The following is a 101,988-nucleotide window of genomic DNA, read 5'->3' on the forward strand; positions in this document are numbered from 1 at the left end:
CAGCAGGCCTAGCAGTGATCTCAGCACACCAGCTGTCTCACCACGGTGGCGGTTTGGTTGGCTCCCTGGTAAAGGAGAGATATAAGGAGGTGAGACATGAAAGCTGGAGATCTGAGCTGCTCTGAGAGGCAAAAGCTGGGTTTCTGAGGGTGCGTCTAAACTACTTGGCTCCATCGATGGAGCCATGTAGATTAGGCTGATCGGCAGAGGGAAATGAAGCCGCGATTTAAATAATTGCGGCTTCATTTAAATTAAAATGGCTGCCCTGCTCTGCCGATCAGCTGTTTGTCGGCTCAGCGCGCTAGTCTGGGCGCTCCCGCGCCGACCTGAAAGCCCTTTATCGACCTCCCCGTTATGCCTCGTAAGATGAGGTTTACCGGGGAGGTCGATAAAGGGCTTTCAGGTCGGCAGGGGAGCGTCCAGACTGCCCCAATCTGCCGACAAACAGCTGATTGGCAGAGCGGGGCAGCCATTTACATTTAAATGAAGCTGCGATTATTTAAATCGCGGCTTCATTTCCCTTTGCCGATCAGCCTAATCTTCATGGCTTCATCGATGGAGCCATGTAGTTTAGACACACCCTGAATGGGCTTGAGAGGGCAGGATCCCACCAGCATGTTACAGGCACTGGGAATGCCCCTAGACCCGGCCCTCATCCCGGAGCCAGGCTGCACCTGGAGAGGTTCACCCCACGGAGGGGCCAACGACCGGTGATGCTCTCTAGCACATTGGCACCCACAATGCACTGGGTGTGAGGCCGCCTTCCCTGCCCTGTCCTGCGCCTTGCTGGCCTTGGCTCCTGGCATGATTTTGCTCGCGACTGCCTGGAACAAAAGAGCGCGTGTAGTTTTAAGCTGCGATGTGATTAACGAGCGGCGACCTTGTCATGTCTCGTTAGGTGAAGGCGGAGCACGAGAGCTTTACACAAGTTAATGAATTCCGCTTTCCTCCTTCCCAAAAGCTTCCGCGTGGCAACGTGGTGACACGCAAATCGGCATTTCCCTTTGATTTCTGGATACAGCCTTTGTCAGCAAAGCAGATGAACTCCCCCCCCCCACCCCCCTTTTCCATGGGAGCAAGAAGAAGCGATTAACCCTTGCCCTGCTGGGAAGGAGGTGACCCACCCCAAGCCCTGGCACGGAAAGGGAGGGAGCTAGGACCCTGAGTGAAACTGAGAGCATCTTTCTCTTCCCTGCCAGTCTCCGGCTCAGTGGCTCTGCTCCTCTCCTGCCAAGGAGTAGGAGAAGAAATGCCCAACTTTGACCCTTCTTTCCAAAAAGACCAGAGAGGAAGGCTCAAAAGCCAGTGGGAAGGAGGGAAGGAGAGCTTGGGAGGGGTGGAGAGAGAAGCCCAGAAAGAAGAGACAGAGAGAAGCAGCGAAAAGCAGGGGACGAGAGAAGAGGTTTTCAGTATTCCAGCCTGCAATAGCAACCGGTGGGGCTAGTGGTGCGCGCACACAGACCACTCGGCACCTGTGAGCTGGGCACAGGCACGGCTGGGGAGCTGGGAGACAAGCTCAGAGGGGAAACCCTTCCGTGGGCAGTGGGAATTGAAGGCTCAAGCCACCGAGGCAGTGCCCACGGAGGCAGGGAATGGACGAAAAGCCACTCAACTTGCTGGAGGACAAGGAGACTTGAAGACACCAGGCTCGGGTTTCCTGCCCCTTCTGAACTTGGATTCTTCTGGGCAGGTTCCCCCGCCCCCCTTTTGTCTTTTCTTGGGTCTCTCGAAGGGTTTTCTCTCCTGGCCCCCAGGGACGCCAGCTGCAGCACACCCGGGCAGAGCTGGCCGCCCTTCGGGGCAGTCCGGGGAGCCCCTGGGCCCCCCCACAAACGAGAGAGGAAGGCATCCGTCAAGCTGCAGCCCCCTGCCCGAGCTGCCGCTCTGTATGTGGACACCGCGCGTCCCTGGGCTCACCTGGCTCGTGCGTTGAAGATGTCGGGGAAAGTTTTCCTGATGTACCTGACGATCTATCCCGCCCTGCAGATAAGGTGAGAACCCTGCTTTCCGCTAACGCGCCTCCCCTCACCCCACGGAGAGGCTGGCATTGACAGCTGCCCCCTCGCCCTCTGCCTGGCCCCCCGAGACACGCGCCAGCCTGCTCCGAATGAGCCCTGATGCATTTGGGAGGCAGCGTGGCTTGTCTGGCCCGCGCTCAGGCCACTCTGCTTCCCCGGCCCGGCGGGGACGGAGCCCTGGGAAGAGACGAACCCTGCTGGGACCTGTGGGCTGAGCCCCTGGCTCTGGTTTCTGGAGGGAAGGGACTAAAGCTTGTAGCAGATAGTACAAAGAGGCAGAGAGACACTCGGAGGGATGAGCGATTACCCAGGGGTGCTCTCTGCCCCTAGACCCCGGCATGGGCGTCAAGACCCCTGTGTTCTCTCTGTGCCCTGTCCCCTGCTGGGTGACCTTGGAAAAGTCCCTTCTCCTCTCGGCCCCTCGTGGCACGGGGCACGGCAGCTCGCAGCGACGCTGCCTGTCTTTGCTCGGCACAGGTGCCAGGCACAAGTGGTGTTTTCCAGGAGGCATGGCCCTTCTCCCGGCCTTGGTGCCCCACTCAGCTGAGAGGGCCCAGACGTGCAGTGGGGAGGGAGGAGATGGGCCCCGGGGGCGCCTCCGTCGGATGAGAGCGGCCACCTAGCTCCACAACGTGGGCTTTCTCCGCTGCTTTCTGGCACTGGCTTCCAGTGTGTGTGTGTGTGTGTGTGTGTGTGTGTGTGTGTGTGTGTGTGTGTGTGTGTGCAAATTGCCTCTCTGGCCACACAGGGCATTTCAGGCTCCCCCTTCTCCCCCAAACCCAGGTGCTGCCCCCACTCTGCCCATCTGCCATTACAGTTCCCTCAGCCCCACGCCATGTGTGCCTGCCACTGCTCTGAACTGCAGGCAAGCAGAGCACACCCTCCCTGGCTCCATCCCTGCCTCGCCCCCCCCTGCCCTACACCTTTGGGGACGATTTCTGATCTGCCTTGGTCCCATAGGCAGCGTGGGGGACTGGGAGTCCAGAGAGCTGGGCTAGGGCAACAAAATGGCAGGTTAAATTCAGTGCTGAGGACTGCCCAGAAATGCACATTGGAAAATACAGTCCCAGCGGCACACACCACAGGACGGGGTCTGGCTTAGCAGCTACCACTCCAGGAAGAGATCTCGGAGTCCTGGCGGTTAGCTCTCTAAAAACATCTGCTTTCCGCGACGCCAGTCGAAAAAGCAAAGAGACGATTAGGCGCCTTTAAGAGAGGGATAGAAAATCAGATGGAAAATGTCATCATGGCAGCATAGAAACCCATGGTACGCCCACACTTTGAATGCTGCATGCCGCCCTGGTCACCCCATCTCCAAAAATACACCTTAGAATTGGAGGAGGTACAGAGAAGAGCAACGCCAGTGACCCAGGGTCTGGACCAGCTTAGAAAGGAGACACCTGAGCTGGATCTATAAAACCACAGATGGAAAGAAAGAGAGCAGGGCGGGGTAACCCAAGAACCAGGGGTCATCCAATGAAATTGAATGGGCAGCCGGTTGAAAAGGAACTTAAGGAAGTAGGTCTTCTCCCTTGGTGTTCATTGCCAGGGGTCGTTGTGAAGGCCAGAAATCGAATTGGTTAATAAAGAACTCGATAAGTTCCTGGAGGAATGGGCCGTCAGTAGCCATTAGCCAAGCTAGCCAGGGAGACGCCCACGCTGTGTGTGCCTCTACTCCCCTGATTGCCAGAAGCCGGGAGTGGGTGACGGGCTGGATCGTGCCCTGTTTGTTCCCTCTGAAGCACGTGGCAGTGGCCTGTGTCAGAAGGCAGGGTGCGGCGCTAGATGGACCATGAGGCTGGCCCTGCGGGACGGTCCCCATGTTCTCCTCCCCGCTCGGCTGACACTCTGTGACCTCGGACAAGTCACTTTTCCTCTTTGTGCCTCAGTTTGCGCCCCTGTGAAATGGGGTTAGCCGTGCTACCGTCTCCCCGTGGCAAAGCGCCTGGAGAGCCTTGGGCCAAAGACGTTGCCCCGAGCGGATGCAGGTTTCCCCGCGCCGTTTGTTGTGTCACAGTGCCCTTTTCGTCTTCCCTTCCTCCTTCTCTCTCTCCTTTGGAACACACCCCATGCTGCTAGCTATTGGCCAAGATCTTCACCCGGGGGAAATCCCTCTGAATTCTTCCCTGCCAAGAGAGAAACACATTTGTCTTAGATTTGGTTGAACCCGTGTCCCTCAAACCTCCTGCAGATGTGGCCCATCTCCAGCGGTGAGTGCCGGCCGTTCCCCCTGACTGCACTGGGGCGGGAGAACTCAACACCGTGTAGAGCCCAGCCGCGAATACACCTGGGGCCCGCAGGGGGGTGCATTTCTGCCTGCCCCTTTTCGCTGGATCGGGGTCCTCTGAAAAGAGAGCAGTTTGCCAGTGTGGCAGGAGGGAGCACATGTCCCCGGCGGGCCAGGTAGCCAGCCATGATCAGGAAGCACCAGGGCATCTCTGCTTGCAGACAGAGCCAGGAGAAAGGAACGGAGTGCTCAGCTTGGACAAAGGCTACAGGTTGGCACGTCCCTATTGTTTCCCGGACCTGTGATTCCCACAGCGCCAGCGGCTTTGGGGGGAGAGGGAGGGGCGATGAGGGCTCTGTCCCACAGCCAGCGGCTTGTGAAGCTTTTCTGTAAACAGCCCCGAGAGCCTGGAGCACGGGGCAGTCAAGTTTTTACTATTCCTAACCCTGCTGGTGAGCTTACTGGCTGGATGGAGGAAAGAACATGTCAGCAGATCATCCCCCCCCCCCCCCAGCCCGGGGGAAGAAGGATTTTACTGGCTGAAGCTAATTGGCAGAATAAGCCGACTTAAAGCCGATTAAATCCCATTACAAATGCAGTCTAGGACTGAGAGTATGACTCCTGATCCTAATAGGCTGGTGTGTGATCTTCCAGAATGCCCAAACCGGGAACATGAACCCCAGTGCATTCACACTAGTGCGTGGAGATTTGGAAGCCCCCGTGCAATTGCACTACTGTGCACATCCTAGTGAACAGTGAGGCTGGAGGTATGAACTCTGGCACTGCTAGGGTGTCCCGCAGTGCTTTCTAATGGGTGAAATTCCTTACGCCAGTGTACTGGTCTGTGGATCTTCCTGTACTCTGAGGCTGTGAATGTGGACCCTGGTCGTCCTGCTGTCTGGCCGGGGCATCTCCAGCGACTGAGCACTGCAACTGGAGGTTGCAAGGTGGCAGAGTTGTCTGGAGCTTTTAATTCCATCACACCTCTAAGGGGGAAGCCTCTGCCCCCACTGACTTCCTCCCCCCGCCCCCAACAGCTGTCTATCCACCACAGCGCCTCTTTATCCCACCCCAAAGAGACTCGCGGGTCTCCAGCCCGCCCGGTCCCACTCCCGAAGAGCTCTTAGCTTAGAGCTGGCGTTTGTGGGGTCCAGGGCCCTGAGCTGTGTGCATCCAGGGCCTGTCTGTAGTGGAGATCAGAGCTGGTTGCAGTTAAGGGACTTCTGCCTCTCCTGAAGGGCTGCTTAGGTTGCCTGGCATTTGAGGTGCCCACCCACGATGCCGCCTCTGAGCACGTGGCCCTGAGCGAGGTCCTCGTCTCGGGGGGTCCCCCACTGGCGGAAGGTCAGAGCCCACCAAGAGCTCACCTGGCTCCATTCAAGATGCTGCTCTGCCCATCCCTTTAACTTGGGGGAGTCTGCCATTATGGGAGGGGTTTCTAGAGCCATGCCACTGGGCAGCCCACCCCTGAGGTAATATCATACAGAGGGTCCTGATTCAAGGAGCTCCCTCTGATTTGGGCCTACACTGGCCTGGCCGCTTATTTCCTCCTCTCTGCCCGTGTCTGGATGTCCAGAGATGTTTATCCTGCCGAGCACAGGCATTCGGGGGCACTGTTCCGTGGGGCAGAAAGGAGAACTCGGTGCCTGGTATTTTAATGAGATGGGAAGCCTCCACACAGATCCCTCAAGAGGTAAATATGCAACAGTGCAGGACAATCATCACCCATGGACTCTAGGGCTATGTCTACATTGCGAGATTTTTTTAGCAGAAAATATGCTAATGAGGGATTCATTAGCATAAGTCGTGACATCATTAGCATATTTTCTTCCGGGGGTTTTTTTGCCCAAGGGGTTTGTGACGGACCGAGCTGTGTCTGGGCACGGCTGAGGGCATCTGCTCAGGGCGAATTGCTCAAATCCGGGGCTCCTTACAGCCCCCAGACTGGTGACCTCTCCAAACAGGCCACAAACCAGTCCCACAGAGCGCTTCAGCAGCCTGCCTGAAGCCTCACGAGCAAAACCCCTCTGACGCCCCAGCAATATCCGTGCCCCAGACGGCCCCGGGCCTATACACAGGTGGGGGGGGGGGGTCCTAGCGCCCAATCCCACCTACCCCGAACAAGTTCTGTCCGGTTCCAAGAAACCAGCCACAGATCCCTGGTCAATTTACCCTCCGGGGCTGTGTCCAGACTCCATGCCTCCATCGACGGAGGCATGTAGATTAGCGAGATCGGAAGAGGGAAATGAAGCCGCGATTAAAATAATCGCGGCTTCATTTAAATTTAAATGGCTGCCCCGATCTGCCGATCAGCTGTTTGTCGGCAGATCGGGAGAGTCTGGACGCGATGCCCCGACAAAGAAGCCTTTCTTCATCGACACAGGTAAACCTGGTTTCACGAGGCTTACCTGTGTCGATGAAGAAAGGCTTCTTTTTCGGGGCATCGCGTCCAGACTCTCCCGATCTGCCGACAAACAGCTGATCGGCAGATCGGGGCAGCCATTTAAATTTAAATGAAGCCGCGATTATTTTAATCGCGGCTTCATTTCCCTCTTCCGATCTTGCTAATCTACATGCCTCCGTCGACGGAGGCATGGAGTCTGGACACAGCCCGGATCTTACCCACAGATCACGCTGGGCCAATCCTTTAGCGTCTAACAACTAAAGGTTTATTAACACAAGAAAGAAAAGCATGAGAGTAAGGTTATTAAAGTACAGTACGTTACATGCACCGAATCTCCCAGTCCTCGATGCAGGCTCTAGCAGAGATGTTACAGCTGCTGGTTTAAAAGTTCTTGTTGCACATCCTAGCATCAGGATGGGTTCACAGGTCTTCCAGGCTCTTCAATCCCTGCAGTGCTGCCTCTGGGATGAAGTGCTGAGCTGAGAACAAAATGGCATCGACCACATGGCCTCTTTATACCCCCTTCCTGGCCTCTTCTGGTCTCAGCCGGTCACCTGGTCCTCAGCCTCTCTCTGCTGGCAGCTCTTGGGTCTCCGCCCTCCTGCTTTAGGTGTGTCCTTGGGCCATCAAGTGCCATTGTTCCACAGGGCTTCGCTACTCAGCCTGTCCATAGCCATGCTTAACCACATTCCGAGAAATATTCAGCTTCCACACAGATTACAGATTCCTATTTACTCACACAGACATTATACACTCACATAAATAGCGTACACAGGATCAGCAAACAACAAGCTCCATTCAATACCCCACATGGCCCCCTTCTATATCATTGTTGGGGCCAGCACCCCACCTATAGGTGCAGCCACGATCCGGCTGCTTCCCTCAAATTCCAGTAACGTGACAGGGTTTTTGCACAAAAAGAAGCAGTGTGGATGGGCGTTTTTTGTACAAAACTCCTGTTTTGCACAAGATCCTTATGTCTCTCTGGGACAGGCATAAGGATCTTGTGCAAAACGGGGTTTTGCACAACCCCTCTCCCGTCCACACTGCTTCTTTTTGCACAAAAAACCCTTGCACAAAAAGAAAATGGCAGAAAATATGCTAATGATGTCACAATGTATGCTAATGAGTCCCTCATTAGCATATTTCCTGCCCAAAAAACTCGCAGTGTAGACGTAGCCTAGGGGATGTTCACACTGCAATGTTCATCCAGGGTGTGAACTCAGACTCAAGCCTAACCCCCATTTTGTCTACATACAAATCGCATTAGCTTAGGGCTCGGACACACCGGAGGGATGCAGGGTCCACACCTGAGTTAAGCCGCGACTTCGAGTCCTGTTCCTTTGCAGTGTAGATGCAGCCCCACTGGCCTCATCTTCTGGGAGACTGCTAAGAATATCCCACAATCCCATGGGCTGGCGTTCTTTGTCCGTTGCACGGTCCCATTTTCCCACACTGCACCATGATGAAAGGCCCAGAAACAATGAGCTATGACGAAAAAAGGAAAGAATTGGGCTTGTTTAGTTTAGAGAAGAGAAGACGGAGAGGGACATGAGAGCAGCTTTCAAGTACTTAAAGGGATGTTACAAGGGGGAGGGAGAAAATTTGTTCTCCTTGGCCTCTGAGGACAGGACAAGAAGCAATGGGCTTAAACTGCAGCAAGGGAGGTTTAAGTTGGACATCAGGAAAAACTTCCTACCTGTCAGGGTGGTGAAACACTGGAATAAATTGCCCAGGGGGTTGTGGAATCTCCATCCCTGGAGATATTTCAGAGCAGGTTGGACAGACACCTGCCAGGGATGGTCTAGACGGTGCTTGGTCCTGCCGTGAGGACAGGGGTCTGGACTTGACCTCTCAAGGTCCCTTCCAGTTCTCGTAGTCTATGAATCTGTGTATCTACAGCACCAGGCTGCTTCCCAGCAGGCAGACGTCCACATCCCAAAAACACCCTCCTCCGTGGCTGATGCGCAGTTTTAACTGCAGCCGCACCAGATGGCCAAGGAGTATCGACTTATCCCAGGGATGGGGCACGCTGCGGGCCAATGTGAGGGGGAGCTGCCTCTAACGCTCCCAGTGATGAAAACACAGCTAGACTGCACCACACTGCATCGCTGCGAGGGCTAGAATTTTTGCAACGGCTCAGCTCACCTAACGGAGATCAGATTTGAAGACCAGCTCAGTTCATTGGGGGCTGAGCCCTTGAAAATCCGGCCCTGGGCATTGTGGGAGATTTGGCCCCAGAAGCTGAGAAGTGCTGACTATCTGGGCTGCCTGGCTCCGTTTGCAGGGCAGGGAAGGGTATGTCACTTCCAGCATTCGCCATACCAGGGAGTTTACTCGCCAGGTGTCTGACAGCCATGCTGCACCCCCACCCCTACCCCCTGCGGCCCCCGTCCCCAGCTCCTTGCTGAGCTCCAACTGCTTCCCTCTGCTCACCCGCTTCTCAGCTGCGTTGCCATGCTGGGAGGTGAGTGCTTTGACATTTCCACGCGCTGAAGTGAGGAGAAAAGATACAGCTTCCTCCTGCATCTGCGGCAGACATACGGGGGCTGGAGCGTACCTGTCATCAGGTGCCAGTCAGAATTGCCTGGGCATGAGGAGACGTATCCTCCCGTCCCAGGGAACTGCCCCTGGATGTGCTCAGTCGCGACGTGTTTGCGGTGTAACATTTCCATTAGCAGCTGTGCGTGTGGCTCAGTGCACAGACCTCTCCTCCTAGCTCCCTGGTCGCTTGCAGTAGCTGTTCGCATCCATGATTTGGGCTGGGGGGGGGCGGACTTGGAAAGGGGGAGTGTTGTTGGAGCCACAAACCCAAACACACACACACCCTCCTCCCAGATATGTTTCTCACACGCTGGTAAGGGTGAGTATCAACAGAGGGGGAAAAGGGAACCACCCAAAAAGGACCATTTGGCCTAGAACCAAACTGAGGGTATGTCTACACTACCCAGCGTGACAGGGGTGTGTTGACTCAGCCATGTTGCTAAAACTCAGGCAGCGTGAACACCATTGTCGGCACGCTTCCCAATAAAAACCTGCCGCCCGCATTTGCTGTGTCGGTGGGAGCAGTGTTTAGACTATTGTTTGCCACAACAAAACTTTTGTCGGGCGGTGTGGGGAGTGACGCGCCTGTGAACGACAAAAGTTTTGCCGCACAATTGTCTGTGTAGACAAAGCCTTGATCCGCCCCGTGGGTGTAATATCTGGATGCTTTAGATCTTCGTGTGGGACACAGCATGGTCCGGACTAGAAAAGGGTTGTGCTGGAAAACCTTTGTTACGTAGGCGCAGCAGATAGCTTACCAGGAGACTTACCCAGTGTGGCCACTTTCTTAGCAAGACCTTGGGACGTGGGGCAGTGCTGGGGGGCAAGAGCCTGTTCTCTCCCCACCCTTGGGCACTGTGGCCAAAGCCTGGGAGGAGGGAAAGGGTTTGGGGTTGGGTGCTATTTACTGGTGTGCTGGCCGGCAAGATGGCAGAACCCCCACCCTGCTGGTCCCTCCCCTGGTGGAGCAACTCCCCTCCCCCCAGTGGCCACTCTCGGTATCAAGTCCCACTGAAAGCAGCCCCTCCCTTTGCATGTTCTGGAAAACAGTCCTTTTCCTGGGGCTTCCAGTTGTCCTGGCATAACCAAATCCTGGCTTTGCTTTCAATTGTGATAAGAAAAGCTACATGTCAAATTTGGTGGCCTTCGCTCTTACCATTTAGGAGGAGTTCTTGAACAAACGGACATACAGACAGACACACAGACTAGCTATTCAGACAGAGAGATAGATAAATAGAGGGGGTGGGTGGTGATAGATAGATAGATAGATAGATAGATAGATAGATAGATAGATAGATAGATAGATAGATAGATAGATAGATAGCATTCCAGGGAGCAAAATAAATGTATTGGCAAAAGCTCCTCTACACTGGTATAACCGAGCCTTTTCCATAAGGATCCCAAGCAATCGGATAGGAAGCGATGACAAGATGTGTAAATGTCTAAAATACAGAGGCCGGGAGAGAGCTAAATGGGTCAGATCCTTTGATAACAGAAATTCCTCCACTGCCAAACACAAGGGAAAGGCAGGGAGTGTTCGACAAGCCAAGGAACACGTTTTGTATGGATTTTAACATTAGGAACCCCTGATTAATTAGCGTCAACCTTTGAAAGGAAGAGGATTTCCCTGCAAGCTCTTTGCAGGGCCCTGCTTCCTCGCATGCTAAAAGGAGGCCAGCCCCTGACTCTGGACAGCGTTGTGTACTAGCACAGTGGATGCTTAAGTGGGAGTGCCCTCTCCCGCCCTGGAGAGAATGGCAAGTGACATGCATGGCTAGGAACCGGTCTCAAAAGACATGGAATGCTGAGGGGCATGTGGACGGGCATTCACCGTGGAGAAACCCACCAGGACTGAGATGTCCAGGGTGGAAGGAATAGTGTAAGGGCCTGGTCCTTACGACAACTGGCGGGGGATCGGAGTTTCCATTGATCTGACCTGGCAGTGGGAAGAGCAAACAGGAAAGCAATTGATTAGCTCTAGATAAAGGCAACCTAGCACCTAACTGCAAGAGGGTGGGGGCAAGCTGTTAGCATCTCCTGTCTCCAAGGAAGAGGCAAGCTTGTTTCGCTAGGCCAGGAAGTGAGCAGCTTTTCAAGGGGCATATGGGGAGAAATGGCGGATGAGTGAAGGGACCAGACTATGCCAGTCAGGCCTTGGAGATTATGGGGGGCTCTCTGGGAGATGCAGTTTGGTCCCTCAGGGCTGATGGGGAGAACAGAGCCTAAATCAGTCCTGCTAAGGTAACCACCCGGGGCCTACTCTGAGAGCCCACGAATCGTGTGGTTCAGCCAAGGGCCAGGGGACATTTTGAGGCCTGAGATCTGGGAGCGGAGGGAGTTGATGAGACAGGAGGGGTCTGAAGTGCAGGTCTCCTTGTGACAAGGACGCCAAGTGCTTTGCTAGGCCCTGGCCTGCAGTAGGCACACGACTGTGTGACCTGGCTCCAGAGGTTGCTCCAGGAGGCTGAAGGCAGCTCCCTTTCTGTGGAGAGCCAGCTCTCCTGAGCAGTGCAAAGGAGGGAAGGGAGCCCTCTGGCCACTTTGTGGTAGCTTTGGGCCCTGAGGGGGAAAGAAAAAGGGCAATGGTAGGAAATCCACTTTGCTCTCCCCATTGCCCCAGGGCCTAGTGACAAGGCTGGGCAAGCGTCGGAGGTAGGCCCTGGAGAACCTGAGACATCGGGGTACCTCTCCGAGGTGCAGTCCCGCTCTGTCCCTGTAGAGCACCACGATGGCAGAGCGCCTTGGGCCCGGCTCATTCATTCTTTGCCTGTCTCCTTCAGGACAGAAAGCATGGAGGAGTATGACTACGATTACCTCAGCATCAATAAAACCTGGGTCCTGACCCCCAAGGCGCAGGAGACGGACGCCACCCAAATCCTCAACTCGCTGCTGAAGAACTACGACAACAAACTGAGGCCCGACATTGGCAGTAAGTGCCCCCCTCCGAATTGGGACCGCAGCCTTTGCTGGGTCTCCGGGATTTAGGAGAGTGCTCCAGGCCCCTCAGTGTGTGTCGGGGGGAGAGGGGGAGGGAAGGAGTTCTGTATGGTCGCTTCCAGGGATTGCTCGGTTTATTCCAGACCATACGAGCTTCCTCACAGCAGTGCCACTACCAGCAAAGGAGACTCCAACAATGTGAGTTCGTCCTTCCGTCTAGTCACAGAAAGGGTCTCAAGCTGCTGTTCGAGAACCGACCCCCCTGCTCTACAGCAGACAGATCGCTGGGGGTCTCCCAGCCCACAGTGCAGGACCTTTCACCTTGTACCTGCCCATCCTTCCCCGTTTGCCTCTGTCCCCAGCTCACCTGTGTCCCTTTCACTCTCTTTCCAGTCAAGCCCACATTCATCGACGTGGACATCTACGTGAACAGCATCGGACCGGTCTCCGTCATCCAGATGGTGAGTGTGAGCGGTACCAGAGCCAAGGGAGATTGTGGGGAGTCAGGACGGGGAATTCAGACTCTCGACCCACGGAAATGCCTCCACGTCATTACCGCCCCCTGGGTTGTGCATTAGGGCCCTACTAACGTCACAGTCTATTTTGGTCAATGTCATGGTGATAGGATTTTTTCAATGGTCTGTTTCGTGATTGCCTCTATTTCAATGGGAATGGCGCAGGGCTGCCAGTGTAGGGTCCTGACCCAAAAGGAGCTGTGGGGGGGTTGCAAAGTTATTCTATGGGGGTTTGCAATACCGCGAGCCTTACTTCTGCGCAGCTGCTGGCAGCCGCACTGCCTTCAGAGCCGGGCAGCTGGAGAGTGGTGGCTGCTGGCTGGGAGCCCAGCTCTGAAGGCAGAGCTACCGCCAGCAGCAGTGCAGAAGAAAAGATGGCAGGGTATGGTATTGCCATCCTTACTTCTGCACTGCTGCCTGCAGAGCTGGGGCCTGAGTCAGCCGCCGCCACCCTCTGGCTGTCCAGCTCTGAAAGCAGCAGTGCAGAAGAAAGGGCGACACGGGTACGGTATTGCCACCCTGACTTGTGCACTGCTGCTGGCAGGGCGCTGCCTTCCGAGCTGGGCACCTGGCCAGCGTTACAACCACTGCTCTCCAATTGCCCAGCTCTGAAGGCAGCACAGGGGTAAGGGTGGCCAGACCGTGACCCTCCTAACATGACCTTGTGATCCTCCTGCAACTCCCTTTTGGGTCAAGACCTGTAATTTGAGAAACTCTGGTCTCCCCCGTGACATCTAGCCTAGGGTAAAAGCACATAAAAGGCCAGATGACATGGGGGGACTCCAGATTTTATGGTTTGTGACACATTTTGCACAGCTGTGGATTTAGGACCTTGGCGTGTGTCATGGCTTTTCTACTGACGGATCCAGACATCCTTCCCCTTCCATGGAGGGGAGACGCCAGGAGGCCTGGGCGCGCCCAGCTGATTGCTGCTGGAGACGAGAAAGTCTGGGGCCTGAAAACCTAGCACCAGGTGTGATGGGGTGTGATGATGATGGGCGATCACTGATTGAAAAGTGCTATGGGGTGTGTAGACACACACACACACACACACCCTGGAGGGGGTTAAGGTGGCTGAGATGTGGGTCTTCCGGAGCTGTAAGGGATGCTGAGGCCTGGCTGGGCTTGCCTAAAGCCAGGGTGCTTAGAGCAGAAGGTAGCTGCAGGGAAAGCACCGGCAGTCACAGGGTGGAGGGCAGGAAAGGATCCGCCAGGGGGCACAAGCCCTGGGCCCCTGTCCCTGCTGGAGGAGTTATGGGGAACCAAGCCATGGAAGGGAGAGGTCCAAGGAAAGCAGCCAGGGTTGAGATGGTGCAGACCTTGGCTGCTGTGGCTGGTAATCCTGGGGTGGAGCAGACGTACCGGCTGGGACTCAATGTGCAGGACCTGCTGCGATGGCACATGGGTGCATTGTTGAGTGGAGCTTGGAAGGGGGACATGACATAGTGACTTGGCTGAGTCAAGGGGAGAGAGCCCCCCATGTCCTGCAGAGTAAGAGGGACTGGGGGGCTAGTGAGTGTGGAAGGGGGCTCTAGGCCAGTGGGGAGTGAACCCCATTATGTCAATTCCCCCTTCTCCAGATGCCCCAGCTGCCCTGCTTTGCACACAGGGCCTCGCTCTGCAAGCGGCAGGAGATGCTCTCACGGCAATCGACGCTGTTGTCTTCCCAATCTTTGATGCATGAACAGGTGTCTTGGGGTGACAGCTTCCCACAGCCTGGTGGGAAGGGAGACGATTGCTCTCGTGTTTGGGCACCCTTCATACGAGTGAAGTGCGCTGCTGCTGCTGGGGTGACATTGTGTCCTGTTGAGATGCGAGGCTGGGTTAGAGAAAGCCGTGTAATTCACAGCAAGATAGCAACACACACCCGGGGGCTTGTTGCTATGGTAATGGAATCACCGTGTGAAACAGGGGTGCACGAGCTTGTAGGCTGCCATGTATGGTATCTGGATGGATCACCCTGAGCAGCATTAATTAATGTTTATCTTTTAATTGCAGTAGTATGTACTGGCCCCACAAGAACCAGGACTGTCTTGCACTAGGCCCTATAAAAGCACACAGCAGACCAACGGGTGTACAAGCTAACTATCCGTGATTGGAAAATGCCAATTTTTATGAGAAATTTTTTTAAAGTTCATGTTTCCCCCAAAACTTTTCCTAAAATCCAGTCATGTGCTCAGTAAAGAAACTGAAAAAAATTGAAAAAGTTCTCAAAACAATTTTTTTGAAAATAGTTCTCAGTAAAATTTGGGCCTTGGGTTGGTGGGGGAGTTTACTGGAAAAGAAAATCAGCTTTGATTTGATTTTTTACCAGAAACCAAACTGAAGTTGAATGTTTTTACCAGAACCTGGAAAATCTTCCGCTTCCATTCTTTCTTATGGAAAAAATGGACAATTTCAATCAAAACAAAGACACTCTGCAAATGGGCTCACTTTGGGTCCGCCGCCGTTTTGTGGGAGTTTTGGTTTGTTTTTTGAAACATTGATGGAAACATTTGGATGCTCTCTCTAATCTAAGCCATAAGGTGTCGCGGTATTTGCCCCTGGGATGTGTATACTGCAGCTGGCAGCTTGTAAGCTAGGCAGATGGGGACCTGGCTGGGCACTGCTTGAGTAATGAAGATATCATCAGGAGGCTTAAGGAATGACTCTCTCTTGTAACATTCAAAGGGCTTCTTCCGTTCTTTCCCCTTGCCCAGCGCTTTTCAGGGCAGTGGCTCAGGGCAGGTGAACGTTCCACACCTGGCTGAGGAGAACACCACAGAGGGAGAAGAGAGGGTCAGGTGCGGCAGGGCAGCGGCCATGTTGAATTTCTTCGCTGCATCCCATGTAGCCCTGGGACATCGGCCCCAATTGAGAGGGACGTGAGGCGGGATGAGATCACCCCAGCAGATCATCTCTGTGTTCAGTATTGCCACCCTTCCGCCTGCGAGACAGAGCCCTCTCCTCACCGCACACGGCCACCAGAGCTTAATGCACGAGTCAGAGCCAGTGGGCTGATGAGTCTTGCCCACATGCTCAGGGTTTAGCTGATCGCCATATTTGGGGTCGGGAAGGAATTTTCCTCCAGGGTAGATTGGCAGAGGCCCTGGAGGTTTTTCGCCTTCCTCTGTAGCATGGGGTACAGATCACAGCTAGAGGATCTCTGCATCTTGGGGTCTTCAAAGTATTTGAAGGCTTCAATATCTGAGATATAGGTGAGAGGATTATTCTGGGAGGGGTGGGTGAGATTCTGTGGCCTGCACTGTGCAGGGGGTCAGACTAGATGATCATAATGGTCCCTTCTGACCTTGGAGACTATGAGTCTATGAGTGTGAGGACAAGGTAGCGTCTGAGCAAATCAGCAAATAAAAATAACCAGGACCGGTCACTCTGATTCTCTGGGTGCTGCCCATTTCTGCTCCGTGTCCGTTCCTCCTGGCTGTAACCGCTCTGGTTCTCTCTATCCCTCCTGTTAAGAGCTCTGTGCCGCTGCAGACAGATAATAGTTCGCTAACTGGTAAGTGCCAGTAGATGACACTCAAGAATAGGCAGAGTTGCTAGGACTAAAAAGCTTCTTTGTGGCCTGCATATGGCTTTGTCAGAGCAGCTCTTTCCTTCAGCTCTTAACATGCTGTGAGCAGTAGGACTCGTGAGTTCTTAATGGCTCTTCCTCCCTCCAAATCAACCCCCTCTTCCGTGTTTCTATGAGTTCCCTTATAGTCTCCTTAACAAAGAGCAGGCACATGCTGTCCGACTACGCGGCTTTCATTACGCCGGGGAGAAAACCACAACAGGACAGGACCAAAGTCAAGTCTCCATGGGAGAGCACAGCGTGAGCGTCGCCTCTGTAGGCAGCCGCACCTCAGCGACCAAGATGGCTGCTGTCTGCATGCTCCTCAGAAATATAGAGATGCAGGGCACCTAAAACAAAAGGCCTCAGTTCGACGCTACAGACCACTAAACAGTTGCTCCTGCTCCATTTCTATACGTCACTCCCACCTCCTCTTTCTCACTGCGTCCCAGTCACTCTCCTGCTGGTTCATCTTCTAGCTCTCCTAAGCCCTTCACACCAGAGCATGGCTTGTTAAGTCGTTCCCTGGGGGATGTGGCTTTCTGCCACCCCCAGCCTCGTTTGGACTGAGAGAAAGGCAGATGCAGAGGCCTAGAACTGCGTCTTTCTTCACACCAGCTGCTGAAACATTTGCTCTCTGCACACAGCTTTCTGCTGCATCGCTGGGTTCAGACCCTAGCTTGAGTGTGCGGTGCACAGTTCTGGTCTCCCATGGTTAAGAAAGATGAATTCCAGCTGGAACAGGGGCAGAGAAGGGCGACTAGGATGGTCCTCAGAATGGAGACTCCGCCTTATGAGAGGAGATGCAAGGAGTGTGGCTTGGGTAACCTAGCCAAACGAAGGTTGAGGGGAGATAGGTTCGCCCTCCATAAATATACCCGTGGGATATATGCCAGGGAGGGAGAGAAGTTATGAACAAATGGCTATAAACTGGCCACCCGCAAGCTTAGGCTTGAAATTAGATGAAGGTTTCTAACCCTCAGCGGAAGGAAGTTCTGGAATAACCTCCCAGGAGGAGCAGTGGGAGCAAAATAAATCGAACTGGCTTCAGTGCTGAGTCTGATACGTTTGTGGTCGAGGTGGTAGGAAGAGATGGCCTATAACGGCGGAAGGCCCGTGTGCAACAGCTAGTACAAATATCCCCAACGCTCAGGGATGGGCACTCGATGGGGAGAGCTCTGAGTTACTACAGGGTCTTGCCCTTATACTCAGGGTGTAACTGATGTTCCATGTTTGGGGTCCGGAAGGAATTTTCCCCCAGGTCAGATTGGCAGAGTTTTTTGTGGCACGGGGCAAAAGTCACCTGCAGGTTTCAACGAATGTAAATGGTGGAATCTCTGAACCTTGAAGTCTTTAATCATGGTTTGAGGGTTTCAGAAACTCAGGCAGAGGTTCGGGTTTATTTCAGGCATGGGTGGGTGAGTTCCTGTGGCCTGCGACGTGTAGGTCAGCCTAGCTGATCAGGAAAGTCCCTCCTAGCGTTAAAATCTACAAGTAATGCTCCAGGAAGATCCCTCTAGATTCCCGGACAGACTTTGGGAGCAACCAAAGGAGATTGTTCTTGTCCCGTTGTGAACTCGGCCCAGAACTTGGGGAGGGAAGCTGAGATGCTCGTGCCCTGTTGACACGGAGTCAGATGCTCAGATAGTGCAAAGGGGCATGGAAACATTGACGTCAATGCTGAGGACCCGGCCTGCGATCCACACGTTGGCATGCGAGACTGATCCATTTCTCTCTCGCCTCCACTTACAAAACCCCTCTCCTCCCCCAAGGCTCTGCCCTTTCCCCACGCAAGGAAATCGAAGTCAGGGGCTGGGTGATGCGAGCGGGAGCGTAGAGCCAAAGCCGGGAGGGGAGGCTGGTTTTAAGTGTTAGTGCAGATGTTTAGACTTTTCCTAAACTGGCCGCCAGGAATGTGCAGCGTGTCTGTTGCAAGCATTCCCCGGGCACGCGCATCACGGCATCTTCAGCGCTCCAGCAGGGGAGCTGCTTTCGCTGGGCCAATTCCCACAGCGGCTGCCTCTGACGGGCAGAACTTTTAGGGCCCTGTCTGTTCCGATGAACCACTCAGGGCAAAGTGCCAGGCCTGGCAAGCAGGCTGCCGCCGGCGCTCAGTCTCGCGAGACAGCTGTGTGTCAGATCCACAGCTGGCCCTGCCGTCCTTTCCTAGAGCATGCACCTGCGGCTAACGGGGCAGACGTGAAGTGTCGCCGGAAGCCAAGATTTTCAAAAGGGAGCCTAATATTGTTGGCTGAGACCCCTCCCACTTCGTGACAGCTCAGGATGGGACCCGCCGCAACTGCGGCCGCTGGAGCTTGAGTGGCTTTGGAAAAGCTCCCAGCTGCAGCCCAGGTTTGCATCGGCATGAGCAGCAGCAGGGCCATCCTTACCCCTGTGCAGAATACACAGCTGCATGGGGCACCCGAAAATTTGGGGCACCACTGGGTCTTAATGCCCACCCACCCGCCTCATCCTATCCCTGGTCTGTGGAGCTGCTTCCTCCGGAGTGGATCTAGCAAACCTACAAGTGACACAGCCTGCCAGCGCTATGAGCAGGCCCTGCCCCTGGGAAAGAGCATTCAAGCACCAAGCCCAGGTATATACAGTAAAACCTGTGTTATCCGCCATGCCTGGGGATTAAGGTGTGCCGGTAACCTAAAAATTCTGGTTATCGGGCAGGGGGGTGGGAGCCATGAGGGGCCTGTGCAGGGGTCAGGATGTGGCCTGCTGGGGGGCCCACAAGCCTGGTGAGGGAGGGTGAAGCCGGGGGGGGCAGGAGGCAGAGATGGCAGGGGCGAGAGCTGTGGGGGGGTCTGGCCTTCCGTGGGTGCCAGGAGCTGCGGGGGGAGCCGAGATGCTTGCTGCTAGCTTCTGGCTGCCGTTCACCCCTCCCTCAGGTAGATGCTGCACACTTATCTGAGGAGCAGCCTGGCACTTAAAGGGCCAGTTTCCTTTTTTTTGTTTTGTTTTGTTTCTTGTTTTGCTTTTCCCGGCATCAGAAATTTGCCGGTTTCTACAGTTTTCCGGATGCTTAAGTTCCGGATAGCGCAGGTTTTACTGTACTGTCCATTTCTGAATTTTCTATGGGAGTCTACGGGGACTTGGTTTAAAATTTGCTTTAAAACCATTTCATTAGCGTGTTGCTGAAGATAATACAATCGCAGCTCTAAAAAACCATCCCCCGTTCCTGGCGGCCATCGGGCATAGGGGCACCAGCTTCATAGCACTGTGTAGGGCCCCAGAAATCCTAAAGATGGCCTTGAGTGGCAGCTTGGTTCCTAACTCCCACGGACCTCCAACAGGAGTTAGGTGCCAAACTGCCACTTATGCCCCTGCAGATGTGCCCGGGCGTGTTAGAGGAGCAATTGTTGCTTCTTAGGACTGAGGAAAGGAAGTGAAACAAAGCAATTTGTCCAGCCTTAGGAGGCTGCTCTGGCACTGTTCAATTCCTAGCTTGCCGGCATCCAACAAATGCAGCCCACGTTTCGCATCAGTGCTGGATTTAGGGCTTTCTTTTGATCCTGTCTCCAGGAGCCTTGGCAGAAATGCACCGCCCAAGCCTTGGATGGCCAAGCCAAATTCTTCTGCCTGCTGATTTTAATCTAAACCACTTGCATCTGCTCAGTTCTCTTTTCTCTGCGGCTGTTTCTTACCCAGGGAGCCTCTTCCCCACTTCTCCCCCAAACTCTGAGCTCTTTCTACTGCCTGAGCTCTCTCCGGTGTTTCCCGTATGGAACAAACAAACCACGTGCAGGTTGGTCCAGATCCTGAGGACCTGATTCGTCCTGAATGAGGGAGTTTGCTGGACCAAGGGAGACCAGTTCTGACCCCTTGCAGCCTAGCTCCACTTCCGGCTCCCCAGCTGCTTCCCCCCTGGACTGGCCACTGCCACCCACCATGTTTGGGCTGCTGGCCCCGGCTACAGGCCATCCTGCTGCCCGACTCCCAGCCCCAGGAATAGCTGTTGTCTTGCCAGACCATGGATGATGCTGGAGCTGAGAGTCCCAATTTTTAGAGATTCAACTTATACTTTCACCCTAGATGACCTGCATTTCCAAGTAGGGAAATCAACTACACCACGAACAAGAGTATGCCGGTGAGAGCACAGTGTGTGACACTCGCTTTTTTCTGCACTTGGAAAGCAGCTGGCATTCCTCTAGACCAGGGCTTCCCAACCTGTGGGTCGGGACTCAAATATGGGTCGCCATTACATTTCAAAAGGGTCGCCAAGTGTCTCCCCAGGTAGCTCTGCCCCCTCCTCTCCCCATTTTTTAATTGCTTTGGGGCACCAAGTCTTCTTGAATTGTCAAAATGGGTCCCCATCTGGAAAAGGTTGGGAACCGCTGCTCTAAACGCAAAGGTGCAGGACACAGAGAACAAAGCGCTCGTGTCTTCCAGTTACATCACTACTTACAGCACCTTGGCTAAGCGTGTCAGTACCCCTTCCAGTGGCTGGTCCACATGGAAGATAAGAGCCTACTGTTGCTGCCGGCTGATGGAGCTGTTCCTTTAGCTCAAGTGGTAGAGGTCTGTGCTTTGGGGACTGTTGCTTACAGGTTCAGTCTCTCCATGGCGTGGCTGATAACATGCAGGTAGACCCTTATGCAGGTGACCAAGTTTGACTAAGGGATGCTCCGTGTTTTTGTATCAACATTGCACTGTAATAGTTAACTATCTAGTCCAGTGGGCTCGTGAGCCATGAGCAGGACTGTTAGGCGCTTTGGAAATGCAAATTAATAATAATACCCCCATCATCTATCACTGTGGCACTATTTTATCAGTGGTGCGAGCTGTCAACTTATTCATCTCAGGTGCAACCTTCAAATGATAAATCACGTCAGGGCAGAAAACTTATTTTGTTGCTGAAAAAGGAAAAGCAGGTTTGAAAGGCCCCGCTTTAGGTGTGAATTCAGGATCCCGCTCATCAATCACAGCAGCGTTATTAATCAGGAGCAAGCTGAAGGCAGACAGGCTGAAAAAATTCAAACAAGCTTTACAGTATCCTGGACAGATTGAAAGGACCATCTATCTCCTCCCTGTGTGCTGATTACTGGCTCGTACTTAGTGTTAGTTATTAGCAATGGACAAATCTCTCAGTCCCCGCTCAAAAGAAAGAAGGAGCTCTCGGAAATGTCACACGCTCCCCAGCATCCCAGGGGAAAGCTTTTCCGCTGGGCTGGTAAAAATCAGAAAAGGAATGGTAAAGATGTGAGGAGTGATTTTTTTCTCCACTGCCTTTCAACTGCTAAAGCAGGGGTGGGCAGGATATGGCCCATGGCCCACCAAGTCATTTGATCCGGCCTGCGGCTGCCCTGCCACACCCCCGCCCCCATGTCAATCGAGACCCGGGGGCAGGGGAGTGTGCAAAGTCATTTACTGTTCAAACCAGCTAGTGGCTCCCTCCCCCTGCCTGGATCTCAATTGGCCCAGGGATGGGGTGAGCGTATAAAGTTGCCTCCCCTGTCAGGGGCACACGGTGCCTAGAGGGCATCACCAGCTGTTCAAAATACCTGGCGGTTCCCTCTAGGAGCTATGCGCCCGTGGCAGGGTGGGGGCGGGGAGAGACTTTGCACACTCGCCTGCCCTCGGGCCCTGATTGGCCTGGGGCGGGGGAGCGCATGAAGTTTCCTCTCCTCCCAAAGGCATGCAGAGCCTAGGGGGAACCGCCCCTTCCACCTAAGGCCCTGCCCCTTCCACCTGAGGCCCCGCCCTTTCTGGGGGCGGAGCCAATCTGCGACAACTACCCTCAATCTGTGAAGCGTCCTCCTATGTAAAACACTCTCAAGTCAGCCTAGGGCAGCATGGGGCTAGCGCAGCAGCTCTCAACCTTTCCAGAGTACTGGGCCCCTCTCAGGAGCTGACGAGTCTTGCATACTCTACGCATCACCTCACTTGAAAACAACTGGCTTACAAACCCAGACACAAACGCACAAGAGTGTCACCGCGCAGGAGCACTGACACATTGATCGCTCTCTCACTTTTACCATCTAAATATGGAGTAAATCAATTGGGATGGAAACAGTGTACTTGCGTGTCCCTGTACAGCACACAGAGCAGTTTGAAGAAGTCATTGTCTGCAGGGAATGTTGGTATGCACTGGCTTCGCTCGGGTTTTCGGTGTAGCCTGTTGTAGAGCTGGGTCCATCGCAAGATGAGCTGTACCCCCTGGAAGACCACTGCGTGCCCCCCGGACCACATGGGCCCCTGTTTCAGAACCACTGGTTCCCTCCCAGCGTACTAGAGCAAGAGCCAGGACACCTGGAGCCAGCTCTACCTTTCGCTTGCAGGGTGACCGTGGCAAATCATTTCCCCACTGCCTGTATGTCTTGGCTGTTTGCAGACTGTAGGCTCCTTGTGGCCAGAACTGTCTCTGTACAGCTCCTAGCACCATGGAGCCTGATATCAGCCGGTGCCTCTAGCCACTGCTCCCCTGTCAACGGGCATGCGGATCACGTAGCACAGGCATGGCTGATGACCCGCGGAGGGAAGGCAGTGGACTTCTGGAGCGTTACTGCTTGAGCTAAAAGCCAGCTGGCTCTCAGCTGAGGCTGTGGAGCTCCCGTGTTCTTATCTCTCGCTGTAAGTGGTCTCAGTGCCAGTGCATGGGACAGCGACCTACAGTAGGTGTATGGGTTACGTTGGCTCATCTTGTTTGCACAGCAGCAAGGCCTGGACACCGCAGGCGCCCCATTCTGGAGGCTGGGTTTTGTCTGGAGCCGAGCGGGGAAATGTCTGTGGGAGTTGGGGGTGCGGTGCAGGTTGGCTGGGCAGCGTAAATCAGGTGGGGGGGGAGGGGTAATGGCTGAGGAAGGTGTGTATTGTGGATCCCTTCCCTGTTCATTTCCAGGTGGATCATCTTGTGGCTTGGGTGGTAGCTGGACTCCACTGAAGACACTTTCATCCCCAGGTCTCCTTCCCTTTTGTTGGGTGTCTTTGGGTGTGATTATTACAACAGTCCAGGTGCACTTCTTTGCCAGGACCGGTGTACAAGTGTACCCTATTGACCCCCCACAGTTTCCCCTCCAGCACGGGAGCAGGGGGATGTGTTTCCCGAAAGGTCCGAAAGGTGGGAGAGCCGCTTTTAGCGCGAGGGAGATGTGGACTATGGCTTTTTTATATGACTGAAAGGGTTGAATTTGCTGTTGGCCCTAGGCCTTGGCATGGGCAGCGAGAGGGGAAACTGAGGCAGGCCGTGCCTGTGCTGCTGAGGTCGGCTGGCGGGCGCCCCTGTCAGACTTACCCTGTAACATTTGGCCCCAGAAGCGAGAATCCAAGACCCCTCCCATCCAGGGGGAGGACTGGCAGAGGATGGGGACACCAATAGGGACCAGCAGACGAAGAAGCTGAAGCTACGCTCAGGCGTTCAAGCGTCAGTGAGAAATCTGAGCTAACCACACAGCTAGGCCGGGGCTTCTGAAGGGGCCAATGGACTCCGAGGGGCATCTGGGCACCTGCCTGGCCTCAGAAATCCCAGCCTCCAGCTACATCCGGTGGGGCAAGCATGAAACCGCCCCAATTCAATGACACGGCTCTGCCACAGACACTGACAGAGGCTGTGCACTGAGATGACTGGGTGCTGGCCAGAAACACGGCTGGCCAAATGAGGAGTCACAAGCAATGTGGCTATTCCCAAAGCCACCTAGGGGATTTGGAAGCCCCGTTACATTCCCATTTTTCCTGATGGCAGTTGGGTGCCCAAACCCCCTCGGCCACAGTCTCAACTCTTTGATCTCATTGTGAATCATTTGCCAGCCTCTGGTGGTTCTCCTCCACGCTGTTTTTGAGAATGAGCACTTGGGGGTGACTGGAGAGGGGTGGTGCCTGTGGCAATGGGGCAGGGGCGCTGCTTTCTGTGGGGGACTTGAGGGCCCAGGAAGTTCTGCTTGTAAATTCAGTTTTGCTGATGGTGGCTGTTTGCTGGAGGGATTTTCAGCTCTTTTATTGCATGGTGGGTTTATTGCACTAGGCTCCCATGTTAACTGGTGTCAAGGGCACCTGGCGCCTTCCTTCTGGGGTGTTTACAGATTTAAAACCAACCCAGTAAAAATAAGAGCTCGCCAAAAAGGGTGAGTGACCCAATCTCAGACTCTGGGGTGTCTGAGAACCATCCATGACCATGGATTGGGGGGTGGGGAGCAGAACGCTTCCTGCTGGCTGAGGTGGAGAACAGGAGAGGGTGAGGACTTCCTGGAGCGCTGTGTCCTCACAGCAGACTCTGACTCAGCTTCCTCCCATCTCTGGATCCTCCAGACACAACACTTCATTCCTCTGCAAGGCAAAGCCCCAAACTCAAGCACAAGGAAAACCCACACAATCATCGACGAGACACAGCAATAATAAACCTAAGCATGTCGCCTCCCTGAGGATGCAAATAGACGGTGCTCCTTGTAAGACCCAGGCCTCCGGGGCATGGATCAACATAGTAGTGACTTATCTGTTCCTGTCTCTTTTCCCATGGCCCTTACAAATACCATGGGTTCTTCGCTGGGGTATTGGCAAGGACCACGAGACAAGGGAATGGAACAAGTCAAAGACACAAACAGCAGGCCAGAGACCACATGCCCCTGAGACCTGTGCTGGACCCGATGGTGTAAGCAAAACGCTCCACAAACGAGTTGGAAACCCTGCCTTTTTGCGCGAGTAGCCTCTTGCACTAGTCCAAATGACGACCGCAGAGGCACCCTGGGGAAACAAACCAATGAGATTCATCTCGGGCCAAATCCAGCTCCCTGGAGTGCCTGTGACTTCCGTGGAAGTCGGCCTGCTTCCTCATACATTATTCAGCGTAGATTATTCGCTCAGATCTCTGCAGAAGAGGTTGGAGAGACCCCCGTGGCCGTTAAATCTCCGAACGTACGCTTTTGATAATCCTTCCCCGTTTCTTTAGCAAACAGCAGTGCCTGCCTCCATCTAGAATGCTGCACCTCGTTGCAGCAGTTACTATGCCGCATGCAAACTAAATTGACTATGAAGAACATATTTTCCGAGGTTTGAACGGCTGCGGAATAGAACTGCAGTGATGGCGAGCTTGTGAAAAGGCCGAGAGGGGGGGAGAAAAAAGCTCATGTCTGTTCCTGATCAGCTGAGGCATAATTAGCTTACAAATGTTCTCTTGTAAAATATAAATTAGATCCCCATTAGACACACTTTCTCGTTTACAGTATGAGCACAGCTTGAGTGAAGGGAACTCCCTACGACTTGCTACCCTGTAAATCTCAAACAGCTAAGGAAAGGAGATTTCAAAGTTAAAGCCGACAAAAGGGACGGCCACCACCGCGGGGCTGGTTCCACGGAGAGGCCCCTTGTTCTCATACTTGGGCGAGAAGATAGATGGAACCAAACTCCTGAGTTACTTGCTCCATCATTTCTCTATTGGAGCGTCCCAGGTAGCTTGTAATCTGCTCTTGCTTTGCAGGCAGTGAATAGAGCATGACAATCTGGGTTCTATCCGTGGGAAAGTCACGGGTCAGTTGCTTTGTGACTTCTTTTCCTCATCTGTTAAAAAGGAGCAATACAGACTCAAGGGGATATTTACATCTTGGCAGTGCTGGCTTGGCTGCCCTGCATTCTGAAAGGAGGAAATTAGACTGCAATGGGTGTAATATACCGTGGGTTTTTTTTTAAGATGCTCCAGTAACATGATGCCAAACACTATAAATCTACAGCTAGTGGTAGTTTTCCAACATATTACAACCCTCATTTATATTATGCTTTTCTTCCTGAAAGATCTTGAAGTGCTTCACAAACAGATAGGCAGAAATCACTTAGCTCAGCACTCATCTGTTCAAATATTCTATCTCTAGGGTGGACAAGGATGTTTGTGTAACAGCACACAGCAACATTACCGAGCTGCGTGTGGCAGAAAGGGCTGGATTCTTATCCCGGGCACAAAACATCTCTCCATTGATTTCAGAGCCATTCCTCTGGATTCATGTCAGGGTAACTGGATTAGCATTTGACTGAACATGAAGAAGAATGCAGTCAGCATTCGAAGTAGAAGCGCTGACTACAATCCCGTCTGAAAAGGTGTACCGATTATTTTGAGATCCCTTCACTTTAGAGAGCTGTGAATCAGGCCTGTGGCTTCTAGGCATGGCTTATCGATCTTTCAAAAGTGTTTGCAGCTGTTTGTTCCCGTTTTCAAACAGCACTTTTGCTGCAATCTCTTATTAATTAATACAGGTTGAACCTTTCAGGTGTGTCTAAACTACATGGCTCCATTGATGGAGCCATGTAGATTAGGCTGATCGGCAAAGGGAAATGAAGCCGCGATTTAAATAATCGCAGCTTCATTTAAATTTACATGGCTGCCGTGCTGAGCCAACAAACAGCTGATCAGCTGTTTGTCGGCTCAGCGCGCTAGTCTGGACGCTCCCGCGCCGACCTGAAAGCCCTTTATCGACCTCCCCGTTATGCCTCGTAGGATGAGGTTTACCGGGGAGGTCGATAAAGGGCTTTCATGTCGACAGGGGAGCGTCCAGATTAGCACCCTGAGCCGACAAACAGCTGATCAACTGTTTGTCGGCTCAGCGCAGCAGCCATGTAAATTTAAATGAAGCCACGATTATTTAAATCGTGGCTTCATTTCCCTTTGCCAAACAAACAAATCTACAGAGCTCCGTTGATGGAGCCATGTAGTTTAGACATACCCTTCTAGTCCAGCACCATCAGAAACAGACCGGTGTCGAAACAGAGAATTTGAGAACATAAGAACGGCCATACTAGGCCACACCAAAAATTCATCTATCCCAGGATCCTGTCTTCTGCCAGTGGCCGATGCTAGCTGCCCCCAGAGGGAATGAACAGAACAGGGAATCAAGTGCTCCCATTCCCAGCCTCTGACAAACAAAGGCTAGGGATACCATTGCTACCCAAACAGCCATTGATGGACCTATCCTCCATGGATTTATCTAGTTCTTTTTTGAACCCTGTTAAAGTCCTGGCCTTCACAACATCCTCTGGCAAGGAGTTCCACAGGTTGACTGTGCATTGCGTGAAAAAGTGCTTCCTTTTGTTTGTTTTAAACTTGCTGCCATTTAATTTCATTTGGTAGCTGTAGAATTTGCCAAACGATGGGAGGCCAATATTGTCTAGCAGCATTACCAACTTTTCTACAGCTTAGTGGGCTCTTAGAAGACATTTAGGGCAAATTAGAGCTAAATAACAGCACAGAATACTGAGCGCCAGGACTGGTGGCTAACTTTGAGGCACCGCTGGAAACTTGACCACCTCCATAACAATTGGACATCCGGCTAACATCATTCTGGAGCACGCATGTTGCTGGAACAGGAGTGCCGGACTAGAGAAGTTCTACCTGTAGGCAGGAACATTCTCATGAACCTGTTCTTCTTCACACAAGTGTGTAGGGAGTTGGTGTCAAGGTGCAACCACCTACATGGAGCAGAGCGCCCAGGATGAAGTGATCATCACTTGCCATTTATTGTTCACCACCACTCTTGCTCAGACAGGAAGTAGTAATAATGCCATGTGACTAAGGCGACCAATCACAGCCTCCGTGACTGAGGCGACCAATCACAGCCTCCGTGACTGAAGCGACCAATCACAGGCTCTGTGACTGAGGTGACCAATCACAGACCCTGAAATGGCCAGCGGAAGAGTCACCGACCACGGCACATAAAACGGATTCAAAGAAATCAAGATCAGTTTCCCCAGAGGAGAGGGCTAATTTATTCACAATGAATAATTCAGCCAGCTCCGTTTATTACCAGAACCTGCACTAATCCCCCTCCAGCTATCTCCTCTCAATGACATCCATGTTGGTAATTTATGTATAAATAGTTTATTGTGTCAAAAACATATGGAGGCAGTTAGCAATGGAAGGAAAGTTGGATTTTTGTCACTTGAAAAGGAGAGCGGAATAAAAAACGAAAATCTGATCCAATGCTTCCTGGGGGAAAGTGCTTGCTTTGGGAGGTGTTTCTGGAGAACAAAGCCCCGAGGTTAATTAACAGCTGTGCTCCCCAATCAAATGCAGAAACAGGGAAGTTGGATGTACTCAATCAAGAGTCTTACGTTCGCCTCTAGAATTTCAATGCAGGGAGGCAGGTGACTTCAGTTGTGTGACAAGTAACAAAGACAAGGGCCTGAGGACTTTGAGCAACCGAGACGACAACATTCATAATTAAGCAGCCGTCTCTGGTAAATCCCTAGATGTTCCTCCCAGCAGGAACATCTCAACTCTGAATTCATGTCATGGCAACCTGGGGAGAAAGCTCCTATCCTTGAGCTGATCTTGCTGTTGACTTTTATCGGGCTGGCCAAGCTATTTTTAACAATTGCCCAGAAATCAATAGGAACCCTCCATGAAGGACGTTGACTGACGGCTTTTCCTGTCCGTTCACACTTGTGCCGTGTCTGATCTACAAGTGACTGCAGAACTCTGGATTCTCCCTCCACCAGGCAGCCAACAAGGCTATCCACCCTTAACCCCTTCCCTGCGGCAATGGATTACGCAGAATTACATAGTTGTGCAGCTTCAACTATCCATTGCTTTCATTGGAACATACACTAATGAATCAGTCCCCCTGTTGGTTAATGCTCTCTGCAAACATGACGACTATCTCTGTCTCTCTCCTTCCAGAAGCCTAAGGTGGCACATAGAGGTCTACCTGGGATTAAGTCATAATACTGTTTTGCTGCGGCAGCAGGTCCTTCTCTAACCATGCCTATGCAACCAGGTTGATCAGTCTTCTTTTCTCCCAGCACTGTGTAAGGGAGGATTTCGCTCCAGCCTTTGCTGGTGCTACTCTGTCTGAGGCTGTGTCTACACTACATGCCTCTGTCGGCAGAGGCATGTAGATTAGGGTTGTAGGCAAAGGTAAATGAAGCCGCGATTTAAATGATCGTGGCTTCATTTACATTTACATGGCTGCCGCGCTGAGCCGACAAACAGCTGATCAGCTGTTTGTCGGCTCGCCGCTAGTCTGGACGTTCCCCCTGTCGACATCAAAGCCCTTTGTTGGCAGCCCCGTTATTCCTCGTGGAATGAGGTTTACCGGGGCTGCCGACAAAGGGCTTTGATGTCGACAGGGGGAACGTCCAGACTAGCGGCGAGCCGACAAACAGCTGATCAGCTGTTTGTCGTCTCAGCGCGGCAGCCGTGTAAATGTAAATGAAGCCGCGATCATTTAAATCGCGGCTTCATTTACCTTTGCTGAACAAACAAATCTACATGCCTCTGCCGACAGAGGCATGTAGTGTAGACGTACCCTGAATGTCCTCTAGGAACGCAGTCCTTTGCTGAAACATTGAGAGAGAGCTGCCTCGGTTTACCCCAGTGCGTGGACACAGACACGTTTGGGAGCATGGGAAGTGTGTACTCACCCATGTAGGTGACACAGAGCTGTGTGGTGAAAAAAGCCACAGTGTGGACACAACCATGTTAATTGTAAATGGACCAGATAAGGGTGTCATCACAACCTGGTTACCAAAATACCATTGTTAATGGGCCATTAATAGCTGTGCCAAGTAACCCAGATCTAGTACTGGTCCATTCTTCCCCGAGCAGCTGTGACTGAATTGATCCGAATTCCAGGAAAAGAGCCACAGTGGCAGTCTTGAAAGAAATCGCCTTTGAGATATGGAAATACTTTCAGGGTGGGGTTGATTTATCTGAGCTGATTGTTTCAGAACTTTTCTAGGAGAGTTATGTGTACTAAGAGGGCATGCACTTAATCTCCTTCTACTGGTTGGAACCCACAATTTCCATTCCCTAGAAAGCTACAGTTTGAATTTCTTTTCATTCTGAATCAGAAAATAACTTGGCATTTCAACATTAGCTGTGCAACGGTGTGAGGAGGTGGACTAGGTCCCGAAGCCCCCTGCTGGAGGCTTTTGGCCTTGTGATACCCTGCCCCAGCAAGCAAGAGAAAAGTCCTCCCGGCAAGCTAGAGTGGCTGCAGAGAAAGTGGCCAATCAGGGCCCAGCAAGCCAGTTAAAAGGAAGCTGCTGAGCCAGAGTGAGGCAGTTCCTCTTTGGTGCTCAAGAGGCTCAGACTCAGTGGGAGAGCTAAGTCACAGGAGGGCCACTATAGCAGGGCATGCGGGCACATGCACTTGGCTAGAGATGGGGGGAGATCACTCGCAAGAGGTGGGCACCACCCAATTACGAAAGAAAATTCTCAACCATGTCAATGTGAGAGAATCAAAACATTTCGTTTCCGTAATGTTGAGCAATTTGGTTTCCATGGCATGGTTTCATTTAGACGGTTATATTTCATATTTCGTATGAATGTCGTTTTGAAATTAATGTTCTAGAATATCAAAGTCGAGATGAAATTAATGAAAATGAGTCAAATCAAAACATCTTTGTGTTATGGAAATGAAATGGCAAAGCTGAACTGATTCTGTTCAGCTGTTTCCCATCGAAAGTGTCTAAATCATTTACCCACAAAGCATATTGATTTCTACAACATTTCCATTTTTTGACAGACTTCCGTTTAACGGTTTTGGGCCAGCTCTAAAATCTCTGTTGATGTTTATGGATTAATACTGCACAATCTATCAGCCATAATTTGTAAGTTTATAATCGTTGTGACAATGCCCCCCTCCCCCCCAAGGATGGATATTGCTTACCTCAGAGGCTCACAGCAGCCCTCAATTTAGACAGCGGCTTGCTGTTTGTTAATTAACTCTCATCATTGGCCAGCATGGGGAAAAGAGGGAAACCAGTCTTCATAGTCTGTGGCCCTTCCAAGAGGTAAAGGGCAGGACAAATCCCTTGTACCAAAGCCAGTCTTTGGTACGGCGGGCGGGGGGGACCCGGGCCTGCCCTCTACACTGGGATCCACCCCAGGAGCCTTGTGATAGCAGCAGCCTGTAATGTCTCGAGTGTCAGCCTCATGACAGCTACAAATCCCTATGGCATTCCTCAGCACCTTCCTTACCGCCGGCTCTTCCTTCTGGTGGCTGCTTGAGCTGGCTCCTGCCAGATCCTCCACAGCTCCTGCTCTCCTCAACTCCGCATGCACTGAGCTACCGGGAGAGGATGTGTAACCAGCCTGGCTGTTGTGTGGGCCAGTCCACCAAGGTGTGGACCTGGTTGTCCCCATGGCCTGAAGTCTGCACCTCCCTGCTACCTGCTTTCAGGGTTGGATAGAGACACAAATGTGCAAGTTGGAGGGGGAATGAGAACTAGGAGCCTCCACCTGAGGGAGTTCGCTGTAGAGATGTATTAAATAGCATCAAATACCCGCATGAAATCAGGTGAGCCCAAGGTACCTAGGCAGCCCTGATCTATCCCCAGAAAATCAAGAAATCTGCTGCACTGGGTACATGGGGAAATTAGGAGGCCGGGCATCACACCTCCAAAGTAATTCCCTGGTGGTGGTAATCGAAGAGCGACAAGAATGATTAAAGGTCTAGAGAACATGACCTATGAAGCCAGGCTTCATGAACTGGGCTTGTTTAGTTTGGAAAAAAGAAGATTAAGGGGGGACATGATAGCGGTTTTCAAATATCTAAAAGGGTGTCACAAGGAGGAAGGAGAAAATTTGTTCCTCTTGGTTTCTGAGGACAGGACAAGGAGTAATGGGCTTAAAGTGCAGCAGGGGAGGTTTAGATTGGACATTAGGAAAAAATTCCTAACTGTCAGGGTGGTCAAATATTGGAATAAATTGCCAAGGGAGGTGGTGGAATCTCCCTCTCTGGAGATATTTAAGAACAGGATAGATAGACATCTGTCAGGGATATTGTAGACAGAGCTTGGTCCTGCCTTGAGGGCGGGGGGCTGGACTTGATGACCTCTCGAGGTCCCTTCCAGTCCTATGATTCTATGATTGTCTGGGCTTGCATAGAAGGTGGCCTCCTGAACCATCCAAATTGCGCAAGTCCAGGGCAGGGACCTGAGAGGACAGTCAAGAGCAGACAGGCTTCTCCGTGCTTCTGTGCTGCAGAGACCTGGAATGAGATGTGCCCGGCACCGCATCTGTGCTGCACGTCCCCGGCCTGGGCTGGTCACCACCAGCTGGCTGGAGAGAGGAGAGGATTTTCAGAAAGGCGGTCACTGGTTTCCTTGGACTGGCCCCTGGGGTGGGCTGCCGGGCTTGCCGTGTGTAGTGGGGCTGTTGTTTTGCACTCCACACACCTGGCGCTCCGGCGAGGCCTAGCTGCAGGGCCTCCCCACAACGCAGAGACTCAAGGTGGTAAGCAGGCGAAGCCGATGAATGCACCACCAGCTGCCGTGCTGAGCAGCCCCGGGATCACATAGGAACATGTTGGCGGAAATCACTTGACAGCCCTGAACCTACTACCGGGGCTAATTTCTCACAGTCCGGAGTTCTAGCCCGGCTGCCCTGTGGGATGGGGCCACATAGAGACCCTGCCCCAGGACTGGCCAGGAAAAGAGCTAGAGGCAGGACAACACAGCGAACTGCCCTGAGTTCCTGGGCTTGACCCACGACGGAGCACGTCTCAACTCCGGACTCCCCTGGAGATGGTCTGTGGGGAGCAGGGGGCTGAGGCTGGCCGGGATGGTCTCCAGGAGAAAGGAGCTCGAGGGAGAGGCCACCCGCCGAGAGGAGAACGGGGAAGCATCCTCTTTCTCTTTGGAACTTGGCTTTCCTGGCTGGTGCCTCAGAGTCGTGTCTTATTCTGGGCCCAAGAGGGGATTCAAATATTATAAAATGGCTGGTTTCACAGAAGCTCATATTAATTCTGGGGATTTCCTAGGAGTATCCGGGGTCTGGTACCTGCCTCCCAAGGAATTTCAGTGGAATTTGGGCCCCTAAACCTACACCCTTGGTGCAGCACCAGGTGTACTTTGCAACCCTATCAACACAGCCGGAAACAGCTGAGATTCCGGGGAATGGTCCCAGGAGCTGAGGCTGCAACACTCCAGGCAAATCTGTTCCTTTCCATCTGCCTATGAAAAGAGCATAACCATGACTCGTACGTCTCTCTTACCGCCGAGTTCACAAAGAGAGCTCAGCAAAGAATCTGACTGAGGGAGGCTGTGATAGAAGGGCCAGGACCCCCGCCCCCAGTTCCTCCTCTGTAGCCTGGTCTCTTCCTCTCAGCCTCCTGCCCTGGGTTCATCCTGCTGCCTGGAGCCCTGTAAGAGGCCAGGTCTGAATTGGGAAGAGAGGGGTTGGGGAGAAGAAGAGAGCGAAAAGGACACACAGGGTGGGAGAAGAGAAGAGTGAGAGGAGCTGGCAGAGTACCGGACCTAGGGGGAAGGGAGAGAATGAAACAGCTTCCAGGCAAGGAGTCACTGGGGCGGACTGCTCCCCACTCCTCTCCATCTGGGAGACAGCTGTGCCAGGGGCGTGTCTTTCTGCAGCCTGCTCCCCTTTGCACGGTGAGCTTTCTCTGCATCGATTGTCCCCCAAGGGGCGGAAAGCGGGGGGATAAACTACAACCCCTTTGGAGTTCCTCGGGTGTGGAATCTCAGCACTATGGACAGCGGCGTGGACACAGGATCCTTAGCAGAGCAACTCAGCGCAGGAATCTTGTGGGCCGGGGGCCGGGGGCCGGGGCGGGACGTTTGCCTGGGCAGGAGTCCCCGTGATGTCTGCACCACTCCTCTATTTTTACAGCTGGACTAAGCCAAACTCACGGGCCTCATTTCCTGCCAATCTTTGTATGTGCTCGCCCCTTTCCACCGAGGGAGTCGGCTGTGGGTTCCTCCCCACCCCAGATGGGATCCCAAGCATCCCTGCCCCTCTGAGCGTGGCTTGTGTCCTCTCCCAGCTGTGGGACATCATATAGTGACAGCGCCTCTTGGTGGCCCGTCAGCACCGCCCTTTGCTTCACCAGGAGGGGTTCCCGTTGATTCGTTACTGCTCTCCGATCTCTTCTCCGTGGCCCAGCATGCTACCTCCCCAGCCTGGGAACGTGCTGCCAGATCTACCTGGAAGCCCTCTGTTTCCATTTCACTCTTTCACAGCAGCCCCCACCATGGCTGTGTCACTCTGCCCCCGGCCCCCGGAGAACATAGCGGCCGTCACCTCTGGGCGCTGCCTCGAGGCGAGAGCTGGCGACGTTGCCGCCCGGCAGGACTGGGAGTGTGATATTGGGAGTCAGAGGCTCCTGCATCTGCTTCGAGACCTTAGGAGACAGCCAGGCTGGAGTTTTCAGGGGAACCCGGTGCCCGTAGCTTGGGCCCGTTTCCTCGAAGCAGAACCTCTCCTCCGAACACCCCAAAAGGTGGGTGCTCAGCTCCACAGCTGACGGTTGCATCACAGGCCCATCGCTCCCGGTTGTTATCTAGCGTTCGAAGGCAGGGGAAGCACTGACGCTGTGGTGTTTCAAGGGGAGGAAAGGTACCCAGCTGTAATCCTTACAGTTGGCTCCTCAGCGCAGCACAGAGATGCTCCCCACCAACTCCAACCCTAGAATTTTTAAAAGACCAAGTTGTAGAGCAAAGCCTGATGGGTAATCATGGCCAAATTGCTCATGACGGTCATAGCACAAGAATTTTTTTTCATCAACTGAATTGTTGGGGCATTGGATTTCGGTGTCGTTTTGAGCTGTGTTCTTTTCCCAACAATCTCACGCCTCCCCCTCAGGGACTGGACACAGGGCCCTTCCCCTAGGAATTTGGCATAATCGGCCTAGGGAACACCTAACCTTCCTGCCCCTGCACCAGCGAGGGAACAAGCCATGGGAACTGGAGTGCTCAGACATGCTGCTTTTAATCATAAGACCAGGAACGCTGAGGCTCGGAGTGGACTTCAGACCAGAAGCTGAAATGAGGCAGAGGCTCAGAAATAGGCTGGACACGGAGAAGTGAAGGACTCAGGGAAACTGAGTCGGAAGCATGATAGGTTCAGAGAAATGTAGCAAGAAATGGGCCAGGTGCATGGAAACCCAGACAATGTCACCTTATGTCTGCCGGAGCGGACAAGCGGTCTCACCCAGCCTCTTGTTTCCAACCAGGCCTACAGCAGGGTGCTTCTGAGGCAGAACCTCAGTGTTGCAGTGAATAGGGCCTAAGGGATGTTTCGGCCTGGCCCCCGCTACTGAGCAGCGTGTATCCTGAAACTTCCAGATTGGCCGCCCTTGAATGTGTTAGCCTAGCGAGGGACACTCTGCAGATGCTAGTCTTATTTATAGACATTTCAGCTCCTTGCTTGGGTCTCCCCGGGCAGCAGGCCTGACAGGTTAATTGCACACTGCATGAAAAGGTATTTCCTTTCGACCTTTCTCGTTTCACGGCCTGGCCCCTTGTATTAAAGGACAAATAAACAAGGGCATCCACCAGGCCTTCTCTCTGCTACTCGGGAGTCTCTCCTCATTATTGTCCGTGTCTCTCCCTCAGCTCTGCCCCTCTCCCAGCCCTTGCGAGGTGTCACTAACTCCGACATCCAAAGCAGCATTTAAAGGCTAGTGCACCAGGTAGCTCACACGAGGCAGTAGTTTGGATACTTTTGCTTGGCTTTGCTGATGGGCTGAGTGCTCGGTGGAGGTCTCCCTTGTCGAAAGGCGTCTTTGTTTGCCTTGGAAGGTGCTTCCACATGGCTTTATGCCCCGCCCGGAGGGAAGAAAACAGCTCCCGAGACTGAAAGGAGGCGGTTTCTCTCCTACGGTGCTCTGCATAAGACTTCACTGAGACGTGCTGAAACCACCAGGTTAATTATGTTGTCCCATCTGCTTTCAATATCCTGTGTCCAGGCCTGTGCCTTTTTAATAAGAACCTTGTCAGCGAGCGTGCAGACAGACTGTGCTTCTGCTCGCCAGAGGCTGGCTGCTCTCATGTCTCGACCCAGGAATTTTCCTGATTCCCCTAGGGAGTCGGCTGCTAATTGGAAGCTATAATAGCCTCTTCCGTGGCATGTGCTCCGAGGCCGAGGGTGAGGGAATTGGCCTAACAGGCTGCAGTGCCATGCAGAGACATCAACCCCGGGATGTCATCCTGCCTCAGGGTTCCCAGAGGAAATGACATCACTTGGGAGCAGGAATAGAATCAACGAATCACAGAATCCTAGAACGCTAGAACGGGAAGAGACCTCGAGAGGTCGTCAAGTCCAGTCCCCTGCCCTCACGGCAGGACCCAGCACCCTAGACCATCCCTGGCAGGTGTCTGTCCAACCTGCTCTGAAATATCTCCAGGGAGGGAGATTCCACAAGCTCCCTGGGCAATTCATGTACCTCCGTGTTAAAGTTGTATGGGGAAGTCTCCGCGCAGGGGAAATGTCCGATCCCTCTGACTGGACAATGACCATGATGAGCCGACGTTGGCTCAAAGCCAAGGGGAGAGGAGGAGAAGGCAGCGGGAGATCAAAGCACACAAAGGCCTTTAGGGCCCGCCCAAAAAGTGCAGATCCCACCACCCAGCTTGCAAGGCAGCGTTGTTTTCCTGACTTAGCGCCTCGCTGGTCCCTTTACTTCTGTACTGCTGCTGCTACCCCAGGCTGATAGCCGGAGCCCTGCTGCCTCGGGACTGACCACTTGGGTGTCAAAGTCCCATTGGACAACCGTCCACTCCTGAACCGGCTGTGGTGCCATGGCCCAATCTGGGCCACTCCCCCAAGGACTGGAAGGGCAACCCATGCCCTGCCCTCCACTCGGTTCCAGCCTGGGGACCCTGTGCCTAGCAACCGTGCCCTGCTTTCTCCCAGACCTTGTTACTCTTTCCCTGGACTCCTTCCGGGATTTTCCGGCACCGCTTCTACGTCTTTATGAGCCCAAACTCCTGCCTCCCAAACAGTAACGGCACCCCAAGCCCCCCGCCCCTTCTCCCGGGCCCTGACAGCAAACTACTTCCCCTTCTGTTTCCAGCTTCCTGGATTTATACCAGCCCCACCTCTTCCTCCTTAGCTGGTCTCTGTCCTCATCTAGCCTGTCAGTCCCAGGCTCTCCCCCAGGTGCAGCCTGTCAGGTTAATGGGCCTCATTTCACCTGATCTGCCTTGAATGGAGTGGACAGAGCATCACAGAGCCCCCGGTACCAGGTGCTGTACAAACACATAGTGAGACACCACCTCTCCCCTAAAGAGCTTCTAGTCTAAATCAGGGGTGGGGAACCTCAGGTGGCCCCCAGCTTGCCTGGATTTGGCTCCTGAGACTCAGTGCCCCCCCCCCAGCACTGGGGTGTCTGCGCTGGAGCTCCAGCTCCCCTGCAACCCCCCACGGGGCTGGAGCACACAAAATCTAGTAGCCTGGGCCCACCTAGGCTCTGGTGTGTGAGGGGAATGTGGGGAGCATCTTTCCCCTTCTCAGTCGGGTGCCACGCCAGTGCGGGTTTCTTTTTTTTCCTTTGCTTCTCACTTGCGTGCAGCCCCCGACTGATTTTTCTGTGGATCAGCAGCCCCTGGCCCAGAAAAGGTTCCCCGCTCCTGGTCTAAATGCACGCAACGGAGGAAGGGTGGAGGGGAAATCGAGGCAGAGAACAGCAAAGTGGCTTGCCCAAGGTCACAGAGTAGGTCCGTGGCTGAGCTAGGAGTAGCGTGGGAATTGCGGGCTGTCCGGACTTCACAGCCTTTCCGCTCAGCTTTGTCGGATTATTAGCAGCCATTTTTAACATTTTCAGCATGTTTCATTTGCAGGAACTACTGCCACTCTCCAGTGGCCACAATAACCATTCCAGATCCCTAAGGATGTTAACCAAAGGCCATTCCATGCGGTACATCAAGGGCCTGCTTTATCTTGACTCGGAGCTCAAGCCCTATTAAGGGTGAACTTTTATTAAAACTATTTACTCTTCCACGACAATGCAATTTATAGATTGAATTAATTCTTACCACTTTGCCAGAGCAAGTCAAGCAAGCATGGGGGCAAGAAAGAAAGAACTGATCCCAAGTAATTAACTGGTAAACAAGACGTTAGAAGAAAAATAGCCCAATCATATCGGATCTGCACCAAAGCCCCCTGTGGATAGATTCCCATTAACGCCCATGGATTCTGGAGACATAGGAACACTTCTTCAGCTGCTGGAAATGGTTCTAGTCCTGCAACGGAGCTAGGACGGTTGACACCACTTGAGGATCCGACCCATAGAGTGGAATTTTTCAACAACTCCCCGTGCTAACGTCGGTGTGTATGTCTACATGGGCATACAAGCCCTGCCGCTGGATGCGGCTGGCCCGTGTACGCAGATCTCAGGCTGAGGGACTAAGTCTTGTGTAGACATCCTTCCAGGGTCCCCGCGCTTAGACTCCGGTCTAAGCCCACACGTCTCCACAGCTCGATCCCCACGAGTCCAAATCAGCTGACCCGGGCCCGCAGAAGGATTTTTATCCCTGTGTAGATGTATCCAATTTGTTTTCAATGGGTGCGGAAGCGGAGTGCTTTGGAAAACCCCACTGCAAGGGGGTTGGGGTAAATCCACACGGCGCCTCCATTCCGAGTCAGACAGAGTGGAAAAGAGGTGATCGCTGAAAACCATCATGGTAGGAGAATAAGGGCTAGACTGGTTCCTTACCCAACGCTGGGTCAGAAGGTCAATGCTAGCCCTTGTTTAACTAGGCAGGCTGCACAAGGAGCTACCCCTTTTCCAAAGGGTGTGGGAGCTGCTCCCTAAGGACGTGTGCTGCTTTTTAATGAATGAATCATGGCTCCTGAGAATCAGAGATGAATCGCAGACTTGACCTGGACATAGTGCAGCCTGGAGCTGCATAAACTTCCGCCGTGGACAGCTGCGCCAATGCAGCTCCGGATTGACTGGCCGTCCTGGGATCTGGTATGCGGCTCTACCAGTTCACCTCTCTCCTGGCTGGCTGCTTCCCCCTTTTATGCCAGCCTGTGCCCAAGAAGGCCCGAGCGTGGCTAATGGGGTCGTGAAAAAGAAACGAGCGGAGCCTCAGCGTATGCATTTAATAGACTTGCAGGCTGCTGCTGATTGTAAAGAGCTCCCTGCCGGGTCGTGCCCGCACCCCACGTTTGTAGGGGCGTGAGGGTAGCATACGTCAGGCGTGACGATTTCAAACCCGGTCACTTCTTTTAGTAATCCCAGAAAGCATGGTCAGTGCTCATTGCCACTTGGCAAGTGGGTTAGAATCGTCCCTAGCACCCCATCAGGGCCACCGCCCCCTTGTGGCTGGGTCTAGAGAGAGCCCTTCCCCGGAGAACTTGCAGTGGAGGAAATTGCACAATGCAACTTTGTGTTCCAATAAAAATACTTAACTGCCTAGTGCTTTACAGCACTCTGGGAAGATTAACGGGCTAATCCTCGGTGCAGCCCTGGGGAGAGGAGGAGCGTTGCTGCTGAAAGAATGAAACACAAAGAGAGCTTTCCCGACTTTCCTAGTGCTCCGCAGCAAAGCACGGCTGAATTCAGAGAGGCACCCACCGCTCTGTCTACATGGGAAAGTGGCACCCATTTAATTTCCATTGATTTAAAACCCACTGGCTACGTCTAGACTGGCATGATTTTCCGCAAATGCTTTTAACGGAAAAGTTTTTCCGTTAAAAGCATTTGCGGAAAAGAGCGTCTAGATTGGCACGGATGCTTTTCTGCAAAAGCAGTTTTGCAAAACCGTGACAATCTAGACACGGTTTTGCACAAGAAAGCCCCGAAGGAGCATGGCGGAAAGGGATCTAGGGGTCATAGTGGACCACAAGTTGAATATGAGTCAACAGTGTGATGCTGTTGCAAAAAAAACAAATATGATTCTAGGTTGTATCAACAGGTGTGTTGTAAGCAAAACTCGTGAAGTCATTCTGCCGCTCTACTCTGCACTAGTTAGGCCTCAGCTGGAGTACTGTGTCCAGTTCTGGGCACCACGTTTCAAGAAAGATGTGGAGAAATTGGAAAGGGTACAGAGACGAGCGACAAGAATGATTAAAGGTCTAGAGAACATGACCTATGAAGCCAGGCTTCATGAACTGGGCTTGTTTAGTTTGGAAAAAAGAAGATGAAGGGGGGACATGATAGCGGTTTTCAAATATCTAAAAGGAGGAAGGAGAAAATTTGTTCCTCTTGGTTTCTGAGGACAGGACAAGGAGTAATGGGCTTAAAGTGCAGCAGGGGAGGTTTAGATTGGACATTAGGAAAAAATTCCTAACTGTCAGGGTGGTCAAATATTGGAATAAATTGCCAAGGGAGGTGGTGGAATCTCCCTCTCTGGAGATATTTAAGAACAGGTTAGATAGACATCTGTCAGGGATGGTGTAGGTGGAGCTTGGTCCTGCCTTGAGGGCGGGGGGCTGGACTCGATGACCTCTCGAGGTCCCTTCCAGTCCTATTATTCTATGATTCTATGATTGCCATTTTCGTGATCGGGGCTTTTTTGTGCAAAACAGTTTTCAGCTGTCTACACTGGCCCTTTTGCGCAAAAGCATTTCCGGAAAAGGGCTTTTGCCCAAACGGGAGCAGCATAGCATTTCCGCAAGAACACGGACAATCTTACATGAGATCGTCAGTGTTCTTGCGGAAATTCAAGCGGCCAGTGTAGACAGCTGGCAAGTTTTTCCGCAAAAGCAGCTGCTTTTGTGGAAAAACTTGCCAGTCTAGATGCAGCCACTAAGTTAAACCAGTGCAAATTGCTGTGTGGAAGGTCTTATTCCAGTTTGTTTCAATTTGGTTAAAATAGGCGCCCAATCCATTTAAAATCAGCTTGCTCTGAAGAGAAGAGGTCTTTCTCTCTCCTACAACCGGGGGAGTTCTGAACAGAGCCAGGAAACAGGCACAGTAATGGAATATGCATTATTTTTGCCTGCAGATCGCTAGCTGAATGAATTGCTTTTGGAACGAGCTATCTGCATACATACATTGGCTTCTGGGCTGAGACTGTGCATATGAAATTTTGGCTGGCAGGGTAATTTTGGGGAAAAGAAGTCATTTCAGGAGGAAAACGCCACCTCTGCCAGACCTATGACATTGCCAGCCGGAGGCTCGGCTGTACCCAGAGGCTGTTCACAGATGACCTTTTATCTCCCACTCTGCTGTTCCTGCTTGTTATGTGTTTCAGAGAGCTGCTCCGTAGTGTCGGGGAATGTGCAGTGGCTACGGACCACACCATATGGATCTCAGATGACACGATAATCATCCCGAACGCGGCTTAGCAGCCTGAAATAAAATTGGTCACTGAGCTCAATTACCATTCCATGCATATGCAATGAGACATGCTCTGCGCGGCACAAAGGAAACTTGTAGATTCAATGCCGTCCACCCTCATGTTAATTGCATCTCTTAACACTGGGCTGGCCGCCCCAACCCCCTCCCTTCTCCAGTCCCCCTCGTCCCCAATGTCCAGGCTCAGCTCCATGAGCGAAGCTCGCATGGGCAGCCTTCTGGGAACAGGCCTCCGCCCGCGTCTGCAACAGCGGCACAAGAAAAGAACAACGCATGGCAGATGAAATGGAGCAGACTGGCATAAAAGCAGCTCCCGGAGACGGGACTGATGGAGTGTAGATGGCAGCCTCATGGGGAAGCGCTGAAAGGCCAAATCAGATCCGAGGCCGCGGGACTCCTAGATAACGAATGTCATGTCGCTCCCGCTGGGCTTTGAATAACTACGTGCTGCCGTAGCTAGGGGCCTGGTGGCCTTTAGGCAGCCAGTCTCTGCAGTAACTGGTGGTTTTCTTTAGTAGTCTTTGGCTGTTTCTTTTGCACTGGGTGTCACATTGGTGTGTGTATGTGTTACACCCACTATTGCCCAGATGGCTGGATTAAGTCGCTGCAAACATGAACTAAATCCTCACAAAGCCTTCTGTAGTATTGTCATAGGAACGTTTTGCGATGACCGTTTTCCAGGCGGGGAAACCGAGGCACGGAGCAATCACACAGTGGCTCAGAGGCAGACAAGGACAAAACTGCGACAAAAGTGGGGTAGGATCCAGAACCTTGATTCCAGAGCAAGTCCCAAAGTGGAATGGGTTTATTTCCTGCAGCTGGTTTGGACAGGACTATGCTCCATTCTCCCAGGATTTCTCCTCGCCGCAGTGCCGATCTCATCTGATTCCTGGAGCTTTCCAGCGTGCCAGGTGACAAACATCTCACAGGCAGAGCGAGGCAGATCCCGCAGGAAATACATTTGCAAGCAATTTTTTTCCACTAAAATCGGCAGCTTTGCTTTGCTAGCGTTTGTGAGGCTTTCCAGGAGCAGCTGTGCAGGGGGAAAGCAAAAGTTGTGTGGATAATCGTGTGGTGAAATTGTCACGTGAGTTTTCAAGCCATTCACAAGTGCACCTTGCAAGTTCCTTGGGGACCAGGGCGGGATCAGCCACACAGGAAGCACAATGTCATGTGACTTAGACGACCAAACACGCAGACCAATAGAACGGTACGAATAGCAAGAGGCCCAGAATACAGCACCCACCAGCTAAAATACATTTGCATGAATCATGCTTTGGCGAGTTGGGAATAACAAACACATTCATCGGTCTCAACAGCTGCCCGTGGAGCATTCACCAAGAGACAAAGGGAACAAACACAGCCTGTAAATGCTTCCCTGCAAAATTGTTCACTCCGCTTTGCTCTCAAGATCAGCTGCAAGTAGACGCAAAGCTGGAAATCCCAAGAAGTCTCCTCATTCCTATTCTGAACCCTTCCCATGCCAGGAGAGTGTTCACGGTATGCGTGAGGCCCATCTCGTCTGACACGTTGTTTGTCAGGACATGTGTCCGTAACCGTTTTATGAAGATCCACTGTTGGTCTGTAGCTTTTCACCTGGCCTCTGGTATCAGAGTAGGGTGACCCTCCCAAGTTAAAACACCACCCGTGCTGGCATAGCATTGCACCGTATCCACGTACAGCCTCAAGGGGAGGTCTCACCAAAGGACAGATTTTCACAAACGCTCCCCATTTTGCACGCCGCACCCTTTTAAAAATCCGACCGTCGGTGTCCCAGTGGGAGCTGCAGGGCGCTGGCCACTTCTGAGAAGCTGGCTTGCATTCTGAGGACTGAGTGCTTAGAAAACGTGACCCTCAGATCTAGGCAATCCTGCCACCTGTGCAGCTAGAGCCCAGACATGATTACTGAACCCACTCCTGAACCTGATCCGGATCATCAGCTTCCGCCGCCCAGCTCTCACGGAGACCACGCTCCCGGGAGCCAGTATGCTCGATGAATCTCCCACCCTTGGCGTTGCTGTTCCTCCGTGATCTCATTCTCAGGCGAGAGGCACATTCAGCTCCAAGGACGGTCCTCGCTGGTCAGTGGACAGCAGAAGGACAGCATTGCAAAGTGGGGAAGATGGAGCAGTCTGTCTAGCGCTCCAGGGAGAGGACACATTTTCCAAGGCCGTGTTTCTATTGTAATGGCCAATTTTAGGAAGCTGATTCTAAACCAGTGGTCGGGGCATCAGGGGTGGACATGATGCAGTCATGGACACTTGCTCTGAGATCAACCAAGAGAGGGAGGCAGGGAGGTGGCAGGATCAGACACTATCCCGCAGTCCGGGAGAGACCGACACTGCCAGAGCACAGTGAGGATTTTACTGGTGTGGAGGAGATGAAGAAGGATCTGCCCGTAGTGGCCAGAGGCCATTGCAATCTCATGAGCTCAGCCTAGTTCTTAGGAGACCCGAGTCCCCATCATGGACAAGTAAAACATTTCCCTAGGAGGGTGGGGAAGCACTGGGCTGGGTTCTCTAGGGAAGGGCTGGAATCTCCATCCCTAGAGGTTTTTAAGTCCTGGCTTGACAAAGCCCTGGCTGGGATGATTTTACTGGGGTTGGTCCTGCCTTGGGCAGGGGGCTGGACACGATGACTCCTGAGGTCTCCTCCAGCCCTACGACTCTATGATTCTCAGATCTTCCCAGCTGCCACTAGGCAGTGTTAGAAGAAGGCCAATGCGGAGCTCCTACGGCCACCCTGATGGACAGGCGGTGGGCCAGGTCCCCAGAAGAGCCAGCGTTCAGGCTCCAGGGCTAGCAAACCCTTTTACAGGACTTGAGTTTGCTTCAGTGGAAAGGGAATGTTAATTACACCCAAAGCACCTCACAGGTGTGAGCATCTTGTTGTGGCTTGTGCTGGGTGGGATTCTGGTCGGTTGGTTCCCCTGCTGGAATAGCTGGCTGGGAGCCGGGAGGTTGCTGGGTCGCATCCCACAGGAAGCACCATGCCTAAGGACCACGTGGCTAGGATAACATGCACCTCGCGTTGGGCAGCAGTCTGCCTCACGCACTGACCTTAAATAAACTGGCTCTCCAGCTCCCGAGTGCTCCAGAGAAGGGAAGCGACTCTGTCCCCGGAGCTGGTGCAATTCAGGAGAGTGAATGATCTGGCACTAAGGCACCGGCCTGGTGAGCAGAGCGGGGCACAGAACAGAAATTCCCTTCCTCTCTCTGTCCACTGGGGACGTGTCACCGTTGTCGGTACGTTTTCCCTGTCCGTTCCCGCAAGCCGAGCTTGGGGGGAATCCCCCGGGTGATGCCTTTTGATTTCGACCGCGCTGCCTTGTCTGATGGAAAACAGTTCCCTCAAAGCTTTTCCTCTCCACGTCCTGGTTCTGCCTCAGACTCTTTGCGCGTCCCTCGGCTAGTCGTGGCATCGCTCGGTGCCTCGGTTTCCCTTCTGTGAAATGGAGACAATACTGCATCCCGTCTCTGTCTGTCTTGCCCACCTCCAGTGCAAGCACGGAAGGGGAGGGACTGTGCCTTCCTCAGCAGGTGCCCAGTCCCGATACAAATACTGCCACATACTCTGCATCCAGGGCATCTCAGCTGCTGCTGGCAGGTGCCACATGTAATAAACAACCGTCACGTAGGCCACCCGTCCATCTTCTCCTGCTCACTCCAACCAGCTGCCTTTATCTTCTGTGTACCAGGCGTTCTGCGTGTCAGTCTGAACCAGTGGCCCCAAGACTCGGCTTGCTGGTTTCTCTTCCAGGCTAGATAATTCCTCACACTAGGACAATCCTTCTCTTGTCTCTTTTGGCAGGAATACACCATTGATATCTTCTTCGCTCAGACCTGGTACGACCGGCGCCTGCGCTTTAACAGCACCCTCAAAGCCCTGACTCTGAACACCAACATGGTGAGCCGCATCTGGATCCCAGACACCTTCTTCCGGAACTCCAAGCGGGCCGACTCGCACTGGATCACCACGCCCAACCAGCTGCTCCGGATCTGGAATGATGGCAAGGTGCTCTACACGCTCCGGTACGTCTCAGGCCACAGGAGTAAATGCCAAGCAACGCCATGGCCCCAGGTGGGGAGGGGGGAAGGGTTAAGTTTGACGTATCTGAAACGTTTCCTTTCCCTTTTGACCATTTTAAAACCCTAACGAACTTAAATTTCTAAACAGAAAGTCCTTTCAAACACAAACTTTTTGTTCCCAAAATATCAGGCTGACACATGGGGAAAAAAATCCAACCGATTTGGGAGGGACCAAAACATGGCAAGCCTGCCCCTTTCCTGGGAACTATTTCGGGTTCGACACCGCAGCCCGGTCTGACAACTGGGCGCTCCGCAGCTGTGTCGGAAGGGTCCACGCTGCTCTGAGGCTGTCTTTTGTCTCACTTCCAGGCTGACCATCGAGGCGGAATGTCTTCTCCAGCTGCAGAACTTCCCAATGGACACACACTCCTGCCCTCTGGTTTTCTCCAGTTGTGAGTATCGGTGTCGGAGATGTGGTTGAAAGAGGAAACTCCGCAGGTCCAAAACCTGTCCCGGGGAGAGCAGACTGTCCTCAGTGGGGGTTGGTAATTCGGACCCCATGGTCCTGTGGTGCTGGGCTTCTCCCAGACAGCCCCACAGAGACATCAACCGTGTCCTGGGACATCTGGCTGCCCCTGGGTCAAGATTCTCAGCCACATGACATTTCTGCTGAGTGCAAGAGAGGGGAACTGGGGGAAGCAGTCACTGGGGAATTGCAGCTACTCCCTGATTACCTGCCCAACCTAGGAGCCTGGAGGCAGCTATAATCTCTCCCTATGGTCCCCTGGGGGTCATCTGCCAAGTGAAGGTAGCTGGAGCGCAGCACACTCCAGCCGGGAGGATGGTGTAGGGGACAGCTCTGACACAGTGGGGAGCCAGGGGAGAGAAGCGAGATCCCATGGCCTCTGGCCACCGGGACACAGCAGGGCAGAGGTCCTGGAGCTCATTCTCTATAAGTCTCGGGGTGCGGCTCTATCAACTGGGGGTTGCCGGGCTCCCGCTGCAGCACTAGGCATAGCCACACAGACATTCTGGCTCACAGGCTGTGACGCCATCCCCTCCCTGCGCCTCAGGAACGGCCGCCTGGCTGTTTATAGCGCTGGAGCTCAAATCCTAGTCTGAGGCCCATGGCCCTGGGAAGGGCTGTGTAGACGTACCCCATGGACATGCCCAACTTGCACACGATGCCTGGAGCTGTGCAACTAGCGGACTTGGTGTTTCCAAGCCCACTGCAGTGTGAACCAGAGTCAGACCGCTTTGTGTGTGGACGGAAGCGGGGCTTGCGCTCAAACCTGAGACACAGCCCAGGCCTAGCGTGCGGTGTGAACCAGAGTCAGACCGCTTTGTGTGTGGACGGAAGCGGGGCTTGCGCTCAAACCTGAGACACAGCCCAGGCCTAGCGTGCGGTGTGAACCAGAGTCAGACCGCTTTGTGTGTGGACAGAAGCGGGGCTTGCGCTCAAACCTGAGACACAGCCCAGGCCTAGTGTGCAGTGTGAACCAGAGTCAGACCGCTTTGTGTGTGGACGGAAGCGGGGCTTGCGCTCAAACCTGAGACACAGCCCAGGCCTAGCGTGCGGTGTGAACCGGAGTCAGACCGCTTTGTGTGTGGACGGAAGGGGGGCTTGCGCTCAAACCTGAGACACAGCCCAGGCCTACCGTGCGGTGTGAACCAGAGTCAGACCGCTTTGTGTGTGGACAGAAGCGGGGCTTGCGCTCAAACCTGAGACACAGCCCAGGCCTAGTGTGTGGTGTGAACCGGAGTCAGACCGCTTTGTGTGTAGACGGAAGCGGGGCTTGCGCTCAAACCTGAGACACAGCCCAGGCCTAGCGTGCGGTGTGAACCGGAGTCAGACCGCTTTGTGTGTGGATGGAAGTGGAGCTTGTGCTCAAACCTGAGACACAGCCCAGGCCTAGCGTGCGGTGTGAACCAGAGTCAGACCGCTTTGTGTGTAGACGGAAGCGGGGCTTGCACTCAAACCTGAGACACAGCCCAGGCCTAGCGTGCGGTGTGAACCAGAGTCAGACCGCTTTGTGTGTGGACGGAAGGGGGGCTTGCACTCAAACCTGAGACACAGCCTAGGCCTAGCGTGCGGTGTGAACCGGAGTCAGACTGCTTTGTGTGTGGACGGAAGGGGGGCTTGCACTCAAACCTGAGACACAGCCCAGGCCTAGTGTGCGGTGTGAACCAGAGTCAGACCGCTTTGTGTGTGGACGGAAGGGGGGATTGCACTCAAACCTGAGACACAGCCCAGGCCTAGCGTGTGGTGTGAACCAGAGTCAGACCGCTTTGTGTGTGGACAGAAGGGGGGCTTGCGCTCAAACATGAGACACAGCCCAGGCCTAGCGTGTGGTGTGAACCAGAGTCAGACCGCTTTGTGTGTGGACAGAAGGGGGGGCTTGCGCTCAAACATGAGACACAGCCCGGGCCGGCGTGCAGCGTTGACTGGCCCTGCGTGTGTGACTGTTCTCCACAGCGGGCGGAGATGAGGGGGCCTGCTATCGACTGGGCTTCTCCTGTCACTTACCTTGGGGCCTGTCATCCCGCTGTGGGCCTTCACCACAGATTTCCAGCCGCCTCAGGAGATGGCTGAGCAGATGCAAACTCCAGAAGCTCCCTCCCCGCTCCCAGCCCCCTCTCCCTGCCGCTGGCGAGATTCAGACAGTGGGGCTGCGAGCTGCCTCCCAGGGACACAAGATGCGGAGGAGATACAGTTCCCTCAGCCCCCCGCCTTTTGCCCCTCCCTCTTCCTTTGCTAATTAACAGTACACGCCAGGCATGCTCGGCAATTAATTAGCAGCACGGTTTAGTCATGCTGCCAGGCTCTCCCGTCTCCCCTCCCGCAAGGAGCTATCATAGAGGCGTCAAGAGCCGGCTTCAAAACAAGTTTGACATTTCATTTTACACACAGCCAGGCCTGCGCCAAGCAGCCACTGCTGCAAGGTGCGGCTGCTGGGGACCCAGAGATGGGCTCTCCCTCCCCTTTTTCCTCCCTCCCCTTCCCCTTCCCATCTCCCCACTGCCCCTGTGCTCTCCCTCCCCTTTCTCCTCCCTCCCCTTCCCCTTCCCGTCTCCCCACTGCCCCTGTGCTCTCCCTCCCCTTTCTCCTCCCTCCCCTTCCCTTTCCCATCTCCCCTCTGCCCCTGTGCTCTCCCTCCCCTTTCTCCTCCCTCCCCTTCCCCTTCCCGTCTCCCCACTGCCCCTGTGCTCTCCCTCCCCTTTCTCCTCCCTCCCCTTCCCTTTCCCGTCTCCCCACTGCCCCTGTGCTCTCGCTCCCCTTTCTCCTCCCTCCCCTTCCCTTTCCCGTCTCCCCTCTGCCCCTGTGCTCTCCCTCCCCTTTCTCCTCCCTCCCCTTCCCTTTCCCGTCTCCCCACTGCCCCTGTGCTCTCCCTCCCCTTTCTCCTCCCTCCCCTTCCCTTTCCCGTCTCCCCTCTGCCCCTGTGCTCTCCCTCCCCTTTCTCCTCCCTCCCCTTCCCCTTCCCGTCTCCCCACTGCCCCTGTGCTCTCCCTCCCCTTTCTCCTCCCTCCCCTTCCCCTTCCCGTCTCCCCACTGCCCCTGTGCTCTCCCTCCCCTTTCTCCTCCCTCCTCTTCCCCTTCCCGTCTCCCCACTGCCCCTGTGCTCTCCCTCCCCTTTCTCCTCCCTCCCCTTCCCCTTCCCGTCTCCCCACTGCCCCGTGCTCTCCCTCCCCTTTCTCCTCCCTCCCCTTCCCCTTCCCGTCTCCCCACTGCCCCTGTGCTCTCCCTCCCCTTTCTCCTCCCTCCCCTTCCCTTTCCCGTCTCCCCACTGCCCCTGTGCTCTCCCTCCCCTTTCTCCTCCCTCCCCTTCCCCTTCCCGTCTCCCCACTGCCCCTGTGCTCTCCCTCCCCTTTCTCCTCCCTCCTCTTCCCCTTCCCGTCTCCCCACTGCCCCTGTGCTCTCCCTCCCCTTTCTCCTCCCTCCCCTTCCCCTTCCCGTCTCCCCACTGCCCCGTGCTCTCCCTCCCCTTTCTCCTCCCTCCCCTTCCCCTTCCCGTCTCCCCACTGCCCCTGTGCTCTCCCTCCCCTTTCTCCTCCCTCCCCTTCCCTTTCCCGTCTCCCCACTGCCCCTGTGCTCTCCCTCCCCTTTCTCCTCCCTCCCCTTCCCCTTCCCGTCTCCCCACTGCCCCTGTGCTCTCCCTCCCCTTTCTCCTCCCTCCCCTTCCCCTTCCCGTCTCCCCACTGCCCCGTGCTCTCCCTCCCCTTTCTCCTCCCTCCCCTTCCCCTTCCTGTCTCCCCACTGCCCCTGTGCTCTCCCTCCCCTTTCTCCTCCCTCCCCTTCCCTTTCCCGTCTCCCCACTGCCCCTGTGCTCTCCCTCCCCTTTCTCCTCCCTCCCCTTCCCCTTCCCGTCTCCCCACTGCCCCTGTGCTCTCCCTCCCCTTTCTCCTCCCTCCCCTTCCCTTTCCTGTCTCCCCACTGCCCCTGTGCTCTCCCTCCCCTTTCTCCTCCCTCCCCTTCCCTTTCCCGTCTCCCCACTGCCCCTGTGCTCTCCCTCCCCTTTTTCCTCCCTCCCCTTCCCTTTCCTGTCTCCCCACTGCCCCTGTGCTCTCCCTCCCCTTTCTCCTCCCTCCCCTTCCCTTTCCTGTCTCCCCACTGCCCCTGTGCTCTCCCTCCCCTTTCTCCTCCCTCCCCTTCCCTTTCCCGTCTCCCCACTGCCCCTGTGCTCTCCCTCCCCTTTCTCCTCCCTCCTCTTCCCTTCCCCGTCTCCCCACTGTCCCTGTGCTCTCCCTCCCCTTTCTCCTCCCTCCCCTTCCCTTTCCCATCTCCCCACTGCCCCTGTGCTCTCCCTCCCCTTTCTCCTCCCTCCCCTTCCCCTTCCCGTCTCCCCACTGCCCCTGTGCTCTCCCTCCCCTTTCTCCTCCCTCCCCTTCCCCTTCCCGTCTCCCCACTGCCCCTGTGCTCTCCCTCCCCTTTCTCCTCCCTCCCCTTCCCTTTCCTGTCTCCCCACTGCCCCTGTGCTCTCCCTCCCCTTTCTCCTCCCTCCCCTTCCCTTTCCCGTCTCCCCACTGCCCCTGTGCTCTCCCTCCCCTTTCTCCTCCCTCCCCTTCCCTTTCCCGTCTCCCCACTGCCCCTGTGCTCTCCCTCCCCTTTTTCCTCCCTCCCCTTCCCTTTCCTGTCTCCCCACTGCCCCTGTGCTCTCCCTCCCCTTTCTCCTCCCTCCCCTTCCCTTTCCTGTCTCCCCACTGCCCCTGTGCTCTCCCTCCCCTTTCTCCTCCCTCCCCTTCCCTTTCCCGTCTCCCCACTGCCCCTGTGCTCTCCCTCCCCTTTCTCCTCCCTCCTCTTCCCTTCCCCGTCTCCCCACTGCCCCGTGCTCTCCCTCCCCTTTCTCCTCCCTCCTCTTCCCTTCCCCGTCTCCCCACTGTCCCTGTGCTCTCCCTCCCCTTTCTCCTGCCCCCCACTGCCCCTTTTTCCTCCCTTCCCTCCCCTCCCCTTTCCCCCACTACCCTCCACTCTCCCTTCCCTCCCTCCCCCTTCCCCCACTGTCCCCACCTTCCCTCCCCCCCACTGCCCCGACGTGCTCCCTCCCCTTTCTCCTGCCCCCTGCCACCACCTCTTGCCCTTTTCCCCTCCCTCCCCCCACTCTCTCTCCCCTTTCCTTGCCTCTTTCTCCTCTCTCCCCTCCTTCTCCTCCCCTTTCCCTGCCCCCACTACCCCTTTCTCCTCCCTCCCCCACTGCCCCCATGCTCTCCCACCTCTCCCCTTTCCTTTCCCCCCCACTACCCTGTACTCTCCCTCCCCTTTCCCCTCCCCCCTACTGTCCCCTCACTCTCCCACCTCTCCCCTTTCCCTTCCCCCACTGCCCCTGTGCTCTGCCTTCCTGGCTGCAGACAGCCCAGGAGGAGGTTCCCTTTGAAAGCACCCCCACTTGAGCAGATGGGTTCGGGGTTCCCCACAGCCGCAAGGGACAGCCCATTCCACGGTGCCGTGTTCCTCCGGGGCTGCTCATGGCCCAATGAGGACTGGACTCCCCCCCGGCCCCCACTGGCAGTGTGCTGAGGGGCTGGCTGTCGGGCCGGGCGATCGCCTTTGGATCCAGGGTGCAGCCCCGGAGGCCGCCCTCCGGAAGGCTTTGTACCAGGAGCGGGCGAGGAACCCAGCTCAGAGCAACCGTTGGTTCCAGTCGGCTCGGGCCGAGCCTGCAGCCGCGAGGGCTTCTCGTGAATGCTGCTCCGCAGCCTGCTCCGGGCCTCTGGGGCGTCTCATCCCTCAGGGCCTCTCCGGGGACGGGCTGCTGGAAGGCCCCAGGGGAGAGAACACGTGAGCCCTGGGGGCTGGCGCAGGGCCAGCGCCGGAGCCCAGCATGGCTTGGAGCCCAGAGCGCGACGCTTTGCCAGCCGTCCCTTCAGCCAGCCGCTGGCCGTTAATTAAACCCTCCCCGCTCCCTCTCAGCCAGCCCACTCGCTGCGGAGGCGTGCTCATTAGGAGAGCCTGTCTCGCGCCGGCCGACCCTGCCTGCCCCAAAGCAGCTGCCGCCCCCACGCAGATGGCACCCAAAGGGCTGCGCCCAGGCAGGGGCCGCGCGCTCTCAGCATGTGCCTGCCCACGGCTACCCAGGAAAGAAGGGCTAAGGCAGCCCGTGCTGCCTGGCGCCTGAGGGTCGGAGCGGTAGTTACTTGCTGAACTGCATTTCAGCGTGAAGGAAAGTGATTGGTGAGTCCTCTGGTAGCCTCTCGGGTTGGCTGCCACTGCGCCCGGTTGCTGACACGCCCCGTTTTAGACCAGCTGAGTGCAGCTGCGGCCCCTCCCTGCCCCCCGTTATGCCACAGCTGTCCCCTCACTCTGGGCCTTCAAACACCTCCCTCCTGCCCTGGCACACCCACGGCTTCCCCCATCTCAGCCCTGATCGGCAGCACCCCGATACTCCCGTCCAGGGGCCTCGGCCAGCCCTGACCTCGAGAGTCTCAGCCACTTCGCTGTTTTCAGCCACAGAGCTCAAAGTGCTTATAGATGGGGAAACTGAGGCATGTTGAGGGGAACTGACTCACTGACGGTCACCCAGTAAAGCAGGGGCAATGCTAGGAACTGAATGGGGGGGGTCTCCTGAGATGTAGTTCAGTGCCCTATCCCCTAGGCCACACTGCCTCCCAGCGCTAAACTTTATAGATGGGGAAACTGAGGCATGTTGAGGGGAACTGACTCACCTATGGTCACCCAGTAAAGCAGGGGCAATGCTAGGAACTGAATGGGGGGGGGGTCTCCTGAGATGTAGTTCAGTGCCCTATCCCCTAGGCCACACTGCCTCCCAGCGCTAAACTTTATAGATGGGGAAACTGAGGCATGTTGAGGGGAACTGACTCACCTATGGTCACCCAGTAAAGCAGGGGCAATGCTAGGAACTGAATGGGGGGATCTCCTGAGATGTAGTTCAGTGCCCTATCCCCTAGGCTACACTGCCTCCCGGCACTAAACTTTTCACTCCTATCCTGCAGCCCCCCGATTTCCCATGCAGCAATGCCAGAGCACCACAAGCCTGTCAGCAAACCCACAATTCCCACGCCGTGTACCTCCACGCGTGACAGGGCTCACACCCCACCCGTGAGTGCTGGCTCTGAACCTTTACATCTTTCGGCCTGCTTTGACTCAGACTGAGTTGAGCCAGTTTATGGCGAGAGAAGGGACCCACTGCTCTTCAGTCGCCTCTGACAAGGACTGGCAGTCGCTCAGCCCCTCGGCCTGCAGGGCCGTGTAGGTCTATGGGGCTAGAGCACTCAGGAAACGGTATGTTTCATTGTAAATCCGCCCCTCACGTCCCCATGCCTGACACGGAGCCTCACCTCCCCCAACGATATGGGGCCGTGGGCTGGGAAGTCCTGCACTGAGTCCAGCAACCTTCCCTCCCCAGTGCAGGAGGCAGCCGCTCTGGGGGCAAGACGCCAATCCCTCTGCAGAGAGGATCGTGGGGGAACAAGCGAGCACGGAGGAACATTTGACAAGTTCAGCAATATTGACCACTGAAAGTGCCTCTTGACAAAATACTATGACTTAACTGATGATTTTGTAAAGAAAAAGTCTAGAAAGAAAACTAGCTGAATATTCTTTTTCAGGTAGAGTATGTTTCTTCAGAGGAAGTTAACTTTCATGTGTCCAAGGGTATGTCTATACTACATGGCTCCATCGACGGAGCCATGTAGATTTGTTTGTTCAGCAAAGGGAAATGAAGCCGCGATTTAAATAATCGCGGCTTCATTTAAATTTACATGGCTGCCGCGCTGAGCCGACAAACAGCTGATCAGCTGTATGTCGGCTCAGCGCGCTAGTCTGGATGCTCCCGCACTGACCTGAAAGCCCTTTATCGACCTCCCCCGTAAACTTCATCCTATGAGGCATAACATGGCAGGACCCAGCACTGTCTAGCTCATCCCTGTAGATGTGCAGCACAGATCGACACATTTTATTTTTACACATTTTTCATGTTGGCTTAATGCAAATTCCACTTCCCTCTAGGCCAGACGTTCTCAAACTGTGCTCCAAGCACCCATTCAGGAGGACCGAGGAACGGTTGCTCTGGTTTTGTTATAAAGCGCTCTTATCCAAAGCACTTGACACTAAGTAGTGAAAGGTGCAAACACTATTTGGAAAGCTCAGGAAGTGGTCCTTCGAGACCCTGTGCAATTTTCAGTTGGTCTGTGAAAAACAGTGAGGCTACACAGACAACCAAGGTACCTCACATGCTTTCCCGTTACTTATTACTTATAATAGAGGAGGGGGAGGAAGAAAAAAGAATGAAAAATGGGAGGGGTGGGAAGAGTGAATGGTGGTTTTGTTTTTGTTTTGGCTGGGTCCCAGGGGCAACTAACAGAGACCCCCCCTAACTGTAGCAGAAGAGTTAAGCCAAGGCACAAGCGAAAAATACAGGGTGGGAAGGGCTAAAACCAGCCGTTTTGGAGGGGGGGGCAACATGCCAGCAGGTTTGTTAGGTCAGCAGTGGTGGGGCCTGCTAGCTCAGACACCTGCTCTAGGGGTGGGAGGGCAGCCACGTTAAAGGACCGGATCTACAAAAGACAGAACCCTTTGGCCATTTTAATGGGCTCTACAGCAACCTACTGATTTCCCCCGGCTCGAGAGCCAGCCCTTGGCTTGGCTGTCATGCGTGTTACCCCTTGCCTGTCTTGCCTCTTTAGGGTGTGGATTCTTTGGGGGACCATAGCTGGGTTTTGAAAGGTGCCCTTGGAATCGGGCATCTACAGGAGATCAGACTCGTTAATCATAATGGCCTTTGACTCAATGAGAATCCCAGCCCAGGGCTTTGTGTGTGTTTGCACAGCGACTAGAACTACAGGGCCCCTCTCGTGCTCAGGGCCTGTGGGCACGAGGACCGTGGAAAGATGAAATAGCAACCGAAATGGAGCACCCAGGGCCAAGTTGTCTCAGGAGCAGACGGCTGGCAGGGTCCTTCTTTCTGCACCAGGTGGTAAGTCCGTTCACCCCTGGCCTGTGTCCTTCTCCCACCTCCAGATGGCTACCCGCGAGAGGAGATTATCTACCGCTGGAGGCGGTACTCCATTGAAGTCTCCGACCAGCGCACCTGGAGACTTTACCAGTTTGACTTCACGGGCTTGAGGAACACGTCGGAAGTTCTCAGGACAGGGGCTGGTAAGGCATCCGGGCCCAACAGAACCACTGCTGTGTTACAAGGGGGGCCTCCCCCCAGTTCCAGAGAGCACCTGCACGTTGTGGGAGAGGGCGGTGTGGTCAGGAGATTGGTGGGAAGCACCAGACGGGGCAGGTAATAGCAGGTAGCGGCACAGCCAAAGAGGGGTGCAGCGAGAGGCAACCATAGGGAGATATGCTGACTATAGCACATGGAGAATGGCAGGAGATGCAGCGTGTAGCTAGGCACAGTAGGGGTCAGTAGGGCACCGATAGCCACTCGCAGCCTGAGGATGGGGGAGGAAGGGGAATGGGTCTAAAGAGTGTGGTTAGGGACAGCATGAGGGCCATACAGAACGGGAGTCAATGACTAAGAAGCAGAGGAGTAATAAAACAGGGCCTTGTCTCAGGGCAGCTTCCATGTCTGAGCCACTGCAGAGTGTAAAATGTCCTGGCTGAAGTCATAGCAGTAGCATGGTGCTACCCTATCCTCAGAACATTATGCCGAAGTTGCTGTTAGTCACGGATGCAGCTGGGGGACTGTAATGGGGTGGACCAAGCCCTGAGCCCAGAAAGAGCCATAGAGAAGTCCTCCTGGCCGGCTAGAGGGGCTGGGAAGAAACCAGCCAATCAGGGGCCAGGAAGGACTAGATAAGAAGTCAGTGCAGTTGCAGCACAGACCAGAAGGAGAGAGGACCAGGGGTAACTGACTGGCCTGAGGGAGCAGCTGCCTGGGGAGAGCTGCTTAGAGACTATGAAATGGAAGATAAAGCCCTGAGCTAAGGCAAAGGAGTTGTCCCCAAGAGGGGAAGCCATTCATGTCCAGAGCTGGGTAACAGCCTGAGAAACACACCCAGAGAGACACTCTACAGAGGGCACCGGGACGGGCCCCTCTTAAGCGTATACCCCAGAAGGGGCGTGTGATACGCAGGAGTGGACTCGGCTGGAGGGCTGGGTTGCTGAAGAAGCTTTCGGCTAACAACCTGAGGCAGTGCAGGAACCCACCCTCGGCCAGACGGGGGCGCTCCCGGGAGGTGAAGGCTGACCCCGCTACAGGGACACGCTCTGTCTGAACGCCGGTTCCATCTAACAGCCGATCTGCAACATGCTGGCTGCCCTGGGCACACACGAGTTGTGGTGATGGAGATAAGCAAATCTCTGGAGGCGAAGGCAAGAGCGGGGTCTAACAGCTGGAGTGAGCGGAGAGATGTCAGGACCCTGGGTTCTACTCCTCACCCTGCTACGAATGTGCTGTGTGATTCTGGACAAACCCCCGACCTGCTCTGGCCCCCTGAATTCCTCCCTGCAAACTGAGGGCGAGAATAGGGGTGAGGGTGAAGGGCTAGGGGAACCTTCCCGGAAAGACTCTGCCGAGGTGCAAAATTTGTAAATGAACATCCCAGGAAGGAGCAGGGGAGAGTGGGGAACGCCGGGGGGGACTGGAAACCTACAACTGCGCCCTGACAACGTGAGGAGCAGCACAGCCCTTTGGCTAGCGTGTTGGCTGTTTAGAGGCACACGCCTCCGGGCCTGGGCCTGGTACACGCCAGCCCGTGCTCCCAGAAGCCGGCGTGAACGTAAAGCCGGCTTTGCAATGCCGACATCACCAGGGAATGGAGATTTTTCAGCCCCCCAGCTTCCCCCGTCATCAGTTGCCCCTCCCCAGTGGAGCACCCGGGAACCTGAAATCCTCTGGCCCTCCCAGTCTCTGCCGAGTTCCCGCTGGGCCTCAGGAGCACGATCGCTTTATTGTCGGGGCTTGTGTGCATTGCCCGCGGAGCAGCAGGTTCCAGCCCTGCCGGTGGCTCCGCCAGGGGACTGGGGAAGGCCTGTGCCTGGAGGGAGACTCCTGCTGAGCAAGAGAACACAACTACACTTAGACAAACTCGAGCAGCATCGGTGGCACGTGACTCCTGCCCGTTGGGTGAGGTTAGCCCCTCTCCCCACCCCCCTCCCCACTCTCCCTGGCCCACCACAGCTCCGAGCCCCCTTGTCGCGGAGAAACCTGGCCAAACTGCCCCAGGCCACCGGCCAATCTGCCCTAGCTACACGGCCCATCGGCTCTCCCGCTCTGAGCCCTGGGCCACCGGCCAGCTCTGAGCATTGGCCCAACCTGGCCAGGCCACGCCACCAGCCAGTGGAGCTCCACGCTTCAAGGGTCTGGCCCAAGCTGCCCCCGCTGGCTTTGGTGGAGAGGGGAAGTGATGGCAGGGCCTGGGGATAGAGCCTGGATAGGACCACAGCCTGGATTAGGGGAGGCCTAGCCTGCCCTGGCCTGCAGCACCCACCGCTCAAGTCGAGCAGAGCGGGGCGCATCCGCGACAGGTACATCCCAGCCATGTGAGGGACCTGCCCCGGATGGGTTAGCTACTGCAGGCCACGCGGCTGCTGCCCCGTTGGGATGGGCCTCGTGAGAAATGGGCAGCCGAGGGGGCGCAGGGCCGACTCGTGAAGCAGGGGAGCTTGCCGTGAAGGTGAGAAGGTGGCCCCAGCTACGCAGCCGCAGGCCTCATGATCAGGAGAGCGCCCCTGCCGGGGGAGAAGAGGGGACTGACACCCCGGCGGGTGCCGTGTGGGCAGCACACGATTGCTGTAGGAGGGCTGAGGCAGGGGGCTGGGAGAGGGCAGCAGGTGATTAAAGAAGGCTCCACAGAGGGCAGGGCCTTGTGGGCAAAGGAAACCAGCGAAGGGGCTCTGCAGGAGAGGCGTTGATCTGCGCGAGACAGAAAACCCTCCGGCTCGGACCTTAGGAACCCAAGTCTGTCTCGTCACCCCGAGCGACGTCCCCGTCAGTCCGGCACTGGAAACGGAGCATTTCAAACTCCAGGAAGAGGGCCAGGACTGAGCCGTATGGAGAGCGTTGCCTTCGGTCTCCCCCCAGAGGGTTCCTCCAGGATCAGCAGGACCAAAGACTCTGGCAGGACAATCCAAACAGGGCACTGCTGCAGTGCTCCTCCTTGGAGGTGCGAGATCTGCCCCCCCCCGGGCGAGCTGATGCTGCACCGTGGGAAGGGAAATGGCCTTGCCCAAACAAACGGCCTTTCCCAGCGCCGTGCCTGGCGAAAGCAGCCGGCCAGGGACCCGCGCGTATGCGTTAAACCCTCACAAAGCGCGGCCTGATGCCAGCAGCGCTGGGCCAGAACGCTCAGAGGCCAAAGTGAGCAGCTTGGCCGCCCAGGCAATGGAACTAACGCAAGAGGGAGGCTGGCAGGTGGAGACGGACAAACGGCCGGGCCGGCCCATGTGATGAGAACAGAGCCTGGGGCCCCTAGCCAGGGCCGTGCACACAGGACAGGTGGATCAGCTCCATTCAGCGGCCGGGTGTGTCCCCCAACGGCACTGCCAGGCACGCAGGGTGGATCTGGGGCTTCTGGCCAGCTGGGAACAGAGCCCTAACTTGCATGGACCATGCGCTCTTGCCAAGGGATGGTGCAAAGGCCAAAGGGAGACCGGAGTTCCCAGAACAGGACTAGTTGCTGGAGGAAAGGGCCTTCAGTGGCTGTTAGCAGCCTCATGCTCAGGGGAGAGTCACTGCCTGAAGCTGGGAGGGGTGACGTGGTGGATCGCGCCATAACTGCCCTGGTCGGGGGATTCCCCCCAAAGCTCTGCTGGCTACCGGCTAAATGGGCCTTTGTCTGATCTAGCACAGCAGCTCCTTTGTTCTTAGCCCCCTGCTTCCTCTGTTCAAATGCCTAGAGTCCCATCTTCCTCCTTCCCCCCCACAGCCCCTCTCTGCCCCGCCCTGGGAGGGCTGGCTCTGTCCTCTCATCCCCAGCGGCCCCTCAGGGAGCGGGGCTCATCGCGGTGCCATGGCCGCGGCGTGCTTGCGGGTGACACCAGGAATGGCGTGGCACAGCCACGGGGAGCACGTGATTCCGTTCGGATCCACTGCAGTCGGAGGCAGCGCTGTCTGGTTCCAGGGCGCCTTGCCGGGCGAGGCCGCTGTGGCTCTCTGTGAATGTGCACGAGGCTTTGGGAGTCAAACTCCGTCCCCACCCAGAGCTGCTTACATTCTGCGGGAAAACAGAACTGCCATCCCCGGCCAAGCCCCTGGCCCAACACTCCGGAGAGGGACAGCATGGACCGGGCTGGTGGGAAGGCTGCCCAGGGGACGCGATTTGGAGGAAAGGAAGAAGGTCGTCAGCGGCGGAGCTAGGACGCGGGGGTCAGTGACCCAGCTGGTCCGGAGGGCAGGGGAGGGGTGTGAGATGGGAAGTTGTGCTTCGAGGGCCCGGCTCCTTTGCAAAGCAGTCATTGGCACCTTCAGGCCCTCTGGTCATATTAAATGGTCCAATATGGAGACCAGCCACAAACGTGCCATGTGAATTCAAAGGTCACGTGGCCCCCAAGCTCAATGGAGCAAGACAATGATCTCTATGAAGGGAGTTTATGAACAAGCATGGCCTATGGGTCGAGCTCTAGCGCATGACCCGGGGAAAACTGGTTTTTGCTCATGGCTCTGCTACAGACTGTGTGCCTGTCCTTGGTCAAGTCCCTTTGAATTTCCATTCCCCAGCTGCCCAGTGGGGTTAGTGCTTTTTTACTTCACCAGGCTGTTGTACATCATAAGTATTTAGCTACATTAAAGCGTGTGAGGGGCTCAGACAGTATGGTTTGTGGGAGAAGGGGGGGGGGGCTGTGTAAGAATGATAAATGCCAGGAATTAAAAGGGGGATTAGACATCTCCACCTCCTTTTGTGCTAACCTGCCTGCCTCTTTGTGGCCTTCTCCTAGGGGACTATATGGTCATGACGGTTTCCTTTGACCTGAGCAGGCGGATGGGCTATTTTGCCATTCAGACCTATATCCCCTGCATCCTGACAGTAGTTTTGTCCTGGGTTTCCTTCTGGATCAAGAGAGACTCCACCCCCGCCAGGACGTCTCTGGGTAAGGCAGATAGTTCTGTGCCTTCACTGCTGCTTGGCTCAGGCAAGGTGCCTACGTACCTTCGAGACTGAGCGGCAGGTGCTGTTGGACATATTACCCAGCATCCTCGCTGCTAGGTGCCCTCATGTGGACCCTACCGCCCCAGACAGGCCTCTGTGCAGTGCACCCTCGCCCTCTCCAAGCCGGTGACAATGGAGGGGAAGGGCCGACTGAACCCGTCCACCAGCCCTGGCCCTCACCCGCCTGGGAGAGTTCTGTCACTAGCAGCAACATCCGGAGAGCACAAGAGCTCTGTGGTGCACCCTGTAGGCCAGTACTTTGTACCCAGCGGGGCCCCAGCCTGACACTGGACTCTGGGAAGGGGTTGAGACTCACCGGTAGGCGGGGCTGCACACACTCAGATGAGGGCCCTGTTCATTGCCTAGGCTTGCTCACCCGCCCTGGCTGTCTCTTCTGCTGGACAGAAAAGGTCGTTTAACCCTTTGATTAGGCTCAGAGCCATCTCCATTTCCTGCCCCGTGGAGTCTCCACTCCGTGGCGACTTCTCCTGGTGTAGCGGGAGGTACCGTTTAGCGATCCTCACCGCCTCTAGCACATCTGCTCCCATTTCCAGGCTCTGAGCTCTATTTGCATGCAGCAGGGTCCTGTGGGAGATCTCCGCTGACCATGGAGAGACCATCAGGACTGGACAGAGTTGGTTGCAGCCTGACGACAAGGGCAAAATGGGACCCAGTGATTCAAAGAGGCCCCGAGCCTCAAGCCCTTTAAATAGCCTCCAAAGTGCCTCAGGACACACTCCGGGTGGCTCTTAGCCCCGCCCCTTCCACCGGAGGCCCCGCCCCTACCAGGGGCACCAAGCCAGCGTATCTCCCCCACTTGCCCAGAGGCCTGGCCTGGCTCCCCTGCCTAGCTGGATGCTCTTGCAATCTCTACAATGCCCCATCCCACATACACACAGAGTGGGGAGTTTAACGTTAGCTTCCACGGAGAAATAGAGGCCAGGTCCATGCTAAGCTTCCAAAGGAATAACAAGCAGCAGGCGCTGCGTTCTGCATGGCTGGAAAAAGCAATGTTGCTGTGGAAGCTGTTCCAAAGGCAGGTTTCCACCCCTGGATTCACCCAGGAGGGGCACCCCCTGTGGGATGCAGAGCGTCCACATTGGCTCCCTGCGAACAGGTCTCAAGACCCCCATACGAGATACAACCCCAGTCAAGCCTTTGCTCCGCACCCCCGTAAAGTCCAAGGGAAGACATCCATCCACCCAATGGGCTTTGGATGGGGCTCTGACTGCACAGGCCAAATTTATCCTGGGTGTCAATTCACTGATGACAGGAGAGTTACAAGAGTTTGGCCCTTGGGGGGCTATATACTAACTTGTCCCTACCAGAACTACACCATCATGTTCTCCAGGAATTTCTCACTCATCACAAGGCTTAACCAAAAATCCACTGCCCAGAGCCTAAAGTCTATCAGCTGAGACCCCTTTTGGTCACTAAAGGGTAATCCATCCAGTGGAAAATGTTCATTGTGGCTGCATAGATCCTAGAACTGGAAGGGACCATAAATCATGGAAACGGTTTAATTTTGACCACAATTGACACAAGCCTTCCAAATACACTTTAGTATTGTTTGGGAAAGTTTGGGAAATACTTAACCCCAGCTGATACCGTTTATGCATGTTCCCGAACTCCTTTGCCTGCAGTTAAACAAAAGCCTATAATCCCATGTCATTCTGAGTTTGTTTGTACCATGCAATACATCAAAGCATTTGTCCTCTTTTGCAGAATGGGCTGTTCTGAGAAGCTTTTTCCATCTGATATTTTTATGAAGCTCTACAAATAATAAGACCCTACCTCCTAATTACCTAACATATATTTTTGATGTTATCTGCTTGGCTGGAGCAGTTAAATGTAAAAGAAGTTCAATACAACTGTAATTATCTTATTACCATTACTGAATCCAATGACAATCGACGTAAGCCACATATAAGAGAAATGATTCTGTAGAACAGCTTTAGGGTGTCCTGTATGAATACATCATGTGCTAACAAACCAAGAGTCACCATGAACTCTTACGTAACCTCTCCATATAACTACGCAACTACCGAACGCCTAATCAACCCCCCGTTGAGCTATAGTTAGTCCTAAAATAGTCTCGGTCCTTTGGAAACAGTTGAAACCCGTTTATTCTCCCCTCAGAACCTTGCTGATGTGTTTGCTACTTTGTGGCTACACTTGGCACTGTCGCAGCTGACGGCTTTGCATAACACCGCACCTTCCCTGTGGTGTTCACATCTCCTTGTTGCACAGGGGAGGGTGGCTTCTGGAGCTGGTGAAAGTACCATCATTTTAGGAACACGGTGTCCCATGCTATGACCCGTCAGCTAGTGATAGGGGACACTTGAAGATACTGAGCTGATGCATGAGTTCGTATGTCCATCTCCCCCTTTGCACTCCCTTGCCACTGAGATGGCTGGTTGGACACAGAATTGCTGTTCTCCCAGAAAGGGGGAGAATGGAGTGGGACCTGGCCAACGGGCTGTGCCTGAAGAGGACACTGTAGTCTGGGGAGCAACGTGAGCCTCGGAAGGGAAGTGATGGAAGAGAGGCACCACTGGAGGAGGGTGCCCTGTGCAAGAACTGAGCTAGTTCCCGGACCGGCCAGTAGGAGGCACCACAGCGATGACCCTGTGTGACGGACCGGGCCGTGTCTGGGCACAGCTGAGGGCATCCGCTCAGGGCGAATTGCTCACATCCGGGGCTCCTTACAGCCCCCAGACTGGTGACCTCTCCAAACAGGCCACAAACCAGTCTCACAGAGCGCTTCAGCTGCCTGCCTGAAGCCTCACGAGCAAAACCCCTCTGACACCCCAGCAATATCCATGCCCCAGATGGCCCCGGGCCTCATACACAGGTGGGGGGTCCTAGCACCCAATCCCACCTACCCCGAACAAGTCCTGTCCGGTTCCAAGAAACCAGCCACAGATCCCTGGTCAATTTACCCTCTGGACCTTACCCACAAATCACGCTGGGCTAATCCTTTAGAATCTAAAACTAAAGGTTTATTAACACAAGAAAGAAAAGCATGAGAGTAAGGTTGTTAAAGAATATTACGTTACATGCACCGAATCTCCCAGTCTTCGATGCAGGCTCTAGCAGAGATGTTACAGCTGCTGGTTTAAAAGTTCTTGTTGCACATCCTATCATCAGGATGGGTTCACAGGTCTTCCGGGCTCTTCGATCCCTGCAATGCTGCCTCTGGGATGAAGTGCTGAGCTGAGAACAAAATGGCATTGACCGCATGGCCTCTTTATACCTCCTTCCTGGCCTCTTCTTGTATGCAGCAAGTCACCTGGTCAGAGGCCAATCTCTATGTTCCCTGCTGGCTGCTCTCAGGTGACAAACCCCATTCTTTGGGTGTGTCCATAGCCCATTGAGAGCCATTGTTCCACAGGGCTTCGCTACTCAGCCTGTCCATAGCAATGCTTAACCACATTCAGAGAAATATTCAGCTTCCACACAGATTACAGATTCCTACGTACACACATAGACATTATATACTCACATAAATAGCGTACATAAGATCAACAAACAATAAGCTCCCATTCAATACCCCACATGGCTCCCTTTTATACCAATTTCTGGGGCCAACACCCCCACCTAGGGGTGCAGCAGCGATCTGGCTGCTTCCCTCCAATTCAGTAATGTGACACCCTGTCTGGGCCATGAGGAGGGGAGTGTGAGGTTTCTGCAGGGGAAGAGGGCACATCGTAAGGCTAACAGCTCAAACCCTCCACCCAGCAATGACCGCACGACACGCAACCGCATTTGCAAATCCGGGATTGGATTCACTGCCCACGTGAGAAGCGCCCTAAAAACAAATAAACCCAGAACTCAAGTCAGCACGAGCAGACGCCTCCTCCGTCGACACTGTGGGAGATTCCAGGAGAACCTTGTGATATGATATTATGCCTTTTTATGGGAACAAAGAGGTCTCCCTTGCCTCTTTGCAACCTACTGATTACAAACTGCTTTTCTTGTGTGCCCCTCTCTCTTCTCACGTGCAAACTTTCTGCAGCTTCAGATGGACTCTCGGGAGTCTTTGCAACATTCACAAGTAGCTGTCTGTTGCATGGGCTTGTTCCAGGTTCAATGCTAAAAGGATTTGTCATTCTTCCAGTCGCAACTTTTAATAACATCTTGGACAGCAATTTCATCAGCAGTCATGCGCCCTTTGATAGCTCCTTTGTGGAGATCTGTGGCTGAAGGCTGATTCCACACATTTGTCATAGCTGTTACAGCTGCCTTTAAATGTGCAGTCAGCTAAGATTTGGGCAGAGACTTATCTTTTGTGTAAGGAGGCTGCTGCTTCCCACACTCCTTGGTGAGAGGTTGCCTGGTGGCCAAGTCATGCCATCCACCCCTGAAGAGAGTGGCAATCCAGTATATTGCTCTCTATCAACTAGAGCATGATATATGGCTGGCTTCTGCTACATTTACATAATCCCATCTAGCATGACCATGCTGGAAGTCAAAGGAATCATTTCTGCAAATGTCTCTAGCTTCATAGACTTATTATCATCTCTTACTGGGGTTACATAATCCATCTGTAGTTGGGAGAAATCTGTTATATTTCTGTTCTGGGAAAAGTATGAACAGATTTCTCCATGGGTAGCACAAGTGATGGAGTGATTGGATGCTGTTCATGAAGTTTGCCAGGTCGTTCTGTGTTTCCACTCCCTTTTCTCTGTGGGTACATCCACACAGCAGTGTTATTTTATTCCTAAATAACATTGTGCGTGTCTACACTGCAAGCCATTATTTCGAAATAATGTCGAGCTGGAGGACTTCTTACTCTGACTCCTGGTCACCTTCATTTCGTGAGGAGTAAGAGAAGTCGAAGGAAGAGTGTTCTCCCTTCGACTTTCTGCTGTGTAGACGATGCCGAAAGCTGAGTTAAGCTATTTCGACTTCAGCTACGCAATTGACGACGCTGAAGTTGCGTAGTTAATGTGACTTTAGCCCTGCAGTGTAGACGTGCCCTGTGTGCCTTCTCCACATCTTCAAATGCTTCACTGCATGGTGGAGCTTGCTCCAAGATGCATCTCTTCTCATCACCTGGGTGAACAGCATTGTTCGTGGAATTTTCCACTGCCAAATGTGTCAAGCAATTCAGCTGTCCTTCATAAGTCTGTTAGTTCTAATGCCACAGTTGTATCCTTTCCCTCTTAGAGCATGGCCCATCAATGTTGGCTTCCTCAAGGATGTCCTCAAACCCGCTGTCCTGCATCACGCTGCCTATATCACCCATGAAATTCATTGCATGGCGCACGACGCCCACCTCAAGGTGATCGCTGTCAACTTTGTTTGTAGTAGGACTACTCAACTTTGAAATCCCTGGGGGCCACAATGGTACCCACAGCACATGCTGAGGGCCGCAAGTTAAGTGTGGTTGCATATACATGCAAATATATATGCAAATATATGCAAATAGCTTCTTTTACACTGACGGGCATGAATACAAAGATTAAGGCAAGACTACCCAGGTCCCATTTAAGTCAGCTCTGATGATATTAATAAAATGAAACATTTACCCAATTTCCACCCAGATGACAGCACTTTTCATGAGCAATGACAGTCCAGGAATTTAACTACTGAAATGCATATCAACAGAAGACCATTATATTGACATTTTTGTTTGGGCTTTCCCCCATGGGCTGCGTGTTGAGCCCCGTGTAAACCCAAACCAGGCGGCGGGCTGCAAACAAACAGGCCATGGGCTGCATGTTGAGTAGCCCTGCGCTATACTGTGCTTTCCAGTCGATTGCTTCATCCTACATGACATAGGTCCAGTCTTGGCCCTGAGAGTGGAACATGACCTGGCAATATTTCATATTGCAGCATGCTGTATTAACATCAGTTGCAAGTGCAGTAATCATTAGAAAGGAACTCACATAAAACAGCAGACAAAACCTTATTCTCAGATCAGTCCCGTCTAAATATAATGACAAATACTTAAATGCATTTCATGGTGCATGCGAACTCAGGCTGTCATGCAACTACCAAATTCGGCTTTGCCCGAAGGCAAAAAAAGACAGGAAAATGCATAAAATATATCACCAGGGGTCAAATATTTCCCAAACTTTCCAAAACAGTACTAGTTGGAGTACATAGCTACGTTATGAATTGCATTTGGAAAGCTTCTGCCAAGTTTGGTCAGAATTAAACTATGTTGCTCCAAGGTATGGCCCTTTTTTTGATTTTATGTTTGTTTCAGAGTGGCGGGCTGATAATATTTAAACATTCCATTGTATAGACAATGGCACCACTTCTGGCATCTATATCAGTGACGGGCAACCTAGGCTAGTGAGAGGGCTGCAGGAGTGGCCCTCCATCACAGTGGACCACACGATTGTTGTAACCAAGAGGGTAGTTTTGCGTACATAGAATTTGCCGGGGCTGCCGACTGAGCCGTGGCAGCTCTGTGATTGGATGCAGAGGGAGCACCCGGCTCTCACAATCACTGTTGTGTATGATGACCAGGAACCTCACTTCATGTGCCCTTGTTTACATGCGTGTCACTTGAGTGACACCAGTAGGGAAAAAACGACACAGATGGGAACCAATGGAATGTGGCAACCCTGCACATGGGTGATGGTAAACAAAATGTCTCACGGGCCACACAGAACCCCTCTGGGCCTCATCCAGGCCATCCACCACTAATCTATAGTCGCCCTGGTGATAACTATCAGATATGTGCCTACTGTGTGATTTTTTTCCAGCTGATGTGCCATCTTAACTCATTATAAAGACTCCTTTATCAGTCTGGCTGGTAGAACTATCTGTTGCTGCCCCCTCATTAGCACAGCTCCCCCTTGTCTTCTGGCCTAGGAAGCTGTGCAGCCGTGTCTTTATCACGGCGTTACACAGGGACAAGTTCTCCACTCGGTTACAGGCAGCCTTTGGTGGAGCCGTGCTAGTGATTCGGTATCGTGCACACAGACCAGTCGTACCTCCATGGAGTACGGCCGCTCACCTAAACAGCACAGGGCTTGGCTCAGGCACACTCCACAGACCACACGGGGAACAAACACACGTCGCTGTTTTCTCCGCTCACTTCTTTAGAGGCCCCTGCCATTGGGAAGGACATTTGACTGTAGCCCACAAATCAGGTGGCAGTGAGATAGCCTCACAGGGATTCCCTAGTGTGACCCACTTAGGGCAGGAGGATGTGATGCCCTCCTGAGGAGACAGTCACATTAGCTTGATGACACCTGGCACCCAGAAATAGTGGTGTAGTCGTGGTAACAAAGGTAGTGCTTGAGGCAAACCACCCGAATACTTACCCACAGAATCCTGAAGGCTTTTTACCCTGGGTAGCCAGCCCCTCCTGACACACACACCCCTACCCCGCATGCTACCACAGTTACTCTGCTATTTTTAGCATGCTAGCTTGAGGAGATGTCATGCTATTTTTAGCTTGTCTCCTCGAGTGGGGAACCATTCCCCGCCAGCTCCAGGTGGAGCCATACCCCTCAAGTCACAGATAGAAACCCAGGTTCTAACTCCACTAGGCAGTGCTGCTCACCTCCCAGTTATTGAAAAGCCAAGTCACCGGAAGCCCAAAGATGGACGCTCATCGGTGACTTTTGGTTGCCTGCGTGGGACCAGTTCTCATGCACAATCCAACACCAGACTCTTTGCCTCGTGTCTCTTCCAAGCGTTTCTTGTTGACAGTCCATCTTCTGTGTGATCTGTCCGGCTCTAGGTGGTGCCCTACATGGATAGGGCACTTCACAGACAACAAAATTACACAAGATCCTTGCCCAGAGATGCTTCTAATCTAATTTTACCGATAACCTAATGAGTAAAGGCCTGGAGGATATGGTCGGCTGGGACGGGCGGGGGGGGGGCTGAAGGAGTTTGGGGGGAATGGCACAGCAAGGGGACAGAGCAGGACAAGAATTACCAGATGGCTTTCAGATGCTAACACCAGCTCCTTGGGATTTTCCAGAACGCTCCCTGCCCAGACGATGCATATAACTGCACACGCATAGCTCACAGCCCACTGGAAACGGCTGCGGCTCTTCCCAGCACACACCAGGAGCATGGAGGAAGGGAGCACAAGCTGCTTTAGAATTCTTTCCCCACTCTGAGAACCCTCTCCAAGATGGTGGGCTCCAGATTTAGACTAGAACTGGATCCTTTTGTCTTTGGTGAAAGAGTCCTGGGGCAGCTGCATGATTTGCCCAGATGATGCTAGTCTTTGTACATCATTAGAATCTTAGAGCACTAGAACCGGAAGGGACCTCGAGAGGTCATCGAGTCCAGTCCCCTGCCCTCATGGCAGGACCATCTAGACCATCCCGAGAGATGTCTAGCTAACAGGTGAAGCAGGTAAAACAGCAAGACAGGGCCCTGGGCATGGGAGCTTGCACACACAAAGCTGCAAGGAAAGGGGTAGGGCATTGTAGGGAGGCTTACAAGACCTGCGTGTGTTTTATTCCTGCTTGGGTGTGTGCACAAGGCCAGCACTTTGAAGAACAGCCACTGGTCTGGGGTGGTCTTGGATGACCCACTGAGGGCATGACTGAGGGGGTCAGGGAGCACTGCAGCTCCTGTTGGAGGCTCAGTCGGCACCTTGGAAGATCTGGCCCTCGGTGTCACCAGCTGCATTCTCAGAGGCACCCCCAAATCAGTCGCCACCCCCCCCCCCCCCCCCCTTGGAAATGTTGGCCCTCACTTTGAGAGACGGGCCTTTGGAATTGGTGACGCCCAGAGCTCAGGCTGGCCACGTCTCTTTTCCTTGTAAGCGGAACACATTTGGCCAATAGGCACAGTGCCCTCGCAAGATCATGTTTCGCAGAGTCCCCTTTTGGAATAGAATTACACTTCAGGAGAAGGCCCTCCCCGGCCTGCCCCCTCCACCAGCCCCACAACAGAACCGTTACCGAAGAACCGCCCACCCCCCTCCTCACCGGCCAGCCAGGACGCCCTGGCTCCCGGTGGAGAGTCAGGGAAAGAGGAGAGCTGGAGCCACGGGGAAGAAGGGCATGGCTGCTGGGATACGTAGCCGTGTGGCTCTTCTCCCGGGCTTTGCCCCTCCTGACAGTGCTCTGCACCCCCACAGGCATCACCACGGTGCTCACCATGACCACCCTGAGCACCATCTCCCGCAAGCACCTCCCCCGAGTCTCCTACATCACCGCCATGGACCTCTTTGTCTCCGTCTGCTTCATCTTCGTCTTCGCTGCGCTCATGGAGTACGCCACCCTCAACTACCTGGTGGGAAACAAGAAACCCCCGGAGCACAACAGCAAGAAACCCAGACTGGTAGGCAGGGGCAAGGTGGAGCGAGGGAATGGGAAGTTATGGCCCAAAGTAGGGATGTAAAGGACTAGTTGACTATCCGATAAGCAAATGCTTATCGGATAGTCATCAGGATAGTCTATTAGACACACACACACACACCCCGCATTGCTGCCTCTATCAGATAGAGGCAGCAAAGGGGGAGAAGAGGGGAGTGCTTAAAAGCAGCAGTGCTGCATGCAGCCTGGGGTCAGCTGGGGAGTCACATGACATTTCAAAGCGGCAGTGTCGCTTGGAGCCCAGGATCAGCTGGGGACTCCCCAGCTGACCCCGGTCTCCGTGCAGCCTGCCAGCTTTGAAATGTACAAGAGTCCCCAGCAGGGGCTCTTGTGCATTTCAGAGAGGAAGCGCCGCATGGAGCTTGGTGCCAGCGAAGGACCTGGAGTCAGCGGGACTTCCTGCTGGCCCAGGGCTCCACTTCCCGCTGGCCCTGGGCTCCCTGCCGGGGCTCTTGTGCATTTCAAAGGCGGAACACAGAAGTGCTTATCGACTAGTCGATATAGTAAATTCCATCGACTACTCGACTAGTAAATTATTCGCTAGTTAACATCTCTAGCCCAAAGCCTCCGCAGTGTGGCAGGGCGTAGGAATGTTACAGTCTGGTGTGCGCAGGGAAGCGCCGTGCGCCTCAGCTAGTGACACAATGCATTCACAAGGCCTAATGGGGCGGAGCTTGTTCTCGTGATGGGGTGCTTGTCCAGGGAGTGCCAAAGGGGGAGGGGCACCCCAAATCAGACTAGGAGGGAGTGGTGCTCTGCAGACTGGCACAAGGACAGGCTGTAACACTCCACAGAAGCATGATGGTGCAAGAGACCAAGCTTAGGGATTACGTGTCAGAGGGGCTGGCCAACACCCAGAGCGGGTGGTGCTTGAAGAAGCAGAGCTCTAGGAATCAGGGGTGGCAGGGGGGTAGCAGTGCCTGTCAGGCCACACAAGGTGAGCTGGGCGATTAGTGCTGTCAGGTCTTCCTTGCCCAGGATATACCAGGGGACTGAACTGCAGCCAGACAGGTGGATGGGAAACCAGAGCTGTCTAGTATCCCTCTGCACTGACTACCTAGGAGATGCCAGGCGACTGACCACCCACCAGTCGCAGGGCTGGTTGTTTGGGCGAAGGAGGTTTCATCCCTGCTTTCTCTCTGACTCGTTCTCCTCCTTGTTCTAGCCACCTGCCCACGCCCACGTGATGCCCTCCTTCACCACCATCAACATCAACCACCTCATGCACTGGCCTCCGGAGGTGGAGGAGGAGGAGGACCCCGGCTCGCCTTGCCTGGAAGGGAAGGAATGCGAGAGGTTTTTTTGCTGCATCGAGGACTGTCAGACAGGGACCTGGCGGGAGGGCCGCATCCGCATTCACATCTCCCGCCTGGACTCCTACTCCCGGGTTTTCTTCCCCACTGCCTTCCTGCTCTTCAACATCGTGTACTGGATCGCCTATCTCTATCTCTAGCTCTCCCCCGCCTTGTGCTGAAATAAACCAGACGCCAGCAGGATTTGCAAAAAAGGAAAAAGGGAAACGGTGTCGCTTCTCATTTTAGTCCTCAGCGGATTTGGCCCTGGCCTGATCTTACCTCCTTCTTGCCATTCTAGGTAGAAAAAAAAAACACAGCCAGTCTCTGATGCAAAGTAGTTCGTCCCCCCATGGGAAATTTCCTTGTGAACATTTCCGATTTCCATCAGAAATACAAAGCTGAACGCTTTCTCCATATACCCAAATAATTCCATGGAAAGTGCCGATGAAAGACAAAAAAAAAAAATCATTTTTGCAGGAAATCAAATCAATGTCCTGATCAACTCTATTCCTGAGCCAATTTCCACAGGCATAGACCCTAGTGTAGAGCCACAGAAAAATCCACAAGGGCTGCATGTGGGGTGGGAGGAAGAAAATGGCTGCATCCTCCCCTCCAAAATACAGATGGCACAGGCCAGAAAGGATGCACGGCCATAGACAGGGGATGGGGATGGACCAGCGCTTCCCCCAGCAGTTGGTTCCTATGGAGCTCCCACTGTTGCGGTGCCCTGCAGTAGCAGACAATACCAAAAGACAGGGGATAGGGACTTGCCCTGATACTTTTCAGGCTATGAAGCATGGCATTTGTAAAGTTTTCAATGAGTCTGTGAGGATCCATCTGCTGTGCAAATACCACATTTGCAAAGGGCCCAGGTACATCAGGGTTGCATTCTGTAGATGGGATTTCAGCTACTTTGCGTACTGTGAGCAGATCCTGCCAAGCCATTTTTGAAAGTTGCTATTAATCAAGCGGTAGAATAGTGGCGAGTAACCTGGTTTCATCGCACTGTTGCACCCTAATAGAACACCCATTTACACGGATTAGAATTTTTTTAATGTTTTCTACATTTTTCCAAATATGTTGATTTTGCTTGCAACACAAAATACACCACGCTCGCTTGCTAGTTGATTACAAATATGAGCACTGTAAAAAAAATCTTTAAAAAAGGGAGCAGTATTTTACAGATTCCCTCGCACAATTTCTGGAGTGCAATCCCGTTATCCTGAAAGAGCAACGTAGGCCTTGTCTGCACTGAGGAATAAGGCTGAATTCATGGAGGTTGATTTTTTTTTTTAGCACCTGATTTTGTAATGTTGAAGGTGCATGTCCCCACTGTGCTCAGGGGTTTGATGCCGTGCATCCGCAGAAGGGTGGATGCCATCGACTTTGACAATGATGCTTTGTGGGTAGCTATCCCACAGTTCCTACTGCTCCTTTGCATTCTGAGTGATGCTCCCAGTGCCTGATGGGATCAAACAGTGCAGCAGGTGGTTCTGGGTACATGTCATCAGTAACCAACCATGCACTCATCTCCTCCCTGCCCCGCCCCCCGCCGCTTGAAAGCAACACCAGTCGTTTTGCTCCCATTTTCCCCTGTGCAGACGTCATAGCAGGGTAAGCATGCAACCCAGCATGGAACCTGCTGAGTAGCAAAGCTCTATGGCAATTCGAGCAAACATCTCGTGCCTTATGCTGCAGTGTGTCCAGCGCCTCACTGAGTCCTGCCGTATGGAGGAAGAATCTGAGGACGCCATGAACAGATTCTTTCGTGACGCACTTGAGATAAAGGACTGGCAGATGCTGGCGGCAGTCGATCGTATTGACACCGTCGAACACTGGTTCTGGTGCCGTGAGACAAGCACAGCCTGGTGGGACCACACACTGTTGCAGCGATGGGACCATTGGCAGTGGCTGCAAAACTTTCATATGCATAAGGCCACTTTCATGGAAGTTTGTGAATTACTTTCCCCCACCCTCAAGTGCAGCAATCCCAGAATGAGAACCGCACTGACAGTGAAGAAGCCAGTGGCAATAGCCCTGTGGATGCTTGCCATGCCTGACAGTTATCAGTCAGCTGGGGAATCAATTCGGAGTGGGTAAATCTATAGTGGGGGCTGCTGTGATCCAAGCAGCCAAGGCGATCAATACTTTCTGCTGGGAAGGGTACTATCTCTGGGAAACGTGCGGAATCTAGCAGATGGCTTTGCCGCGATGGGGTTCCCTAACTGAGATAAGGCGATGGCTGGAATTCACATCCCTATCTTGGCCCCTGACCCATCTTGCCGAAGAGAACATAAACCACGGGGTGGTTTCTGGATGGTGTTACAAGCACTGGTGGAACACAAGGGCTGTTTCACTGACATCATCGTGGGATGCTCAGGAAAGGTGCATGACGCAGGCACCTTTAGGAACTCTGGTCTCTTTAGAAAGCTGCGAACTGGAAATTACTTCCCAGACCAGAAAACTAACATCAGAGGCATTAAAATGCCAATAGTGATCCTTGCAGACCCAGCCTACCCCCTTGCTCCCGTGGCTCATGAAGTCGTATTCAGGCAGACCGGCCTGCGGTAAGGAGCAGTTCAGCTACAGGCTAAGCAAAAGCTTTTGGACGTTTCAAAGGAAGTTTTCACAGTTTGTTGACTACGTTAGAGCTCAGCAAAAGCAACTTTCCCATTGTTGTGGCAGCCGTCTGTGTGCTCCATAATATCTGTGAAAGCAAGAGGGAACTTTTTATGCCAGGGTGGGGATTGGGGAGGTTGAGACAGAACCACCTAGTCACTAATTATGAGCAGCCAGACACAAGGGCAATAAGGCGAGTACAGGGAGGTGCACTGCCGATCAGAGAGGCTTTGAAAACAGCTTTGTGCCTGACCAGACAGCGACATGACTGTCATGCATGTTGTTCTTAACAAGGTGCCCTCTGCACTAAGTGTGCTTGCCTGCAAACCCTCCCCATGTAACACAAGCAATAAAGATACAGCTGTTGAGAAATCATTGGCTTTTATTTAATGAGCTCAAGGAAGAAGGACTGAAGAGGAGTTTGGGGTGGAGGGGGGAGAAGGGGAAGTGTCCCTTGTTCAGCAATCTCACAGGTGTGAGAAGGACAGCCTCTTGTTGTGGGGCACATCCCTGGGGCTTGAATGTAAGGTTGCTCTTAACTCTCCTCCCCACACACATGTTCTAGGGCTCCTGGTATGGAATTTGGTATGGAGGGAATGTGGGTTACTAATGTCCAGAGGGGGTTCCTGTGCTCTGGCAGTTGTGTGAGTCCACCATATGCACCATCAGACTTGCCATGGCCGTCAAGACTTTCTCCTCTGTCTCCACTTAGAGTTACCTGATCGCTTCTCTGTCCTCATGCTCCCTCATCTCCTGCAGCAGTGTTTTCCTCCACTCACTCAATTGCTCCATGTCCAAGTGGACAGATTGCATTTCCTCACTGAACATGTCACCCCCTACTACACTTTTGCCTGTGCAGCTGTGCTAGGTGAACAGCTGGAAGAGCGGGACCTGGGGGAGTGTGCAGCAGGCTCGCTGTTGCACCTGCTGTAAAGAAAAGTAAAGGGCAAACTTTTGGATAAAGGAGATACCTTGTGGCACATAGAGCCTAATATCTGTAGCAGACAGGAATGTCTGTTCAAGAAAATTGTGATATGTTATATACAAGGCCAGTATTATGCTTTTAAGTGGCCACTATGCAGCAGGAGAGATCTGGGAGCAGCTGAACTTGGTTTGGTGGTAAGGGGCAGGTCAGAACTTTCTCTTATGCTTCTGCTTTGAAAGCATGTGCAGCACAATGCTTGCAAATAGCAGCTGGCCGGCATGTGCTCACTCTCTCTCTCTCTCTCTCTTTTTCACACACGCACACACACACACACACACACACACACACCTACACCTGTGTGCTGGGGGAGTGCAACTTTCCCTTCCTGCAGGAGCCTGCAGGAGCTCCGTCTCCGGAGGGCAGGCATGGCGGCATGGCAGGGGCTCAAGCCAATCTTCATTGGGGAGGAGCAAGCAAAGTTTTACTGCTATGGTAGCGTCAATAGCTTCCCCGGCTTCATCCACATTGCCATGCATGATATCAGTTTTCTCCGACTCACACCGAATAATAAGGAATGTTTGTGGACTGAATGTGGCCAGAAATGTGGACCTTGTGCTGTAGTGGCACCAGACCACTTCCTGCTGGCTTGATGTGGAAAGGTGTCCTACCATGGAGGACAGAATAAGGCAGCTTTCCCAGAAACCTTGTGAGAAGGATGAAAGAGTTCCTCAATGAGAGCTTTATGGAGATGTGCAGGGAGGATTCCCAGGCCGTCTCCAGACACATTAACAAACAGTTCTGGGGAGCCCCTCTGTTGGCCGCCTCAGGTCACACCCAGTGGCCTTCACCCACCTGGAGCACGATAAAAAATGTGAACTCTCCAGAAATGCCCTCTCAGTCATCAGGGCCGGGCAGCGAGATGTCCTGGGTGGAGGAGATTGTCTCCAAAGTTGGTGTTCCTGGCTGTTGGTGAGATCAGATGCTCCACTCGCCTGATGACCATTCTCCTTCTCCACCTCTTCCTCATCCACTCTGTCCTCCATGCTGCTGCCAGAATAGTCTCTTGGGAGGAATCCAAGCTGGCTAGGGACGCTGGTCAGGTCCCCCCCTTCATAGAAGTGGCATGTTTGAGGCACTGACCCAAACCATCCATTTCCTTCCTTTGTGTTCTGGTGCCCCTGCCTCAGCCCCTTTATTTTCACAAAGAGCTGCTGGGCGTCCCCGGCATATCCTTTCTCGACCATGCCCTGTGTGATCTTGGCATAGATATCAGCAGTTCTTCTGCGGCTTCATAGTTCTGTCTGAAACGATTCCTCTCCCCACATAGCAATGAGTTCCAGGATCTCCTGCACTCTCCATGGTGATCGTTCGCAGCCCTGGCCAGTCATGATCAGGTGTACTGCTGAAGTGGGATGCCTGCTCTGAGGTCTACTCGCCATACTGGCCACACAGGAAATGACATTCAAATTTTCCTGGGGCTTTCCTGTACACCTGGAGAGCAGCAGAGTTGAAAGTCCTGGCCAGAGAGGTCACAGTGAGGCTTTCTGAAAGTCGATGCTCTTGGCTTCTTGTCCCAAAGTGCTGTGTTTGCACTACCCGAAAGTCAAGCACACAAGGTCCAAATTATCATTATTCCTCGTGAAAAGCAGGAGTACCCAAATCTACTTTAAAGGCCCTTAAAGTCGATGGATTGAGCTCGGTGGATGCATTGTTTAGAAAATCAGCCTAATGTGGTTAAATTAAACTGAAACTCCTAATGTAGACCAGGCCTTACAAATGCAGAATTAGTTTGGGGTTGTTTGTTTGTTTTTCATTTACTTTTACACATAACTGCTCTCAGAAACAAAACCATGTAAAACTTTAACACCTAGAAGTCCTTTCAGTCCTACTTCCTGTACAGCAAATTGCTAAGATGAACACGTATGTTTACACCTAGGGGAGATGCTGCTGCCTGCTTCTTGTTTACAATGTTATCTGGCAGTGAGGACAGGCCTCCGCATGGTATGGTTGTAATATAAAGTGATCCCTGTACACTTTGTATTCTGTGTTGTAACTGAAATTAATATATTTGAAAATGTAACAAAACATCCAAACTATGGATAATAAATTTAATTAGTATTCTAATATTCTTTAACAGTGCAATTAAAACAGTGGTTAATCATGACTTTTCTTGAGCTAGTTATTTATTTTCACCTGAATCGCCTGTGTTAACAGCCCTACCCCTAACATTGGTCCCCTAAAGCAGAACCAATACAAATTCTGAGCTGGTCTACACTACAAATAAAACGAAGTGTGATCCTGGTTTTGCTGCTCTCAGTCTGTGAATAGTGTTTGATTCCACAAATCATCCCATTGAAACCAATGGGCTTCTCATGGACTGAGGAACTACTCAACCTGAGTATGAGTGGCAGAATCAGGCCCTGCTAAATGTCAGACAAAAAACACACAAGGTCCTTCGACGGCCCTTGCAGAGCACACAATTTTTTTTTTTTTAATCTCTAGGATTCAGAAAGAAAACGTAAGCTGTAAGAAGATTTAGGAGATGGACAAGGCTCCATGCACTCTCTGACATGCCCAACCCCTTTTCTACTAAGGCTGTGTCTTCACTGAGCAGAAGATCAATGTTGCCACAATTGATCTGCCGAAGTTTGATTTAGTGAGTCTAGTTAAGACTCACTAAATCGAACTCAGAGGGCGTCCTTAACAGCATCCATTACTCCTGCTTCTGCGAGGAGTAAAGGAAGCCAATATGAACGTTTGCTCCCGTCGGCTTTCCACTGTGGAGACAGCAGGGAAACATGAAACAAGTTATGTTGATTCCAACTACGTAATTAACATAGCTAGAGTGGCATATCTTGAGTCAATGTTGCCTTTTAGTGAAGGCCTACCCTGTGTGGCATCCAGGAGTGGGAGGAACAATTCAGTAACATCTGCAAGTACCAGATCTGCTATGCTGAGCAGCCTTTTGCCAGGTCAAGCATTGCTCCTGGGCTGCCATAGAACTTGCATGGCCATGCAACATGGCCATGCAACATGGAGAAGGGTGCAGTGAGGATTGCGGAAATACATTGTTCAATGCTAATCAGGAAGAGTAGCGGAAGAGCACAGACCTGGATCCTCCACTGATGTAAATTGGTGCTGTCCCGTTTATACCAGCTGAGCGCCTGTCCTACAGTTCAGTTTGCTGAAAATGACTTCCCATTCATATTCGCTTACTGCGTAAATTAAAACAAAAACCTTTTATAAAGAGCATGTTTTAGAAATAACTGTCACTTTAAAGGCTTGTCGCAAGAAGAAAGACAACTCCTGCAGGGCGAGTAGATAGGAACGGTTGGATTACAGGACAGCTAACAGGGCCACCAGGGGTATATATTCTTAGAGAGCAAATCTGATCTGGTTTAAAGATGGATTTTTGACACTGTTGAATGTTATCTGAATAATGATATGTCATGTTTAATTAATTCATAAATATACCCTTACCTTGCTTCCAGGGGAACCAAAGAGAGTCTAATTAAAGCTACAATAGTACACCATTTGGCTAAGTATAACCTAATAGGGTCAAACCTGCGCTGCTTCTGGAAGGGAAAATTATGCCCATCTAACTTGTTAGAGTTCTTTGAAATGCTGAATAAATCAGTAGATAAAGGCTTCCCGGCAGACTTAATTTTCTCAAGCTTTTGAGAAGATGGAGCAGAATTACCGAGGATGGTAGGGGCTTCTAATGAGAAGACATTAATATAGGAAAAGGAAGTCTAGGAAAAGAATAAAAATAGCTGTCTGACAATGACGTCTACTGGGGTGTAGACCCGTCTCCTAAGGGAATAGGGTGAAGTCTCATTGGACATAGTAAAATCAGCAATGTAGTCCAGGGTAAGTTTGGGTAACCTGCGTTTGCCCACTTCTCATTTGGGGAGTCTGGAGATTAGGTTAGGTTAGTTCACTCACTTCTTTTTTACCATAGTGATAGAGATGTAGCCGTTTTAGTCTGGTGGAACTGAAACAAAAAACAGGACTATGTAGCACTATAAAGACGAACAAGATGGTTTATTAGGTGATGAGCTTTCGTGGGCCAGGCCCACTTCCTCAGCTCACTTCCTTTGATTTGAGGAAGTGGGTCTGGCCCACGAAAGCTCATCACCTAATAAACCATCTTGTTAGTCTTTAAAGTGCTACATAGTCCTGTTTCTTTTTTACCACTGCACTTTTTTACCACTGAATAAAACTGACGGGACATGGTCAGAGACTGATATACGGTATAAATCGGTGCTGTCCTGCACTAGATAGATCTTCTGCTATCACTAATTTCTATGATCCCCTTAGGGGTTATTCCAGCAAATAAACCATAGAATCATACAACCCTAGAACACTAGAACTGGAAGGAACCTCGAAAGGTCATCAAGTTCGGTCCCCTGCCCTCAAGGCAGGACCAAGCCCCATCTAAATGATCCCTGACAGATGTCTATCCAACCTGCTCTTCAATATCTCCCTTTCTTTTCCAGATGAAGACAAATATCAGCATTCATTGTGAGTTTCTTGCTTTCTACCCTAACCTATGATATTCCAGGATCTAACTTTTTATTTTAAAATGGGAAGGTTGCTGACTTTTTTTGTCCTTGTTTGCTGTCCATACAAGCCGAACCGAGATGCTGAGCAAACAACACCCCAGACTAACGACTGTACTGAAGCCATGACTCCCGTATCCCTCTTCTATGCATTTTCTTTGAAAAAAGTTCATTTCCCGTTTCACAGCTTCTCACTCCTGTCTCCTCCCCCCACAGATACGCTGTCTAATGGAAGAGCTGGAGATTGTAAGCCCTTTGGGGCAGGGACTGACTCTTACGATGTATTGGTACAGTCCCTAGCACACTGGGGCTGTGATCCCGGCTGGGGGGGAAGGGTTGACGTAGTGGGGATTGTGTACACGCTCTTCACTTTGTGATGTGGTGGGTGATTCCTATTGTCCTGTTCTGTTGTAACGCTGTGTGTATGTGTGCACTGTGTCCAGCTGAGGATGGGAATGGTGGGTGTGGCTCTCACTAAGGGGAGGCTGTCCTGGAACCTGAGCCTAGGTGGGGAGAGCAACCAGGTGACACCTTGCCCAGGAAGCTGAACAAAGGAGGGGGCGGAGCTGTCTGCGGGCTGAAGGATGAGTTGCTGTGTGCTAACAACAAGTCTGTGCTATGCTGTGTCCCTGTCAACGAATAACCCGTGTGTTTTACTTGCTGGCTGAGCCTCACACCTGACTGCAATGGGAGTGCAGGGCCCGGTGACTCCCCAGCACTCCGTGAAAGGGGGTCTTTGGTGTTCACTGTAAATATACATATTAAACAGCATTAATAACCATCTGCGTGGATGAAAGCTGTTCCCTGTCCTGCTAATGTGGATGGAAAAAAATGTTCAAACATCCAGGGAATCTGAATACAACACACAAAAACCCTTTTATCCCAGTGCAACCTAGTCTTATTTTTACCATGTGGATAAGCCAAATTGTATCCCTCGCATGCGGCAAAACTTAGCATATGACATTTTGCCACCAGAAAAGGTGGTGTTTTCAGAACTGAGATTTTCCCATGGCAAAACGTTCATTTTCACTAAATTGTCTGATTTTCCAAGCAAAGCGACAACTGTTTCAAATCAGTACTTCTTTTTGTTTCACAGCGCTTTGAAATAAAAAGGAAAAAATGTTGCTTAAATATGTTGCGTTCATTTCATTTTGAAACAAAATAACGGAAATCTTCCAAGTGGACATTTCCAAGCCAAAAATGTTCAGAATTTTTTTCCTTTGGGGACCATTGGATGGTTTGCTCCAATCTAATACGCAAAACAACTTGAGTGCGTCACCATTGTCCCTCGCAAGGAAAATTCCATTTTCCAAACAGCTGTTTGAAAAGCACTCTATCCGGGGTTGTGCTTTTAGCTTCTAGGACAAGAGCCTACCGGAACAATCCCAAAACTCTTCCCTGCGTTTAGGATGGCTGCTGTTGATCATACTGTGTACAGCACAGAACATTAATTGTTTTAGTAATTCATCACTTTGTGAGAGAGGAACTGTCCAATTCCCCAGTCGCTCAACATCCAACCCAGCCTCCCAATCTGGCAGCTTGTATGACCCCTTTTCCCCTTCCACTGTCAGCCCCTTTACATACTTTTCTGTCTGTATCAACTTCCCACCTCCACAAACAAAGCTCCAATCTCCTACCTTCCCTAGAGCATCACTAGAAATGCCCAGGTTGGCCTGCTAGTCCACATCATTGTCATGCAGGAGAAACTTTTGTGTTTTTTACCTAGGGGATCTGCAAGTCACAGAAGGAAAAAAAAGCAAGATTAAAATAAACATAAGAACGGCCATACAGGGTCAGACCAAGGGTCCATCTAGCCCAGTATCCCGTCTTCGAACAGTAGCCAATGCCAGATGCCCCAGAGGGAGGGAACACAACAGATAATCATCACATGACCCCTCTCCTGTCATCCATTTCCAGACAAACAGAAGCCAGGGACACCATTCCTACCCATCCTAACCTCCATGAATTTATCTAGCTCTTTTCTGAAGCCTGTTAAAGCCCTAGTCTTCACAACCTCCTCTGGCAAGGAGTTCCACAGGTTGACTGTGCGCTGCATGAAGAAACACTTCCTTTTGTTTGTTTTAAACCTGCTATGTATTAATTTCATTTGGAGACACCTTGTTCTTATATTATGGGAAGTTTAAGAAAACATCCAAACTTTACATAGACGCCAAACCTAAAGGATAAAACACTAGTGTAAGACTTTTGGGTGTGTTTTCTCCTGCAGCACTGGGGGAGTATCACCTGACAGTCATAGAGTGACACCTCTGCCCAGCTTTGTGTTGCCCGTTCTTGTGCCCTCAAGGTCACCAATGAGATGTGGATGTGCAGCGTTTGTGGTGTGATCGTTGGCTTCAAGCATGTGCACCAAATCAGAGCAGATCCTACAAAGGTAGAAAGAAAAACGTTCCCTCCAAGTCTTTTCCATTGTATGCATGCATGGGTTTTCTCACAGGCCTTGCAGAGCCGGGATGAAGCTCAGAGCCTGGCTTCTGCCTAGGGAAAAGCTGGCAAATTTCCCAGCGAGAGGGCTGCCAGGCAGTGACCCAAGGGGGCACCGAAGTCAGTTGCTCATGCTAGCCTGGAGGAGAAAAAGGAGCCGAGAGAGGGAAAATATGCTGCTGTAATTAGTGACACTGACTGAGGTTTGTCTTTCCAGATGTCAGTTATTAAACCTCACAAAGACACAACAAGGGGATAATCAAGGAAAGGGGAAGCGGGGCATTGCTCTGATCTACGAGGCCTTGTCCGTTCGTTCATTTGTTTTCCCTCTGGGTTTCTTCCTCCCTTTGTTCAGGCTGCTTAGGGGGTTTCTGAAACGTCACCATGGATTTCAGTCTCCTCTTGGACAGACATAGGACACATTCACTTCCCAATGGTCAAGCTCTGAACAGCTTGACACTAGGCCCTTGTGGTCACCATGGAAACCATTAGGTCTCCAAAGCAGCCAGCAAGGTTTGAGCTATAAAGACGTTGGGGTTTTAATGGGATTCCGCCCCCCCCCCCAATTAAGAGCTGGAGGCGGAGTTACTCTTTCTCCGAAGCACCGCTCCGCTGAGGCAAACGGCTCTGTAAAAACAATCCCCGTGTGGGGTTCTAGGCTGGCTCACAGTGACGCCAGATGAAATCTGCACAGTAAAAAAAAACCCGGCCTAAGTCCCCGCCCAGCGAAACCAGGCCTGGGACCTGAGAGTCAAGCTGGGCTCTTTCCACGTCACCAGCAAGGAAGATTCCACAGTCGACGTATTTAACTGCTGGTGGTGCAGATGCGGAGAGAGATGCCGACGCGTTCTCCCTTCACAGTGCCAGCTCTGTCAGGACAACAGGAGGGAATGTATTCCCAGCCAGGAGATGCCAGCTCACGCAACGCCAGAAGCACGCCACGGGCAGGCCGGCTGCGTAAGAAGGGGATGCCCTTAGCATCACTTTTCAGAACAGAGCCACACTTCGGCTACGTCTACACTACGAGTTTTCTCGGCAAAAAATATTCTAATGAGGGGTTCATTTGCATGAGTCGTGAGCTCATTTGCACATTTTCTGCCGATCCGTTTTTGCACAAAAACAAGCAATGTGTACTTTTTCTTTTTGCGCAAAAAACCCTTTTCCCGCAAGATCCTTATGCCCCAAAAAAGGAGGTATACTTGCAGGAAAAGGGGGGTTTTGTGCAAAAAGAAAATGTTCACACTGCTTGTTTTTGCGCAAAAATCCCTAGCATGAAAATATGCAAATGAAATGGTGACTTATGCAAATACATTCCTCATTAGCATATTTTTGGCTGAGAAAATTCATAGTGTAGGCGTAGCCTTCAAGGGAATGTCTTACTCAGGCATCAGAGGAGCTACTGCACGTGGCTTTACTGTGACAGGGCTGGGAGCGGAAGTGGTGTAAAATCACATGCTCTTGGACCCCATTCAGGGAGTCTTTCTCCTCAGTTCTGCATTTGTTTGGTGGGCACCTTTCACGTGGGACGAGGTCCCTGCACTGCACAAATCACAGCGCACCCCCGAGGTCTGAGTACCACGTTATTTCTGTTCTAGTCAGGCTTTTACAGGAGAGGCGACAGCCTCCACGAGTCCCTTGGGAAAAACGGGGGGATGGCGCCGCACGACCAAAAGGGGCGGGGCCTCAGGTGCAAGGGGCGTGGCCAGGGGCAGTCAGCCCTCAGCGTTGCCCAGAGCTCAGCGTGCTGGCTGCTACCACTGTCACAGTAGCACCAGTGGCAGCCCCAGACCCCTTGGAATCACTGGGCCCTGGGGCAGCTGCCTCTTTTGCACTCCCAGCCCCACTGTCAGTAGCCTGGGGGTTGTTACTGTGACTCTGTCACCATTGACCCCTCGGTGGACATCCTGAGGGGAACTCACTCGGGTCTGAGGCATCCAGCCAGTCCCTTTCTCAGGGTGGGACCTGCAACCCACTCCCTCCACTCCGGGCTTTTGGGCTGCAGATTCCTGCAATCCGCTGTGATGATCGTAAACGGCCTGACATCAGTTCAGTGCCTGTGGCCCTGTTCTCCCAGTGCCAGGGTTAACCAGCGACCAGCCAGCCTGCACGAGCAAAGCATTGTTTATTCAGAACAAACACACTACAGAGAACTCTTATCAAACAACGGACAGCTCCTTCAGGGGCCTCTTGACAGGTGCTACCCCATCCTCCACATGGCGACCATGGCAGGATTTCAAGTACCTCAGGCCCTCTGTGGAACTTGCCTTTCTTGGTGCCAATCTGATGTCCATGCTTGGACTGAGGGTGAATAACTCTTCTCTCAGATCCAGGTTGTCGCTTCGGGCCTTCTCTGTCAGGCCTCTGGAACCAGGTGAAATCATTCTGTGCTACTTCCCTGAGGGAAAATGGATGACATTTCCACAGACCTCTTACCTGCTTTAGGGATTTGTGTTAGCTCCCAGCTACATTGGTTCCTACAGGAAGCCTTTGTAGCTCACCCGTTGAGCCAAGAAAACAGATAATCCCGTGAAGAGATTTTGATGCAACAGTATTTGAATATTCCATGTGTCCACTGCATCTGCCATATCTCCCTATAACAGTCTTTAAATATTTCCTGCTGCTAAAGCATGACCTCTATCATTGCCTCCGCTCATGAATCCATCTCTATGGTTATTTCTACGCAGCAGCCTTATTTCAGAACAACAGACATTATTCCGAATGAGCATAGTCTGTGTCTACACACAAACAGTTATTGCAATATAATGTCGAGCTGGAGGACTTCTTACTCCGACTCCTGTAACCCTCATTGTATGAGGAGTAAGGGTACGTCTAGACTACCGCGTTTTGTCGACGGAAGTTTTGTCAACAGATAATGTTGACAAAACTTCCGTCGACAAAGAGCGTCCAGACACATTGAGTTCTGTCGACAAAGCAAGCTGCTTTGTCGACAGAACCCCGTAGTCTAGACGCAACCCTACAAGCAATAACACCTTCTGTTGACAAAACTCTGTCGACAGAAGGTGTTATGTCTCGTAAAATGAGGTTTACCAGCGTCGACAAAACTGTTGAGTTCTGTCGATGTTATGTCGACAGAACTCAGCGGTAGTGTAGACGCTGGTATAGTTTTGTCGACAAAAGTCCACTTTTGTCGACAAAACTCAGTAGTCTAGACACACTCTAAGGGAAGTTGGGGGAAGAGCGCTCTGTCTCAAAATAACTGCTGTGTGGACCACGCCAAAAGTCAAAATAAGCTATTTCGACTTAAGCTACGCAGTTGACGTTGCTCAAGTTGCGTACCTCATTTCGAGTGTTGCCCTGCTGTGTAGATGTGCCTTAAAGGACTTATTCAAACATTACAAACCCTGAATAACTTCTGAGAGCTGTCCTTTATATAATCAGTCCGAAGAAATGTTTTCCTCTTTCTGCTTAAATAAGCAATTTTCCCTCTAAACGTCACTGGCTTGAAAACTAGAGTGGACAACACTCAAAATCATCAATCTGTGACAGGTTTATAGTTCAGCATCTAATAGCCTGAGAGATCTAAAAATGGGAGGAGACATTGTCCATGAGCTTTCATTTATACCCACAGAGAGCTGGGCCCAGAAATGTTCTACTGCTGGAAAAAAGAAAGCTCCTAGCGGCACACAGTACTTGCTTCTAGCCCCGAGAGATCCCAAGATACCAGATGTTAAAATCACTGCACAATGAATGGGAAAAGCTATTTTGAGTCATTTTTACAAGTTTCTAAAAAGTATTCATTTTTTATTTCTTTCTCTCTCTTCCTCTGAGCCTCACACAGCTGGATTTACCACCCTCCGGGAGTCTGGCTTTGCAAAGAGAGGGATAAAAAAATAGCACCAATAAAAACATTTAACAATTCTCTAAAACATCCTGCAGAATATGCAATATACAGACTTACCCACTCATGAATCAGGCAGCCAGCCCAGACGTGTGCCAGTAAAACTTTTCTATGATGCCGCATCATCATCTCGGTCCCCGTCTCTGTCAATAGAGAGATGAATGATAAACTGGACGTGGCGAGGAGGTACTCAGTTGGTCCTAGAAACGGAGCTGAACTTTGTGAAGTGTTAAACAGTGCCTAGCTCCACCTCCCAGCTGGCAAGCCAATGAAAATGTCTAGAAGATGCTGTGTGGGCCTGGAACGGTCCGGGGAGCCCATGGACAGGACAGACTGGTCCAAGCTGAAACTTGATGAGGAACAGGAATAACACCTTTGTTGCCGGGGGATGTTTAATGACCACACATGGCCAGGGCCTCGGTTTCGAGTGTCATTCAAAAGACAACAGTCCCAGTTCTCAGTCACTAGGAAGAGAAATCCCAGGCTGCTCTCACTGGTTCTCATTACCCCCTGCGAGCTTCCAGAAGCAGAGACCCATCTCAGAGCCGTGCACTCCAGCCACGCCTCAGTCTACCTGCGATATGTTTGTGATTCAGCCTCTACACCAGGGCTACTCAACACACGGCCCTCGGTGCGGTTTGGATTTACGTGGGGCTCGACACGCGGCCCGCAGGTAGGATCTTTTGAACGTGGCCTCCACTGGGAACACGCTCCATAATGGCGAGGTGTCACTCCCAACTCGCCAGGTGGGGTGAGCACTGAAAGACGCAAGCGGACAGAGTGGCTGAAACAGACGGGTAAAGGGTGTCAACATTTCTAGCCCCCAGGGATGGGAACACCAGGGACTTGTGTGAAATAAGCTATTTGCTTATATATTTGCATGTATCTGCAACTGCACTTAAGCTGTGGCCTTTAGCATGTGTTATGAGTATCACTGTGGCTTCCAGGGATTCCAAAGTTGAGTAGCCCTGGTCTATACCATGGGCCGGGTGCAGGAAAAGCACGTGGAACAATTTCACACGGCTGTGTGCTCCTATTCTCCTTACGGCACTTTTGTGCTACCAAGCCAGCATGATAAGGTCTTGGAAAATAAAAAACCAGGCTGAATCACTCGTGTCAGCACATCTCCTGAGATCACAGCCCCGTCAGGGCAGCGCTGGCGAATGGAGGATCACAGACAAAGGCGAATTTCCAGAGCGTGGGACTTCTCCAAGCAGCCATGTTGAGAGATCGAAAGTAGTTTTCAAGCTCTGTCTGGTGCAGAGCTTAGCCTGGTCACACACTGCACAGCTCAGGGGTCTCTTGGCCCTGCGCCCTTCTCTCTATGACCCTGGGCAGGAAGTGGGATCACGTTTTCTTCCCTTCCAAGCATGAAGTCACCCGGCCACGTGTGCAGGGCAGTCCTTAGGACTTATGGGGCCCTACCCAGCACTATTAAACTGGTGCTCCTATGCCCGAGGGAAGCCGGGACCAGGAGACGATTTTTAGAGCTGTGATTTTATAATCTTCAGCAGCGCGCTCATTAATAATTCTCAAGCACATTTTTAACTAAGGTCCTGTTGACTCACACAGTACATTTAGAAAGTGACAGGAAATTCCTGGGGCTGGCAAATGCCTGTTAAATGACTTCATTACCCCTTGAATGACTCTTTCACAAGTTCAGTGTTTTGCTAATTAGTCTGGCAGGTTTTTTCCCTTTTATGTCAGCTGGATCCTTAGGGGAAGAAGTGAAGCTACAGCACAGGGAAGAGCAGGTGAGTGGACATGAAGACCTGTAGTGCCCCAGATTTTGGGGTGCCCTACGCAGCTGCGTATGCTTTGTACGGATAAGGATGCCCCTGCATGTGTATCAGGGATGATCTAGATTGGTCGTGTCCAACCAGTTCTGAGGCAATAGCCACTCTAGGCAAACCAGCCACATTATTCTGAAAATGTCAATAATTCTGTGAGCCAACTAGCCACACTCGACCAGCCAACGAGCCACCGGTGGCTAGTGGCGAGCGTGTTGGACGTCATGAATCTAGACGGTGCTGGGTCCTGCCGTGAGGGAAGGGGACTGGACTTGGGCCTCCCAGTTCTAGTGTCCTACGATTCCATCATGTGGCTGAGACCACAAACAGGCCCTCGGCACAGCAGTAAGCATGGAACAGAGACCCCAGCCAAACCCGGCCTGCTCATTTGGCTGCCTAAAAGTTCTGTAGAAAATCCGGCCCCAAATAATGTCCGTGCAGCTAAAGGGCAGGGCCCCATCTCGAGCTGAGGAGACACTTGGTCAGGTGGAGGGCTGGTAAAACACAAACTCACACACCTGAGACAAGCCCACGCACCTTTTCGTAGTTTTTTACTCTCCCCTTCACCTCCTCCCTTTTTATTTCCATGTAAAAAAAAAAAAACTAATTTTTTCACTTTTTCCCCCACTAGGAATGAGCGGGGGGGAGGAGGGTCGGAAGCCAGGAGAGAAGGTGGGTTCCTCCCCTCCCCCAGGAAAACAAAATGCAACACTTCAACATTTGGAGGGGGAGGAGCTCAATATTTTTTGTTTCCAAATTTTCATCTACACCTAACATATGTGGATGAGAACGGACAGCGCCCCAGAGCATTGGCAACGGCAGCCAATAGACAGGAGACGTGTGGTTAGAGCAGGTGGAGCTGGGGTCACCTGTCTGGATGGAAGAACTGGCATTAGTGCACCAGGCTGGTTGACAGCAGACACTGGACACTGAGACCTACATGGTGCAGCGCAGTTGGTTTAATTACCCTTCGCCTTCTGCTACGATCTCGCCACTCCTGGTTCTTGTTCCCAGTCATCCAAAGGCTGAGGTGGAAGATAGCGTCCGTGCTGTCTCAGGAACACAGCAATCCAGGCTCAGCTGTCCCCTCTGGCCGCACAAAGAGGCCAGGGAGGATGGCTGCATGTGCTGAGATAGCAGGCCGTCTCCCTGCCATTGCCCAGCTGATTTTGGGCTCATCTGTTATGGGTCCCGGCCCTGTGTTCTGCCACCAGCTCTTCCAAGCACATGAGATGAAACGCCGCGATTCCCCTCCAATTACTGGGCTTTTCTTGATGGTTTTGTCACCTCGGGGTAAGCAGCTGACGCTGAGTCAGAGCCAACAGGGTGCACAGAGGGAGGGATGCGATGTCTCCGCGCTGACTGATTGCAATGTACCCGCTCCTTTGTGTATGCGCCACTCTCCTCTGCCAGGAGGAATCTGTCAGGCCTGATCCAGCAAGGATCCGGATCCCGATCCCGATTTCCAGGGCCGGGAGGGCATAGGAATTGGGTTGTGCTCAGCATAAAGAAGGCAGGGGGAGGCCTTTATACTAACCAAAACTGGATCCAGAGTCTGGTGTCATATGCGGGCTGCTCTGGGGCTGGTTCAGAGCCATTCCTCGTTTCATCCATTTCTAATTGCCTCCTCATCTAGAGACCAGTGTCCGGAAACAGGCTGCAGACTCGGTGATATTAATTTGTGTCAATGACGTTAATTAACAACCTCCTCTAGGAAAAATCCGTGATCAAGAAAGCTCTTGGTTAACTGCTTACCTGACTTGGGGCCTTAATCGGACCAGTCAACACACACTGTACACAGACCTTTCCATCACAGAGATGTGGCCGCTTCTGGGGTGAAACATGGCAGCCAAACACTGCTTGGCAGTCTAAGGGTACATCAACGTTGCACAGCTATTTTGAAATAAGCTATTCTGGAGCAGTTATTCCAAAATAGCTTATTTCAAAGTAGCACATCTACATAAGACCGGCCATACTGGGTCAGACCAAAGGGCCAACCTGCCCAGTATTCTGTCTGCCAACAGTGGCCAATGCCAGGTGCCCCAGAGGGAGTGAACCGAACAGGGAATGATCAAGCAATCTCTCTCCTGCCATCCATCTCCACCCTCTGACAAACAGAGGCTAGGGACACCATTCTTTACCCATCCTGGCTAACAGCCATTAATGGACTTAAATTCATGGAGGTTATCTAGTTCTCTTTTAAACCCTGTTATAGTCCTAGCCTTCACAGCCTCCTCTGGCAAGGAGTTCCAAAGATTGGCTGTGCACTGTGTGAAGAAGAACTTCCTTTTATTTGTTTTAAACCCATTAATTTCATGTGGTGGCCCCTAGTTCTTATATTATGGAAACAAGTAAATAACTTTTCCTTATTCAATAACTTTTCCTTATTCAGGGAAGTCTACACTTCAGGGAAGCCTCAAAATTAATCAGAGGCAGGTTTCCCTAATGTGGACGTGCTATCTCGATGTAGAGCCCCAGGAGGAGTAACTTAGAATGGCCCTGGGAAGGGGCTATTTCGAAATAGCAGCAGTGGAGCGTCTACACACGCCTTCTCTCGAAATAGCTATTTCTGAGTAGGCGTTATTCCTCGTAGAATGAGGTTTACAGATTTCAGAATAAGCCGTCTATTTAGTTCAAAATTATTTCGAAATAACGGAATGGCTGTGTAGACACCCGCATTGTTCTTCTGACATAACACTAGTTATCTCGAAATAACGGTGCAGGGTAGATACACCCTGATACAGAAAGAGAAGGAAGCAGTCCCCACAAGGAGTGGAAGGAAGAATTTAAAGCAGGTTAGATTCATAGACTGTGTCTACACTGGCCAGTTTTTCCGGAAAATCATCTGATTTTCCAGAAAAACTTGCCAGCTGTCTACACTGGCCGCTTGAATTTCCGGAAAAGCACTGACGATCTAATGTAAAATCATCAGTGCTTTTCCGGAAAAACTATGCTGTTCCCGTTTGGGCATTAGTCTTTTTCCAAAAGACTTTTGCCCGAAAGGGCCAGTGTAGACAACATAGTTCTGTTTTCTGCAAAAAAGCCCCGATCGCGAAAATGGCGATCGGGGCTTTTTTGCGGAAAAGCGCATCTAGTTTGGCCACGGACTCTTTTCCGCAAAAAGTGCTTTTGCGGAAAAGCATCCTGCCAATCTAGACGCGCTTTTCCGAAAATGCTTTTAACGGAAAACTTTTCCGTTAAAAGCATTTCCGGAAAATCATGCCAGTGTAGACGTAGCCATAGACTTTAAGGTCAGAAGGGACCATTATGATCATCTAGTCTGACCCCCTGCACAATGCAGGCCTCAGAATCTCACCCACCCACTCCTGGAATAATCCTCTCACCTATATCTCAGATATTGAAGTCCTCAAACAATGGTTTAAAGACCCCAAGATACAGAGAATCCTCCCACAAGTGACCCGTGCCCCATGCTACAGAGGAAGGCGAAAAACATCCAGGGCCTAACTATCCCCGCTGGACCTGGGGTTCAGATGCTACGACTCCCAGTCCAACTCCTGCAAAGGGAAAAGTAAAGAAACACAAAGCACTTTCTAAAATAAAATGTAAATGTCTCCTCATTTCAACAGGGGAGGGGAGCAGCAGGTGCATTGTCAGTTTATTCTAACTGCAGCCTCTCTCGGCGTTACGCTTGGCGCCCCCTCTGTGCTAGGTACATCGAACGAAACAACTCTTCTTGCCCCAAACTATTTACAGAATGCTGGCGAGAAAACAGGCGGGTGCAGCGAAGAGATAAGGGGAGCACAAGGCAGCAGCGAGACTGTTGTGACGGGGGTAACAATAGACATGGCTAAGTACGCCCATGCATGCGACTGGAAGAAAACCGGCACGAGACGTGCGCGGCAGAAAGCGCACGAGCAGTTACGTTGCCAAAGCCGCAAACGAGGTTGTATTTTAATAGATTTTTTTTCTACTCTACAATGTAGGTGAAACCAGGGACTCAATCCTCTTGGCCCGCCCAGCAGCCCGAGAGGAAAATCTGGCCCACTGAGTATGGCTACGCTGCGATTGAGCCCCCAGCTGACTCAGGCTTGGGGGACGAGGCTGTTTAATTGCAGTGTTCACATCTGAGCTTAGTCTAGAGCCCTGGGTATAGGGCCCTGTGCGGAAGGAGGGTGCCAGAGGACTGGCTGCAGCCCCAGCTGCTACATCTCCACTGCCCGGCCACTTGTATGAATCCTCAGGGCATTTCTGCTCCATGCTCGGGGTGGGAGGTAACTGCAGCACATCGGGACCCGCACAGGTCATCACTTTGCTCTACCTAGCTCGGGTACCACAGCACTGATGCCACCGTGCTGGCGGTACAAGCCCGTGGGGGATGCTGGGTAAATACCCACGAAGGGTAGCTCTGCAGGCTAGCCTGGCGTCACAGCTAGGGCCATCTGAGGTAGCAAAGATTAACACCGACTCAACGGCGTCTCCATCTGCTGCAGACAGCCTGACGGCCACCTCGATGGAGCCTGACGGCCTGCGTCGCAAAGAGCCGCTCCGATTTCTTTGGAGAACGGCCGAGTTTGAAGAATTAATTCCTTTGCACTTAAAATAAGTTTTCCTTGAGCTTTCGCAACAGAACCCTGGGATGCTGGAGGAAAACAAAGGTCGGTATCCCATGGGGCCTATTGAATGCCTGGGAATTGAATTTCCTCTCTACATCCATGGGATGTTCATGCTGAGAAAACTGTAGCTAGTGGAGAGCAGCCCGTGCTCAACTTTAGCCCCTCCACTTCCCAACCTGCTTTGGTCAGTGAGTATCGAGGAGGCCTTCTGCCTCCAAGCAGACCATATTAATTGGCTCAGACCCACTGGCGTTTCTCTAAACCCAGCACGCCTGTCTGGGCAGGTGAAGCTGCATGCTCCTGACCACACTGTCGAGAACGTTTGCCGGTCACGGCCGATATGCGTATAACGTAGGTCTCCGCCCTGCTTACCCATTCCCTCCACTAGCATTTGTGTTTAGCCCACAAACCAACACCTCGCAGCGTCTGTTCTGATGGATTAATGTTTAACCTCAGGGCCAGAGTTGATTTCTTTATGTCCTTACACGTTTGATTCCACAGGGTTGTATCAGACGTTGCCATTAAAGTCCCTGCTCCATTAATTCATTTATTCGTTCAGCTTATGCCGAAGGACCGAGGGCCTAGTAGGCCTCCCCAACAACCAGCTCCCGGAATGTCCACAAGCTTTGTTTCACAGCTCCCTCCTGCCACCTCTCCCTTATAGGCCATTGGTCTGCCCGGACATCGAGGAAGAGCGAATCCCCACCTCACCCCAGCTCTAACCCACCTACACCACTTCCTGCTGCATTCTTGCAGGTCTCCTCAGCAACTGTTGCCCAGAGCCAATCGTACTGAGCTTGTGAGGCCTAAGGGGATCACAGTTCTAAGCAGTACACGGGCACCATGGGCCCCCCACTCTTGGTTAGCTAACACCGTGGAGACATTGACTTAGGAGCAGAGGGGTGTGAGTTCTGTGCAGGATATGTAGAGAAAACTGGGGTCCTGGCAGACTGTAGCCTTGGGTTACCACCAGGGGCGGCCTGTGCATACAGGCAGACTCGGCAGTTGCCTAGGGCGCTGCATGAAACGGGGTGCCCAGTGATGACACACTGCCGTTGAGGGCTGTGGATGCGGGGGCGCCGATCGTGCATTCCGCCTGGGGCGCCAGTTGCCGGCAGCTTGTCTTGGGCCGCGCCTGGTTATTACAATGGGTAAAAGAGCCCCGTTGCTGTGCTCGCTCTGGCTGTGGGGTGAGGCGATCCCATTCTAACAAGAGCAAGGACTTCCATTTGCAATTTGTAACCCTGACATGGTTCCCCAGAAGAGCAAACAAGCCGACTAGGCGCTAGCAGCATGACACAAGTCCCACAAGCGGTTTAGAAGTTTCCCTCTGCCTCTTTCCGCCGCTGCCAGCCTGCGAAGGTCTTTCCAGAGTGTAGCGTTCCACTCTCCGTGCTCTGGAAAAGGCACGCCAAGCTCTCGGCGTGTCATTAGAGTCCGCCTCCCTCTGCTCTGAGGCTCATTAAATCCAGTCTGCCAGCGGCTTGCAAACTGGAACGCTCTGTTCAGAGACGTACGGTAACCTAGGCCAGAGGAAGGATGTCTTACCCCTCCCCCCTCACTCCTGGCACCAAACCTTCTTCTGCCCACTGCGCAAATGGCAGCCCCTGCCGCTCTGATGGGCTCTCCTATGGAGAAGGACAATGAGACGTGTCTGAAACGCAGAGCTCACAGTAACACAGCGCGTGGTGCATAATGGCGAGAGCAGCAGGGGCGAGACGGAGGTGGATACGGAATGATGCATCCTGCTCCCTAGGACTCTTCCCAAGGGAAAGGAGCCAGGTACTGAGATCCATAGGGAGCAGACCTCTAAACACTGGAGGCTAGGAGAAGTTAGAGGAAGAACATAAGTTTGGATTGCAAACGTGGCTGCTGAACAAAAATTAAGTACAGGAGACACAGCTGTCTGACCAAGCCAACTCTGGGTCTCCTAAGCCATGTCTACACTGGGAAATGATTTCAAAATTAGAAAAGTCGACTTAATCACTCCCGATTTAACAAAATCCAGCCAGTGTGTCCACACTGAGTAGAGCCTCGAAATTCAACTGAGGCAGGCTCTGTGAATGCGGACACGCTACCTCGGACTTAGTGCTGCAGGAAGCGCTGGGGAGTAATTCGTGCGAATGTCTCTGGGGAGTCGTGATTTCAAAATAGCCGCACTGGTGCATCCACATGACCGCTATTTCAAAAAGCTCTTTTGAAATTAGCGTTATTCCCTGAGGAAAGCAGATTTCTATGAGCGGCCCGTTACTTCGAAATAGCAGGCGGGTGGTGTGGACACCGCGATTATAAATCTGAACTAAGAAAGGGAGGGTATTTCGAAATAAAGTCCTAGTGTAGACCAGGGCTTCAAGTGGTGGGGGAGGGAAGAGCTGGGAAAAAGCTGAGGCCCTCCCCTCTCAAACTACAGCAGCATGGCATGGAAGCACTCCCTCCGGGGCGGGGAGGGAGAGAAGAGGGGAGCAAGATTCTGGAGGAAATTCAAACCCATCCTCCAAAGGCCCAGGGCTTGGTGGGTTGCTAGAGGTAGACCCTGTGAGGATAAACGACAAAGGAGTGCCCCAGTACTGTCAATGTATCTTCCCTAGTCTCCTTTTCAGCACAGGCTGGCAGCTCCAGGCTATCTGGGGTACCCCTGCTGTTACAGAGCGATGGCAGTAAACATGGAGGAAATCGTTCCGCCGGCCAGAAGAGTCTAGGGACCTCAGTGGAGAGCCTTGGTAAGGAGACGAGCACGCGAGAGGTTCACAAGCTATCTGCAGGGTCTTGATTATTTCATGCTGGTGACAGACCACCAGCCTCTCCTGATGCCAACAGAGACTCGGGCAGGCTAGCCATTGCTCATGCAAAATCAAACCTGTTCTGGAATAACCTCTGGCTGACTGTGACGGACTGGGCCAGGTCTGGGCACTGCTGAGGGCGTCCGCTCAGGGCGAATTGCTCAAAACTAGGGCTCCTTACAGCCTCTGACCAGAGACCTTCCCAAACAGGTCACAAACCGGTCACACTGAGCAAAACCCCTCAGACACCCCAGCTCTCCCTGTGCCACAACCAGCCCCGGGCCTGCACACGGGGAGGGCTTCTAGAACCCAATCTCGCCTACCCCAAACGGGTCTTTCCGGTCCCAAAGAACCAGCCACAAATCCCTGGTCAATTTCCCTCTGGATCTCACCCAGAAGTTCACACTGAGCCAATCCTTTAGAATCTCCAATCTAAAGGTTTATTAATAAAAGAAAGAAAAGCATGAGAGTAAGATTGTGAAGGAGAATACATTACTTGCATCGAATCGCCCAGTTCTCAATGCAGGCTCTTAGCAGAGATGTTACAAACTATCTTAAAAGTCTCTGGTGTGCATCCTATGGCAGGATGGGCCCACAATTCTTCCCAGCTCGCTGTTCCTCGCAAGGCTGCCTCTGGGATCAGTAGCAGAATTGAAGGCAAGATGGAGTTCACCTCATGAGGCATTTTATATCCCTCCTGGCGTCCTCCTGGCTAGAGCAGGTCACACGGTCGAGTGACCTACCTCTGTTTCACATGCCGGCAGCCGTTATGCCCTGGCTGGTTTGCAGGTATCCAGATTTCCAGACACATTCCTCAGGTGCGTATTGGGCTCTCTGAGAGCCTTGTTCCTGGAGCCTTGCTAATTAGCATAGTCACTGACTGGACATCCCTTCCCGTTGCTCTGTCTCAGAGAATCTTCCAGCATAAGCACAAAGTACATATTTATAACTCCACATACAGATATCACACAAGTACATGGATTGCATATACAGAATCAGTAGAACATGAGCTTTCATTTGACACCTCACACGGCCCCCTTTGTACAGACTTTGGGACAACCCCCTCTTGGGTGCAGCAGTGACCTGTCTGATCCCCTTAAAATCCAGTAACGTGACTGATCCCTTAGCAAGAAGCCCTAGAATTGCAGCTACACTGCAGGGTTGGATGACACAAAGTCACCTCAACTGATATTTTCTTAGGTGCTTCGCTCCCCATATAGCTCCATTCTCCTGCCGGTTGGCTCTTCACCCTGGGACCTCTTTGGGTCTGTTTCTGTCTTTCACTATGGCCTGGTCTACACCTAAAATTCAGAACAATCTAGCAACATGTTTCAGGGGCGTGAAAACGTTCACACCCTGCCCACTGGCATTGCCTGGATCTAATCCTCAGTCAGCGAGGCGGATAGCAGGACTTTTCTGTACACCTAGCTGCTGCCCTGTGGAGTGGTAGAGAGCACCTACACTACAACATGGTAGCCGCAGTGCTGAATTAATGCCAGGTAGGTAGACGTACCAAGACAACATACTGTGCCTAAGCCAATGAGACCTGGATCTTTGTTGGGACCACTAGAGACTACAGGAATACAAGCAGGGTTCCCCTGGAATACCTTGGGAGCAGGCACACCAATGGCTGACTCTGCTGCATGGTGGAAAGGGATTGTTGTGTTCTACAATTTATTGTCGTCACTGCTGTGGAATGTAATCTAAGCACATGCAACAGCTCAGGGAGCACCGGAAGAGGATTAGACAGTTGCATGAACATGAATAGCTTCTGCAGTAAGTCTAGCTGGGATGAAATAGAATTAGGATCTCAGGCCTCATGCTTCAGGGCATAAGCTGGTCCCTAGAGAGGGGCCAGGAAGAAACTCCTCCGCTTGGCACTGCACTCTACTGCCAGGAGGGGTTACAGATAAGCACTCCTCAGTGGCTAATATTGGGGACACGATCCTGAACTGGATGGCTATTGGCCTGCTCCGGTGCAGGATGGGGGGTAAGTTAGGAATGTTTGGAGGCCCAGGTTGCTAGGTGCTCCCTTTGGGTGCCTAACTCCTTTGGGCACCTAACTCCTTTGGGCTCCTTTGCAAATCAGAGCTGGAAGTGCGACGGGCCTGACCCAAAATGCAGGCAGGTCCGTGGGTGTCTTTCCTCCTAGCACAATGGGCTCCGGATGTGTTGTGTTTTCAACTGTCTGCTCTGCAATGCAGACCCCACCCCCCACAACCTGAGCCCTGTCACATTAATGACTCTAGCCCCAGCTGATTAATAAATTGGCCTAGGGCTGCTGGGGCCCATTAAACTCAACCCCAGCGAGCAGGCCCTTAGTCCCCAAGCCAGTGATCCAGGGCAAGGATACAGTTATCTCTATCAGCCTTTTTAGATGCTTCAGCAACAGTAAAAGAGGGGGAAGGGGAAACGTTTGCATGTGTCACACAGAGCCATCTGCTCCCTGGTGTTCAAAAACAGCCACTGGTGTGATAGCGCGTGACCTCTCTCTCAGGCAATAGCAGAGATGTAGGCTCTCGCCTGCAGGGCTGGAGCTAACAACACCGAGAGCCACTGCTGGGATATACGGCATTGACTACCAGCACCTGCGGCTATGACCGGAATGTATTGCAACAGATGGATCTGGTGATGGTACCTGGGTTGGCAGGTGTCATGCTCCCTCCCCCAGGCTTTATGAAAATTGGCTTATGAATATGCATAACTCCAAGAGGCTTCATGCAAACTGCATCATGTAATGCATCGCTTGTAAAGTTACAATGTGCATAGCCTGTTTTTGAGCACGTACCATTCTTGTGGGTGAAATTAGACACATGGAGCCATGTAGTTTAGACATACCCCATCGATGGAGCCATGTAGATTAGGCTGATCGGCAAAGGGAAATGAAGTCACGATTTAAATAATCACGGCTTCATTTAAATTTAAATGGCTGCCGCACTGAGCCGACAAACAGCTGATCAGCTGTTTGTCGGCTCAGCGCGCTAGTCTGGATGCTCTCGCGCCGACCTGAAAGCCCTTTATCGACCTCCCTGTTATGCCTCGTAGGATGAGGTTTACCGGGGAGGTCGATAAAGGGCTTTCATGTCGGCAGGGGAGCGTCCAGACTGCCCCGATCTGCCGACAAACAGCTGATCGGCAGAGCGGGGCAGCCGTTTAAATTTAAATGAAGCCACAATTATTTAAATCACGGCTTCATGTCCCTTTGCTGAACAAACAAATCTACATGGCTCCGTCGACAGAGCCATGTAGTCTAGACGTACCCATGAAGTATGAATCTGGTTTTAATGCTAATGGTGCTAATGAGGGCCATGAGTGATACTGAAGGAACTTAATGACTCAGTACTCAAACCAACTACTTGAGAAGGGCCTTGTGTCCTGTAAACCCAGACTTTGGTGGGTTCTAGAAAGGTGTGACACTATACCACCTGGTACTGGAAGCTATCTTGAATCTTGTACTTTTCCATGAGGATGGGTAGACCGATCAAAGGATTCCCACCTGAGGAAAAAGTCTATTTAAGGAATGGGAAGCAATTAAGTTTGTCTTCAGCTGGCCTTTGAAACTGCCTCCTCCACCCTAAGAGGAAACACATGAAGAAACTGAAAACAAAGGACTCTAAAGAACATTGAAAAGCCATAGACCCAGGCCTGAGTAAAGATCAGCTCTGACTTGAAGTATTTTATCTGAAATAAGAACAGCTGATTAGGGTAAGAATTTGCATATAACAAGGTTCTCATTATATTAGAATTAGCTGGTGCCTTTTGTTTATTGTAACTTAGTAACTTACTTTGATCTGTCTGTTTTCACCTCCAATCACTTAAATCCTTTTATACTGAATAAAAACACTTGTTTATTATCAAACCTAGTGTAAATAATTTTTCCTGGGGGGAAGCAACCACTGTGCATCTCTCTCATTGGTAAGGGGGGCAGTAATCCAGACTATGCCTTGGATGGGGGAGATCAGAACTTCCGGCCCAGCTGGACAGGGCGGTGGGGAGCCACAGAAGGCAGGAAGGCGGGCATCAGTAGCTTGATTGGCACATCAGGCCACTACCCCAAGGGGATTTCTACGACCCAACCTGTCACAGCAGCAGAGTCAAGCAGAGGAATGTGCATTGCTGGCTGTTTGGGATGCTAGTAATGATTTTTAGTGTGGTGGCTGAAGAACAGACAAAGTGGGTAGTGGCCATGTTTCCCTCTACGCTGCACAGCCCTGCAGCTGCTTAACGAGCCCTGCCCAGCCAGGGGCGCAGGGCTCATGCATGGAGCTGCCTAGCAAGGGGAAGGGCATTTCTCCCTCAGTGACAGCCGCTCCCTGCTGAGGACAGAGCCACGAGTCTCTCTCAGGCAGTAGGGAGAGCCAATTTGCAATGAGGTGGAGGGAGCCAGCCCTGGCCCCGAGTCATTGCCTAGCACTAGAGGGTCTGTCCAAGCTGTGAAATGACAGGGAGGGGCAGAGAAGCAGCAGGGGGCAGGTTAAGCTCTGGGATGCACAGAGACTTGGAGGAAAACTTGCAGGTTAAGCAGTGGTCCAAGAAGCCAATAGACCACAGGAGAGAGGTGGTGGCAAATGCCTCAACTCAAGAAGGGAGGTGAATTTCCATTGGAAACCCTTTCCTTCCCGCAGCCTTAAGGGGTGCATGAACAGGAACATTTTCCTGGGAAAAGGGGGAAGCCTGTTGCTGAAAACTCTTTGGTACCAGAGAAGGGGTGTGTAAGGGGACCAGACCCCACAACAGCTGGGGGGCTCCCCAAAGGCAGGATCAATGTCCCTTTTCAAAAAGGGTCACATGGTCCCCAAAGCACAATTCCCTCCTTCTACAATAAATATGGGCCTAGTCCCAAAGTCCTGTTCCCTCCTTTAGGGTAAATACAGCCTAAGAGGTCTGGCCAAAAGTACCATCCCTTCTTTCAGGCAAATACAGCCCTACAGGCCTAGTCCAAGAAGTTCTATGGTCTCCCTCTGGAAGGCTCACTGGCCTGGAGGCATCTCCCCCACTACCAGGGAGACAAGTGGCACGGAGCAGGGAGGTAGAGACACCCAGACCCTCCCACTCCACTAGGTCCCAATCCAGGGCCCTGTTGGCAGCAGACACTTCCACTGCCAGCTCAGCAGGGCATCCTGCCGAAACACGCTGAGCTCCCGGAGGGACAAACCTCCACCCTGGGCCACTTCTTACCGTCCCTGGTGTCGCCCCCTTCTCCAGGCATTGCTCAATGAATCCAACTCACAAAGAAGGCCTCCCCAGTTGGGGCTGCTGCATCAGGGGGGAGGGGGACATTAGGGACTACTCAGGAGCTGCAGCCTAAGCTCCTTCCCTGCTGGCAGTCCAGCCAGACTGAGCTTCTCCCCTGGCTTTTATACAGCTCCAGCAGTTGGAGCATGCCCAGTCTGGGAAAAGGGGCGGGACTTCCTCTGCCCACAGAGTCTTAGCCCCCACCCCTCTTCAGTGCAGGGCACATCTGCCCTATCACAGGGTGGTAAACACTAATCAACTCACATGGTTTGAAGGGGAGGGGGATTTGGAAACCATTCTTGGAAATGCAACTGTCACTCATTTGCTGGTAACCTTCTGCTTCTTCCTACAACTTCCATGGATCCACACAAAGGAACTCATGTGTACGGTAAACCCCTTGAGAATGCGAAACCTCCAGGACTTCTGGAAAATGCTTCTGTGCATGCTGGGACTGGGAACAAAAGAATCCCATGGCCATGCAGCTCTGTGCTAGTAATGGTACAGGGGCTCAGAGCTGGGCCTAGCAACAAAGACATGAACATCCTCCAGGTTTCACAGGGCCATCTATGCTGCTGCCCCAACGCACACGCCCGCAACCCCACGTCCACTGCCCCAGGCTCTGCGATTCGCAGCCCCAGGGTGTCGGGGGGGGGGGGGGGGGGTTGTGGTTTCAGCCCAGACCGAGGGTTAGTGCCTCTTCCTGGGCAGTCGTGAGCACCCAACGTCTCCAGTGGGCTTGGTGAGGGCTTGGTGCCTCTAAGGATCCGGCAAGGGAAGTGAGACTCAAAGGGAGCAAAAATCACTTAAAACTGAGATGGGAAAAAAGTGAATTGATTTATTGCGTGGCCCCGCTTTGCACAGTTCTAATCTTTTAACCTGTTAACCTGGTTAAGGGGCCGGCAAACAGGTCAAACTCCCTATTCTCCCATAGTCACCGTGTGACCTTGAGACAGTCACTTAATCTCTGTGCCTCAGTTTCCCACATCGCTAAACTGATGTTGACAGTAATACTTTCTTTGCACAGTCAGACATGTTCATACAGTAATTTGCATAACAGGGCCTTGAGCCAAGGTGAGGCCTCATAAGAACATATGAACAGCCATATTGGGTGAGACCAAAGGTCCATCTAGCCCCATATTCTGTCTTCCAACAGTGGCCAATGCCAGGTTCCCCAGAGGGAGTGAACCAAACAGGGAATCATCACGTGATCCCTCTCCTGTCACCCATTTCCAGCCTCTGATAAACAGAGGCTTGGGACACCATTCCTACCCATTCTAGCTAATAAGTTTTGATGAACCTAACCTCCATTAATTTAGCTGATGAACCTAACCTCCATTAATTAATTAGAACCCTGTTAAAGTCCTGGTCTTCACGGTATCCTCTGGCAAGGAGTTCCACAGGTTGACTGTACAGTGCATGAAGTAAAACTTCCTCCAGGCATTATTGGGCTGCTGACCTATTCAGGACTAAAAATCTTAATGGTTTCAGTCATGCCTCGGCCCCAGAAGGACACACACTGCCCGGGCAACAGTGATCTATGCCAAGGCTGCTCACAAAAGAAATCCTCTAGAGCCTCCACACTCCCATCTTGCTTTTAATGCATTGATGCTGAACGCAGAGATGGGCTCTTCTGCTCCAATCTTCCCGGGATTACACAAACCTTTACTCACCCCAGGCTGCTGGGGATCCTGGCTAGTGGTGGGCGTTTTTAACAGCTGCTGTTGTGTTATAATTAACATGTGGACTGAGTAATCTCCAAGGGAAGCCCCATGCTGCTTGAATCATTTTGCATTTTGCTGGAGGAAACACTGCTGGGCATTCTGCAGGGAGCCATCCTGCGGAGAGGGAGGGTTTATGGCTGCCGAGGAGGGTGTTTCTGCCCCTCTCTGGCCTATAAAATTAATTACAGTTATTAATTATTTAGGAGCTATAATAATCATTATCCCTACAAAGTAATTGTAAGCACGCTTATAGGCCCTTTCATCGCAACACATCCCACAGCGCTACACGAATTCTCCCTCGGGGTCTACAAGCTCATCCCGTCTTGGTCCCAGCACATCAGGGTGCCTTTTGTTACCCCAGCCCCAACGGTGGGGGGCTACCGTGGCAGTGTCCTGCCCTTGCAGCAGTGGGCAGAGCTCAGAGAGCCCGGCAGGCCTCCAGCAACTGGCAGGGAGCGCAGGCAGCAGAGGCTCCTACAGCGTTTTGGCATCCCCAGAGCAGCCCACGTGGAACTAGGAAGGATGGGAACAGGTTACAGGAGGGAAGAGTTTGGAGACGGCCTAGGTGCTCCACCCCCGCTCTACTCCCAGGGCCACCCCCACTTCACCCCTCCCCCGAGGCCCTGCTTTCACTCTCCTTTTCCTGCCCATGTGCCGTCCCCTTCCCCCGAGACCCCACCCGCACTCCCCCTCTCTTCATCCCTGCTCCACCCCCTGCTCGAAGGCCCCTGGCCGCCCACCGTTTTCTGCCCTCCCTCAAACCCCTCCCTGAGTGGTCAAATAGCTGATCAGTGGTGGTTCCAGACAGCTGGGGCTAGCTGGTGCTGCCGAGGACCCACTATTTTTCCCGAGGGATGCTCCAGCCCTGGAGCCCCATGGAGCTCGACCCTATGGGGGGAGGCTCCAGGAAGTCAGTCTGAGTGCACATGGCTGGAATGCTGGATGCCACGGCAGCACCCCTGTAAAAAGTTCTCTTACTAAAAGAGCCCATTTCATATTAGAGCAATCCCCACCGGCCCCCACCCGCCGAGGAGGGCTGCCCCAGCCAGCCTCAAACAACCCTCCCCAAGCACCCATCACTTCACAGGGGTGTGTGTAATGGGGGACATGTCAGAGGAGACAGCAGAG

General features: G+C 52.7%; 1 protein-coding gene and 1 long non-coding RNA gene across 2 annotated transcripts; one reads left to right on the plus strand and one right to left on the minus strand.

The window, feature by feature from the left end:
- Window positions 1-1,193: 1,193 nt before the first annotated feature.
- LOC102455925 (gamma-aminobutyric acid receptor subunit gamma-4) lies at window positions 1,194-76,045 on the plus strand. The gene is made up of 9 exons (XM_006136293.4): window positions 1,194-1,991; window positions 11,974-12,122; window positions 12,524-12,591; window positions 44,980-45,200; window positions 45,567-45,649; window positions 54,670-54,807; window positions 59,539-59,691; window positions 68,821-69,023; window positions 70,224-76,045. The coding sequence occupies exons 1-9, from the start codon at window positions 1,936-1,938 to the stop codon at window positions 70,509-70,511; spliced, it is 1,359 nt and encodes a 452-aa protein (XP_006136355.1). The 5' UTR covers window positions 1,194-1,935; the 3' UTR covers window positions 70,512-76,045.
- A 6,982-nt stretch (window positions 76,046-83,027) lies between these two features.
- Window positions 83,028-99,228, minus strand: LOC142831273 (uncharacterized). The gene is made up of 3 exons (XR_012906978.1): window positions 99,083-99,228; window positions 84,821-84,903; window positions 83,028-83,296 (listed from the first exon to the last, which is right to left on the minus strand). It is a non-coding gene; the product is annotated as an uncharacterized LOC142831273 (long non-coding RNA).
- Between the last annotated feature and the right edge of the window lie 2,760 nt (window positions 99,229-101,988).

The sequence above is a fragment of the Pelodiscus sinensis genome, chromosome 13, assembly GCF_049634645.1.
Source record: "Pelodiscus sinensis isolate JC-2024 chromosome 13, ASM4963464v1, whole genome shotgun sequence".
Lineage (NCBI taxonomy): Eukaryota > Metazoa > Chordata > Testudines > Trionychidae > Pelodiscus > Pelodiscus sinensis.

Excerpts from the sequence above, each read along its gene's own strand:
- LOC102455925 (XM_006136293.4), top strand. The coding sequence starts at position 1,936 with ATGTCGGGGAAAGTTTTCCTGATGTACCTGACGATCTATCCCGCCCTG. Across the intron at positions 12,592-44,979 it reads CGGTCTCCGTCATCCAGATG|GAATACACCATTGATATCTT; the intron begins GTGAGTGTGAGC and ends CTCTTTTGGCAG. Across the intron at positions 45,650-54,669 it reads CCCTCTGGTTTTCTCCAGTT|ATGGCTACCCGCGAGAGGAG; the intron begins GTGAGTATCGGT and ends TCCCACCTCCAG.